The sequence below is a fragment of the Pelobates fuscus genome, chromosome 2, assembly GCF_036172605.1.
Source record: "Pelobates fuscus isolate aPelFus1 chromosome 2, aPelFus1.pri, whole genome shotgun sequence".
NCBI lineage: Eukaryota > Metazoa > Chordata > Amphibia > Anura > Pelobatidae > Pelobates > Pelobates fuscus.
The window spans coordinates 296,248,949-296,393,127 of record NC_086318.1 but is presented as its reverse complement, the minus strand read 5'-3'; the positions used below and the strand labels follow the sequence as shown (position 1 = coordinate 296,393,127).

General features: G+C 41.2%; 1 protein-coding gene across 1 annotated transcript; it reads left to right on the top strand.

Moving 5' to 3' along the window:
* The first annotated feature begins 60,407 nt into the window (after positions 1 to 60,407).
* SMPDL3A (sphingomyelin phosphodiesterase acid like 3A) lies at positions 60,408 to 124,780 on the top strand. The gene is made up of 8 exons (XM_063443459.1): positions 60,408 to 60,597; positions 82,775 to 82,988; positions 98,422 to 98,566; positions 111,250 to 111,346; positions 112,480 to 112,658; positions 113,922 to 114,105; positions 116,783 to 116,907; positions 123,298 to 124,780. Exons 1-8 carry the CDS (start codon positions 60,498 to 60,500, stop codon positions 123,631 to 123,633), a joined length of 1,380 nt encoding a protein of 459 aa, XP_063299529.1. The 5' UTR covers positions 60,408 to 60,497; the 3' UTR covers positions 123,634 to 124,780.
* The last annotated feature ends 19,399 nt before the right edge of the window (positions 124,781 to 144,179 follow it).

The window sequence follows — 144,179 nt, the reverse complement described above, 5'->3', positions numbered from 1 at the left end:
TGAGTTTTGTCCAATCCAATGCATCTCATAGAGAAGCATCTGGAACCTATGGCGCATGCACAACAATAGCAGAACTCTGCAAATTAGATGCTTTTCATTAAGAAGCACTGGATCCAACACTTCTCTGCTAGAAACCTTCAATTTTATTAAAATATTAAAGGTCTTAAGGAGGAAGTGCCGCTGATGGCTTTTAGTCTGATAGTCACTAAAGGCATGCTCTCTGACACATGTAAACACTGCTGTTTCTTAATTTGGTTTACAATCTGCAACTGCTGCTTCAAGTAGTGAGACAATTGTTAAACAAGTTTTACAGGTGAGAATGATGGAAAGATGGTCCTGTATGTCAAACAAAGATTTTCACCCTAGAGAAAAACAAGGAGAGATATTTCAAATGATATAATAGTTTATTTATACATTTAAGTTCAGTTAAATACATTTTGATATCATCCTTCTCTCTTTAATCCCTTAAGGACACACAACGGAAATATTCCATCATGATTCCCTTTTATTCCAGAAGTTGTGTCCTTAAGGGGTTAAAGGAACACTCCAAGCACCATGAACACTACAGCATGCAGTAGTGGTTATGGTGCTAGGAGTGTTTTGGTGCTTCCTCCCATTGTAAGGTGTCAAACTTTTGCTGAAAGTATATATTTCTAACCTGGGGGCTGCGGCTCCCCACCATTACTACTATGGGTCAACAGCTGGAAGTTTTTAAGTAGTTCCTCTGTAGTGATGTACCGAACTGTCCGCCGGCGTGTTCGCGTTCGCCGCGGCGGGCGTACACATGCGCAGTTCGATCCGCCCCCTATTCGTCATCATTGGGCAAACTTTGACCCTGTGCCTCTCGGTCAGCAGACACATTCCAGCCAATCAGCAGCACTCCCTCACTTCCACACCCTCCAACCTCCCTCCCAGCATCCATTTTCGATTCATTCTGAAGCTGCATGCTTAGTGAGAGGAGGGAAAGTTTAGCTGCTGCTGATTAGATAGGGAAATTGATAGCTAGGCTAGGGTATTCAGTGTCCACTACAATCCTGAAGGACTCATCTGATCTCTGCTGTAAGGACAGCACCCCAAAAAGCCCTTTTTAGGGCTATAACATCAGGCTGCTTTTTTTTTTTTTCCCTGTGTAATGTAATTGCAGGTGCCTGCCTGCCAGCTTCTGTGTGAGGTTCACATTGGATACTGTGCCTACTTGCCCAGTGCCACCACTCATATCTGTTTTAACAATAGGTTAAGCTTTACATTTAAAATAAATATTTTTTTCACTGTAATAGAAGAGCAGTTGCCTGCCTGCCAGCTTCTGTGTGAGGTTCACATTGGATACTGTGCCCACTTGCCCAGTGCCACCACTCATATCTGTTTTAACAATTGGTTAAGCTTTAGATTTAAAATAAATAATTTGTTTTCACTGTAATAGAAGAGCAGTTGCCTGCCTGCCAGCTTCTGTGTCAGGTTGGATGCCTTGCCCATTTGCACAGCCAGTGCCACCACTCATATCTGTTTTAACAATTGGTTAAGCTTTAGATTTTAAATAAATAATTTGTTTTCACTGTAATAGAAGAGCAGTTGCCTGCCTGCCAGCTTCTGTGTGAGGTTCACATTGGATACTGTGCCTACTTGCCCAGTGCCACCACTCATATCTGTTTTAACAATTGGTTAAGCTTTAGATTTAAAATAAATAATTTGTTTTCACTGTAATAGAAGAGCAGTTGCCTGCCTGCCAGCTTCTGTGTCAGGTTGGATGCCTTGCCCATTTGCACAGCCAGTGCCACCACTCATATCTGTTTTAACAATTGGTTAAGCTTTAGATTTTAAATAAATAATTTGTTTTCATTGTAATAGAAGAGCAGTTGCCTGCCTGCCAGCTTCTGTGTGAGGTTCACATTGGATACTGTGCCTACTTGCCCAGTGCCACCACTCATATCTGTTTTAACAATAGGTTAAGCTTTACATTTAAAATAAATATTTTTTTTCACTGTAATAGAAGAGCAGTTGCCTGCCTGCCAGCTTCTGTGTGAGGTTCACATTGGATACTGTGCCCACTTGCCCAGTGCCACCACTCATATCTGTTTTAACAATTGGTTAAGCTTTAGATTTTAAATAAATAATTTGTTTTCATTGTAATAGAAGAGCAGTTGCCTGCCTGCCAGCTTCTGTGTGAGGTTCACATTGGATACTGTGCCTACTTGCCCAGTGCCACCACTCATATCTGTTTTAACAATAGCTTAAGCTTTAGATTTTAAAGAAATCATTTTTTTTCACTGTAATAGAAGAGCAGTTGCCTGCCTGCCAGCTTCTGTGTCAGGTTGGATGCCTTGCCCATTTGCACAGTCAGTGCCACCACTCATATCTGTTTTAACAATAGCTTAAGCTTTAGATTTTAAAGAAATCATTTTTTTTCACTGTAATAGAAGATCAGTTAGTTGTCTGCAAGCGTCTGGGTGTCAGGCCTACTTCAGCGTGTGCTCTGCAGACCTGTGCCAGCGTGCTTTGACAGTTGCCAATCATATCTGGTGTCTCTTTAGCATGCTTTTACAAAGAAAAAAGGTTTCCAGTGTAAGCTAATAGCAGCCAGTCAGTGTCCTTCAAGCGGCTCTGTCAGGCCTTCCTTCAGCGTGTGCCCTGCACAACCCTGCCAGCGTACTTTGACAGATGCCACTCATGTCTGGTGTCTCTATAGCGTGCTTTTACAACCAAAATTTTGTTTCCACTGTAATAGAAGAGCAGTTGCCTGCCTGCCAGCTTCTGTGTGAGGTTCACAGTGGATACTGTGCCCTCTTGCCCAGTGCCACCACTCATATCTGTTTTTACAATAGCTTAAGCTTTAGATTTAAAAGAAATAATTTTTTTTCACTGTAATTAATAGAAGAGCAGTTAGTTGTCTGCAAGCGTCTGGGTGTCAGGCCTACTTCAGCGTGTGCTCTGTAGACCTGTTCCAGCGTGCTTTGACAGTTGCCAATCATATTTGGTGTCTCTTTAGCGTGCTTTTACAAAGAAAAAAGGTTTCTAGTGTAAGCTAATAGCAGCCAGTCAGTGTCCTTCAAGCGGCTCTGTCAGTCCTTCCTTCAGCGTGTGCTCTCCAGAACTGTTCCAGTGCACATTGCCAATCATATCTGGTGTCTCTATAGCGTGCTTTTAAAACCAAAATTTGTTTTTCACTGTTATAGATTGAATAGCAGTTACTTGTCTTCAAGCGGGTGTGTCAGGCCTACAGTGTGTGCTCTGCAGAACTGTTCAAGTGCACATTGCCAATCATATCTGGTGTCTCTATAGCGTGCTTTTACAAAGAAAAAAGGTTTCTAGTGTAAGCTAATAGCAGCCAGTCAGTGTCCTTCAAGCGGCTCTGTCAGTCCTTCCTTCAGCGTGTGCTCTCCAGAACTGTTCCAGTGCACATTGCCAATCATATCTGGTGTCTCTATAGCGTGCTTTTAAAACCAAAATTTATTTTTCACTGTTATAGATTGAATAGCAGTTACTTGTCTTCAAGCGAGTGTCTCAGGCCTACAGTGTGTGCTCTGCAGAACTGTTCCAGTGCACATTGCCAATCATATCTGGTGTCTCTATAGCGTGCTTTTAAAACCAAAATTTATTTTTCACTGTTATAGATTGAATAGCAGTTACTTGTCTTCAAGCGGGTGTGTCAGGCCTACAGTGTGTGCTCTGCAGAACTGTTACAGTTCACATTGCCAATCATATCTGGTCTCACAGTAGCTTGCACGCATAGTACCACTAATCCCCCAAAAAATGACAGGCAGAGGCAGGCCACCCCGCAGGGGCCGTCGTGGTCGTGGTGCTGTGATTCCCTTTTGCCCTAGAATAATGCCCAGTTTTCAGAAGCCACGTACCCTGAACTTGAAAAGTTCTGAGGACATAGTTGACTGGCTAACACAGGACACCCAATCTTGTACAGCCTCCGCTCAGAACCTTGACGCACCATCCTCCTCCAGCTTAGCTTCAGGCACCTCTCAAGATACCACTCACCCGCCTGCCACCACCACCAAAACTAGCACCACAGCCGCTTCACTTGGTATGTCAGAGGAGTTATTCACACACCCGTTTGAAGAAATGAGTGATGCGCAACCATTATTGCTAGAGGATGTAGATAACAGGGATATGTCTCAGGCAGGCAGCATTAAACACATGGAGGTACGGTGTGATGATGATGATGTTGTACCTGCTGCTGCTTCCTTTTCTGAGTTGTCAGATACAAGCGAAGCGGTTGATGATGACGATGCGTCCATGGATGTCACGTGGGTGCCCGCTCGGCAAGAAGAAGAACAGGGCGAAAGTTCAGATGGGGAGACAGAGAGGAGGAGGAGACGAGTTGGAAGCAGGGGGAGGTCGTCGCAAGGAGCTAGTGGCACAGTCAGACAGCATGCATCGGCACCCGGGGTAAGCCCGACAGCACGCCAATCAACGCATGCTGTGTCCACCACCAGAATGCCGTCATTGCAGAGCTCAGCAGTGTGGCATTTTTTTTGTGTGTCTGCCTCTGACAGCAGTGATGCCATTTGCAACCTGTGCCAAAGGAAACTGAGTCGTGGGAGGTCCAACACCCACCTAGGTACAACTGCTTTGCGTAGGCACATGATCTCACATCACAAACGCCTATGGGATCAACACATGAGTACAAGCAGCACGCCTACTCTAAGCCGCCATCCTCCTCCTGGTCCAGCATCTTCAGCCACGTCAACCACTGCTGTCCTTCTTGCCCCCTCTCAACCATCCGCCACTCCGTCTCCTGCCTTGAGCAGTTCCCGCTCATCAGCCCACAGTCATGTGTCTGTCAAGGACATGTTTGAGCGTAAGAAGCCAATGTCACCAAGTCACCCCCTTGCCCAGCGTCTGACAGCTGGCTTGTCCGAACTATTAGCCCGCCAGCTTTTACCATACAATCTGGTTGAGTCTGAGGCGTTCAAAAAATTTGTAGCTATTGGGACACCGCAGTGGAAGGTACCCGGCCGGAATTTCTTTTCACAAAAGGCAATCCCCAACTTGTACTCGATTGTGCAAAAGGAAGTCATGGCATGTCTGGCACACAGTGTTGGGGCAAGGGTCCATCTGACCACTGATACCTGGTCTGCAAAGCATGGTCAGGGCAGGTATATCACCTACACTGCGCATTGGGTAAACCTGCTGACGGCTGACAAGCAAGGAATGCGTGGCATTGCAGAGGAGTTGGTGACACCGCCACGAATTGCAGGCAGTCCTGCTGCCACCTCCTCTACTCCTCCTACTCCATCCTCTTCCATAACCTCCTCGGCTGAGTCCTCTTGTGCCGCTGCTTCTTGCTCCACATCAACGGCACCCCCCAGCTCCCCAGGTACTATTCCACATCCCGGATACGGCAGTGTCACGCCGTCTTGGGTTTGACTTGCTTGAAAGCAGAGAGTCACAACCGGACAAGCACTCCTGTCCGCCCTGAACGCACAGGTGGAAAAGTGGCTGACTCCGCAGCAACTGGATATCGGCAAAGTGGTGTGTGACAACGGAAAAAATTTGATAGCGGCATTGAAGTTGGGCAAGTTGACACATGTGCCGTGCATGGCACATGTGTGTAATCTGATCGTACAACGCTTTGTGCATAAGTACACAGGCTTACAGGACGTCCTGAAGCAGGCCAGGAAGGTGTGTGGCCATTTCAGGCGTTCCTACACGGCCATGGCTCACTTTGCCGATATCCAGCGGAGAAACAACATGCCAGTGAGGCGCTTGATTTGCGACAGCCCTACACGTTGGAATTCAACACTCCTAATGTTCGACTGCCTGCTCCAACAAGAAAAAGCTGTTAATGAATATTTGTATGACCGGGGTGCTAGGACAGCCTCTGGGGAGCTGGGAATTTTTTTGCCACGTTACTGGACGCTCATGCGCAATGCCTGTAGGCTCATGTGTCCTTTTGAGGAGGTGACAAACCTAGTCAGTCGCAACGAAGGCACTATCAGCGACATCATACCATTTGTTTTCTTCCTGGAGCGTGCCCTGCGAAGAGTGCTGGATCAGGCTGTAGATGAGCGTGAAGAGGAAGAGGAAGAGTTGTGGTCACCATCACCACCAGAAACAGCCTTATCAGCATCGCTTGCTGGACCTGCGGCAACGCTGGAAGAGGATTGTGAGGAAGAGGAGTCAGAGGAGGATTGTAGCTTTGAGGAGGAGGAGGAGGAGCAAGACCAAACACAACAGGCATCCCAGGGTGCTCGTTGTCACCTATCTGGTACCCGTGGTGTTGTACGTGGCTGGGGGGAAGAACATACCTTCAATGACATCAGTGAGGAGGAGGAACGGGAAATGAGTAGCTCGGCATCCAACCTTGTGCAAATGGGGTCTTTCATGCTGTCCTGCCTGTTGAGGGACCCTCGTATAAAAAGGCTGAAGGAGAACGACCTGTACTGGGTGTCCACGCTACTAGACCCCCGGTATAAGCAGAAAGTGGCGGAAATGTTACCGAATTACAACAAGTCGGAAAGGATGCAGCATTTGCAAAATAAAGTAAAAAGTATGCTTTACACAGCGTATAAGGGTGATGTCACAGCACAACGGGAATCTAACAGGGGGAGAGGTGGAAGTCATCCTCCTCCTCCTCCTCCCACGACCACGCCGGCAAGGACAGGACGCTTTAAAGACGTGTTGTTGATGGAGGACATGCGGACCTTTTTAAGTCCTATGCATCGCCACAGCCCTTCGGGATCCACCCTCAGAGAGCGACTCGACCGACAGGTAACAGACTACCTCGCCTTAACTGCAGATATCGACACTCTGAGGAGCGATGAACCCCTTGACTACTGGGTGTGCAGGCTTGACCTGTGGCCTGAGCTATCCCAATTTGCAATAGAACTTCTGGCCTGCCCCGCTTCAAGTGTCCTGTCAGAAAGGACCTTCAGTGCAGCAGGAGGTATTGTCACTGAGAAGAGAAGTCGCCTAGGTCAAAAAAGTCTAGATTACCTCACCTTTATTAAGATGAATGAGGGATGGATCCCGAAGGGACTGACACTGGGCGATACATTCGCTTAAAAAAGGCCTGATGAGATGAGCTGCCTTGGGCTAAAAATGGTCCACACGCTGCTGTATTTTAGCTCTGAATGACGTTTGACTTGCGTGACTTATCCGCCACCAACTAGGGTTCAAGCCGCTATGTTTTAGGGCACTTTCTGCCTGTGAAACAAACATCAATTTTTCTGGACGCTGCTACAGCAGCGGCTGCAACAATACCACATTTTTCAGGCATGTGTACATGCCTAATTTTTAGGCCCACTGGTGCAGCACTGTGGCTTCAAAAACCAAACCAAAAAAAAATCCTCCAAGATGGCACCAATATACCAGTGGTCTAAGCATCTTCCAACCTTGGCCTAAAAAGGGGAGGTGATTCAACAATTAAAAATCTCTGCCATTTACACGTCCACTGATAGTAGACGCGGAAGGTATTAAACTGATATGAACAATACTCCACTCCTATCAGTAGGTCCGTCCCATTGTGATTTATGCCCCCCACCCACCGCGCAGGGATGGGGGCCGGGGGGGAGGAAAGTAGGCCCCCCCATTGTGATTTATGGCCCCCACCCACCGCGCAGGGGTTGGGGAGGACAGTAGCTCCCCCCAGTGTGCCCCAGTGCTTTGAGGACAGGTGTCAATCCATACCTGCCAAGTGACCCTATGTAGGGGTAACAGTCCCTATTCTGCTCTGTGTCAGTGTGTATCATGGTCTCTGTGGACGGGGAACAGTCTCTATTCTGCTCTGTGTCAGTGTGTATCATGGTCTCTGTGGACAGGGAACAGTCTCTATTCTGCTCTGTGTCAGTGTGTATCAGGGGTTTTGAGGACAGGTGTCAATCCATATCTGCCAAGTGACCCTATGTAGGGGGAACAGTCTCTATTCTGCTCTGTGTCAGTGTGTATCAGGGATCATTAGGATAGGTGTCAATCCATATCTGCCAAGTGACCCTATGTAGGGGGAACAGTCCCTATTCTGCTCTGTGTCAGTGTGTATCAGGGGTTTTGAGGACAGGTGTCAATCCATATCTGCCAAGTTACCCTATGTAGGGGGAACAGTCTCTATTCTGCTCTGTGTCAGTGTGTATCAGGGATCATTAGGATAGGTGTCAATCCATATCTGCCAAGTGACCCTATGTAGGGGGAACAGTCCCTATTCTGCTCTGTGTCAGTGTGTATCAGGGATTTGACTATCTTTATTCAGATTGAAAAATTACAATTCCAGGAAAAATTTAACAAACATTTACAAGAACATGTTATGCACATCATAGAAACAACGTAAACCTCTTTAAAGCCACAAACTTAAGACAAAAAATACGTACACACAATGTGTAAGGGTTTGAAAGAATATTCTGAATCCTTACACGTTTACTTTATCGTTTGTTTGATTTTTGTGAACCATATATAAACTACAAGCAGCGTGAAAACTATAAAAACTCAAGTGGCCATGCTGATCAAATTAAATAGTATGCTTTACACAGCGTATAAGGGTGATGTCACAGCACAACGGGAATCTAACAGGGGAAGAGGTGAAAGTCATCCTCCCCCTCCCACGACCCCGCCATATCTGCCAAGTGACCCTATGTAGGGGTAACAGTCTCTATTATGCTCTGTGTCAGTGTGTATCATGGTCTCTGAGGACGGGGAACAGTCTCTATTCTGCTCTGTGTCAGTGTGTATCAGGGCAGGGCTTTGAGGACAGGTGTCAATGTTAGGTGATTTCTGCCCTTTATGGATTAAAAGCAGACTCTGCATCAACTGTGCAATTTTCCATGGGAGTTTTGCCATGGATCCCCCTCCGGCATGCCACAGTCCAGGTGTTAGTCCCCTTGAAACAACTTTTCCATCACTTTTGTGGCCAGAAAGAGTCCCTGTTGGTTTTAAAATTCGCCTGCCCATTGAAGTCAATGGCGGTTCGCGCGGTTCGCGACAACACTATTCCTCTGCTCTCTTGAGTTATTCACCAAAACAAGCATGTCAAACTCAAAGGCTAACATGAGCCAAATAAACAAGGTTTAAGATTATGTGGGCCGCAAACAAAAAGTTTGACCTAGGCCAACACAAACTAAAACTTATATCATTCTCATGCAAACAATATGTAATGCTGGGTGTGTATATATAATTTACTCAAAAGCTTCACTTCAAGTTACTCACTATGCCCTCCCCCAATCTAATACACAGCCTCCCGCACCCTGCCCCATCCGCCTCCCACCACTCTAACACACTGCCCCCTACCCCTAATATAATACACTGCCCCCTCCACACTACTTCCTCCCACCCCCAATTTAGTGCATTGCCCCCTCCCTCCCCCAAATGAACACACTGCCCACCTCCCACCAGTTTAATACACTGCTCCCCTCCTACCACTCTAGTACACTGCCCCTCCTATTTTTCCCGAATTTAATACACTGCCTCCCCTCACTGTAAAACACTTCCTTCACTCCCACCACTCTAATACATTGCCCTCCCTTCCCCCAATTAATACACTACCCCCCTACCACCACTCTAATGCCACTGCCCCCCTCCTTCCCACCAATATAATACACTCTCCTATCTCCATCCCCCAAATTTAATATACTGCCCTCCCTCCCACCACTCTAATACACTGCCTACTCCTTCTCCCCCCCCACCCCTATTTAATATATTACACTACAGGAAGGTTCCGCCAAGCCCCTCTTCTCCTACTATAAGCCATCTTCCAGTCCAGCCCTGCATGGTCTTCTCTGCTCAGCTCAGTCAGGCCACACGCTCCTCTGCGAGCAGCCAGACTATGACTCTGTATGCTGTATGCACATATCAGTGGGCCGGCGTTGAAGAATGTTTTGGCTCTCACGGCTGCTGGCTGGTCACAGGAGCACACCATCGGCCACAGCATGCGAGAGGGCCACAGCACAAGGCCCCATGGGAGACGGCCTACTTGGAAATTTCCCACTATCGCGGTAGGCCAGGCCGGCCCTGGGCCACAAAGATACTCATTGTGGGAAACATGCGGCCCGTGGCCTTCATGTTTGACATGCTTGCCATACAATGGGTGTAGCTCATTAGTTGAGAACATCAGCTGATTTCTTTCAGTCATTGAGGTATGAAGGGCTACTTAGGAACTTTCGGATCTTGATCAGTGGTAGTGGAGGTGGGGAGCAGCACCTGACAGACCCCATTTAGAAAGTCAAAAATTACTCCTTACTATTGGGGGCATTATAACAACTACAGCCTTACTCCCTTTCTTTCTTTTTTTTCTTTTTAACCCAGTGTTTATGCTTTCATCACTTTGTGTGTTCCTTATTTAGCCAGCCTGCCTCGTCCTTTCTCCTTCATGATTTTCTTCCTTCCTCTACTCAGTAAGTCTTTATTCTGCCATCCACCATGACGACTCTCATTATCTCAACTCCACTTGATCCCCCTCATTTTCGATCAGTCAACTCCATTCTTCTTTTTTCTCTGTCACATAGCCCCTATTATTTTCTTCATTAAAGGGCAATCCACAGAATTCACAAGTTATGCTGTAAGCCGATCCACCTCATGTGACATCATCAATACTGTCCAATGAGATGTTTCTCATATAGAAGCACTTGGACACATGGACACACACAAAAAAATGGTTCTTAAAAAGAAACACTGGCTGAACAGAAATTCAAACTAGCGAGGCAGGAAATTCTCTCTACTTTCAAGCAGTGTTATTAAAAAGATTTATAAAAGTGTTAATTTCCTTTTAATCTGGACTGGAAAGTGCCTCTTTGCATTTTATTGCAAATGCACATGTGGAAAGTGCTAAGCATGATATCATTCTTTTTCCTATTTGATTGCACACATACTAGAACTTGTGTTGTTAGACTGTCTGAAGAATTCCACATATGAGTTTTAAAGGTTAAGTGGATTCCAGATTACGGTTATTGGTAGGAGGTAACCAGGTGGAAACTTCCGTTAACCAACACAGCTTTGTGTCCACGTGATCATCTGCTATTTTCTCATGTCTGAATAATATAAAATCCTGAACCTCCCAAAAACACTTTTTAAAATGTGTGTGTACTGTTTGTGTATTGTTGTGTATTGTTATGTATTGTGTCTCTCTGTTGATCCAACAGAGTGCCAGAAATTTCTGTTTTTGTAATCCAAAATCTAGTTGACCATATGGGATATTTGCAACATCTATCATAAATATTTATAAGATCACAATGTGCATCCCATGTTTTTAAAAGCCTTCCAGTTTGTAAATCCTATGTTGAACATTGATTTTCCTGAAATGTGTGGATCCATTCTTTGACTCTATCTTTCTTTAAGTGCCCATTCAACATATTGCCATATGCCCAACCCCCTCTTCTGTTTCCATTAATATGTTATTTTTGTTATTATCATCTCCAGATATTTACATGTGAAAAATATACCACGAGATGGGGCCTTTAAGAATGACTCACGTTATCACAAAAAGCAATAGCAACAAAATTATATATTTAAGAGCACTTTAGCTTACATAAATGGCTGAGGGATATGAACCTCATAATGTTGAGTTATTTTATGACAGCGGCAGTTTTGCTATTATTTGTTAACCTTAGGTGAGTTGCAGCCTCTATTTGTAATCTTGGCATTCATCTTCTCTATGTATACAAAAATGAAGATCACAGCAAGAATTGTGCCTGTGACAATTCTTATAATATTGAAGAACTGGTGAAATGCAAGGAGGAGTAAAAATTGTGATCCAAATTGTACTGGTAATGTCACATATATAGAATGAATGTGGTCATCCTTTGGAAAATGGAGAAAAACGTGTTGTGATAACAAATACAATTTATTTATTTTTTTATAAAATATTTTACCAGGAAAGATACATTGCGATTTCTCTCGTTTTCAAGTATGTCCTGGGTCCACAAATCATTGCATTGTTACATTAGGGTACAATAAAATACAAAAACAATATTAATACACAAAAAATACAAAATTTAACATAGAACAGGTAGGAAATATATAATCAATCATGACAGGTGCATTCTCTTTTGAGGTATGTAGAGAGTGATCTCCTAAAGGACTTTAGGCTTAGGGAAGATTTTAAATTGTGCGGGAGGTCGTTCCACAATTGCGGTGCTCTGTAGGAGAAGGAGGATCGGGCTGCTTTCTTTTTGTGTTGAGGAAGACTAAGTAAAGTGTTGGTACTGGATCGGAGCTTATAGGAAGTGGGAACAGCTGGGGAAAGAATTTTGTTCAGGTAGGGTGGGAGTTTCCCAGAAAAGCTCTTAAACACAAGGCTGGAAAGATGAAGGGTAATGTACTAATTGCACTATAACGTGCAGATATGTGAATGCATGGTGAGTAGTAGACTTATGCACAAAGAAAAACTTTGATTCAACTAAATCAGTTTGTACAAAAATAATTTGTTTGGGTGGTGTGACATTTGTCCTTGTGGCTGTTTGCCTAGGGTGATTGTTGACCATGCAAAAGATTTGCGGAATGTAATGTAAAACATATCCATAATATAACAATAAAGTGAAAAAAGGAGGAGCAGTGAAACAAATATTTTTTTTATATAATTCTATATTATATATGTATTAAATATATAATAATACACTGGTCAGTCACAACATTAAAGCCACCCGAATAAACTTGTGTGCTGACAAAACAGATCTGATTTGTCGAGGCATTGCACCAAGACATTAGTAGCAAATCCTTTAAATCCTGCAAAATGCGGGGTGCATCCTGCTGTCATCACTTCCCCAGGTAACGATGCACATGCAGCCGGACATCCATCTGGTCTAAAAGAAAACTTGATTCACCAGACCAGGCAACCGTGTTCCATTGCGTCACCTAACCATCAATCATATTTTTTCCCATAATCATCTCTTACTTATTCTGTGTATCACAAATTAAACAAATATTAATTTGGTGCTTTGAGTTACTGAATTCGGATGATCCACTGATTGATCGATAGTCTTTTGTTTCGATCTTTGAAGAGTGGTCACTTCTAAAGGTCACATGTGGTATAGAGAGTAGTGACTTCTATAAGTGGCCACACCATAATGTCAAAAATTTCACACATTATTAAATCGTCTGCTGAGCCAAAAGAAGGGGAAACGCCAACTCAAAGTGCTATGCAATAAAACAGATCATCTCAAAAATCAATTTCTATATGTTTAGAACACTTCAGACTTAATGAATACAACACATGTATTTTTATTCCTTTCTATCTAATGCTATTATGCATCTCAGGAAATGCAGACTCAATTTATATGGAAAATATAATTGGCTGTATGAAACTGCAGTTATATGGACTTTCTTACTAACCCTGAGGAGTAGTTTGATTTGGTACACTTTGTTAGTGCCTTTAAAGTCACATAAATAATTGTAGATTATGCTAGCTTTAGTGTACCTATAATCTTAATTTTATTAATGACAGGAGGCGAGTATTTGCTTTAGTCTCTCTTTACTAGAACTCCACAGCAGCACAGAAAAACAACCAATCAGAAAAAAGTTAGGTACTATAAAACCCCCTTCCCATTACATCATTTCCTCTTTCAAGCTGCGACAAAACAGAACAAAGGCAGAAAAAAAATAATGGGAAGCAACGAAGTCCAGATACGAAGAATACAGCAATGTCCAACGTCTGAGAAGAACTGTCAACCAGATAGCGTTGATGGACTGAAAATAAATAAGTCAATGTCTACCATCCACGAAGAAGTGCCACACCAGATAGCGCTGAAGGACTGGAAACTGAAACGAGAGAAAAACAGAATTGAACAGGTTGATTATCCAATGAAATGTATTTTGAATAAACTTGTAGATACCCAATGTAGCAAACAAAATTACCTTAATATGTAGATATCCCAACCCTACTTATGAAAAACAGACATAAGGACAGGTGACAGGTAGCAGAAACAACAAGCAGAGTTGTATACGTACCTGATTAATCCAAACTATACAATTAAAGGAAGGGATAAGAACGGGTGGGAAATACTCGCCTCCTGTCATTAATAAAATTAAGATTATAGGTACACTAAAGCTAGCATAATCTACAGTTTTATAACATGACAGGAGGCTTCGTATTTGCTGTTTTAACGCTCAGTCAACAAATTCCACGCTGTTTGTTTTGCTGTTACCCATTCTCTGAGCTACCCGAGCAAACCCAAATGGACTTTCCAACTGCGATAGATGACAATACAGCAATCGATGGAGATGCCAGTTGATGAAGTATCCCAAAAACGGAAAAAACATCCTCCGCTGATAGATCCAATGTACGTGGGGTCGCGACCTGTTACCTACCAGCCGGTCCATGAGCTGGCAAACTGACCTATTAGCCATTTCCCTGCAGTTATAAAATGTTGAAGGTCATTTGCGGACTTAGGGCCGCGATAAGACACTGCCACCATGTCACAACTCTTGATGTATAAGGTTGCTCCACCGATCGTGCCAGGGGCACCCGGCAATGTGGCCTTGCAGGTAGACCTCCACTCTCAAGGGATGCGCCCAAGTCCACCACCACGTCGCAATAGAACTGAGTAGGATCTTTCGTTCCCTCCTGGCCTACCCGGTGAGATGTCTCATCCGAGAATAAATTTATAATGCAGGCAAGAGTGTGGTCAGACTAGCCGTATCCTAAGTGATTCCAATATTCCAAATGGACTGTGTAATCCTCGGATGTGGTAGAGAAAAGACTCCAAAAGGACGTCCATTCAGGGTTCCGAACTGAACTTGTGTAGAGGAACAAGTGGTGGTCGACTATTCAGGGAATAGTGAATCCCAGAAATATTCAAAGGGATGGGAAGTGCAAACTGGAGCGCAGATTTCCATGCGGATTTGTCCTCGTCTAAGAGTGAAAGATGTTTGTGTAGGAGTAGGGGCACACCAGGTACCTCCATAAAGTCTCGTAGGTCTCCTCGACGGTAATTGAAAAGTAGGTTAGCAAGAATCCAACAAATTGGCTCCCGTGAGGGATAAATAGAGTATAGATGGAGGGTCCACCATCTCTGAACCCTGTTCACAAGGTATGCGCTCCGAGGAGACGGGGCAGTCCTGCCATCTTATCCCAAGATCTTAATGACCGGGGAAGTCAAGACAACCGGGGTTTCCGGTCTTACCATGTGATCCATACGTACGGTTTACCTTCAGACCGGGTAATAAGCCTTCCTTAATCTTGTTATCCGAGCAAGGCAGTGCCCGTTTGCTCCATGAAGGTCTCCGTATCTTCTGATATCTTGACATGGGAGAAACTGTCTGCGCAGTTTGTTCGTAATGGTCTGGATATCCAAAACAGAAAGCAATTCTCTGTATTATATCGTGCAGAATATACCAAAACCTGCACTCTCGTAATACCGGAGGTCCATCCGTTAGCCGTACCATCTCCGGGAGTGTGTGTAAATAAGTGGGAGTCTCCCCCCGTTATACCTCTGTGAGTATTTCTCACGTGTGTTACAGCGGTCCGGATCCAGTAGATCCATTACAGTAGATAGAATAGAGGGATCCAGTCTAAGTATGTATATCTTGCATGACCAGGCAGACCTCTATAACGAAATCAGTAGCATGGACGTCAGCTCTAATTGAATGCAGGAGGGACGCCTCTCTATGTAGTCATCAATGTCTTGCACAGTTACTAGCCTGTGTGATGAACAAATGGCCGGTACTGTAGAGCGTCGAGTGTATGAGAGAGCCGCGCTCTCTACTAATGTGATCGCATACCGTAATAGCGCCCGGCTGCTAGCCTGAGCGGGCCGCACCCATTAATAACCAACAGCAGAGTCTACATCCGTGACCGGTTCTCTCTATGAGAATGTGTCCTCCAAACCTGTCCTCTGTATCCAGCCCAGTATCTGGTTGAGGTCGAGGGAGGGGCTGCACCCTCTAATAACAAATCAGTATCCGGTTCTGTATCTGAGAGGGGTTCGCCCTCTGTTTCTGAAAATAAATATACTCGGATCGAGGTGATGGAGGGCCGCACCCTCCTGTGATCCAAACTAGAGTCCCTAGAGACTCAGGGTGACCAACTGCAGGGCACACCACTTATTAATGTCAGCATAAGGCTGAGGGCAATCTTCGGAAACAACAATGGAAAACTATCAACCGACTATCCGGATCCCATGCGCACGCGCGGGGTCCAGGAAGATCGTTGTTAGTCTGAGGAAAGCTGGAGACGTTCTCCGCAATCCACGAGTGCCCGGGAGGTCGGAGGAGGTCAAGTCAGGCCTCTCGACGACCCGAGCGAAAAGGAAAAGGAAGTCATGAAAGAACAAAAAAGCAACAATTAACGTAGATAAGAGTAAATACACCAATTCTATCTCAGATAGAAGGCAAATAGCAGGCCAGAAGGTAATAAAAGTAAGCCCCACTGGACAGGGCCAGGAGCTAACCTAACGCGGGAAAAAACTACCGACACCTATAAGGATTCCGGGAGGCAGATATGCAGTGGATGTTAAAGACAAGGAAAAACACCGCTTTCTCCTGTAGGTGTCTGAGTACCGGTCCTTGCCTGTGCGAAGTTCTCCTTGGAGATGTGCCGTCGCCGGTTTGGAGTAAACCGTGGATGTGTCCGGGGTCTTCATACAAAACTCTGCCCTTCAGGCATGAGGTTTAAGGCCTTCACCCTTCCCACCATATTCAGATGGCCGTACATTGGTGTCCTCTTGGATAGTATGGCAATGGTACTTGTCTGGACACCTGCCTATTTCCATGTCACCGGTTTTTCCTCAGTGATATTCCCCCAGGCCTGCGGCCAAAAAGGGTTCGGCTCCAATAGAGCAGGCCCGTCAGAAGGGCACAGGCCCAGCAGGCCAAATGAATGGACACAGAATAGTTGGCCAAGCAAATAGGCACGGACATAGCAGGCCCTTCAAATAGGCACCGACATAGTAAGCCAATAAATGGAGCACAAACATAGCAGGCCGTTTTAATGGGCACAGACATAGCAGGCCGTTTTAATGGGCACAGACATAGCAGGCCGTTTTAATGGGCACAGACATAGCAGGCCATTCTAATGGGCACAGACATAGCAGGCCGTTTTAATGGGCACAGACATAGCAGGCCGTTCTAATGGGCACAGACATAGCAGGCCGTTCTAATGGGCACAGACATAGCAGGCCAATCAATGGGGCACAGACATAGCAGGCCAATCAATGGGGCACAGACATAGCAGGCCAATCAATGGGGCACAGACATAGCAGGCCAATCCTGGGTTTCATATTAAATGAGTAATGGGGACCTCTGAGTTTGGCATGGTCCCCTAAATGTCTGTAAATCCTCCGGGTATCCTGTGACCTAGGACCCTTAGACACTAATCTTAGACAGCGTACTACTGTGTGAGTAAACTGTAACCGGGACTGGCGGTCCCTAAGTGCCCAGCAGGCAACATAGAGGTAAAACCCGTTATATTGGGTTTAAGCTGGATATGTTCCAGTGATATAATGTCCATAAAATCAAGCTCTGCTGAGCAATACCTTCTTTAAAGTGCAAACTGTAATGCACATGTACATACAGATCTGTATGATATATCTTATCTTTATTGTAGGTCATCATCATCATCGTACCGCCTGAAGGGTATAGTACTCATGGTCTCTTCAGGAGGTCTCTTCAACTCAATGAATCTTCCCAAGAAGCCTGATAAGATAGAATAGTATCGGCATAGACAGGACTGACATCTACCGTCAGTGAAACTCACAGCAATCCGTGATATCTATAGCACTAAGACTCACAGCAAGCCGTGCTATATACACTGACATAGAACTCACAGAAATCTGTGATATATACATAGTCATAGAACCCACAGTAATCTGTGATATATATATACACTGGCCTAGAACTCACAGGAATCTGAGAACTCACAGTAATCTGTGGTATATATATATATATATATATATATATATACACACTGGCCTAGAACTCACAGGAATCTGAGAACTCACAGTAATCAGTGATGTACACATATACCTAGCCATAGAACCCACAGTAGTCTGTGATATAAATATACATATGGAAACTCACAGTAATCTGTGATATATCTACCTGAAACTCACAGAAATCTGTGACATTTACACATGGAAAGCTAACAGAAAACTATAAATAAACACATGAAAAACTACCAGTAATCTGTGTAAATAAACACATGGAAAACTACCAGTAATCTGTATAAATAAACACATGGAAAACTACCAGTAATCTGTATAAATAAACACATGGTAAACTATCAGTAATCTGTGTGAACACATGGCAAACTACCAGTAATCTGTGTAAATAAACACATGGCAAACTACCAGTAATCTGTGTAAATAAACACATGGCAAACTACCAGTAATCTGTATAACTAAACACATGGCAAACTACCAGTAATCTGTATAACTAAACACATGGCAAACTACCAGTAATCTGTATAACTAAACACATGGCAAACTACCAGTAATCTGTATAAATAAACACATTGGCAAACTACCAGTAATCTGTATAACTAAACAAATGGCAAACTACCAGTAATCTGTATAACTAAACACATGACAAACTACCAGTAATCTGTATAACTAAACACATGGCAAACTACCAGTAATCTGTATAACTAAACACATGGCAAACTACCAGTAATCTGTATAACTAAACACATGGCAAACTACCAGTACTCTGTATAACGAAACACATGGTAAACTACCAGTAATCTGTATAAATAAACACATGGCAAACTACCAGTAATCTGTATAAATAAACACATGGTAAACTACCAGTAATCTGTATAACTAAACACATGGCAAACTACCAGTAATCGGTATAAATAAACACATGGCAAACTACCAGTAATCTGTATAAATACACACATGGCAAACTACCAGTAATCTGTATAAATAAACACATGGCAAACTACCAGTAATCTGTATAAATAAACACATGGTAAATTACCAGTAATCTGTATAACTAAACACATGGTAAACTACCAGTAATCTGTATAACTAAACACATGGCAAACTACCAGTAATCTGTATAACTAAACACATGGCAAACTACCAGTAATCTGTATAAATAAACACATGGCAAACTGTCAGTAATCTGTATAAATAAACACATAGCAAACTACCAGTAAACTGTATAAATAAACACATGCAAAACTATCAGTAATGTAAAGGAAACATTCCCCAAATAAAATAAAAGAGCCAGAAAGGCACATAAATCTCACAACCAAGCATAGTTCATAACAATCATAAATAAATCACACTAAATCCCAAAGCCACCCACTAGAAGCAGGAGGCAGTGGTACTCTGACCTGTACTGATGCGGAGCAGCAAAGAAAGAGGAAATGATGCAATGGGAAGGGGGTTTTATAGTACCTAACTTTTTTCTGATTGGTTGTTTTTCTGTGCTGCTGTGGAGTTCTAGTAAAGAGAGACTAAAGCAAATACGAAGCCTCCTGTCATGTTATAAAATTATTTAGTGTATTACAGAGTAGAACAGCAACCTTGACTGTAATTGCTACATTAAAAAAGCAGTTCCAGTAAGAAAGAAAAACCCTAAAAAAGAATAAAATTATTTTTGCAATTCTATATTTTCTATTTACTTAAGAGAAAGTAACAAAGTAAAAAGCAATCTGTTACAAATGCAATTTATATATTATATTTACATATTTTTACTGCATAGACCTGTTGCCGTAGTATGTTTTCTTACTGCTTCTAACCTCAGTAATACAGACTTGTCGTGTCTTTTGTGGCACTTGTCACTAATTGTAACGGGAAGGATTTTTTTTAATAATAATATCAATGGGTGAGCTTTGCCTGGCAGTGGTAGGAGATGATGCTTCAACTGTTTCCTTTAAATGAGACAATTCAACTGAAGATAGATATTGACTTGGGCAAAAATGTAGGATGCGAGTGCACAGTAGGTGCAGAAAATATTGGACTGCTGCCACTTCATTTCAGACTATTCTCTAAATTCCTCTGTCCTGTAGTCAAGCTTCTCTTGGAAATCCATTCCATCTGGATTGGTGAAGGAAAAAGAGATATCATCATCGCCAGATCCATCACCACCATCTGTAGCGGTACTTACCCTCTCCAGGGGCCGGCCGGGGTCCTCTGTTCGTGCCGCGCACGGTCCTGCTGTTGCATGAGCCGCGCGCGGCTCCTCCGACGGCAATACTAGAAAGGCGGGCAGTGACCGCGAGAAGCGGTCACGTGTCCCGCCTGACTCTAAGAGCGCGCCGCGTGTCTCGGGTATGCTCTTAAAGGGACAGTGGGAGCCGAAATCTGAAACGGTCTGTCATTGGCCCCTGTCATGCCACATTCCCCATACACTCACGTTTAGGGGGCGTGGCTATGACAGGGGCCAATCAAATTAAATTTTAAGGTATATATACTCACCTTTTTCCCTTAGTACCTTGCCCTATCGTGGTTTCTATTTCAGTTTCCTTAAGAGCTTGTTCTGTTCAGTTGTGTTCCTTCATACTTGACCTTGGCTTTGTTTCAGACTCTGTTTATCTCTTGATCCCTTTCTGTTCTGTTTGCCGGCTTACTGACTACTGTGTACCAGACCTTGGCTAGTCCTGTTTACGCTGTCTCTTTGTACCCTTGACCTCGAATCGTTCCTGACTCTGTATTTCTCTCCTTTACGTCTAGTCCGGCCATTCTAAGGTCCGGTAGACGTATCTCTGCTCTGTGTTGTCATTGTTGAGCTGAATCCTGCGAGTTGGGGTATATTACCGTTACACCATCACCACCAAGACCAAACACTAGGGTCACTACTTAAGTACTCCGCTCTACCTCTTCAGTAAGAGTAGTCTCTTTTGGCGCCAACAAAGTCTCTGTTGATCTCTCTTGTTTTTCTTGTGGGGTGGGATGGCTACATAAAATAGGGGGAAACAGAGGCACCAAGTCCACTGGTTTAACCAATCCCTTACCTTGACCTCCCTGAAACACGTAAACTTCAATGCTTGACCTAGCTGTGGTAGAATAAGCTAGCTGTGAGGTGAATAAGACGCAATGGACATGTTTCTAATCTCACTACCCTGATGCTGAATACTATTAATAGTGGTTGTGGCAAAAGAGATGGTCGTGGTGGTCGAGGCAGCGATGGCTGGTGTCAGCAGTCCTTATAGAATAGGAAGAGTTGGTCAGCCTCTCAGCCGGCGCTAAGTATAAAAAAAAACATTCAGTGCAGCTTAAAAATCCACAGTGAAATGAATCACTAAATTTCACACCATAGATATCAAAAACAAAAACACCAAATGATGGATAGTGCACTATACGTGAAACATAAATTTGTGGTGATCAGTTTATTACCTTACAAGTGACAATACATGTATAGGTGAATAAATAATAGAAAATATATATACCCTTTAGCAGCATATCCAGTATGTTTCTGAAAGATAACATGCTCACACGAGGGCAATGCAGCATGTATATGTAATGAGTTGAAATATTCTATAAATTCTTTCTTGCATCCCACTCACATTTTTAAGAGCCCACCTGAGGAAGGCATCTGTCGAAACGCGTTGTGGATTTTATGAAGAGATATGACTCATGCTGCACCATACTTACTGATTTGTAAGAACATTTTTTAATGTTTAATACATTTGTATATTTTACTCTCATTTGGTGCTTCTTATGATTGTTTCTTCTTGGGAGAATAGAACATCAGAAGTATTTTACCTGAGAACTACGTCTATCCCACCCATGCTGATATACCTGAGCCAGTTGTATACAGGCTATTGAAAATGTGAGTGGGATGCAAAGACTATTATTTATTCACTAATAAGTGCATTTTCACTCATATGGAGATAAACTGATCACAACAAATGTATGTTTCATGTATAGTGCTCTATCCATCATTTGGTGTTTTTGATATCTCAGAGGAATATTGCTGATGGTAAATTTAGGAACATGATCCCTACCATTCCTCAATTTCTTTTTGTGATTAAAATGCAATATTGATGATGAATGAAATAAATACGCTATCTCCTGCCTCTTACTCAACATTGTTTTAAGTGCCACTGGCATTAGCTTTCTAGGTAGATACAGCAGTAACCCAAACGTGGTCTCACACTAGGATCAATGTATCAGGTTTTCTCCCACTCCCACGCAGGCACAGCAATATTAAAAAACACACTCACTGATGCCCTGCCTCCCTTAATAGTTGCGTTTATAGAGTCTGGAAGAATCTTGCTTGGAAGTATGGATTATTTTGCTTCTCCTCATTTTTCCCTTATATTGGTCAGGGAATATAATTAATATTTAGTGGCTGTCTGCTAACCATCTGCCTTTTTTTCCAACCTATTTTCCCATCTTACAGCAAAAAAAAATAAAAAAAAATGGAGGTTAGAACTAATAATAAAAAGGTGGATGAGCAGTGGCCTAGCAGAGGGTTACCTTCTAACCCTCTATAGTAAGAATGGAAAACAACAACAAGAGTAATGCAAAGCATTACTCTTGTTGTTGTTTTAAATTCCTAGGGGATGTGTGAATAAGCAAATGATATGCTATACACCGTTTTACTCAATGTATTAATCTGCTCATTGCAACCAATGGTGTGAAAGAACCCCACAGGGATAATATTTAGAAAAGAGGTGCTCTTCGAAGAAAAATTTGATTGGTAAGTAATATTCATTTTACTGTGATTTTATTGTTATTTGTTGTTGTTGTTTACACCTTATATAAAATTAGGTCTGTAAATATTTTAAATCTATTTTGATGGCTCTGTACGCCATAAAATAGATTTAAAATAAAACAACCATAATGCAGTTGGGGTGCATACTTTCTTTAATTTAAGGAATGGAACAAAACATTTGTATGAAATGCTTAGGAATTCCAACCATGTTCATACACAGTCGTTTTATTTCAGGGGTTCAAAATATAATTAGATCATTTAACACGTGTTAATGTTTTATACTGTTGAGAATCCTTTACAGGCAATAACTGCTTGAAGTCTGGAACTCATGGACATCACCAAATGCTGGGTTTCCTCCTTTGCGATGCTTTGCCAGTCCTTTACTGCAGATGTGTTCAGTTGTTTGTTCGTGGGTCTTTCTGCCTTAAGCTTTGTCTACAGCAATTGAAATGCAAGCTCGATTGGGTTGAGATCATGTGATTGACTCGGTCATTGCAGAATATTTCACTTATTTGCCTTAGAACAATCCTGGGTTTCTTTCACAATATGTTTTGGGTCATTGTCCATCTGTAAAGTGAAGAGCTATCCAATCAACTTTGCTGAAGTCTGAGCAGACAATATATTCCTATACACTTCAGAATTCATCCGGCTGCTTCTGTCTTCTGTCACATCATCAATAACATAGAAACATAGAAACATAGAATGTGACAGCAGATAAGAACCATTCGGCCCATCTAGTCTGCCCAGTTTTCTAAATACTTTCATTAGTCCCTGGCCTTATCTTATAATTAGGATAGCCTTATGCCTATCCCACGCATGCTTAAACTCCTTTACTGTGTTAACTTCTACCACTTCAGCTGGAAGGCTATTCCATGCATCCACTACCCTCTTAGTAAAGTAATACTTCCTGATATTATTTTTAAACCTTTGTCCCTCTAGTTTAAGACTATGTCCTCTTGTTGTGGTAGTTTTTCTTCTTTTAAATATAGTCTCCTCCTTTACTGTGTTGATTCCCTTTATATATTTAAATGTTTCTATCATATCCCCCCTGTCTCGTCTTTCCTCCAAGCTATACATGTTAAGATCCTTTAACCTTTCCTGGTAGGTTTTATCCTGCAATCCATAAACCAGTTTAGTAGCCCTTCTTTGAACTCTCTCTAAGGTATCAATATCCTTCTGAAGATATGGTCTCCAGTACTGTGTACAGTACTCCAAGTGAGGTCTCACCAGTGTGCTGTACAATGGCATGAGAACTTCCCTCTTTCTACTGCTAATACCTCTCCCTATACAACCAAGCATTATGCTAGCATTTCCTGCTGCTCTATTACATTGTCTGCCTACCTTTAAGTCATCAGAAATAATCACCCCTAAATCCCTTTCCTCAGATGTTGAGGTTAGGACTCTATCAAATATTCTGTACTCTGCCCTTGGGTTTTTACATCCAAGATGCATTATCTTGCACTTTTCCACATTAAATGTCAGTTTCCACAACTCTGACCATTTTTCTAGTTTACCTAAATCATTTGCCGTTTGGCTTATCCCTCCTGGAACATCAACCCTGTTACATATCTTAGTATCAACCGCAAAAAGACACACCTTACCATCAAGACCTTCTGCAATATCACTAATAACAATATTAAAGAGAATGGGTCCAAGTACAGATCCCTGAGGTACCCCACTGGTGACAAGCCCAAGCTTCGAATATACTCCATTGACTACAACCCTCTGTTGCCTGTCACTCAGCCCCTGCCTTACCCATTCAACAATATTGGAATCCAAACTCAAAGATTGCAGTTTATTGATAAGCCTTCTATGTGCAACAGTGTCAAAAGCCTTACTGAAATCTAGGTAAGCAATGTCTACTGCACCACCCTGATCTATAATTTTAGTTACCCAATCAAAAAAATTAATAAGATTAGTTTGAAATGATCTCCCTGAAGTAAACCCATGTTGTCTCTGATCTTGAAATCCATGTGTTTTTAGATGTTCAACAATCCTATCCTTTAACATGGTTTCCATCACTTTCCCCACTACTGAAGTAAGGCTTACTGGCCTATAGTTGCCCGACTCCTCCCTATTACCTTACCTCTTGTGAATGGGCACAACATTTGCTAACTTCCAATCTTCTGGGACTACTCCTGTTAACAATGATTGGTTAAATAAATATGTTAATGGTTTTGCTAGTACACCACTAAGCTCTTTTAATAGCTTTGGGTGTATTCCATCAGTTCCCATTGACTTATTTTAATAAACACTAGTAACCCAGTGCCATTGGAAGCTATGCATGCCTTTGTCATCACACTGCCTCCACCATGTTTTACAGATGATTTAGTATGCTTCGATCATGATCCATTCTAAGCTTTTTCCATACATTTTTCTTCTCTTCATTCTAGTACAGTTTCATCTGTCCAAAGAATGCTGTTCCAGAAATGGGTATTTTGGCAAAGTCTAAGCTAGCTTTTCTATTCTTGAGGCTTATGTATGGTTTGCTCCTTGTGGTGAACCCTCTGCATTTGCTCTCGTGAAGTCTTCTATTTATGGTAGACTTGGATAATGATATGCCTACCTCCTGGGGAGTGTTCTTTACTTAGCTGAATGTTGTGAAGTGGCTGTTCTTTCCCTGGAAAAGATCCTATGATCATCCATCACCAGGCCCGGACTGACCAATGGGCACACAAGGCAAATACATGGTGGGCCACGATGGCCATGGGCCGAGGCCGGCAGGGGAGGTCACAGGATCTCCCTGGCAGGTCCATGCAGGGCCGACACTATCCGAGCGCCGACCCCGCTGTATTCCATGACACAGATCTCCCTCACTGGTACACAGGCAGTTAAAGGCTGGGGAGAGAGAGAGAGACAGGAGAGGACCCAGAGGAGCTCTATCATGCTGCTCCACCGGGTTCCTCTTGCGAGACCTGGAATGTTGCCATGACAACGAGTTCACTCACCACTAGAACCACCAGGGTTAGCAGGACGGTCCCCCCTCCCAGGCTAAAGGTAAGAAGTGATACAAGGCAGTAGTTTTTTTTTTTTTATAAAATACATATATTTTAGATATACACACAAAGGATGTGGAAAAAATGGTGCTATATAATTATTATGCAGAAGTGAAAATCAGCTGCTAAATACACTCCGTGGGAACTCCTATAAACCCACCACACATAAAAGATCACCGAAAACAACAGAGAAACTTCAGATTAGCAGGTGTTCATAACCTTTAAACCCTCAGTTTTCTCGAGTGTAGCACTGGGTGTAAAACCAAAGAATAAGTGAGTAAATATGTATAGTGCTTTTAATGCACTTACCCTTTATGTCACACTTGTATTTATTACATAGAAGAAAAGGAAAATATACAAATGGTTGTGCAGTGTATCAAAACAGGACCGTAAAGAACAATTTTGTTTTGTGAGCTATAAGTATGAATACACTCACATTTTTTAGAGCCTTTTACAGATGTAAGGCTCTAAACTTCCTGGCGTCTGTGTCTTTTTGGGTAGATCACACGACCCCTCTCTCACGGTATAAACGTGTATGCTCCTCTCCACATTAAGCAGAAAAAGACACAGATGATCCAATCTAAGTGTAGTATTTTAAAATACTGATTATATCAATATAAATAAAATACAGAAGTGCTCACCTTGTTTAGAGCCTTTTGGTAACTGGCTCTAAGTGTATACACCTAGTGTCAGTTTGTGGGGTGACACTGCCCCTTTCTGGAATCACTTGAGCAGGATACAGTGAGATTGTTACATATAAAAGGTATATTTATTTATAAAAGTAATATTAAAATGTATACAAGCTTTTCTAGAAAATAACAAAAACTTAAAATTCTAAATGAATAATACTAATGTATTAAATAGGTCTAATATTAGATCCTCTCATTAGCCGAAACGCGTTTCACTGTCAAACGGCTTCCTCAGTCAGCTTCTAGATGTCCTCTGTGCTGCCTTGCTTTTAAATCTTCATGTTACCCACCAAAAATCCCTTACTCCTCACTCCGGTGTGATTCGTGTGACGCGGTCCGGTGCCGTCGCGTCACTTCCGGTTATTCGCGCTACATATCTCATAGTTCTATGCATACTGCGGCGTCACTTCCGGTGAATGCCGATATGATTGTGGGTAATGAAGTCCTGAATCTGATCGTTCTCAAGTCCTTATGTCAGTCCATAAACAGACTCAAAGCATGGTAATAAAATGATAGAGAGAAAACAGGAAAAGGTGTATCAATGTTCATTTGGGTGAAATAGAAAATAAATAAAGAGCAACAAATAAATCGAAAAACTATATGAATCCTGACATGTAAATGTGTAGTTTGCAAGTAATTTGTTGGTTATATATGATATATGATATATGATTTTTCAGAAAAAAATGAATTCCTACCGATTCACATCGACGCACACTCGCTCCAAAATCTAGAACACGCATACCCATTCTCTTCAGACATACGGTACCTAGGGACCCGCATTCTGATACATCTGTCACAGACATACTGACTCAACTACACCCCACTGCTCCAAACTGCTACACAAGACTTCAAAACCTGGACAGGTCTCTCAATCTCCTGGATGGGAAGGATGGTGTGATGGACCGCCTGGCACCCCAACTGGGTGCTTCCATCAATCGATGCTTCATAGCTGACGCTGAGGACCACAAGCACCGCACCGAACACCATCAGCACTGTAACCCCCTATCCGCCGTAGCTTCCCACCATGGACCAAACTCCTGGATCTAACTCCCAGTGGAAAGGCCTCTCCTCCAAGAGAGTATAGTTGTGAAGCTCTTATAAGAGCTAGTGATTATAGCCTGTATAGCACTCCAAAGCACAATCCCAGGAGCAGGGATTATAGCCTGTATAACAGTTACCTACAACAAGAGACAAGACTCTGTGTTGAGGGTAAGTGAACTAACTTTACTAGTGCCACACTTGGCCTTATATGACAATCCCCATGCAAGGGGTACGCCCATATGGACCTTGTTGGGGACTCCAACACAAAGACACAGACTAATAAGAACAGTAATTAAATGCATGACACTCCCATAACAAACATACAATCCCTCTCCTTTGCCTGGGAGATAATTGAGTCAGATACTGTATATTAACTCAATTATCTCCAGGCAGAAAAAACACATTTTTATAAAACCCCAAAAGTACCCCAAAACACATAAAATCCCCACAACTGTCACATCCCATGATAGCCCTGATCTGGGTGACCAACATATCCAAAACCACCAAGATCAGTTCAGGGTTTCAGGAATTTTATGGAAGTCACATTTTGACCGACCGCATGCATGGTCCCCTGCCCAAAACAGTTCCAGAGAATCAGGATGTGCGGCCGGTCTACTTTGAGGATTCTAAATTACGTTCAAAATTCCGTACGTAGCCGTTCGTGAATAAAGTCAGTGTATCTCTCTTGTTTGGGAGTTTATTCTTACCGAACATCGCTCAATACCCGTTCGAATAGCCGAACATCCATGGAAGGTAAGAGTTTAGCTGTATTCGCGCCGTCGCGTGTCCAATTTGAGTTCCACGAACTTGACGACCAAACACCACTCATTGTACTAGAGGCTTAAGATGGCCGCCGCCACGTGGTTGAATGGCACTTCGAATGCTTCGGGAGTTCGGGAGTTCGGGAGTTCGAAGTGCCGCTTTGAAAGTTCGAATTGTTCCTGTTATAAGTCCAAGAGGCACAACCAGAGTCTTTAACCCAAAGTTCATTACAGGGGCCATAGTCACAGGGTGGGAGGCTGGCAAACAGACCCCTCCAAAAACCAGTGGCGAGGTTACGATGAACCTACTTCAGATTCCCAGATTCCTCTACTTGTTTCAGGCCTTACCTATACAAATCTCCACCTCCGACTTTAAAAACTTGAAAACTCAAACTAGGCCAACAAGAAGGCTGGAATTAAAAGAGCAACACGTTATGTATCAAATAGAGCAGGAGTATTGGGCCTTACCCACTTCATACACTATTACCACGCAGCGCAACTAGCACAGGTACAACACCTGCACAACCCATATGGCATTAAATGTTGGGTCGACTTGGAACACACGATTTCTGGCAGAGTCTTCCCTTCACTCTACGTCTGGTTACGCAAACAAGCCAGACCACAACTACCCGTTACCACCCCAGCACTATTTAACTCAATTAAAATTTGGGACAAAATCACAACCAAATGTTCTGACATCCAACCCCTCTTCACTCACACTGGTACTACGCAATGCACAGTTCATTCCAGGCATGATCCCACAACATTTCTCCAGTAGGGCAATCACCTCCTCCGCTATCACCAATTCTTCCAAAACCAAACACGTCTCTCATTCCTAGAACTCCTCAACGCACCCTGTTAACCACTTTCGATACATCCAAATTTGCAGTTTCCTGGACACACCATCAACACATACATAACTCCCTTTGAACAGACATGCATGACTCGCCCGATTCAAAAGAAGCCAAATTTCCACAATATACTAAACCAAAATCACATCCTTCTATGAAGGATCCCTAAGATACGTGTTGCCTTGGGAGAGGGATCTCGGACCCCAAGAACACATCTCAGATTGGGGAGCCATATGGGAAGCCACAGCTACAGTCTCTATATGCGCGAACCACAAAGAAAAGGCGTACAAAAAGCTAATGTGCTGGTACCTCACCCCACTCCGACTAAGACAAATGGGCATCTCAGAAACTGACCTGTGCTGGAAAGGGTACCTATCTCATTGTTTGGTGGGAATGCGTACAAATAGCCCACCTGTGGCGCCAAGTATCACAATTAGCATCCAAGATATTACACACTAATGTATCACTGGACCTATGGACATGGCTGCTCTCAAACCCCCCCAACCCCACCCCCAGGTGCCAAGACAAACTAATAGCCAGAATTGCGCTAGCAATGAGAAGAGCAATCGCAGAAACATGGGGCAGACCTGAAATCCCATTACTGGTACATGACACCATAACAAAATCTGGGACCAGTGGCTCTTCGAGTTCCCTCTACCCACATAGTGACCCAGGGCTGGCCCGGCGATGGCAAACTGTAAGAATGTATTCACGTCATGTACTATTCCCTACAATATTCAGTGTATTGTTACAAGACACTGTTATGCTTTTTTTTACCCTTTACTGTACAACTGTAAACATTTAAAAAAAAACTTTACAAATAAAGAATTCTAAAAAAAATAAGGGGGAAGAATTACCTGGTGCACACCCTAATACAATGGACTGCACATGCCTTTGCGCAGCATGTGGTGACTTTATTGGAGTCTGGGCAAATGAGCTGCCCAGGCAGACCCATCAAAGAGAGCTAATACTGGCCAGTCAGCAAGACCACTGTAGAAGCAATCCCTCAGGGATGGGGCATATGTAATGTCATGACATTTTTTTGCCTACGGGGGCAACATCCTTGCACCGACCTTGTTCAGACTGAGCCAGTGATGCAATTTCTTTTCAGGAACTCTAATTGGGAGGTATGCAGCATCTATAAATAAATAAAATTCATTCTGGAATTTACTTGAGCAATAGTTAAAGGGACACTATAGTCACCAGAACAACTTTAGCTTAATGAAGCAGTTTTGGTGTATACAACATGCCCCTGCACCCTCACTGCTCAATCCTCTGCCATTTAGGAGTTAAATCCCTTTGTTTATGAACCCTAGTCACACCTCCCTGCATGTGACTTGCACAGCCTTCCATAAACACTTCCTGTAAAGAGAGCCCTATTTAGGCTTTCTTTATTGCAAGTTCTGTTTAATTAAGATTTTCATATCCCCTGCTATGTTAATAGCTTGCTAGACCCTGCAAGAGCCTCCAGTATGTGATTAAAGTTCAATTTAGAGATTGAGATACAATTATTTAAGGTAAATTACATCTGTTTGAAAGTGAAACAAGTTTTTTTTATGCGGGCTCTGTCAATCATAGCCAGGGTAGGTGTGGCTAGGGCTGCATAAACAGAAACAAAGTGATTTAACTCCTAAATTACAGTGAATTGAGCAGTGAAATTGCAGGGGTATGATCTATTCACTAAAACTGCTTTATTTAGCTAAAGTAATTTAGGTGACTATAGTGTTCCTTTAATATATAAAGCTGATCAAACTTGCATTGATCACTTCACTAGAGCAGGCAGTTAAGATGACCTTATTGAAATCCCATGCAGAAAAGCAATATTCTTGTGTATTATTTTTATATTTTTGAAAAGGTAGAGTATTTTCAATACAGTGGAAAGAACAAGAAGGAGAGTTAGCGCTAAGCTGCCACAGAGAAATATATAATACACAGTAGACGGCTGCACACCTTAACAAAAAGGGGGAGTTCCCCTAATCCCCTCGTAGTAGATAAAATACAGAAACACAAAACAGAAAGTCAAAAGTCAGTTTCTTCATCTTCGGAGAAACTGCTCCCTTACCCAAGACTTTGAAGAACAATCTCAGATGCTGCTCAACAAATTCTCTCAAAAAAATTACCTTAAGAATGACCTAGACCTCACATTAAAAAATATTAGCGAAAAGAATAGATCAGAATTATTAGAATATAAAAGTAAAAATGATACTAAAAGCGCTCCACTATTGCCAATTATTTTCGACTTCAACAACAAAAGCAATCTTATGAAGAAGATTATTAAAGGGACACTATAGTCACCTGAACAACTTCAGCTTAATGAGGTTGTTCAGGTGAGTGCTACAGCTACCCGGAGCCTTTTTCTTGTAAGCACTGTATTTTCTGAGAAAATGCAGTGTTTACATTGGAAGCTTGGAACACCTCTTGTTGCAGTCAATCAGACGGCCACCAGAGGGACTTCCGAGTTCAGAGGCCCTAAAAAGGCCTCTCGTCCGATGCATTCTGGGTGAATGCATCAGACGGGCTATCAGCACACAAAGCACTGTGAACGCGCTTTGTGTGCTGATAGCCTGTCAGCACTGCTGTGGGCGTGGCTTCAGCTGACAGCTTCAGCTTCAGCTGACAGCTGAAGCCCGAACCCACAGGGACGCTTACTGTCCACAATAGTGGTTGAAGGGGGGGGGGGGAGACCTACTCTCCTTCCCCCCCCTCCCGGCCCCCACCCCTGAGCGGTGGGTGGGGGCCCTAAAATTATCGATAAGGGGGGGGACCTACTGTCCCCCCCCCCGGCCCCCACCCCTGTGCGGCGGGTGGGGGCCCTAAAATTATCAATAAGGGGGGGACCTACTGTCCCCCCCCGGCCCCCACCCCTGTGCGGCGGGTGGGGGCCCTAAAATTATCAATAAGGGGGGGACCTATTGTCCCCCCCCGGCCCCCACCCCTGAGCGGTGGGTGGGGGCCCTAAATACAAAGGGGGGGGAACCCTAGTTAACCCTCCCCCCCCCAAAAAAAAATTATCTCCCTACCTACCCCCCTCACCCTAAAAATAATGAGGGGGGGAACATTAACTAAAAACCTGTAAAAAAAAAAAAAAAAAAAAAGAGATAAAAAAAAATTACCATTCGATGTTTTCTTTCTTCTAAAATCTTCTTTCTTCAGCCCAAAAAAGGCCAAATAAAAATCCATAATAACCGACGCAATTAAAAAAAAAAAAACCGAGCGCAAAAAAAATAATCCATCTTCACCCATGGAGGGCTCCGCGCAGACTGAGCTCCGCAGGGTGGGGAAGGGTTATAAAGCCTTGCCCCGCCCTGCAATTAGGCTAAGAACACTCTGATTGGTGGGTTTAAACCAATCAGAGTGCTCTTTGTCATTTTACAAGCGTGGGAAAGTTCTTTGGAATTTTCCCACGCTTGTAAAATGACACAGAGCACTGTGATTGGATGGCTTGAAACCCAGTCAGACAGCTCAGCTCGCGAACGCGCATTCCGCGCACATGCGCGGTAAAGCGCTCAGGTTCTTCATAGGGCGGCATTCAATGCCGCTCTATGAAGAACGCGATTGGTGCAGCGCGAAGCCGTCCCATTGGGCCCCGCGAATTCGTCATTTTGACGAAAAAGGGGGCGCGGCCTAGCGGGGAGCTCGGCGCTGGAACGGAGGTACGTTTTTAATATAAAAACACCGATTTTTTTTTTTTAAATGAATGAAAGTTCATATAAAAGCAAGAAGGAAGGCTGGGGGACCTGTCTTTCTTGCTTTTATATGGTGACTATAGAGTCCCTTTAAGAAACATTGGCATAAATTGAAACAGGATGAGACTCTAGCTAGGGTTATCCCTGATAAACCCACGTTATATTTAGAGGGGCACCCAGCTTCAAGTCCATCCTAACAAGCAATTATACTAAACAAAAATATGATAATCCTTCCCGAAACCCTTCCACCTTTTTATCTAAACCTAGTGTTTTTTTTAAATGTAATAGGTGTATAGTATGTAAACGCACAAGTGACATTATTAAATCTAAAACTGCCTCTTTCAAATCATCATCCACACAAAAAACTTAACAGATAAAACATTTCATTCATTGTAACACAAGAAACGTTATCTACTTACTAGAATGCCCATGTGGATTACAATATGTTGGTATGACCACTAGGGATTTAAAAACTAGATTGGCTGAACATTGCCGTAATATTTTAAAAGGCTATGAGAATCACTCAGTTTCCAAGCACTTTTTAAAGCATGGAAAAAAATTCCAAACTTTTAAAATGTATTGGTATAGATATTTGTAATGTTCCATGGAGAGGTGGAGACATTAAAAAAGTTTTGGGCAAAAAAGAAATGGAGTGGGCTTATAATCTGAAAACTCTTACTCCAAGAGGTCTTAATATAGACTTCGATCTTTTTAATTTCTTATAATACATATGGCACCTCAGTATAATTGTCTTTGTAAGTTATATATATTTTTCCCTCATTTCTATTATTTTATTATATTTTAATATATATATATATATATATATTTTTACTATATTTTTAATATATAGCCTATTTTTTAAACATATATACACTCATTTTAATTTCATTTTAATTTATAGTGCTCTTATGCTATGCATACATTATATGTTATATTATTCATAATATACTACATACATTTTCAGTATAAGTTGTGCTTTTATTGATCAGCTTTTGTATTAATATATCCTGCCAGTATATTTATAACTGTTTTTATCTGTATGTGCCCTTTTGGGCTTTGAACTTATGTTTACCACAGTGTCTATCCTATGCTGGAGTGCCTGCCTGCCTGCCTCTAGCAGGCAGACACTCCATCTATGTGAAATTTTCGTCACTCCCTTCAGGGAGATGACGATTTCCTCATCAGCCCTCTCTCCTGGGCGTCATCGTCGTGCGGTATGCATGCGTCCCCCTGATACGGGACGCATGCGTTCCATTTAATTGTCACTTGACGCGGAAGTGTATTAGCCACGCGTCACGTGACTTTTTATAATTTTATGTTTTATATATTTTAATGGTCACATATATTTAGTTTTTTATACTGCTTTACCCCATTATATGTAAAAATGACTTTTACTTTATGCATTATGTTAATGTTATTGTAATGACGTCATTATGGCGGCAAATTCAAATTTTACCAATACTATTGTACCCTATATAAGCCTATGTATGTCAGGTTATGTTCTTTGTATTATTATTATCTACTTGAAGAAGCCTTTTTAGGCAAAACGCGTTTAGATATTATATTTTTAATTATTTGCAATAAAGGAATTATTTTGGCACAAAATATCTTGTTTGCCGAATTCCTTTTTATTCTACATTTTATTTTTTTATTTTTCCCGGCTACATCTATATTTAACACTTCAGAAAGAAGTACAACGAATCCATAGGTGGGGATTATACCACCCATACGCTTACATCGAGCAGTATAGCCTGCTATGTATACCGTGAGTATATTTTTATCTCTACTTTACTGTTTTATCCGCAAAACAGAGAGTACTATATTTTATTTATTTTTAATTTTCGGCTGGGCCGGATCAACGCTGGACTTCTGACTCACACTATATACCTGCTGACCAGCGCTACTTCATACATCCTTGAGTGGGGATTATTCCACTTCACGCATTCAATATCAGAGCTGGATTTTAGCTCTGTAAAGTGTGAGTAATACTTATTACTACCATTTTATTCATTTTACCCTGTTTACATACTGTACCATTGGGGCCCTGTCTTATGCTTTTTTCCACATATCTCCACTGAACCACAAGGGTAAGTCTGCAAAGACTACCTCCATTCCCAAGTACTCTTCATACTTTCGTGGATTACATCATTTTGGACTTATAATAAGGTTTTGGACTTATATGCATAATTCTATATGATTTAGGCGCACCCTTCCTTTCTGTTTTGTGTTTCTGTATTTTATGTACAATATAGTGATGGATGGGCTGTAGATAGATCATATCTATATGTTTCTGTCATAATCTAATGCTATGTTGCATAGTAACACTAAAAAATTAAAACCAGTGATACTCTGAGGGATGGAAGGCACAATAATTTCCATAATTAAAATTTTTTGTACAAAATATGCAGATTGGTTTTAACAATTTCAGTTTTGCCACTCCTTTATAAAAGGATTGTGTGGCATACCTTTATGCATTTTTACCCCCAATGTTTGAATTTATTGATGTAAATCAAAAGCAAAGTTTAAAAGGAAAGATTTGCCGCTTAAAGTCTGTGCATCTTGTTCTTCCTGCTTGGGTTTCTTCAAGCAAGGGGTGCCATGATTCCTGGTGGACCAATAGAGGGGTCCGGAGTCCCTGCTGGTCCAGAATAGGAGCATGAGATTTGCACCACTGGCAGATGCAGGTAATCTTTCCCTCAAAGTTCAGCACTGAGTAAGTCAGAGTAAAACTGGGAACATCTAACGGCTGTGCTCTCTTACTAGAAAGCATACAATTGCAACTTACCGAGGAGAGGGCGGTGAGATTGACATGGTTGTGGCAGGGTGACAGAACCGTATGTGGGGAGGCTGCATTAAAATTGCTTTTTGTTTTTTTTATTTTATTTTAACCCCTAAGGACCAAACTTCTGGAATAAAATGGAATCATAACATGTCACACATGTCATGTGTCCTTAAGGGGTTAAATAACATTGTCTCCCCTCTTGCTTAACTTCTGGGCAGGAAGTAACACAGATACATGCCCTGGTGGTCCAGTGGGTTTCAAGGGCAGCTGCAGGCCTTCCAGTTGGCATTATATGATGATGTCCACGCACGGGCTGGGAAACCTAGTGCCTGCATGGACTCCCTAACAAGTGCATGGCTTTACCAAAGACTACATAACTTTTGATCTCTGTTGGCTTGAGGGAGCCTGGTCAGAGCCTCTTTCAGCTCCATAGTGGCTAGGGCATGTGCCATGCTTGCCATACCAAGCTATGGCACTGAGTTTATTTTAAGAGTATTTTGTCCATAATTTAAAATGTAGAAGAAACTCAGGATCACAAATCTAAATTGATGGTTTTTAAAGATTAGCTTACATTGCTAGAATTACTCACATAAACAATAAACAATTAGCTATTTAAGCTAAACTGGAATAGGATTTACATTTAGGAAATAGAATAAGATTTTTTTTTATTTTATACATCCCATCTGTGTTCAGAGGCCGGCACTATATATACTACTTGTCATGTTTCTTCTTATCCATTGAAATGTTCCACCCATGTTAACATCCATGTTAGCAGTCCTGAATTTGCTAATAGGCAGAGTAGTTGGCCTCCTACATCCTACAAAGTTTATTTTAGTCCATATATGTGACACATCATGGACTTTGTACTCCCTCTTTGCACTGTGTAGTCGCACAGGTGTCACTTGCACACTACATTCACACCCTGTACACATCATCATTGCTCTGCACACCGTATTCATACAGAATATTCACATACTGCCCCCAGCATTCATGTAAATCCCATCTATCAAGACATCAAGACATATGATGGCACAGAGTGTGGCCAGTTTATAGTAGTTCAGTATATTTTTTTGCCAAGTAGGACAGCCAATAGTCTTTAGGGACCAGCTTGTTATGACAGCATAGATGCCATAACAGGTTATGCACCATTCGAGTTTTCCCCCACCAGGAAACCATTATAATAAAAAATATTTTATAAAATCTTTTATTACATATATTAAAATGTTTTGGCTCATCTTTCTGGTTATAGCTCTAAGCAGTCATTGTCTTTGGTACGTTTTTTTTTTTTTGCCTCCACATGAAACACACACAAATCTGTGTCGCTTTTCCTACTTCCACTACATGGAGGAGCATTCACAGAGATCAACGTATTCTCATGGTTTTCACTGACACCAATTTCTCACCTCAGCTTGCAGCCACTTGTAAACATCTTTATATACTCATAGTTCTCTGGCAGCCTGGCCATTCTGAGCTACTGTAATCACCGAAATACAGTGGTCCAGGCCTAGAGAACATTGAGTCTGTTGGCTTCCAGTTCAGGCAGAAACCCTGATCAAAATAGGTCAACATACCTCTAATTTAAGATACATGGGAGGATTTTTCTATATTTTGGCCTAAATTTGGATTCTTGTTTTCAGTTAAACACAAATCACTTTTTAAAGTAAAATCACTGTGTATTAACATCCGAAATTATATTGCACCCTGTCTAAGTTATAGAACAATTGAGCAGATGAAAGATGAATCCTTAAATGGTTTATGTTCTCTTATGTTCTCTTACACTATACCTATTGTTCAAGCAAATCACCCATACTCTGTGTTATTTGCCTGATTTGTGAATTGGTAATCACAGGGTGATGTGTGATTTGTGAAGTAAAGATGTGTGCAGTTTTAGTGGGCACAAAACAGTAATCTGGGTATTTAATAAAGATATAATTTTTATGATTTCAATTTTAACCTCAAATGTAGGGCCAAACACACCACCTGTTCAACATGTGATGCATTTGAGATTTACATACATTTGTTATAGAACTTTCTGATTAACATAGTTTGGATATCTTTTATTAGCATTTATTCAAATTTGTTCAATATATCAACCATTCTAAAAATATAGAGACCATGAAGTGGCCTACAAGTAGATGTCTTGGCCTATTCAAGACATTCACTTGTATACCAAGTTGGAGAAGTGCAGTCATCCCTTCTTCTCTATCCCCCCCCCCCCCCCCACCCAGACCCCTTCCTCTCCTCCCTCCCTACTTGAGGTTGGCAGATATGCAACAGGTACAATTACTGCTGCACTACATCAACTGAGCCCGAAATGAATAAACAGATGTAAGTAAATATTGTATGTGCTTACTTGGAAATTTTGCATGGCAACATGAAAAAGGGGTGGATATACAATATTTAAGGGATTTGTCTAGGACATTTTATTATTAAATTTTTTATCTTCTGTAGAGGAAGTATACATGTATTACTGAAATATTTTTTTTTTTAAATCCGGTTAATAAAATACAGCTCAATGCATTCATGGAAGGATTTACATGTGATTATTGGCTAAGTATGTACATGTGCTCCTCCTCTTTAAAATATACTGTTAGACACGTGTGATCTCAAACAGGACTGACTATGATACCACTCTTTCAGTATGACATCTGTAAATTTAGATTAAAGTGAGGGATGCCCACGGTATGTTGGACTATGAAGAATCAGGACTTATGGACCGTCATTTCAAAGTCAGCCTATTCACTTCATAGAGACTTTACTCCTTACCTGATAGATAGATAGCAATTCTGGAATTTGCTTTTTGACATTTATAATCAGAATTTTTAATCTATTTTACATTCAAAACATTTTGAGAATGAGGTATTGTCACGGCGATGGGCGGGCGGTACGTGACGTAAGCACGTGCGCACGGCCGCACGCTTCGGGGACCAGGAAGTGAGGCAGCAGAGAGGCAGCATGGACGCCGAGCTCGACGGCATAAAAAACTGAGGCGGCCGAAAAGGGGAGGCAGACTGGGACGATAACGAGACACAAGGTGTCACAAGAACCAGCTACAAGCTCCTGACTCCAGGTACCTGGGCCCTTTGAAGAGCCATTTCGGCAGAGATCCGAGGGGCACGAGAGGTGTGCTGGGGACGGGAGCAAGGGAGGAAAACTAAATGTGTAATTAAAGTGAAAGGAAAAGAGAAGAAGCATTTAAAAAAAAAAAAAAGGGGGAAAGAAGAGAGGCAGGAGGTGATTGCAAGCTGGAGACAGAGAGTATTTGCAAGGAAACAGAGAAATATTCACTTATCTGTAATTTACTGGCACCTGCTGTGTTACCTGCTGAGACAAATGGTTTATATCTATTTAAGGATATACTTATCTGTTATCAAACTGTAACAGCAACCTGTAATGGTAACTTGTAACCTGTAACCTGTTGAGACAAATAAGTCCAGTGAACACAAAAACTAATACCTGAGAGCAAACTAAGAGATATCTATAAATTTGCAATTTATAAGTACCTGCTACCTGCTGAGACAGATAACTTATACTCAATCAACCTGTTTAGTCAAACTGCCATTTATTTGCACCAGCTATCTGTCGCACAAACAAGTTATACATACTGAATGAATACGTAAAAGGCTAACAAAGTGACAAATACAATCAAAATTTTTGTATTGAAACTGAAGTAGCAGACCCTGCAACACACATGGCTCCCAAGAAAGAGAAAGTCCCAAACAATGAGAAAAAGAAAGCAACAATTGGTACTTATTACTCCCCCAAAACGGCACCTACAGAACGAGAGAAGCAACGTAAATCTTTGCCCTTAGAAAATGCTGAACTCTCTGTCCACCATATGTCTAATTTATCAGAGGAAGACTTTCTACACCTGCCAAAAACCCCACAGGGAATGACGCAACAACTACTATCTGAAATGCTGGACAACCTACATAAAAAAATTAAAAATGACATGGAACAAAATACAAACGACCTGAGGTCAGAAATTTCCATTCTCTCTGAGCAACTTTTAAGCCAGGCAAATATATTACAAAAAGTTCAAGAAGATTATGAACACATTAAATTATCCAATACACAATTAGAGAAGAAATTGCAAGACATCGAGACTAAAATCACAAATCTAGAAGATCGCTCCAGGAGAAACAATATAAGAATTAGAGGCATACCAGAATCAATTAAACAAGAAGATTTAAGTTCTTATCTGGATAGCTTCTTCTCATATATATTGTCCCCGCAGACCCTGGGTCTTGAACCCTTGGAAAGATTCCACAGACTGCCCAAACCAAAGGAAATTGACAAGTCCCATCCAAGAGATGTTATAGTCTGCTTTTTGAGTTTCCGGATAAAAAATCTAATCATGCAGAAAGTAAGGAACAAGACCCTGGATACCGACGAATGGAGACATCTTAAAATTTTTCAGGACTTATCTCAAATGACAAGAAAAGCAAGAAGAACCTTTGCAGAGGAGACGGCAATTCTTAGAGATATGGACATACAATACAAGTGGCTGTTTCCGACAGCAATTATGGTCTTCTTCAAGGACCAACCATATATCTTTAGAGATAAGACGGCACTAAAAGAGAAACTTACAACTTGGAAGCTCACTCCAACCCTAAACTGAAAACGTACTTCCTCCTCCCTTTTTTTTTTTTTTTTTTTTTTTGTCACATAGCACAACGACTTATACTAAATAAGGTGAAGGGTTAAAAAGAAAGAAAAGAAAAAGGGAAAACTCACAAGATAGGTTGTATTTTAATGAGTAAAAATATAAAGAATGATAATGATGAATTAATATGCACAAGTTGAAAACATATATTATAAATGCACAATTTAGGAGGGAAGGAAAATGAAAAGGAAGGGGTAAGAGAAAGAATAAGAAAAAGGGAAAGAAACATGTAGAGAATATGTACTATAAATGCACTTAAAATATGTATACCACTAATATTATCACAAAATATGTAATACCACTTAAAATAAGTATACCACTAAAATTAATACAAAATATGTAATCACTTTATAAAATAGTTAAAGTAGAATCAATTTAGAGGAGAACATGGGAACTATAGGAGGCGAGAAAGTTAATCGAGGAAATTGTATTTATAACAACAAAAATGAAAATGAAAATGCCCCAGATAGAATCAGATAACTGTATAAAGGTTAAATTAAGGTTCAATTAAAGAACCATTCGCAGATAAGTGGCAGGGTTAAAATATTTATTGAAAATTAATACTGTAATGTCTTTCGTTAAAAGGAAAATAAGGCCCACTATCCTGGTTCGGAGACCTGCGACGGCAGCAGGCTTAAATATGAGGACTTCACATAGAAGTTCTTCATATAATGGAATGAATGCTCAAGTAGATTGTGTGATGTGGAGCTTTCTCTGGAGGCCAGATATTAGATGGCCGAAAGGGGAAGACATGAAAGGATTTGGGAGATGGTCACTATCTGAGGGGAGGTTGGAATGGCGGAGGGACTGGGGGGAACAGTGGCTAGATGTCACTTAACATTTTATCCATCAATGCAAGGGGTTTAAACTCAGGACAGAAAAGAGGATACCTGTACAAATTACTGACGGACAGCAAAACGGATATTGGTTTCGTCCAGGAAACCCATTGGGTTAGCTCTGAGACTAAGCTATGGAATTATAAAAAATTTCAAGTGGTCCATAGAGCTAACCTGATGGGAAAAAATAAGAAAAGAGGAGTAGCAATTTTTTTTTCAAGCAACTTGAAATATGAGCTTGTTTATGAGGAGGTTGACCCTGGTGGCAGGTTTTTAATAGTAATAGCTCGAATTAATGATATACTGTATACTCTTGTAAATATATATGCTCCAAATCAACTTCCATATAGATTTCTGGATAGCTTAATACAAAAGGTTGACCGCGTATCGTCAGGTAGTTTGATTATCGGTGGGGATTTTAATTGCATTGTAGATCACAAGGTAGATAGGAACAGAAGTAAGCCAGCAAATAAAGATGATAGTCATAGAATAGGTTCAACAATGATGCAGACTTTTCTAGCTAAAAATAGTTTGTATGATTGTTGGAGAACGCTAAACCCAGAAGTGCGAGATTACACTTTCTATTCAAATGTCCATCAATCATACACTAGAATCGACTATTTCTTGGTCAGGGCAGGCACTCTGGAACGAATAAATAAAGTGACGATTGGACCTATAACATGGTCCGACCATGCACCAGTATGCTTAGTTATAAAAAATAATCCCGAATATAAAAGCAGAGACAGATGGAGATTAAACGAATCTCTATTAAATTCAGAAATCAATGTAGAAGAACTGAGCATTCAGGCTAAAGAGTTTTTTGAAAATAACGATACCGGGGATGTTTCTAATGCTATGTTGTGGTGTACATTCAAATCGTACATGAGAGGATGTCTTATTAAACTGGGTGCTAACATAAAAAAAAAGAAAGGAAGAGAGCTGAATGAGCTTAATATAGATCTGGCAAAACTGGAACATCTGCATAAGACTACTCTAGATCATAATATCTTGGAGGATATTAAGGAGATTAGAAAAAAAATCCTAGTAAAAAATCAAGAGAAAATTAATAAAGCAATGCTAACATTAAAGCAAGGATGGTATTATGGAAATAATAAAACAGGGAAGAATCTCACAAATAAATTAAAAAACAAAAATAAACTTCAATCTATAAAATCTATAATAGCTGGAAACAAAAAATGTATTTCGCCAACTCAAATAGCTAATGCATTTGAAGAATATTATAAAAGTCTATACAACTTAAAATATAATGACCCGTCAGAAGGGGAAATACAGCGTTTTTTGGATAAACTAAATTTGCCAAAAATAACCACTGAGAAATTAAACCAGCTAAACATGCCATTCTCCATACAGGAGATTAGTAACACCATTAATGCATTAATAGCTGGTAAAGCCCCAGGCCCAGACGGCTTTTCATCAATCTTTTATAAAAAACTCAATGGCATAATTTCCCCATACCTATTGAAGACATTTAATGAATTCGCCACTCTCAAAGTTATTCCAGCAGAAATGCTTCAGGCTTCTATAATTCCAATCCCTAAACCAGATAAGGATCCAATATATACGTCAAACTACAGACCAATTTCTCTTATTAACTTAGACATTAAAGTCTATTCAAGAATTTTGGCAGATAGACTCAAAAGAACTATACCAGATATTGTACATATAGATCAGAGCGGGTTTGTAGAAGGTAGAGGTACGTCTGATAATATCAGGAAGTTATTGAATGTTTTATACCATGCAAGTCAAAGTTCGTCCCCTTTTGCTTTGGTTACCCTCGACGCCGAGAAGGCCTTCGACCGAGTAAATTGGAAATATCTGGAAGAGGTCCTGAAGGCCTTCGGCATAGAAGGTTTATATAAGGAATGTACAATGGCACTATATAAAGATCCACAAGCCAGAGTAACAGGATTTTTGTTTCAATCAAATTGGTTCCCAATTAGAAACGGGACACGACAGGGCTGCCCATTGGCACCCCTTTTATATATTCTTTCTATAGAGCCTTTGGCAGCTGCGATTAGACAGAGTGAGGGTATCAGCGGGTTAATGGTGAACACAAAGGAGAATAGAATTACACTTTATGCAGATGATGTTCTGCTGTCCCTTACGGACCCCATCAGATCTATTCCAGCCACATTCTGTCTCATCAAAGAATATGGAAAAATTTCTGGCTACAAACTAAATATAAAGAAAACCCAAATTCTGACAAAAGGCCTAAGCAGGCCTGGGGAAAATATGCTTAAAAAGGAATTTAATTGTGACTGGGAAGTTAGTAATATAAAGTATTTAGGGGTAAGACTATCTTTGGAATTCAGCGAAATCGGAGAACTTAATTACACAGAAATTGCAACCCAATTTAGGAATACTCTAAAAAATTGGAGGGGGCTAGAATTGTCCTGGTTGGGGAGAATTGAGGCAATAAATTCTTACCTACTCCCTAAATTGAAATTTTTATTTGGTAACCTCCCGCTGAGGGTGTCCCCCCTGACGATACGCGGTCTCCAGAAACAAATAACAGATTATATCTGGCAGGATAGGCGACCTAGAGTGTCACTGGAAATCTTACAGAGACACTGGAGTGAAGGGGGAGTATCCTTTCCGGATATACAAAAACTCTATATAAATAATATGGTTGCACACTTATTTAAGTGTGATAACCTTACAACATCAAGACCAATTTGGTTAGAAATCGAAAAATCGGATTTTGGTAATATCGAACCGCTATTTCTTTTGTGGTGCGATAATGAATTTGTAAAAAATATAAAATCTAACAACCCAATGAACAACACAATGATATATATAGTAAAACATCTAAAGAAAAAATATGGTACCAATCATATATCAAGAAATGCCCCATTAACCTGTTTAAAATATTACATAAAAGATATAAATATTCAAGTATGGGAAAACTGCGGAATTGTAAGATTTACGGAACTATTAGAGGACAATAAAATATGGCCATTCCCAATACTACAGTCTAAATATAATCTCCCTCCCAAAGAAATATTTAATTACTTAAGAATAAAATCTTTTATTATGGGAAAGACTTTTTCGGAATCTTCTCCAATAGATCAGTTTACACTATCTCATTATAGGAAGAAAATTGCCTCCAGATTTAATCAATTCATAAGGAGACAAACCCAAATAGACAAAGTGACAGCAATGATTAAATGGGAGCAAGAACTCAATTTTTCTATGCCGGTCGAAGACTGGCTTTCGGGCCTAAAATTAGTTAAAAGACACATACATGGGGTAAACGTACGGGAAGTATACTTTAAACTAGTATACCGATGGTACCTGGTACCAACACGTCTTCACAGATTTCAACCCACACTTCTACCAGATTGCTGGAGATGTGGCAGGGAACTAGGCACATTCCCTCATATATGGTGGAACTGTGAGGAGTTGAAACCTATGAAAATAATTTTGTCTGATTTGGTAAATTTTATTTTGAAAGCACAAACTGTTATCACGGCTCAAATGTTCTTGTTTCACTTAGATATGCCAAGGGTCAAGATAAAATTTAAAATCCTAATGATACATATCTTTATGGCAGTTAAATTAGTAATGGCTAGAAATTGGAGAACTATGGGTCCGTTAGATTGGCATGATATTTGCATACAAGTGGACTATCAAGGTAGGATGGAAGCTGGCATAGTAACAAATAAAGTTTCCAAAGAGAATTACAACGAGATCTGGGCCCCTTGGAATAGATACTTTAACACTCAAAATTAACCCCCCCCTCCCCCCTAAATGTCAATCTCACTAAGGCAAGGTAGTAACCACAAGAGGAAGTGTATGTAGAGTCTTTCGAATGTATTTCTATGTTTTTTTTCTCTTTTTCCTTTCTTTTGCGGATTATGTAACTAGAAAGGAAGGAAAAATGAGTGAAAAGGGAAAGTAAAGAGGGAAGTGTATGTATATACTGTATGTATAATGTTTAACTTTTGATAGTATATCAAACTTGCTTCTTTTTATTTTTCTCTTTGTAAGCGTGTTAAATGGATATGTATGTAATTTTTTATCTAAAATGAAAAATAAATATTAATAGAAATAATAAAAAAAAAAAAAACATTTTGAGAATATTCAATAAAGGGAACATTTTAAACTATTAATAAATATTGTACTTTTCATGACTAATTTATAGTAAATCTATTTACTTTTTAGTCATGGAAAGTAAACTAAAATAATTTAGTAATTGTTTCTATTGCAGTTATCGTTAGATGTAGGTACACTAGTTTCATCTAGTGGACACAATCACAATAATCAGGATTCACAAATTCAAGCCGGGGTACATCTCTAAGAAATGTTAGATCATTTTTAATTTGTCCAGAGCTGTCAATATGTGCTAAAACACAGTGTCATCTTTACCGCAGCTGCCCTGGGCCCACTAACTCCCAGGGGGGGCCCAATCAGCTAGCCCACTGAGAAACTTCCCTGTGGGCTGCGGCACCTGGGGATGGGCCGTAGAGCCAAAAAAGATCAAAAATACTGTTGTGCGGATATCAGGGACTCGCAACCCTTTAGTATTTCTCCAGACCTGGCCACTGTCACCTGTGTTCCCCAGTGGCCATCTGGGAGGAAGTGAGTCAGGTCACTTCCTCCCAGCAAACAGGGTGCCATGTAGGGAGGAGAGGGACTGAGCCTGGTGCCTCAGACTCCCATCAGCCTTGGTCAGTTAGCTCCCACTGGACCTCCAGGAAGCCACCCTTCTGCCCCAAAAGGTAAGCAAAAAGGTGGGTGGCGAAAATATGTAAACTGACACACACACACACACACATATATATATATATATATATATATATATATATAAACTGAAAAAATCAAGATGCACTCACAGGTCTTCAAATATAAGGAGAAAATGGTGCTTTATTAATCCATGTGTGGTATACAAAAAAAATCAATCGACGTTTCGACCCTGCCGGGTCTTTTTCAAGATCATTAGATGCATAACAATCAAGTGTATATATATATCAAATATAAAAATATGTAGATTTACACTTACCTAATAGAGCAGTGAAGTGGAGAGTGTCTGCCCGTTAGAACCCAGAAGTGATTGGAAGCCGCACGGAACGTCACGTGATCGGGACGTCCGACGGAGAGGACTGGTTGCCATAGTGATAGTACACAAAGAAAGAAAAGCACTTGCCGAGCGCAAAAGATAGGAGCTACTGTGAGGGAAAGTTGATAGTATTAACTATCAACCTAATAGACTAATAAATGGTGCCAGAGATAGATGTAAGTGAATAAAAGCCAGTGCTATAACGTGCAAATCAAGTGATAGTGCCACCTAAGTGAAAAAATAACTACACACAAAATGTACAATCTATTACATCAAATCTCAATCTTGGCAACAATTAAAAACAAAGCAGGAGTTCAAACATATTCATGTATCAATGTATTAACAAAAAAGACAAAGAAAAAATACTCTGTTCTTTAAAGGGAAAGCATATATGATAATAACTCATATATGAGAAATATAATACTCTAATAATAATTCAAGAAGATAGCTAAAAGCTATATACGAACAAGCTCTATCATATAATAAGAGACAAAACATATGCAAATTACAGGCCTGAGTGAATAATAAACCATCATAGAGACACCATCTGATATAATAAGCACAAATATATCAAGGAACTGGCAGCATATAGGTGCACCAAATAAAAAGTAAATAAACAACACTTCTAAATAGAGGATATCTGTTTGCTAATCGCTAAATCAATTGCACCATAGAAGAATCCACTGTAGCATATGATTGCTGTCAACATCAGAAAATAGTAAAGTATGTATCCAGAAGAGGAGAATTAAATCCTGCATAACATATAGAACCAATAAATACTGCGAAATATTGGGTAAATACTATATAAATCGCTACAAAAAATATATATTATATTAATAAGGACAGAAAAAATAAAAAAGAACAATACTGATGTTGATCATCAATCAAGAGCTTAGAAGCCTCACTGCATCTAATAAAAATACGTAGTTAAGGTCACATTTGCTTACAGCCATAGAAAAAAAAAAGAAAAGTATATCCAATAATGCTGATGAATAGGAAGCTATAATAACAAAAACATAGAGTACACAATGTTTTCATTTAAACCTCTAGGGGTAACTGTGTCCAGATAATGGATCCAATAGGCCTCTCTCTGTAAGAGAGTTTTGGATCTCCCCCTCGATCCAGCGGAGGAACGTGATCGATATCAATGAATTTCAGCGTGGGTAAATGGTGTTGCAAGGCCAAAAAGTGTTTGGCCACTGTTTTTTCGGTAGTCTGGTCATGGTATGCCGTCATAATCCCTGATCGGTGTCCTCTGATCCTGTCGCGTAGAGTAAGGTCAGTCTTGCCGACGTAAGATAGTCCACACGGACATGTCACCATATAGATGACGTGATCCGTGGTACAGGTAATGTAATGGCTGATTGGTATTCGTTTGCCCGTATGCGGATGGGCAAAGGAGGTACTTGTTAGCATGTGGCTACAAGTCACACATCCAGTGCACTTGAAGCAGCCCTTCTTTTTGATCCATGTTTTTTTCTTGTAACAATGTATTGGATCATTACGAACAAGGAGGTCCCTGAGGTTCCGATGCATTCTATAACTGATCATAGGTCGTTGTTGAAAAACTGAAGGAAGATTATTGTCCGCTTGTATCATATCCCAATGTCTTTGTATAGTATTTTTTATTTTTACAGTTGCTGTATGGTAAGTCATGGGTAGAAATAGCTGTGTCTTCATAGATTTAATAGTTTTTTCAGAACCCAGGCGTTCTCTGGCTCTCTGTTCCGCAATGTCCAATGTACGTGGGGCATATCCCCTATCAATGAAGCGTTGCTTCATTTCAGCCAATTGGGAGTTCATTCGAGGGATGTCACTATTATAGCGCAAGACTCTAAGGAACTGCGAAATAGGAAGAGAATCTTTCAAGTGTTGGGGATGGAAGCTAGTAGCTGATAGAATGGTGTTTCTGTCGGTTTCTTTTCGGTGTAGGGTGTAGCCAATTTCACCTGTTTTTTTTGTATAAAAGAACGTCCAGAAATTGAATCTGAACGTAATTCTGATTCAGAGTGAATTTTATTGTAGTGGGTAACATGTTCAGTTGTTGTACCATTTCTTCCAATTCCTGCTGAGAAGTAGTCCATAAGAGAAGGATGTCATCCACAAAACGGAAGTATTTTAATATTTTCTTCGCATATGTTGAAAAAATATATTGTTGTTCGAACCATGACATAAAGATATTAGCATATGAGGGAGCCATAGCCGCCCCCATAGCAGTCCCCGATGTTTGCAAATAAAAGTTACCTTCAAATTTGAAATAATTGCAAGAGAGTGCAATTGTAAGTAGTTCTAAAATAAATTCAATAGGTGGACCTTTATAAGCCAAGGATTTGGAAAGCTGGATCCGAACGGCTTCTATGCCTTCTACCTGGGGTATTGCTGTATATAGGTTTTGTACATACAAGGTAGCAAATATAAACATGCGCTGTGTGTCCTTTTCAAGATCAAGGAGATCCTGAGTATCTTTAAGGCAAAATGGTAGCTCTTTGACACAATCCTGTAAATGATAATCAACGTATTTAGCGATTGGTTCCAAAAGGCCACCCCTAGCCGACACTATGGGTCTTCCAGGCGGATTTGTGCTGGATTTGTGGATCTTAGGTAAAGTGTACAAAACCGGGTGTATAGGATGAGTAACGTATAGGTATTTTGCTGTATTTGAATCCATGTAACCAGCTTGCAGGCCAATTTCAATAAGTTGCTGAATCTTTTTTTGAAATAATTGAACAGGATCATAAGTAAGTTTACGGTATGTAAATGTGTCATTCAACTGTCAAATGATTTCACATTTATATTGTTGATAAGATTGGATCACGACACCTCCACCCTTGTCTGCAGGGCGGAAAACAATATCAGCATCTTCTCGGAGATCTTGAAGTGCAACCTTTTCTTCAGGAGTCAAATTAGGTCTGTATTTAGATGTTTTTTTTTTATAATGTTTAACGTATCTTTGTGTATGGTCTGTACAAAAGTTTTGATGGTGACAAAAGGGCTTGATTGATATGTAGAACTTTATTTTCTGTATTCATTAGCATACAGGGTGCGTTGTAATTTATACATATCGATTTCAACAGAAAATGCCTGAGGGTTTTTAACAGGAATAAACGTTAAACCTTTACTAAGAAGACTGTGATGTGCTTCCTTCAGTAATTTGTCGGACAAATTAAATACTACAGACGTCTTTTCTGTGATGGGGGTTTTGCAGCTGTATTGGCATATCTGGTGACCCTTTTTCCCTCGCCTGGGAGGTCTCTTTTTCATGTACCGCTGGCTTCTGTACTCATGCCAGGAAGGTCCTGATGATGGGTGCCAGCTCCTAAAAAAGGTTCAGTTCGAGATTGTGGTCTGGTGTCTTTGGACTCTGCGTCAGAAGCCGATTCCCCTGAGCTAATTTCGATTGTCTGCAAGGAAGGTCTAGAGATGCGAGGTCTGAATCTGGGAGGAGCATTCCTAGTGTTTGTGTCCATGCCACTCAGCCATCTTTCATCTTTTCATCTTTATATATATATATATATATATATATATATATATATATATATATATATATATCTCTATATACACACACACACACACACACACACACACACACACACACACACACACACATATATATATATATATATACACACACACATATATATATATATATATATATATATATACACACACACACATATATATATATATATATATATATACACACACACACATATATATATATATATATATATACACACACATATACATATATATATATATATATATATATATATATACACACACATATACATATATATATACACACACACACACATATACATATATATATACACACACATATACATATATATATATATATACACACGCACACACACACGTATATATATATATATATATATATATATATATATATATATACACATGTGTGTGTGTGTATGTGTGTATGTACCTGGTGTTCAGTGTATATATGAGGCTGTGCATCTGGCTGTGTGTGCGCGCAGCTGTGTGTTTGTATATGTGTGTCTGTTTTGCTGTGTCTACGTGTGTCAGTGTTCCTCTGTTTCTGAATGTGTTTAAATCTCTGTGTCAGTGTGTGGATCTGTGCATGTGGCAATGCACAGATTCTGGCATTCCAATGTCAATACTGGACACAAATATACCCCTGCATTCCAATGCTAACACTGCACACAAATACATCCCTAAATTCCAATGCTAACACTGCATACAAATACATGCCTTGCATTCCAACAACAGCACTGCACACAAATGTACCACTCTATGTGTACCTGTGTGTCTTGTGTGTATCAGAGTGTTTGTGTAATTATGCATACTTCCAAGCATTACAATTCCAACGCTGCAAATGAATACACCCCTTGATGTGTACCTGTGTATATGTGTACTTGTGTTTGTGTGTGTGTACGTGGATGTGTCAGTTTGTGTATATGCCAGTGTGTTTTTGTCTGTTTATGTATTTAAGTGTTTGCATGTGTCAGTGTGTTTATACGCATGTATCTGCTGTCAATGTATATGAATATCTGTGCTAGTATGTGTGTGAATACATCCCAGCAATCAAACACAACATGCAAACAAATTCCCTGCAAAGTGCAAACACACCCCTGAATTCAAACTCCAAAATGATATACAAACACACCCCTTCACTTAAACACCAATACTAAACACAACTGTACATCCACATTTAAAAGACAACACTACATCAAAAAACAAATGCATGCATATACAAACATTACATACAACCACAAACCTGTATTAAAATGCTAAAATTAGATACAAACACCAACTCTAAACATACTACATACAAACACACATGCCTACATTCAAATGCATACACTAAACACAAGTCCATCACTGCATTCCAACGGTAAAAGCTCATACAAATACACCCCTATATGGGCACACATACGTTATACAAAAACATGCTTACCATCAAATGCACAAACACTGCTCACAAACACAACTAAGGATGGCCAAACGGTAGATCCCTAGCTAGCATTGCTTCCTCAGTAGCATACTAACAATGAGGCAGGAGAGCCGGTCTGCCACGTGTGCCACTCATTAGGGGGTTGGCGGACTGAGTGGCACTGGGATGCAATCTCAGCGTGACCGGCAGGAGTGGAGTGCACAGGGCTTCCCTCATGCCAGTCACTTGATATAGCATGACTGAGCAGGCAGACCACAGTACTGGAGCTTCTGCATCCTCTACCAGGTTTGACAGGAAGTGCTGACTGAGAGCAAAATAATGTTTTGTGTCAAACTGGGTACAGGAAACAGAGGCTCCTCCGTGGACCGCCTGTTCGGCGAATGCTGCAGGGAAGGAGGTGAGGCTGCAAAACAGGCACTGGGGGGGGGGGGGGGGGAGGTGTGTGTAAAACAAAAGAAGGGTACAGGTTGGGAGGGGGAGCAAAGAAGGAATGAGGGGAGTGGGCAAAAGGACACATGAATGGAGTGGGGACAAATAAAGGGCACAGGAGTTGAGGGCTGGTCAAATTGACACACAGAGGGGCTATGGGGAGACAAAGACACAGAAGGGTGGGTGGAGACACAGAGGGGCACAAAGAGACACACAGGAAGGCTGAGTGGGGACAAAGGCAAACAGAAGAGCTAGGTGACAAAGATACACAGAGGGGCTTGGGAAGGGGAAAATAGACACATAAAGGGGTTGGGGGGAAAACAGTTGCACAAAGGGGCTGGGGGGAAGAAAGTGACACACAAAGGGACTGGGAGCGACAAAGAGGCACACAGAAGTGCTGAGGGGGAGACACACACGGTTGGGGGAAAAAACAGATGCACAAAGGGGCTGGGAGAAAAAAGAGCCCTGCCAGGCACAACAGTCTGCTAGCCACAGCCAGTTTGCTAGCCTGCCTGCAAAACAGCCACAGCAGCCAGCTGGCAACATGACCCCCATATCAGCATAAGGGAGATTAACCGCCGCTCATGGGTGGGGGGAGCCAGTAGGTGTCCCCCTTGTCACTTAAAGTCCCCCACATAAAGCTCATAGGTGGGACAGAGTCAGTAGTTCCGTAGTCCCACCCACCTTTTGTCACTCGAGGGCCCACACCGACCGCTCATGGGGTGAGGGCTGTAACGGCACCCCCAGGCATAAAAAGGTTAAACCGCTGTTTAGTAGATCTTCCCTTCCAGAGACACAGGCACAGCTACTGCAGAACACCAAATTCCCGAACTGGATACAAAATAGCACTCCAACTCCCGAACTGGAACCTCAAAATAGCTGCTAGCAGACGAACAGGAAAAGCAGACAATCAGCTTACACTCCTGGCAATCAGTCTCTAACAGGATACAGTAAATCCCCCCAAGAATGAGACAAGGCTCCGTTTTGAGGGTCAAGCAGGAACAGACAGAGCTGTGGGTTTATTTGTCTTATATACACATTAGTACCACCCACAGGGTTTTGGAAAACAACCAATAAACACGTACAATACACTCAGACACTCCCACACAAAATCCTCCCCTCTGCCTGTGATACAATTACCTTACACAATGGGTAATGTAATTATCACAAGCAGAGAAATACAGTTTTTCCACATTATTCATAACTTTAAAAGTATGCATCACATTCACATTTTCAGAATCAGCATACTCCAAATACGAACATATGTCAAAATCATCCAAATTGGTCCAGTGGTTCAAAAGATAGATCGTAGTCCTTTGTGACCAAATGAAGCATGGCTTTTCTGCCCAAAACCAGTTCCACAGAGTCTTCTGTCCTGGAGATAATTGGGAAGTAATCTAATTATCTCCAATGACAAAGGCAAAACTCCATTGAACACATGGCAGCAAAAGACAATAAAATACATAAAAATATATAACTGTGTAGCCATTGCATAAACAGGTACATTCAACATATCCCCAGATAGCTCAGATCTGAGTGCACAGTATTACTGAACGGTGCTCAGATCAGACACATACAGTTAAATTGCCATGGAGCCAAAGTCTTTCCCATAGTTCTTCATTATACGAATGGGCTCCATGGCATAGCTATCTAGGGTATCACCACTCAAACAGGGCAAGCACCGTATGACCCGGCTTTCGTGTCTTTGCAGGGGAAAATCAAGCTTTTTAGCATGGGGCCATAGTCCAGAGGCAACAGGCGGGCAACCAGGCTTCTCCAATGCAATGTGGCGAGATTGGTCTCGTCACAAGGGCCAAGGCCAGATAGGAGCCAGTAGGTTCCCTGTGTTTTGTCACCCGTCGCTCATGGGGCATTACAGAGAATTTAAACTCCCCTATTTATTAATAGTAAGTAATTTTTACTTGGTATTAGTAAAGTTGGCTGAAAGACCAATGTTGGTCTTTAAGCGTTTTAGTAGATAGTTCCCTAATACTGTCGGAATAGGGGGCTATCTACTAAACTAAAGATGCAGTCATGGTATGGATCAAATTTAATTCATTGGAATGAAATCCTGAACCAAATAAAATGCACAAATTTCGTCCTAACACGAATCGACAAACTGTAGGGACGGAAATTTGGCGAATTTGCAGGTGCCCTGTTTTAATGACAGGACGTTTAGGAATAGTGAAAGGAGGCATCACAAGAACAGGGCGGAGAGGTGAGTATTGTGGGAAAAATCTCTTGACCAAAGGAAATGGAGCAGACTTAAAGGGACACTCCAGGCACCCAGACCACTTCTGCCCATTGGAGTGGTCTGGGTGCCAACTACCACTACCCTTAACCCTGCAAGTGTAATTATTGCAATTTATAAACTGCAATAATTACCTTGCAGGGTTAACTCCACCTCTAGTGGCTGTCTACTAGATGGAGGGCACTTCCTGCTCTATAGCACAGAAAACCTGTGCTAGAGTGTTGCTGGACGTCCTCACGCTGTGTGAGGACCTCCAGCGCCGCTCAATTCCCCATAGGAAAGCATTGAAAAACATTTTCAATGCTTTCCTATGGGGAGCTCTAATGCGCATGCGCGGCATTGCCACGCATGTGCATTAGGTCTTCCCGGCCGGTGGGCGGGATCAGTCTCGCCCACCGGCCGACGTAAAGAATGGGAGGAGCTGCGGCGAGAAGAAACCACTGCCGAGGGACATCAGCGGGGTCTCAGGTAAGTGACCTGAAGGGGTTTTCACCCCTTCAGAAACCGGGGATGTTTTCCTGGCACTGGAGTTTCCCTTTAAGCTCCTCCTTCACTCAAAGAAGGTCAAGCATAGGAAAAATACATAAGACAAAGTAGTCCCTACTTTGTCTTATGTTTTACAGAAAACTAATCAGAAAGGAAGAAAAGAAGAACAGATTCTGAGAGAGGAAGAGAAGAGGAAACAATAGGAAAAAAGGTAAGTTCGGTGTGACAGTGCCACTTTAAGGTGAGAAAAGCCAACTCGGGCTAGGTATTTTGCAAATAGGGGTCAGAGTGTTAGAGAGACCCCTCCAGTGCTCAGACTCTAATGTAGTCTCCAATGGGGCCTTTTTCTAACATACAGCTTTCAAATCTGTGCAATAAAATTCTTGCAACCATTAAAAAAAAAAAATAAAAAAAAAATTGCGGGTGTTTTGCCAAATAATGAATTCACCCATGGTGACAATTGCTCTAGGTACGCCCCTGCTAGTCCTGAAGCCTCCAGAAGCACTGAGATGCTGCCAGCATGTCTGGCATCCAATGGCTGTGTTGTGTGTGACCATTTTTTATTTTTAATTCTTTATTTTTGTAGTGCAAATGAAAAATACAAGCTGCTCAGGTATGCCACAACAGCATAAACAGGCAATATTTGGTACAGGATGATACAGTGAAGTAGCATTGTTAAATCTGCACATTTGTTTTTGTTAGTAGATGATTTGTCAAACGCTGAAGGTTAGGTTTAGTAAGATTACCACAGGCTAGGTATAATTTACTAGTTGCTGAGGTATGTGTTATAGATTGTTGCGTGATGTAGTCTACGAGTAGTGACACATATTGATTTATGGGTTGAGAGGTCACAGGCTATGTTCATCTATTATTCTAGTAAAATCCAAATAGGTTATGGTGGGGAAAAATTGTGATTGAAAACCCCTTCCACCTAAAGTCTGTGGATAGTTAATACAATGTTAAACAAAAATCTGCACACCAGTCAAGCCATAAGACTTGCTATTATTCTAGTTGTAGACATAGTTATACATGGCAGTCTAACAACTCACTGCTGTATTTAGTCTAACAAAAGATTATAGTTTCCTCTGAGTAGGAGTACAAGAGTGAGTTATGTGTTTGGAAGCATGCTTATATATTATGTGAAAAAAGTTAAACGTTATGCTGTACTAAGAAGAGCAAAATGTAAACACGCTAGTAAGAAACGGGCTATTAAACATGCAGCACAAAAGAGTATTCTATACATTTAGTGCAGTGCGTAGGTGAGCTAAAAGGCATTAGATATAGTATAACAGTGCTTGGTCTGGCTTATAACTTGAAGCAAGATCACTGCACATAAGATTGTTCTGCTAGATTAAGGGTTAACTAGGTGATATACCACTGGAAATAAGTTTTTATCAAAAAATAACATTACGAGTAAGAGTTAATGTTGGCACGGGAGCATAATGGGCATGAGACATGCATTTGTTATCAGAGTCTGGGTATTTAGCTGTTGTAGCAGTCGGTGACATTCCAGGCTAAGTATACCCTTGTGCGGCAGTATGGTGGTGGCTTCAGCCGATACCCAGAGTTGGTAAGTCCAAGTTGCTGCCGTTGGGAGTCCCACCTTTGTTGCCCCTGGGCATGGTGTCTCTGCGTCGGGAGGCAGCTCCGGTAGAGCTCTGTGGGGTGTGCAGCCGCACAGCCATATGTTTTGCAGCGTTGGCTGTAAAGCGTTGAATCCTGTAGCACTGAGTGCCGTGATTTTGGCCAGGTGAGGTGCTCAAACGTGCCGCTTGTTTTGTGGTTCCGCTTTCGTTGGTCAGTGAGTGGGAGCGTGCGCTCGAGGAACATGGCGCCTGTTCCCGCCTTGAGGATCTTAGGTATCTGCTCCGCCGGACGGCTTCTTTGTATGATCGAGGTACGAGCCTGTGGTAGCGGCGGCGTATCGTTGGTCGGATCCATGAGGCCACCGTTAGTTCTGCCTGGCGGTAGGTTGCTCCTCGGCTAAGCAGCGCGTCTCTGAGGATTGCGTAGAGCTGGTCAAAAATCCCCAAAGGTGTTGTGTGTTGTTGGGTGCGGGTGCTCCGCTCCTTAGCTCTACGTTGGGCGGCCATTTTAGCTGTGCCTTTGTGGCCTGGTGCCCCGTATGCCTTGTAGGCGACATGTCCGCTTTCCGTTCCGTTTGATTTGTCCAGTGGGGACCGGGATGTCCCGCACCGGTCCGGGGGGGGGGGGGGAGGGCAAGCTGAAGTGAGGTCGCTTATGGGACCTTGTGCCGAAGAAAGCGGCCGCCTCTCCCCGGCTCCTGCCCCAGTAGGCCGCATTCGGTTTTCAACTCTCCCGTGTCCAACAGGCCCCGGGGTGGTGTCGTTTGGTTCAGGGGGGCACCCCCAATGTGGGTGGTGTACCCTCGAAGGACCTTGGGCCATATAGCCGCTGCTTTTGTCCCGGGTTCTGCTCTCCAGACAGGAGCTCGTGCCAGACGCGTCCACACAGCTTGGTGGTCAGGCCACTCCCCTTGTGTGTGACCATTTTTAAAACTAATCTCCTACTTCCATTCAACATTAAGCATTTGAGACAAACAAAAGCATTGCATTTCTCTCTGGTGGCAAGTGAATATTTTGTAACCAGTGTAAATGAAATGCCTATTGAGAGTCTCTAGAGACATAATAAACTATAAACCACCAGATTTGGTTCATGCTATGTGAAAAACCACAACATGGCACTATATTCACTTATACATGCTTCACAGTTGTGCATCCTCTGATCATTTTTTTCTGCATTTTACTTTAACCCCTTAAGGGCGCTGGACGGAAATTTTCCGTCATTGCAGCACTCCCCTTAAGGACGCTGGACGGAAAATTTCCGTCCAAAATGAAAATTAACCCCTGATTGCCACAATCGCGGCAATCGTGGGGTTAATCTTCCTGTAGTGTGTCTCCATATCGGAGGCACACTACCATGGGCAGTTTCACTGATTCAGCCCATGTGATCGCTCTGACCGGGAGTCAGAATGATCACACATGCTGCAGTGAAACCCGATCTGTTTCCCTGCAGCTCCGTGTGAGCTGTGAACTGCAGAGAGACCCTGCCCTTTGATCACTGCTTGCAGTGATCAAAATACAGATGACAGTATTTCACTGTGATCTGATTTTTTTTTTTAACCCCTGAGGGTTAACTTTTATTTTTTTTTTACTCCTCAGGGGTTAAATGTATTTAATTAATTCATTTAAATATTTTAAAATATTTATTTATTTAGCTAGGGTGGGTAGAAGTTAGTGGGGGAAATGGGGGATTTACGTTTAGGCTAGTTAGGGGTTAAAAGTAAAAAAAACAATTAAAAGTGAAAAAAAACTTTTGAAAAGTTTACACAAAGTTTTAAAATAGTAAAATAAGTTGTTAAAAGCTAAATAAAACTTTTTAAAACTTAAAAAAACTTTAAAAAAGTTTAAAAAAAATTAAAAAAGGGGGAAAATGCATATTACCTCTACACTTGGTACAGGCTAGCGAAAAAAATGATACCACGCTAAGGTTTCAAATAAACCTTTTGAAACACCCTGGGGTGTCTTCTTTAGGAAATAGTATGCCTTTGTGAAGTAATTGGAATACACAACCTATTAAAAAAATTCCAAAGTGGGGCATGGACCCAGCGTAAAAATTCTAACTTAAATGGCTGTGTCTCAAATGTGCCCCTTCAACGTTGTCCTATACCTGGTAAAAGTACATATGGGGGTATTGCTGTACTCAGATGACATAGCAGAGCAACATATGATGTATTATACTGCTGTAGCACATATAAGGTTTGCAAAATATATATTACAAACTCATTGAGTATGTCAAAAAGGCATAAAAAATGCTTATTACCACTACACTTGGTATAAGCTAGCGGAAACATTATTTCACGCTAAGGTTCAAAACACATCTTTTGAAATCCCCTAGGGTGTCTTCTTTAAGAAATTGTATGCCTTTATGGGGTAGCTGGAATAATTAACCTACAAAAAAACCCTCCAAAGCGGGGTATGGACACAGCGTAAAAATTTAAAGTTTGAAAAAACTTAAATGGCTGTGTCTCAAATGTGTCCCTTCAATGTCCGCATATACCTGGCAAAGGTAATTTTGGGGGTATTGCTGTGCTCAGACAACATAGCTGAGCAAAATAGGAAGTATTATATAGCCGTAGCACACATAAGGTTTGCAAAATATACAGTACAAACTCACTATGTGTGTCAAAAAAGCAGAAAAAATGCTTATTACCACTACACTTGGTACAAGCTAGCGGAAAAATTATTTCACGCTAAGGTTCAAAATACGTCTTTTGAAATACCCTAGGGTGTCGTCTTAAAAAAATGGTATGCCTTTATAGGGTAGCTGGAATATATAGCCTTATATATAGCCTGCTTTTTAGCCTGCTAAAAAACTCTAAAGTGGGGTAACAACACAGCGTAAACATTCAAAGTTTGAAAAAAAACTGCAATGGCTGTGTCTGAAATGTGCCCCTTCAATGTCCACATATACCTGGCAAAGGTACATACGGGGGTATTGCTGTACTCAGACAACATAGCTGAGCAACATATAAAGTATTCTAAAGCCGTAGCACACATAAGGTTTGCAAAATATACAGTACAAACTCACTGTGTGTCAAAAAGGCAGAAAAAAAAAATGCTTATTACCACTACATTTGATACAAGCTAACGGAAAAATTATCCCACGCTAAGGTTCAAAATTTGCCTTTTGAAATACCCTCGGGCGTCTTCCTTAAGAAATAGTATGCCTTTTTGGGGTAGTTGGAAAAAGCAGCTTGCTTACATATTTAAAAATAGAATACGGACCCATTAAAACTCTCCATGTAAATTCACACTTAAAAACCTGAACTTGTCACGTCTCTTTCACAGCACTGTAACTTCACAAAATAGTGTCTAGGTCATAAATTGGGCTTATTGTTTTACTCAGCAGAGGTAACTGAGCATACTTAGAGGGAATTTATGACAGTGGCACTTACCAAATGTAAGAAACACACAGCAAAAATGCAACATGTATGCAAAAAAATAAAAAAATAAATTCTCACCACAAAATTTGAAATAAATTGGTGAAAAAATGGTGGCAAGTTAAGGTATAATATATGCATAATAACATACCCTGGAGTGTCTGCTTTCTCAAATGGAAGGCCTTTGTGGGGTTATTTGAACAGTCAAATGGCTATAATGCCACACAATCAGACATATGACCATCTATGAAAATTCCAACTATAGAAACTGAAATAGCATGGTCTCCTATATGGCATTGTAGCTTCACAGAATAGAGGCAAAGGTATACAATGGGGGTATCGTTTTACTCAGCAGATGTCGCTGAACACAGTATGGGGTTCTGTACAGGGATAACACACACTAGGTTTGCAAAATACAAATTACAAAAACCTTGTAATGTGTGTATATGCTAAAAATAGAGAAAAAAATTAATTTTACTCCAATATTTAGCAGAGATTGGCGGTGAAATTGCTATGCAAAAAGTGTCAAACTAGCCTTAAGTAAATAGCCTGTGATGTCTACTTTATATAAATATATACTTTTGATTGGCAATTTTGCTTCCTGTAATGGGTAGTAAACTTCCAAGACAAACATACCAACTTCTAAAATTGTTTCACATTGAAATTTTATTTTAGACCTTGTAGTTTGTGACTTGTAACTTTCAAAATAAACTGAAATCCTACACATATTATGCATTTTGTAAATCAAGACACATAAATGAATTTATTTTGAAGTACTTTTCCTAAGCTGGACATATTATACACACATTATTATTGCCAAAACTTGTTTTTTTCCACATTATTTTGCATTTTTTTTGTAATAAATGAGAATTTATATATGTATATGTCACATCAAATTAAGGCCCTTTTTGTTGTCTAAAAAAATTGTATATAATATGTGTTGGTACATTAAATGAGAGAGATGCAAATTGCACTTGAACACAAACAGCAAAAAATGCAAAAATTGCTTGAGTCCTTAAGGGTGTGAAAAACAAAACAGATTATGCAGACCACATAGCTTGCGAACAGCAGGTATATGGGTTGGAAAATGTCTGGAAATCGTCAAGTAGTCAAAAAGGATAAATAAATAATAAAGAATAAAGAAAATAATGGTAGTAATAGTAATGAAATCCCTTTAGAGGCAAAAAATGGCTAGAAAGTAGATAGGAATATGTGAACCTATTTCCTCCTAATGACAATCAATTTTAGAGTCTATACATACATATAGAACCACAAAATGAGCTTTATTATGTCTGAAGCTGTGTCCTTAAGGGGTTAATGAGGAAATGTGTGGAAGGTGTGCTTAGTAATTCTGGCTCTGAGTGTGGTGCAGACCTGTGTTGTAATTTGAGAAGCTACGTGCTAGACGGAGTTTTGTAAACAAGGAAGTTCGTTCCTCCTGCTGTTCATATAGAACAGAGTTACTAAGGTCAGGCGTCAGGGAGCTTCCCAATTGCTAGAGCTGAGAGATGGAACTCCTTTGTGTCTGGTTATTTTTTGTTACCCCATTGGTCATCAGTGCTCTCCCAGTGGAACCAAGGGGGGATATTCGAAAGCAAGCAGCTACAGGTTAGTACAGAATGAAGACTGATATTGAACTCCGCCTTTTACTGAAACCAGCAGAAAACATGATAGGCATATTCACTAAACAGGTAATTTAGTTGACACTGAGAATTTTAAGCAAATTTACAACACAAATTTCCAATTTTTAGCTAACTTTCCCTGTCTGGCTACTTTAACCTAAATGTTTAAATTCCGTTCTCATTTCTCCAATTCTTTGTTTAGTGAACACACCCCTTATGTTAACACCGTTTATCAGAATTTGCTGATATATGTCAAATTATTTCCAAAATTTAACATTTTGTTTTGCAATAAGCATCTACTTTAAGACAAGGCATAACTTTTATTTTTGTTTAATTTTGACATCTGTGTTTTATAATGTTACTAACAATACTATATAATCATTTGAATTATGTACATGCAAATGTGTATCTCACACAAGCATGTGCAGAAAACTAATCTATGCACTGCACCAGTGACACTGCACTATCCTGGCACTCTGTAAATATATGTATTTTAATATGCGGTAAACAGACTGATTTAGACCTTATTAAAATGATATTGTACAGGAAATGGCAGTAACAGCTGAGAACATGACTGGTGGTTATGGTGATCCTTCTAGGCAAGAGATCATGTTTGCTTAGGCAGTATATTTTCTCATATGCTTAAAGATATTCTCACTACCTCCTGCTCAGTACCTTACAAAGAATGAATATATATGTATATATAGCATATTACATGAGTAATAAGCGAATGTCAAGGACGTTCTGGTTATTCCTACTATTTTATTTTTAGAAAATAATTGATATGTTAACAGGATGTATTTTCCCAACACAACCTGTCTGTTGACATCTCTACATACCATTAACCCCTTAAGGATGGAGGCAATTGTACAAGTTCAGACCAATACAAAACCAAGAAATTGAGCTATATTAATTTATTTATAAAATATTTTACCAGTATGGATACATTGAGATTTCTCTTGTTTTCAAGTATGTCCTGGGTCCACAAAATATTGCATTGTTACAATTGGATACAATATTACAAAAAAAATACAATATACAAACATATGACTGAGAGCAAAATATTGTTTCATGTCAAACTGGGTTCAGGTAACAGAGTCTCCTCCGTGGAGGGCGGGGGAAGACAAAAGAAGGGTATATGTTGGGAGGGGGTGCAAAGAAGGCACAAGGAGTGTGGACAAATGAAGGGCACAGGAGGTGAGGGCTGGTCAAAGAGACACACGGGCTATGGGGAGACAAAGACACAGAGGGGCACAAATATACACACAGGATATATATATATATGTATGTGTGCTTAAGAAAAAAAAAATGCCTCAGAGTAAATGTCTTGAGTCTTAGAAGAACAGGTGGGGAGGGGGTAACCCTCAAAAATATTGTAATGGTTTAGAGAAGGGGGAAAGCAAGGAACCTGTTCCTGTTCCCTTTATTAGGACAAAACGAAAAAGAAAAATGCTTTCTTCATCTATAGGGGACACCTATAAAAGATAAGCCACAACAATGATTGCCTGACTCAACAAGAAGTCAATAACGGCAATCAAATATAATGTCTGCAAAAATACTTTAGTCAAGAAAAATAAAAAATACTTTATTAAACAATAGGGGACACCTATCAAAGGTAAGCCCCAGCAGTGGTTGCCTAACTAGATATCAGATTACTAGTGGCAATCCAATGTAGAGTTAAAAAAAAGGGGAGGGGGGGGGGGAAGGAAACACAGTATGAATCAATAGATGAGTTTAACACTCCTATGGTACATACATGTATCAAAAAATCATCATAAGATACAATGTGAGAAATCCCACAGTGGCATGCTCAATCTATTGTGACAGTAAAACAAGTGTCAGATTGACAGTATCTCGTTATATTTAACTCACATTAGTGTGTTGTGTTATGCTCATGAAAATGCTGTATCCGTATAATAGCGGTAACAAGTGATAACAGCTAGTCTCGTGTCATAATAACACTTGTCATCAGAAAGAATGATGTCTAAAGTCTTTCTGTGCAAACCTGGGCACAGAATATCGGGTAGATCCTGTGCTATAGCTAATGCTGCAGCAATATATTGTAGTGATATAACAAGTGGCTATCATCAGAAGAAACGATGTCAAAAGTCTTTCTGTGCAGACCTAGGCACAGAATATCGGATGGATCCTGTGCTGTGGCTGATGCTGCAGCGAGACTTGCACTAACGTGAGGAGCAAGGGGAGCTTTAAACACCTACACCACCTAATCCTGTTCTAAAATCGTCAGAGGGGTATGAGAGCCCTAAGTACAGGAGAAGTAGGAAGGGTGCCTTCGTGGGCACTCAGTATAGGATAGAGAGGAAAAGGTAGACAGTGAGTATACATATAAATAAATTCCCTCGCTAGCAGGGATAAATGATCCCGGTATATTCGTCAGATATTTACAAAATCATGTCCCAGAAAGGGTCTACGTGTATCACCTCGGCGAAAAATCGTCGCCTAAGTTCCCAGCCCGTGGAAATTATGCAGAGGGGTAGGGGGGTGTCCGAAGATACAGTGGTAGAACCTAATTCGTCGGTCAATTCCCGGTAAATGCGCCCCGACGCGCGTTTCACCTGGCTTAAAGGTTCATCAGGGGGAATGTATGTGTGTATTAAGGTAATTTGGCCTGTAATTGTGGAAGGTGCTTGTTATCCACTCCTAGCCTACTTAAGGCACACTCCTTACCGTTCGAGGTCAGCGTTGAATGAGGATCCACTTCCGGGTTCTCTCAGACGCCATCTTGGTTTTTTCACTGTTCACAAGTTTTTCCGCGGCAAGCTGTGTCCAGGAATCCTGTTACAGGCCTTTCCATCCGTCCAGCCTCTTCTGACCCCGGTCATCGTGGTAGATCGCGTCCCAGGGACTCCTAAACCATAAGTTAGACCTACTTGTCACGCCAGGATTGGTTCCCATGGCGTCCCGTATAGCACGGGTCCTCGCTTTGTTTTTTTTTTTCCCCTGTTATGTGGCAACTGAACAAGCCGTTCGCGGTTTCATTTCGTGCGATATTAGGCTAAATCTCAGTATGTTAGTTAAAGGTTGTCATTTCACCTAAAACTGTTCCGTGTTTCAGTGAAACAAGCTATCCTTTCGGTTGTTTCACCGTACGTCACTTGTTCATGATATGCTTCAACACGCTTGCCTGTTCGCATAAAATGTCATACGTATAAACTGTTTGTTTCAGTTTCTGTTTTCTCTTGCCATAGGGTTTTTGGCTTTCTTGCAAAAATGTATTCCTTTTGTCGCCATCTCACGGAGCTCCGTAGGTCCTAGCCGAAAAAAGCTTGAATCTGAGGGATTAAACTCTTCGCCCTACCTGCAATAGGCTGTTAACCTACGGAGTGTGAGAACCGGAGACAATCTATGCCTTTCATCCAGCCGGCAAGAGGCAGAAACGCAAACCCGGGGCCTACACGCACTTACGGAGCCCGACCTGGTCAGACCTGCTGGATTGCTGGCAGCCTCACGGGGACCCGGAGGCTGAGGACTTCGCTGACACCCTCCAACTACCCTTCACACAGATGGGCAGACGATCACAGAAGGCCCCCCTGGAGCCACAACCAGGTTCCAGAGACATAGGGGCCTTACTGCAGCGAAAGCAGGCAGCTAAGATGGCGGACAAGGCAGATCACAGACCAGTAATCTCTCCTGCAGAGTCTGTTCGCCCAGACCCACTACCAGAGCAGATACCGAGCACAGCTGAGAATGTGGATGGATCGGCGCCGGTCACTCAGCGGGATTTCCACAACCTGGTACAGGAGATCAAGTCCCTCCTGGCGGCAGACGTGGCAAGTATTAAGGCAGACATACATGCGGTGGACACTAGGGTGAAGGCCTCGGAAGAGGATATAGTCACACTCAAGCAGGGACTCTCAGACCTCCAAGCCACAGTCTTGACCATGCAAACGCATCAACAGGCACTCTCACTTCATTACACAGCCCTAGATGACAGGTCTCGGCGAAACCACCTGAAAATTAGAGGGATCCCTGACACAATCACGCTGGACGAACTACCTCATTATATGAGGCGCCTGGTGGCCTCCATACTGCCCCAGCCCCAAGCCAAGAAATTCTCTATAGACGGGATATACCGCCTACCGGCGGCAGGTGGCACTACCTCTACCTTGGTGAGGGATGTGATCTCCGCTGCTCCACCTCACAGGATAAAAGGCTCCTGATGACAGCGATGCATGGCAAGACGCCACTATCCTTTGAAGGGTCCAACCTCTCATTCTTCCAGGACCTTACGAGGTCCACACTGCAATGGCGTCGATCCCTGCAATCAGTCTCCAGCCATCTGAGAGCAGCAGGGTTGGAATACCACTGGAGATCCCCCAGGTTCTTGGTGGTCACTCATAAAGGGACTGTACATAAACTTTCTTCGCTAGCTGAGGCGCCTCAATTCTTCAAAGCCCTGGGTATCCAGGTCCCGCAGACCCACCCGGAACGACACTCCGGAACCAGAACAACGGCACCCTCAACGACCATGGACCACCCGACTCTACGATCCGAAACCTGAATACCCCAGGGTACATTCCAATACCATGAGGCTCATGCACAACTGTTTAGCTCTGTTAAACCCTGTTATTCTGTTATTCTTATAAGCATAACTATAAGGCTCCTAGGTTGACATGACAGCGACAATACACCCACTACAGACGCACTCTCGTAATACCATAATAGGGCGCAGCCTAATGTGACTGTACGGACATCACGCACACGCCATAGACTGCACTCAACACCCCCCCGCCACCCCCTTGGTTAGGGGCACATATAGAAGACGGCCTGACTCCATCACCTTGAATTTGACACACTTGACCACACGGCCGATCTCCCTAAGCCAACCATACCCCCATGACTACCTATTAATGCACACGGAACTGGCGCAAGGACACATACCACCACTCTGACTAATGAGAAAGCTTATCTTGTATATTTATGTATCCCCCACCCTTCCTTTCTATTCTGTAACCCAAAATGCGTTGATATGATAAAAAGAAAAATGTTTTTCAATAAACAGAGATTGACAAAAAAAAATCCTTTTGTGGATTACATTCATCTTTCATGTATATACCATTCGGTTAATGATTTGCTTTGCTTAACCCCTTAAGGACACGACATGTCTGACATGTCATGATTCCCTTTTATTCCATAAGTTTGGTCCTTAAGGGGTTAAATAGATATAGATTCTATTACTGTTTTAAAGGTATCAGTATTGTATTGGTTTCCATAACAAACCAGCTCACATATCTGTATAGATCATTTTGACTCCCACGCTTTCAGGGATTTTCCATACTTATCCATTTCAGTCAAGTTGCTTCAGCCTACAGTTACAGGCCACATTTCTGTGTTTTAACTACGACACGACTTATACATAAGTATACCGTTTCCTTTTCCAAATAATGAATTCTCGGGTTGACTCACACGTACTGATCCAACCAATCATACGTCTTTACATTACAGTAATATTATATACAACTTTACATCATTCCTTTAGAGAATTGTTTTCATCCCTGACCCTTTTTTGTTGTAAATTATATATCAGCATAGCGCATTTACATATAGGCCACGGCCTCCCCCAACCCATCCTCTTTTTCACTTGACACCCATCATACATTTCCCCCCCCCCCCCCCCCATATTTCTATCCAGAATTTTGGCATTCAAAGACACGGCATCACTTGGCCTTTATAGCACATTTATGTTGTCATGGTATTTACTACACTTTGTGCCATTTACCAATTAAAATCCACAATCAAGCCCTTAAAAAACACCGCTGGTACGGGCTACACATTCTACACCATCCCCACACAGACCACACTCACTATATATTACCCTTTTTGTTTTTACCCGTTTCAGGCTGTCAAGGTTTATATATTTCACCACGCGAATTCGCTGTGAGATATTTCATACTACCAGGTACGTACGCCTGCTCATATGGTATTCTGGCATTAGGGTCATAGGCTCCCCAGTAGGTATTTACCCCTTCTTGGCATTTGCCATCGGTTAGTGGTCCCGCAAGGCCAACACCCCGCCTCAACGTTCGGAGGCAAACACCCATCGGGCCACACGTGAGCTAGTCGCCTTTCATGTCGCATAGAGAGGGCCTCACCTGTCACTCCCTTTCCCTGTTTTCTGTGTTACAGTCACCGAGAGGCCTACAATCCTGCCACTATGACGGGTGGCCTCGAATCCCCTCGCGCCAACGCATAGAGCCTCTCAAGCCACTTGGCAACTAGTAGGGCCTCACCTGTCACCAAACAAGTGTAATGTTTCGCCATCTGGGTTAGCTAGCCTGCCAGTACGATCTTGGTGGTTTTCATACACTAATTGTTTTGTTTTTAGTATGTCTCAGGAAGGGGTAGAGGCTTTCTCCCTGCCTAGCACTCCGGCTAGAGCAATCACTCCTACACAAGGAGGAGAGGGAACTAGTCCAGCATCGATCAGATGATCCTGGATGATCCTGGATGATCCCTCATATAACTACTGAATTGAGGAGACGGCAAATCTCCTACCCCGCTACAGCAAGGAAAGCAGAGCTTTTCAAATTATTACCTACTTCAACTAACAACATGGATGCCGGGGAAGGGCCTAGCCAATCCAACCCACGAGACATACATTCCATGTTGTCATCACTCATGGCGTCCATGTGCAAGGTCAACTCCAGGCTGGAGAAACTTGAGTCGGTCACCACGGCCCTTACTCTAGCCGGGCCACCCGCTGCTGCTTCACCAGCACCAGCCGACTTGCTATTAGTTGGTCCAGCCATCACCCAGGATGACCAGGAAGTTAGCCCTGCTCATATGATCCCTGAACACCTTAAAAGAGAGATCCTGGAAGGTAAAGACGTCAACCTGGCTTCTCTGCTGATTTCCTCCCAGGATATTGTGGAGAATAAGACTTATGCTTCTGATGATGTGTCTGTTGTGGTCAGATCTAGGAATGCCCGCCTAAACAGGAAACTGACTATTCCCGAGTTTATACTGGCCTTTGGTATTTACCGGGATGTCATCTGTGCGGTCTATCCCAATAGACGAGAGGAGTTTGATCTTTATATGCACAAGCTGTTAGACCTGGCTGGCGCCATGCTTGCTCTGCCTTAGTTGGTTCCTTTGTAGATAGGGGCGCTGTACGGTAACTAGCGTTGCCCTCAATTTGTAATCCAGGAACTGGTGTTGTCTTGCAGCTGTCCTTCTGGGCTGTGGGAATGATCCCGTCGCTTGCCACCAATTGTACCGGACCATTTTGCACACAAGAGGTTAAAAACCGTTCAGGCTATATTCCCGTTTCCAGATGCACAGGCAGCTACTGTAAGCAAGAATCTCCTGAACTGCAAACTACACGAATCCTCCAACTCCCGAACAGGAAACACACGAACCCGGGAAACAGCCGAACAGGAAAAGCATACAATCAGCTTACACACCTGGCAATCGGCATATAATCCAAATCCCCCAATAACACGACGACACTTCGTTTTGAGGGTCAAGCAGAATATGACTGTACTGGCACATACAGCCTCTTTTATTCACAATCCACAAACATAGTACTGCCCACAGGGTTTCGAAATACAACCAATCAATCCGTACAATACACACAGACACTCTCACACAAAATCCTCCCCTCTGCCTGTGATATGATTACTGAACACAATGGGTAATATAATTATCGCAGGCAGAGAAATAGTTTTTCCACATTATTCATAACTTTAAAAGTATGCATCACATTCACATTCACACTTACATTTTCCAAATCAGCATACTCCAAATACAGACATATGTCAAAATCATCCAAATTGGTTCAAAAGATAGATCGAAGTCCTTTGTGACCAATTGAAGCATGGCTTTTCGGCCCAAAACCAGTTCCACAGTGTCTTCTATCCTGGAGATAATTGAGAAGTAATCCAATTATCTCCAAGGACAGAGGCAAAACTCCATTAAGAACATGGCAGTAAAAAGACAGTAAAATACACAAGGTTACATTTATTACATCAAATACAGACATGCAACATATCCCTAGATAGCTTAGGTCTGAGCGCACATTATTACTGAATGGCGATCAGACCACACACATACAGTTCGATTGCCATGGAGCCAAAGTCTTTTATAACACGAATAGGCTCCATGGCATAGCTATCTGGGTTAAATGAGTTCATTCAGTAAATCCGAGAATCTACCGAACGCCAGGGCAGAAATACATGAATAGACCTTTCTGCATAGGAAAATAAAGTATTTAAAAGCCGGTCCATAGTCAAAAGGCAGCAGGCAGGCAACCAGGCTCCTCCAGTGCACAGTGGCGAGGTTGATTCCGCCACATACTATCATGAGCACCTAACACAAATTATATATATATATATATAAAACAAAAAAATACCGGCACTCCTGGGCTTTCCAAAGTATTATCATCTTTATTCAGAGAAAACCACATCAACGTTTCAGCTCCGCTTGGGAGCTTTCATCAGGATACTCATTTCACTTACAATGAAAAAGATTATATAGGACAAACAATTAAAAAAAATCCAGATAATTACTTACCCACAGATGTTCTCCATTCTCCTTTCCCGCCGGGTGCGTCCAGATAACCAGCGCGCTCGCCTAACACTTCCGGGTTCATAGTCGTATGACCCGGAAAGAATGAAATGCTATTGGATAGCCATGACATGTCGCTGAGGCAACCATAGACGCACACGTCCAATTGGCTGCCCCCGCATGTACTGGGGCTGATTAGGATCAAATCAAAGTTTCGTACGGAAAAATGTATTGTTGCAGTGAGGGTTGCCAGGCAACCAGGACGCTCCCAGGGGCTAAAGAAGAACGATACAGGCTGAATCATATACTGAAAAGGGACCACTAAGCATAGCTGAATACTAAATATAGAATGTGAAAATAAGTACAGTGTATTCTAATAGAGCAAATAGAGTACTGAACAGTCTAATGTAACTTGTGTCCTCGTAATTGTATAAAGAGTGGAGAATTAATTCCGCTGTATGTGTGACACAGTGTGTGCTGTGTGTGTATGTGTATATGTATATATATATATATATATATATATATATATATATATACAGTGATAATAATGAGGATGAAGTGAGGAATTAGCCAGTATGTATATTTAAAATAAGGGCTAATGAGCAAAAAAAAAAGGTGGAGAAATAATTATAATGTGAAAACCCATAAGAATAATAATAAACTAAACTAAAGCTAAGGAGTCCCCTGTACAGTAAAAAATAGAAAATAAAAAACGCCTGTAAATGAATCATCCGTGGACAAATATCTACATATAAATTTTAGTGTTTAAAAAAAGGAACAGACTGCATAAAAACCACAAAGTTACAAAATTACTAAAGATATCATCCCTCTCAATATAAGGACCTTGACTAACTTTCCATGCTACCATAAATGATTAATATCACTCTCTTTAAAGAGAGGATACTCTAAAAAAAATTTTTTACAGGAACACTGAAAATTAGTTTTTCTCATTCAGGCCTCTAGGTGACAAAGTTCCCAGCTGAAAAATCCAGAAGCACTACCTCTGTAGAAGCATTAGACCTCTATTCCCCCCTCGTACTGGAATGGGAACATGCTCAATAGCAATGCATCTTAATGTTGAGAGTTGATGTTTGGACTCTAAAAAATGTCTGGCCACTGGCTTGTCCGACTTGCCATCACGATAGGCAAGTCGGATGCTAGACCTGTGGCCCCTGATTCTCTCACAGAGTGCTGTCTCTGTTTTGCCTATATAGTTAAGTCCACAAGGACACGACAGTTTGTAGATGACAAAGTCTGTGCGGCAATGTATACGTTGGTGGATCTTGTACCTTCTGCCGGATTGTGGGTGTGTGAAGGTTTTGGAAGGGATGATGTGGCTGCAAGTCACACATCCCAAACACCTCACACACCCTGCATTTACGCTGCCTTTTTTCTTTGGACTGTAGCAATGTTGGAAATCCGTTTTGACTAATAAGTCCCTTAAATTCTTGTTACGTCGGTAACAGAGCATCGGCTTATGGCGAAAGATCTCGGGGAGAGATGGGTCTAGTTCCAGTGTATGCCAGTTGGTGCAAATGGCTGACGTAAACTCTGAGTTAGCTGTATTGTAGAGCATTGGAAAGATGGGACGGTGGTTCTTGTCTTTCACTGGTGTTTGCAAGGGGGAGGAGAAATATGTTTTTGCTCCAGATAAAGCTTTGTCCAATACTACCCATGGATAACCCCTAGACTGAAATTTTTCATACATCAGGAGTAGTTGTTCATCACACTGTTGACTAAGCAAATTATTTCTCATAACTCTCAAAAATTGGGAGTATGGTAGTGACTCTTTCAAGTGTCGAGGGTGGAAGCTGTCAAAGTGTAGAAGGGTATTCCGGTCCGTTGTTTTCGTGAAGTTATTTTAAATATACATACTGGCTATTTCCTCACTTCATCCTCATTATTATCACTGTATATATATATATATATATATATATATATATATATATATATATATATAGCACACACTGTGTCACACATACAGCACATGTAGTGGAATTAATTCTCCACTCTTTATACAATTACGAGGACACAAGTTACATTAGACTGTTCAGTACTCTATTTGCTCTATTAGAATACACTGTACTTATTTTCACATTCTATATTTAGTATTCAGCTATGCTTAGTGGTCCCTTTTCAGTATATGATTCAGCCTGTATCGTTCTTCTTTAGCCCCTGGGAGCGTCCTGGTTGCCTGGCAACCCTCACTGCAACAATACATTTTTCCGTACGAAACTTTGATTTGATCCTAATCAGCCCCAGTACATGCGGGGGCAGCCAATTGGACGTGTGCGTCTATGGTTGCCTCAGCGACATGTCATGGCTATCCAATAGCATTTCATTCTTTCCGGAGTTCCGGGTCATATGTCTATGAACCCGGAAGTGTTAGGTGAGCGCGCTGGTTACCTGGACGCACCCGGCGGGAAAGGAGAATGGAGAACATCTGTGGGTAAGTAATTATCTGTATTTTTTTTAATTGTTTGTCCTATATAAGCTTTTTCATTGTAAGTGAAATGAGTATCCTGATGAAAGCTCCCAAGCGGAGCTGAAACGTTGATGTGGTTTTCTCTGAATAAAGAAGATAATATTTTGGAAAGCCCAGGAGTGCCGGTATTTTTTATTTTTTTTGGTTGTATATAACCTAGCCCCCAGAGCACCGGGTATCTATTGACTTAAGGTTGGAGTGCAGGAGCTATATATATATAATCAGGTGATAAATATATATACAACCATGACTGGGGCATTCTGTGCTGAGGTATATAGCCATAGATCTCTTAAAAGATTTTAGATTGAATGAAGAATTGACTGTGTCCCTGAGGTTATTCCATAATTGCGGTGCTCTGTAGGAAAATGAGGATTGAGTCACTTTTTTTTTTTTTTTTTTTTGTATTGCGGTATGCTAAATATCGTGCTAGTACTGGATCGGAGATTATAGGAGGTGGGGACAGCTGGGGAGGGCATTCTGCTCCGGTAGGGAGGGAGCTTGCTAGAAAAGCTCTTATGCACAAGGCTGGAAAGATAAAGAATGCCTCTGGATTCCAGCGATAGTCAGGTTATCTCTTTTAACATGTCACAGTGGTGGGTAAAGTAATTACATTCTAGTAAAAAGCGGCAGAATGAATTAGATCACGCATTAAATTTATTAAGGTGGGTTTGCGATGCAGGTGCATAAACGATATCCCCATAATCCATGACTGGCATTAGCATTTGTTGAACTATCTGTTTCCTTATTGTAGGGCTTAGGCAGGGTTTGTTTCTGTGCAGGGGACCTAGTTTTGGTTAACGTTTTGAAGAGATTTTTTCAAAGTGAAGGCCAAAGGATAGATTGGGATCTAGCAGCATACCTAGATATTTAAAAGAACTGACTGCTGTCAGTGTGCTATTTGAATTTGTTCTGATACATAGTTGTTGATTTTGTAGCTTACGTAATTAAGGTGCAGTTCCAAAGATCATTATAATGGTTTTGTCAGTGTTTAGCAAGAGTTTGTTATCCGCTATCCACTTTTCTACCTCTGTGAATTTGGTTTGGAGCACAACCTCAAGCTGCGTTAGATTGGGTTTACTAGCATATAAGCGTAGATTACAGTGTCGTTGGCATACATGTGTACAGCTGAGGATTTGCAGACCTTAGGCAGATCATTTATAAATAATTTGAATAGTAGAGGGCTGAGTATGGCCACATATTGCAATTGGTCTGAAACATATGATTGATACCAGGTTAGCGTACAATCACCAATGCCTGAGTTTTTACGTTTTTGTAAATGAATGCCATGGTCTAGTGCAGGGATAGGCAACCTTCGGCACTCCAGATGTTGTGGACTGTATCCACCATAATGCTGGCAAAGCATCATGGGAGGTGTAGTCCAAAATATCTGGAGTGGCGGAGGTTGCCTATGCCTGGTCTACTGTGTCAAATGCCTTGGCAAAATCAAGGAAAATAGCTCCAGTTAAGTCTCCTTGTTCCATACAATTTGGATGTCATTGCAAACTTTTAAGAGGGCAGTTGAAGTTGAGTGATTTGGACAAAATCCTGATTGATCAGGGGTCAGATAATTTGATTGTTGATAATATTCACATAGTTGTGTGTGGACGCATTTTTCCAAGATTTTCAAAAATACTGGGAGCAATGATATTGAGCGAAAATTAGATACCAAAGTATTGTCACCTCTTTTTTATAGATGGGTACTACTTTTGCAGTCTTCTAAAGTTTGGGTATGTATCCTGACACCAGGGATTTATTGATAAGGGTAATGACTGGTTTAGTAATTGCTGAGCTTCAGCAACATTGCTGGGATTTGATCTGGTCCACACTGGTTTTTCATTTTTAAATTATTAAGATGTTTATTAACGACACTAACAGGCACAGGTCTAAAATCGAATTTCTCTATATGAGGATTTTGAAGATTTGGCAGGGCCTGATCTTTATTTGTGGTCTGAAAATGCGTGTCATTTGTTATCTTGGCAACAAGGGTGGTATCACATCCAATAAAATAATTATTAGACACATTTGCTACATCTAGAGGGTGTTGCAGTGTTTAGTTGTCCATTTTGACAGTGAAGGGTTGGGAGTGAACTGTAGGGGTTTGTATGCTATTTATGATTTTCTAAAAGTTTCTTGGGTTTGGTTATTGTTCAAAGGCATGATCGTTCGGGTGTGCTATGCTTGGGCCGAGTGGTTCTTATCTGCCGTCACTTTCTATGTTTCTTCCCTTTGTTGTCAAAGCTCCCCTTTTGTAGGATGGCACAGCATGCCTTTCGTCTGGAAGGGGTTAAACCAGTCTTTATAAACCTTTCCACACAGTACATATTCTCTAATGTACAATATAAGATAAATCCAGGATAAACTATTATTCATCGGGTGGGGGCTGGCAATTTTGACCTGGGAGCTAGTACAAATAAATTACCTTTCTATGTGCATAAAACTCATACAGGGTTATTCCGTAAGGTGAGCAATGTCAGGAACTCACAACGTATTAAACCAATATTTCAAATTTAAAGGGAGACTCCAGGCACCAAAACAACTAAATATAAATCAAGTTGTTATGGTGTTAGGAGTCCCCTGGAGGCCCTATTACCTGAATGAGTTAAACTATTCTCCAAAGGTTTAACCCATAAGTTGCCTCCAGTGGTGATGCCCACTACCCCACTGGCCCATCAGGGGAGCCGCTTTCCAAGCCAATTTAGTAAATGGGTAGTCACTGATTGGCTGAGAGTGTCCGCTAACTGTTCTCAGCCAATCTGCGGTGCGTCTGCTTGGTTTCACTCAGTACTTCCTTATTCTGAAGCCAGATGCTGCCAGAGAAAACCCATTTATAAACATAGCAGTTTCTATCTAGCTTGACCAGGCACCCATACCACTTCATTAAGCTGAAGTGGTCTTGGTGCCTATAGTGGTCCTTTAAGGATCCATCTTGTGGAGATGATATAGAGCTTACTGATTACTAAAGGCGGTTATTTTTTTTTAAATTGTGGTCCAGTGTACACAAAATTAGTGTAGCCTACACTTTACCAGCAGCAATACTGCCATCTAAACTAAATCAAGGAGTTCAACTATAGCAAAATGAGCCTGTAAAGTTTAACAAATGACAGTACAGAAAGTTATAAACAGAGTTTTATGATCAAGTTTATAATGTACTGAGTAACACTTTACTAAAGTATAAAGAAAAAGGGATACAACATAAAAATTGACGTATGTGGTTTTTAATCAGAAAGGTCCATTTAAAAAGATTATCAAGATCCAATGCTTTTTTGAGATTTTACCTGAAAATCCTAAAAAAATGTTTAAGATGAACCCCAAACCTAAGGTAGAAATGAGTGATATGATGATATCCTTTTTTTAAGTAAGGAAAAGGGGTTTATGGATGTGGTACATGTTTAGAATACTCACAATAAAATACTTTATCACCAGGTTTAAAAATCCTTATGATTTTATACAAATATGAGAATAAAAGCAAAGAGTTTCCCATTAAAGATTTAATTACTTGTCACTCACTTCACTAATGTTGTTTGTCTGTTAATATGCCCTTGTTGTTTGGGATATGTGTGTCATACAAAATTAACACTACCTATAAGAATAGAGGAACACACAAAAAAACTTTAAGAAAAAGGCCATCGTTTATCCCAACATTTTAAAATTGTACACAACAGTGACTCTGTTTTTGGGTATACAATTGTATTATAACTTAAATACACTAAAACCTTTTGGACTAAATATTTATTTTGAGCTGTACCAGTTTTTTTTTTTTTTTTTTAAAAACATATGCTGTACTTTTAAGTTCACAAGTTTTATTGATTACTTTGCCATGTCATACAGAAAAAGATTACTTCAAGTTATTGCTGCTAAAGGTGGTTCCACAAGCTACTGAATCATAGGGTGTACTTAGTTTTTTCACACATGATTTCTCCATTTTGGCTTTATTTTTGTTAAATAAATCATGACATAGTGTAAGATGTCATGTGTTGTTGTTGTTCATCTGAGGTTTTATTTACCTGATTTTAAGAACTGGTAAGGAACAGATGATTGTTATTATATCCTGATATGTAAAGCCATAGAATTCAAAGAGCGTGTACTTTATTTTTCCCGTAACTGTATACCTTGAATTACCTAAAGGTGTCCATACTACCATTGCTACCTTATCAATGTTTATTTATGCCACAACATTAAACTTGTCTCTTGCACTTTTTTTCCGATTGTGCATTATGAGTCAAAAAGCGATATATTTTTTTCCGTTAATTTCCCTAACTCAGTATGATTATTTTGGCTGGGGACCTGCATTCCCATGGAGATGGATGCATAACATTGACTATTTTAATACTTAGAGAATAGGAAATGAAGGCGAAATCACCTCGTACCAAGACGGGTCGTTCTCCTTCAAACCACCCCAAAAAATAAACGTCTATAGAAAATAAATAAATTTTATTAGGAGTAACAGTATAAAAAAACAGCCTAAGGACTCATCAAGAGAATCAGGCCTATTGTCTGCTAAGTGTATCAGTCAACCACAGATATTACAATATAAACTTAGGCAGAGTTAGTGCCAAAAGTGGTAAAAAGAGTATGAACCACTACTAAGTATGGCACTCTAAACGTAAGTTAAGTAAAGCTACATGCTAAGAAAGATAATTGTAATGTGGACTCAACTATGCAGGAGGCCAAAGATTTACCAGATTACTAGCCTAAAATAAAAGGTTTTGTATAAATCAATCACTTAGGACCTATGTACAGTTATAGTTATAATAACATGTCGCTATTTAAATGTAGCAGTTTAAGCAAATAGATACTTCGGAGTGATGCTTACAGTACCGACCAAACCTTGTATGGGGTCAGAAATGGCTAGCACATAATAGAAATCGAAAGGATAGAGGAGATTGTATAGTAGAAGAGGAAAAATTTAAGGATAAATCCAAATATACAGGGACTAAATAAGTCTATCTACTAATAGCTCTGTATACCAAAAGCTCAGCTATCCCAACGTAAAGCCAAGCCCAGTTACCTCAAATCACCCCAGAAGGCTCACCCCCAAAAGAAAAAAGGCTGTAATCAGCTGGAGAGTTCTGTTAAACTATTGGTAAAGTAAAATCAAATCAAAATTGAAGATTACATCGGGTAAAGGAGCCCGACGCGCGTTTCGGCGGACTGACCGCCTTTCTCAAGGGCTAGATGGGATGTATCAATTAGACCAGCTCCCCTCCCTCCATTTAAATACCTCTCGTAATTCCCATCAGCTGTACGTAATTCGCGCGTGTGCGCCAGCTGGAAATGACGTCCGCACATGCGCGCGAACTTGGAGTGTAAAAATGCTCCAACGGTAGAATTCACGCATGCGTGTAGACTTGACGTCCGCGCATGCGCACGGACTTAAGTATGGAGATCATCTCTCCATTGCGCCTGCCTCATCGCCCTGCTCGCGCATGCGCGCAGATTGAGAGTAAGGTCCGCGCATGTGTGTGAACTTAGAATATCACAATATTCCGAAGGACGCCGTATGCGCTTTCGCATGCGCACGGACTTAAAAATTACAAAGTTGCAAACTGGACTTTAAAGTGTACAGACACTTTACAATATGCGCGCGCATGTCGGGAGCAAGAGAAACAGCGCAAAAAAGTGGCGCCAGGCAGTACATCGAGTGGCATACTATAGAGTGACAAGTATATAGAAGTACAGTGGCACAAAGCGGCACATGAAGTGGCGTGAAATGGTACACATAGTAAAAGATAAATTGGTACCTTAAACTTTATACCTATAGGTTGACAGTCCCACAAAATTCTTGGTATATCTGGGCAAAAAATAATAATAATTGCCCTGACCAGGGGAGATCAAGGTGTCAAAGTGCCGTGTAATGTGGATAGAGGAAGAGAGGAGAGGTAGAGAGAGGGAGAGAGAGAGGAAAAGTTGTTTTGGATTATATTTAAACCATATACATAACTTAAAAAACAATAAAATATATAAATTATAGACAAAACAAGAGTGGTAAATAATAGAAACTTTTCAATGATGCTGGTGATGACACACTATGTACAGTGAGGATGCTGAGGGTACAACCGAGATGTTATATTTATTTATATATATATATATATATGTTACTCAATACCATGGGTTGGTTATATGAAGGGGGCAAAGGAAAAGCCCTCGTTCAAGCCCAGAGGTTGAAGCGTTTTGAGTTCATATATCCATCCCGATTCCCTCTGTCTGAGTGTTTTGTCAAAGTCTCCATGTCTGGGAGTCCTTTTAACTAGTTCCAGCCCGCAAAACCTAAGGTTATTAGAGTCCCCCTGGTGAGATTCCCTCAGGTGTCTTGAGATAGGCGTCTCGAGACGATTCCTAGGGGATCTCACATGTTCCATGATCCTGTCTTTGAATGCCCTAAATGTTTTCCCCACATACTTCTGTCCGCATGTACACGAAAGTAGGTACACCAGGCCCTTTGTATTACAGTTGAAAAAACTTTTTACTTTAAAGGAGCCCAGTCCTTGACTATCGCTGACAGTCTTAGAGTTTTTGAGGATAAACTTACAGGCAACACATTTACCACAGCCATATGTGCCCGTCGGGGGGGGGGGTACCCAACCAGGTGGCCCGTGGTTGTGGTTTGACAGAGAAATGGCTAGGTACCAACAAGTCACGAATATTCCTTCCCCTCCTAGCTGTGATATCTACATGTGGGCTGAGAGCCCCCTTTAGATGTGTATCGTTTAGTAGGATAGGCCAGAACCTCTCTAGTGACTTTCGTACTTCTGGCCACCCCAAATCGAATGTAGCGATCATCCGGATGTTTCCTGCGTCTCTATTTGTCTTTTTTGGGGAGTCACATAATAGGTCCCCCCTCTCAGTTTGTAATGCCCTCTTGTAGGCTCTTTTTAAACAGCGGTTCGGATAACCCTTCTCTTTAAAATATTGTCGAAGTTGTTTAGCTTTTATAATAAAATCGTGGATGTCACTGCAATTTCTCCGAAGTCGGAGGTATTGTCCCACCGGTATACCCTCCTTGAGGGGTCGGGGGTGGTGACTAGTCCAATGCAAGAGAGAGTTAGTTGCTGTGGATTTTCTGAATAGTGTAGAATGGAATGTACCATCTTCACTGATACTGATGGTCACATCCAGAAAATTGAGGGAGCGTCCTCCAAATTCGGACGTAAAGCGAAGGTTTTCGTCATTACAGTTGAGTAGTCCTACCATATCTACAAAATCCTGGGGGGTGCCCTGCCAGACAATCAGAATGTCATCAATATAGCGACCCCACCATAGGATTTTGGGTAGGTATTCACTCAGCATATCCGAATTACGGATCTGATATTCCCACCAGCCCAGGTGGAGGTTCGCATATGAGGGGGCACAAGCCGTCCCCAAAGCAGTTCCCCTCACCTGGTGGTTTTTCAACTGTAATACAAAGGGCCTGGTGTACCTACTTTCGTGTACATGCGGACAGAAGTATGTGGGGAAAACATTTAGGGCATTCAAAGACAGGATCATGGAACATGTGAGATCCCCTAGGAATCGTCTCGAGACGCCTATCTCAAGACACCTGAGGGAATCTCACCAGGGGGACTCTAATAACCTTAGGTTTTGCGGGCTGGAACTAGTTAAAAGGACTCCCAGACATGGAGACTTTGACAAAACACTCAGACAGAGGGAATCGAGATGGATATATGAACTCAAAACGCTTCAACCTCTGGGCTTGAACGAGGGCTTTTCCTTTGCCCCCTTCATATAACCAACCCATGGTATTGAGTAACATATATATATATATATATATATATATATATATATATATATATATATATATATATATATATATAAAAATAAATATAACATCTCAGTTGTACCCTCAGCATCCTCACTGTACATAGTGTGTCATCACCAGCATCATTGAAAAGTTTCTATTATTTACCACTCTTGTTTTGTCTATAATTTATATATTTTATTGTTTTTTAAGTTATGTATATGGTTTAAATATAATCCAAAACAACTTTTCCTCTCTCCCTCTCTCTACCTCTCCTCTCTTCCTCTATCCACGTTACACGGCACTTTGACACCTTGATCTCCCCTGGTCAGGGCAATTATTATTTTTTGCCCAGATATACCAAGAATTTTGTGGGACTGTCAACCTATAGGTATAAAGTTTAAGGTACCAATTTATCTTTTACTATGTGTACCATTTCACGCCACTTCATGTGCCGCTTTGTGCCACTGTACTTCTATATACTTGTCACTCTATAGTATGCCACTCGATGTACTGCCTGGCGCCACTTTTTTGCGCTGTTTCTCTTGCTCCCGACATGCGCGCGCATATTGTAAAGTGTCTGTACACTTTAAAGTCCAGTTTGCAACTTTGTAATTTTTAAGTCCGTGCGCATGCGCAAGCGCATGCGCATACGGCGTCCTTCGGAATATTGTGATATTCTAAGTTCACACACTTGCGCGGACCTTACTCTCAATCCGCGCGCATGTGCGAGCAGGGCGATGAGGCAGGCGCAATGGAGAGATGATCTCCATACTTAAGTCCGTGCGCATGCGCGGACGTCAAGTCTACACGCATGCGTGAATTCTACCGTTGGAGCATTTTTACACTCCAAGTTCACGCGCATGTGCGGACGTCATTTCCAGCTGGCGCACACGCGCGAATTACGTACAGCTGATGGGAATTACGAGAGGTATTTAAATGGAGGGAGGGGAGCTGGTCTAATTGATACATCCCATCTAGCCCTTGAGAAAGGCGGTCAGTCTCCAGAAACGCGCGTCGGGCTCCTTTACCCGATGTAATCTTCAATTTTGATTTGATTTTACTTTACCAATAGTTTAACAGAACTCTCCAGCTGATTACAGCCTTTTTTCTTTTGGGGGTGAGCCTTCTGGGGTGATTTGAGGTAACTGGGCTTGGCTTTACGTTGGGATAGCTGAGCTTTTGGTATACAGAGCTATTAGTAGATAGACTTATTTAGTCCCTGTATATTTGGATTTATCCTTAAATTTTTCCTCTTCTACTATACAATCTCCTCTATCCTTTCGATTTCTATTATGTGCTAGCCAATTCTGACCCCATACAAGGTTTGGTCGGTACTGTAAGCATCACTCCGAAATATCTATTTGCTTAAACTGCTACATTTAAATAGCGACATGTTATTATAACTATAATTGTACATAGGTCCTAAGTGATTGATTTATACAAAACCTTTTATTTTAGGCTAGTAATCTGGTAAATCTTTGGCCTCCTGCATAGTCGAGTCCACATTACAATTATCTTTCTTAGCATGTAGCTTTACTTAACTTAAGTTTAGAGTGCCATACTTAGTAGTGGTTCATACTCTTTTTACCACTTTTGGCACTAACTCTGCCTAAGTTTATATTGTAATATCTGTGGTTGACTGATACACTTAGCAGACAATAGGCCTGATTCTCTTGATGAGTCCTTAAGCTATCTGTTTTTTTATACTGTTACTCCTAATAAAATTTATTTATTTTCTATAGACGTTTATTTTTTGGGGTGGTTTGAAGGAGAACGACCCGTCTTGGTACGAGGTGATTTCGCCTTCATTTACTATTCTCTATATATTTTGCGCTTTATGCAGGGTTATGCCCGTGTTGCCACCCCTATAACCCATCCTTCTTTGTACCCCCTGCTAGTTTTCTAGCTAGGGAACACTGTTATTCTTACTATTTTAATACTGCCTACAGCTGGTGAAAGGAAGTTACTTTCCCGAAACTGCGAGTAAGGACATACAGACCTAAGAGGTGCACATTGGATGAATTGTTCCCTGTGACCCCTACAGAGAGCTGGGTATGCATATCTGAAAGAAGATGGATACTGGGGACAGAATAAGGCTGACTGAGGAAACTTTTATAGCATTTTGGCAGGGAATTTTGTTGGACTTTTACAATTCTATACTTTTAGCTGATTGCTATTTTAACTTCAATAAAAATTGTATTATCACTCTTGTGGTCTATCTACATCGATTCCAATTTGCTGTTTAGGGAAGTGCCACCCCAGAATTTGACACTATGCTTTTAAAAATCAGAACCAGGGATATTTGGAGCTCTGAACAAGGTGAGCTTACGATGTATTCTCATCTGTGTCACCATTTTTTTTCATATTACACAATTGGTCTCCCTTTGGTATCTTACACTTCCTTTGAGGTCCGGGATGAACTTCAGAAAGAAAGGTGTGGTGCTGCCAAAAATGCTCAAGTGTGCATAAGATTGAGACACACATATAGGCTCTAATCAATGTGAGTGGATCGAAACCAATGAGATTTGCTGCATTTATATTACCATCCACCATATTTTCTATACTTGGTGAAATAGTCACTTAATTGCAATGGGCAAGATAATTCTATTGTTTTTAGATTGCTCCACTTCATTCTTAAAGGTGTTTTGTTCACTTACAAGATAATTTTACATAATGACAGTACTACTGCTCATTAAATACGTTATGGACTCCTGTTTCCTATATACAGTCCACTAATCACTCTAGAGATACCTTGGCTACACATCACCAACAGCCTACTTAACTATCTTTAAGACTAGGCCAGGTCCTGCCTATGCTTTCAACAATAAAGCAATTTTCCCCTAAACCCAAATATCCTTAACTAGCAACCTGGAGGAATGGAACCTAAACTAACATACCATTGTGACAGTGAAACCAGAGTGATAAAAAAAAAAAAAGGATATTCCCAGCATGTGTTTCAGTATCTTTTTAGAGTGAGTAGCTAGTATATATTTTGCAAGAACTTTTTTTTAGCTATAGGAGACAGGACCACGTTATTTAATGTGCAGCAGTATTGTTTGGTTACAGCCTCCTTTCGAAAAAGGAAAATTAAAAAAAACAAAATGACAAACCGGGTAAAATGAACATAAAGTCCTGCTCAAACAAGCATTTTTTTTTTTTTTTTTTTTTTTAATTTTCTTCCTCAATCTCTGCAGTTAGAGCATAGGGGCATGCCTTTAGCTGCCTTGATGCTTACAACATAGCGCATTCATTGTGTAGGATATCTTAGTCTATACCTCCTGTGTTAATGGTTCATATCTGTTTTAAATATTGTACCATCCAAATGCCAGAAATATAAATTATTGATATTGAGTTTGTAGTTGTTTGTTTGGAAAATGTTTCTAAAGTAATGGGAGTTTTTTTTGTTTTGTACAGGAAAGTTTTGGCACATCACCGACTTACATTTGGACTTTTCATATCACATCACTGGTGATCATACCAAAGTATGCTTATCATCTAAAGGTGCAAATGCATCAAATCCAGGAATTTTTGGAGATTTCCTTTGTGATTCTCCTTATCAACTCATCTTATCAGCAATTCAGAACATAAAAGACTCTGAGCAAAAAGCCGACTTCATGATATGGACTGGGTAAGCCTATGAATACTTTTAATAAAGATTAAAAACACATTTCATTGTCAAAGATTCTTTAGCACATCCTATGTTACTGCCACACACTGAATAAATAATGAAGAATGCATCACCACAGCCCTGCACTTTTCAGTATTTTCCTATTATCAATGGCCCTGTTCAATGGAACCTCTCTGACTTCCCTGGATTTTTTTATGTTTATCTTTGTAGTCCCCATACTGTTTAACCTGCAAATTGACTCCTCATCTTCCCTGAAAATCATTGTTATAAGCTCTGTTAAATGACCATTAATGTTATTCAATGGTGTAAATTCCATAATAAATGGGCCTGGCAGTTATCTATCAAGCTCCAACGATTCCAGAGGGCTGTACAATAGGTAGACTAACACATAATTGCAACGAGACAAGTTGGAAATGCAGGAACAAACGGTGCTGAAACATGCCTACTTTTTAAGGGAAGTGGGGTAAAATGACACAAGAGGCAAGATATGGGTGAAAAATAGGTTGCCAGAGAGTCTACAATAATGTCTTTGTTTTTTAGATGACACCGTTGCAGGAAAGGAACCAAGCTGTGTTAGTAAGGTGTAGGGAGGGAAAGCTATTTCATTGATAGGACTTCTTGAAGTGCGTTTTCTGTGGGCTGTGGGGGTGTGTTTTTTTTTTTTATTATTGTTAATTTACTTAATAGAAATGGAGACTGGCAAGGTAATTCACTAAAGTTAAAATGAGAATTTAAAGACATTTTCAAACTTAAAGGGACACTCCATTGCCCAAATACAAAATAAATACCACTGTTTAGTAGATATACTCTGCTTGTCTGCTGAGTTTGCAAGCCCTCCTCTTCTAACCCTGCCCAGACTTTATATGACTGTTCAGTCACATGCAGCTCAATGATCAGTCTTTGCAAGGCAGGTGCTCTGAGCATTTAGATAGAGAAGAGACTGGAATGGGTTAACTAAAAAAAAGCGCTCCCAAGTACAGTCTCTGTACCCTGAATGTGGCTGCTCTGCTAGTCCAAAGCAATAAGTTGCTAATCATAGAGCATATACAGAACTAAATTAATAATAAATCTTTATTGATCCCTCTTAGGGAGAAGAAAAACCAAAAACTCAATTGTAGCCCACTGCTCCGCTAGTGTAAAGCGATAAGTAGCTAATCATAGAGCATAAATATTGAATTAATGGTAATCTTCAGTTTTTCCTTCTCCCTAAGAGGCATCAATAAACCAAAAACTCACAATTATAGCCCAATGGCCAGTGTAGAAACTATATACAGTGATATTAACAAAAATATATAAAAAGGTACACCCGTTAATCTGCAATATATGCAATAATCACGCCGTGTATATGGTGGCCACAATAAGATTTAATCTTATTGTGGCCACCATATACACGGCGTGATTACTACATATATATATATCCCTAAGAGGGATCAATAAAGATTTATTATTATTTTAGTTCTGTATATGCTCTATGATTAGCAACTTATTGCTTTGGACTAGCAGAGCAGCCACATTCAGGATACAGAGACTTGGGAGCACTTTTTTTTTAGTTAACCCATTCCAGTCTCTTCTCTATCTATAATTAATTACTTTGGGTTACGCCCTAAATACCCTTCGACCATCACTTCCTCGGTGGGCGATCATTCTAATCATTCACTGCGGTTGTATATTAATGCTCTGAGCATTTGCTGCCTCTTGAGTTTAGTGCAAATAAGCTAACCAAACCAGAAAGTAACAGGGCCTGTTTTCTGTTTGAAAAGCCATAGGGTGTAACAAGTATAATTTATAAAAGTGTACATTTTTATTGAAATCTGCACTATTTCAAAATGAAAAAAGAGGACACACTGTTCACACATAAAGTTTTTCAGCAAGGTAAAGTGCTTTTTTGGGCCTATTTTAAGGTCAAAATAGCCAAACTGGAAAAAAACCGCTATGCTTCCAGTTCAGCCACTCTGGCCTTGAATTTAAAATTGACATTGAATTCTTATTTAGTAAATACCCTTGCCAGTCAGGGTCTAATAGAACGGAGAAGAGAGTTCCATAGAAACAGGGGCGGACTGACAACTCACAAGGCCCTCGGGCAATAGGAGACCAATGGCCCCCTTCTGGTGCAAAGTTTTTTTCCCCTGTGTTTGCTGGTGACATCACAAGCAGCATCCCCCACATTTGTTTTCAATCATACCCATACAAGTAGCCTGCAAACGTTTCTAGGCGACTTGTGGGGTTCAGTGTGTGGGATGCTGCTTGTGATGTGTTGTGTTGTGTAAAATTTTTGCCTTTTACCTATTGTTCTGCACTGCAGAATATGTTTGTGCTACATAGATGGTTGTAATTATGATGTGTGAGAGTGTTTGTGTAAGGAGGCTGTATGCAGTATTGCAATGGTAGGAATGCTGCTTGTGATAACTGTAGGGAGGCTTTGTGTAGGGAGGCTGCATGTTGTTTTCCATGTGTGGGGATGCTGTTTGTGGGATTGTGTGCATACAGTGAGGCTTCTGGTGATTTTAAGTGTGTGAATGAGTCTGTTTGCAGTGTAGTATGTGAGTTGAGACAGCTGGTTGTGTTGCAGTGTGTGTGGTAGGGGCTGTAGTAGGCGTCTGGGGTTTACTAGGGCTGTAATGTGTGTTTGTATGGATAATACATATTAAAGGGACTCTCCAGTGCCAAGAAAACAAACGGTTTTCCTGGCACTGCAGGTCCCCTCTCCCTCCCACCCCCAAACCCCTTCAGTGACTTACCTGTATCCAGCGCCGATGTCCCTCGGCTCCTGGTCAGGATCTGCCCATCCGGCGAGGGAGACCTATTGAGCATGCGCGGCCGGGGAGACCTAATGCGCATGCGTGGCAATGCCGCACACGCACATTAAACCCTCCCCCATAGGATTGAATGCTTTCAAATGGGGATTTCAGCAATGCTGGAGGTCCTCACATAGCGTGAGGACGTCCAGCGATGTTATAGCACACTTTTCGTGTTCTATGAACACGGAAGTGTCCTCTAGTGGCTGAGGACTTAACCCTTTAAGGTAAATATTGCAGTTTATGAAAACTGCAATAATTACACTTGCAGGGTTAAGGGTAGTGGGAGTTGGCAACCAGACCACTCCAATGGGCAGAAGTGGTCTGGGTGCCTGGAGTGTCCCTTTAAGGCTGTATGTGTGGATAGTAGCTGCAGTGTGTGCGTGTGGGGATATGGACTCTAGTAGGTGCAGGGGGGCATAGGGACCGTAGTAGGTGCATGGGGAGATAGTGGCTGTAGAGAATGGAAGAGTGATAGGTGGTATACTGGGTGCAGGAAGGTATAGGGGCTGTAGTGGGTCCAGTGAGGGCTGTGATGGGTGTAGGGATGGATAGGGGTTGAGGTGGGTGAATGGGGCATTAGGGCTGAGGTGGGCATAGGGCCCAGGTGGGAGCTAAGGGAGATGGGGGCTGAGGTGAGTGAAGGTGGAGGGGGATGGGTGCTGAGGTGGAGGGGGGCTTGGGAGATGAGATGGGTGCTAAGGTTGATCGGGGCTGAGGTGAGTGAAGCAGGAGATGGGTGCTGAAGTGGGTGGAGGGGGGCATGGGGCTAAGGGAGGTGGGTGCTGAGTTGGAGAGGGGCATAGGGCTGAAGTGGGTGCTGAGGTGGAGGGGCATGGGAGATGAAGTGGGCACTGATGTGAGTTAAGGGGGAGATGGGTGCTGAGGTGGAGGGGGCAAGTGAGATGAGGTGGGTGGAGGGGGCATGGGGCTGATGTGGAGGAGGCATGAGAGATGAAGTGGGTGCTGAGGTGGGTGGAGGGGGCATGGGGCTGATGTGGAGGAGGCATGGGAGATGAAATGGGTGCTGAGGTGGGTGGAGGGGGCATGGGGCTGATGTGGAGGGGGCATGGGAGATGAAATGGGTGCTGAGGTGGGTGGAGGGGGCATGGGGCTGAGGTGGAGGGGGCATGGGAGATGAAGTGGGTGGAGGGGGAGATGGGAGATGAAGTGGGTGCTGTGGTGGGTGGAGAGGGAGATGGGTGATGAAGTGGGTGCTGTGGTGGGTGGAGGGGGAGATGGGAGATTTACATACCTGCTGATTGTGCCAGGCTGCTCACTCAGTATATTCTGCAGGAGGAGAGGAGGAGGCAGGAAGTGATGTCACTTCCCCTCTCCTGGGCTCCGCCTCCTCCCCTCACACGCTCCGCACAGAGAGGATGGAGGAGACCTGGCAAGAGCAGTTTTGCTGCCAGGTCTCATGAGGTGAGGGGACACATATCATGTTAAATTGTGCCTCTCTGGCTGGGGAGATCTCTGAACTCCCCAGCCAGAGCGAGTATGACTGTTCAGGCAGCCGGGCCCCTGACTGCCTCGGGCCCCTGACTGCCTCGGGCCCTTGACTGCCTCGGGCCCTTGGTCCATGACCGATCTGCCCGAGTGGTCAGTCCGCCCCTGCATAGAAATGGTACAGCCCTAGAGATGTTTTAAAAGAGAGTCACATGTGAGAGAACAAAGAGAGGACAGGGGCAGTTCTGCATAGCCTAGATATAGATCTGACTGTAGCAAAGCAATCTGGAAGTGTGTAAGACCAGTGAGAAGCAGATGGCAGCATCATGGAGAAGCACCTTAGCTGCATCAAGTTTTTGGTAGGGGCAGATGAAAGCTATGTTTTTCAGATGGAGTTGACAGGATTTGGCAGTTGATTAGCTATGGGAGGTTGGAATGAAAGACCAAGGCAGCAAGATAGACACGGGAGTAGTGTTCAAAGGAGGAAAGATGAGAAGTTTTGTTTTGGAGAGCTTGAGTTTAAAGAAGTGTTACCATCTAGTTAGAAATAGCAGAAAGACAGTTGGAGACACAGTTATAGAGGGAGTAGATAGATTTGCATGTCATTAGTATATAAGTGATATTGTAAACCTAAGGAACAGATTAGTTTACCAGAGTACGCATTATAGATTGAGAACAATACAGGAGCAAAAACCGAACACCACCTGAATGGGCATGCATAGGTAGGGAAATCAAAAAAGGAGACCCTGATATGCTGGGAGTAGTAGAAGGAGAACCCACTGATGGCGCAAACCACCCACCTTGATACGCCCGGAGAAGGGCTACAACTAGATTACTTTTTTATTACCGCAATCCAGCAGGAAAGCCTGACGGAGGCCTGGGGCCTACCCCGAGCATCGCAACACGCGGGCACCGTGGGAAACACCCGAGTGACCGGAGACATACCTATACTCCCCTCCTCACCAAACCCCGCTCCCACCACAGGCCACCGAAGACATGGGCAAAAAAGCCCAAAAGATTTCACTGAGCACAAGTAAGGACAATCAGGACATAGGCGCACTGCTACAGCGCCCAACTACCACAAAGATGGCGCCGGAGCGACCAGAGGGCCCGAGTGACCAGGAGGGACCTGAAAAGAGGCCCCCAGACACTGCACACACTAAACCGCATACGGCGGAACGGGCAATAAAACCCAACCTGACCCCGGCCACAAGACAAGACATAGCAGACCTGCTACATGAAATGAGGCAGCTACACGCCGCAGACCTAGATCTCCTTAAGACCAAAATCTCTGCGATCACAGCATGCACGCAGGCCTCAGAAGAAAACATCCTGGACCTGAAACAGGAGGTAAAAGGGCTGAAAGAAGCACTACAACAAATACAAGCCTCCCAGACCACGCTTCTAAATAGAGCAGACCAGGCGGAAGACTGGGTGAATATAAAAATAAGGGGCATTCCTGACTCAGTAGACCCAACGGAACTACCACACTACATCAGGCGGCTCACTGCTTCCATCATGCCGCACTCTCAAGCGAAGAAGCTCACATTCGCAAGTGTCTTCCGTATCCCGATGCCACGGCGAGCACCATCAGGAGCCCAGCAGGATGTTATAATCCGTTGCCACTCGACAGCCGACAAGATCCAAATAATGACAGCGGTCCGTGACAAAACCCTGCTCAACTTCGAAGCAGCACAACTCACATTCTACCAGGACGTCACCCGTACCATCATGCTCTGGCGCCGATCGATGGGACCCGTGACTACCCAACTACGCAAAGTGGGTATTGAAGATCGATGAGCTCTGCTGCGCACCCTGCTAATCATCAAAGACGGGTGCACAAAGAGACTTTCCACACTTAAGGACGCAACCGACTACTTACAGACCATGGGACTCCCCGCAACAGACGCGGAAACAACGACCACCTCTAGCTCACACGTCTGGGACCCTATGAGAACAGTGCCCTTTACACCGAGAAGTAACGAACACCCAGCGGCTCCAACCTGAATGAACTATGCTCGCCAATTAGAAGCTGCTCTACCACCTTAAGTTTTAAACACACAGCTTACTAATTATAGACTCAGCGATTTTGTACTGTTATGCTATGCCTTGTTAGGTGTTAGTTGAATACATGTTTTGACCCATAAAGTTAATTGTGACCTACTCCACGACACACAAGCGGCAATCACATATCCACACACTCCTAAGCTCCACACATGAGAACACTGGAGCAACTCTAGGGACACACTCCATACACTGACAGGTAGGGAGACCCCCGAGTTGACGCCCCCACACACTAGACGATCCCAACCGAGAACAACCTTAAACAGATGACATAGACACAGACACTCGACTTCTACCCAATCGACAACCACGTAAATCCTTCACTATGCTGGATAGCAGAGGATCGATAGCCTGGCTGGGCACACGACAAATAGATAGTACACACTCATCACCTCCCAGCACATAACTGAACAATTACACACATTAGACTTGTTAATTATAAAAAGAGGCCGACAACTCACGGAGATAATTGGAAAATGTAATGTGATATCCTTGCACAGTATGATTTTTATTGTCTCCCCATCTCTATTCTGTACCCGATTACTTTTATGCCTCAATAAAAGAAAGATTGACAAAAAAAGAAAGAGCAGAGTCTTGTAGACCAAGGTTGTAAAGGATGAGATGAAGTTGATGATCAGCAGAGCGGTCAAGGAGAATTAGAAAGGGGCAGTGCATATAAGGCATTGGATACATTGGTCATGGCTGTTTTGACAGTGAGTGCAGAATACAGTCTGGAGTGGGTCAAGCAGAGAGTTAGATTTTAGGAAATTGGTCGGTTTTGTGTACACAACTCTCTCAGATATTGAAGACAACTAGGAGATGGGGGGGGAGGTAGTTGGATAGGGAGTTTGGATTGTGGTTAGACTTTTTTTTTTTTTTTTTTTAATCCAGATATGTTGAAAGATGCAGATACACCAGATAGAGAGAGATTACATATTTCAGTGGAACGGGGACTAGGGCAAATACCCAAATACCTTAAAAACTATTTGTTGCTCTGTTGCCACTCCTGACTTTGAGAAGATTGCTGCAACCAGGTATTTTCTACACCTGCCAACATGTCTCCTATCCCAAAGGTAGGCATCCTTCGGCAGTCCAGATTTTGTGGACTACATCTCCCATAATGCTCTAAAAGCATAATATAAAAATAATGCTGGCAAAGCATCATGGGTTATCCACATCTAGGGTGCCAAAGGTTGTCTACCTTTGAGATAGAGGTGTTGAAAAGACCTGGTTGTGGCACTCTTCAGGAGTGGCAACAGAGCAAAAAATAGTGCTTAAGGTATTTGTTTTGAATATGTTTATTGTTATCACAACATAACTTCCATTGCAAATTAGGTTTTGTTTTAAGCGGGTAATCGCCTACGCAGAGCCGCTGTTATCAGTTGCATAAGTCAGAATGCCATCTTTTTGCCTACGCAGAGGCAAGTGAATCATGACGTTTATAATACATGTCTGAACAGGGTGATGCATAGTACATTTTAAATTTTTCACATTATACTCAACTAACGACTGCTTACTACCAGAAATGGAAGCATAGGTATTAATTGCGTTGTTTATGTGTCTAACATGTTTGTACTAGCCATGATATGGTATAAATGTATCTTGCATCCGGACTATGAATGCTAATATTAAGCGCTATCTATGTGATGCATGGAACGGTCCTTTGGGTTTTTGCTAGTTTGTGTATGGACCTCTTTTTGTAGTAGTAGATACACAAGTGGCTAGAACTTGCGACACCGTAATACTTCCATGCGGCTACCGCCTGGTTACTATCATACTATGAATCCATTCATATGGCCGTGTTTAAGAGACACAACATTAAAATTTGTGTTCTGTGTGCTTAACGAGTGTGCAGTGATCCCAGATGAGGGAGCATATTTATGGTTTCCACACCTATTCTTGGTTATATAATAAAGTGAGTAACGGTCATAAATCTACGAAATTATAGCTTAAACATGTTGCTGAGGTTTTTCAGGCCTCTAGAACCATCAGGCCGAAACACGGTGCATAACATAGATAAGACATGGTGCTGCCTAAAGTACTGCTTTATATGGTGCTCCTCGATTAAACAAATGGTTGTCATTTTTTGTCTTTGGTTGCTTTCGCTGAGGCGAATTTGTCGTGGCCTGTTTAGCTCAGCCTTTTGGTACGCATCAGAGTACTGTGTGGTTCACTCTGTAATAATCTGTGGTGCCTATTTGTTTTGGTCAGGGCTGTGGGTGAGCAGTTGCGTGCCCCAGCCCTTTGCTTACTGCCCTGGGTTCTAGTGTGTCGTGCAGCTATTTGCTTCTGTGTGTTGAAGTTGTATTGGCTTTGTACGTGTCGTGGCCGTCCCCTTTGCTAGTAATGGTGGGGCCATTTGCGGTGGGTCTGTGTCTTCACTATTGCGTGTGTTCATTGTTGTACCTGTGTTGTGTTGCTTTACTCCTGCGCTCTGTGTCTGCCTCCAGTGTTGCGTCTTTGTGGTTCATGTTTCAGTGTTCCTGAATTGTTTTTTGTGCATGCCGTTCATGTGGTCATATTGTTGTCGTGTCTGAGTGGATCCACTTGTGCACATGGCTGTGGAGCTGTCCTGTGGGGTATGGGATGGATCATATAGGTCTGTGTTTTGACTGTGGGTGTGTGTGGTGCTCTGTTTGCGTGATATCGCATCTCCTGTTGGTTTCTGGCTGGTTTCAGTGGCCGTCGGCTCTATGTTGTAACTGTCCGTGTGTTTGTAGTGGGTCTGATTTCAGGTAGCGCAGTTTGAAGTCGCAGCATTTTTGGTGTGTCCGTGGGAGTGTGCCCTCCGGTTGGACGTGTTGTTTTTTTTTTTTTTTTGCATATGCTCGGCTGCTCGTATGTGGTGTGTGTGTTCACACGTGTATGTACGTGGTGGCGGGTCGTGTCCTGTCTTTGTGGATGTGGGTAGTATGAGGGGGTGATGGTGGGTGATTCCCTCCCCTGTCGCTGTCCTGGTTTGCCGTTCCCCATCTCTTTATGTTGGTGCTGTAGTTATTTTGGTTCAATACTCTCCTCCTCTGCCTACTGTGTCATCATTTGGTTCTGAAAAGCGTCTGAGGCGGTTAGTCTAATCCAGTGAAACCAGCGTTTGGTGTAGCGGTCTCTGGGGTTCGGGGTGGTTGCCTTCACGTCCTCGAATTTCCACCCATCTTGCGATGGAGGGTGTGGTGGCCTGCTTCCAGTATATTAAGACCGTCGCTTTGGCCGCGTTTAAGAGCCGTGGGATGACAGATTTACTGTATGTCGGTATAGACATATCTGTGAGGTGTAGGAGGAATGTTGCTGGGAATCTTGGAAGCATTTCGTCCGTCACTTCATGTATGACCTCTCTAATCTTGTTCCAGAACGGTCGGAGGCGTGGGCATGCCCACCAGATGTGTATGAATGTGCCTCTCTCGTTTCCGCATCTCCAACACGTATCTGGGATATCCGGATTCCTGGTGTGGAGCGCCGTCGGTGTCAAGTACCATCTGGTGTTTTTTTTTTTTTTTTTTTTTGCAGTCTTGCCGAGCTAGGCGTTTTTTGTATCAGGGTGATGCTTTTGTCCCAGTCCGCTTCCGTCATGGGTTCTTCAAGGTCTTCCTCCCAGTTTCTCATGCAGGGGGTGCCAGTAAGTACCTTCCCGTAACCAGCATTGCATATATCTGCGAACTGGCCCGCGGTGTTTCTTTATCTTGAGTACAGAGTAGTTCGAATTGTGTGGGTTCTCTCAGCAAGGATGGTTTTTGCGGGATGGACCGAGCATATCCGATTATTTGTGCTCTCGCCAGTGTGAGTGAAAAGGTAAGCGTCCTGTCTGGAAAAAGGTCAGCGACGCCTCGGACATCAAATGGTCGCTGGAGGACATCCATCATGCGGGGAATTGTTGTGCGTCCCAACGCGCCCGGCGTGGGGCCGTGGTCTCCTGCTGGGAAGGCTGGGTTGCCTCTTAACGGCAGTAGCGGGCCTGGATCCGTCGTGAGGTATTGCTTTGTGCCTTGTCTGTGCCAGATCTTCATGGTCGCTGCCACGAATGGGTTGGTGATATGTTTATGCTTGTATGTGGCCCTGGGTATCCATGGTAGCGTTCGTAGGTCGCAGTTAGTGATGTCGGATTCTAGCTGGGTCCACGGTTTCGTTACGCTGGCGACCGACCAGCTGGCTACTCTGGTGAGGTGCGCCGCCTGCTAGTATTTTTCGAAATCGGGGAGTGCCAGGCCTCCTCGGAGTTTAGGCAGGGTTAGTTGAGCATGTGCTATGCGTGGGGATTTGCCTTTCCATATGAACTTGCGGACCTCTGACCTCTGCCCTTCTTGAAGAAGGTTTGTGGGGCTAGGATCTGCACAGTTTGGAACACGAAGAGAAGTTTCGGTACTAGCGTCATCTTGACGGCATTTACTCTTCCTAACCACGACGCATAGAGAGAACTCCATTTATTTAGTTCCTCCATTGCTTTTTTTTAATATAGGGAGATAGTTGTGGGTGTAAAGGTCTGCTGGGTTGGGTGTGAGCCATACCCCATAGGTATCGCATACACACAGACATACTGACCTACACACAGACATACTGACATACACACAGACATACTGACATACATACAGACATTCTGACATACACACAGACATTCTGACATACACACAGACATTCTGACATACACACAGACATTCTGACATACACACAGACATTCTGACATACACACAGACATTCTGACATACACACAGACATTCTGACATACACACAGACATTCTGACATACACACAGACATTCTGACATACACACAGACATTCTGACATACACACAGACATTCTGACATACACACAGACATTCTGACATACACACAGACATTCTGACATACACACAGACATTCATACACAAATACAGCCAATTTTTCTTACCATTTTTGCAGGTGGAAGGTTGTGGCTGATGGGAGTTGGTGTGGCTCCAGCGGCGGTTGTCTTTCTTCCCTCCCGTGCGGCGCTGAGGGGAGGGATCTGGGAGGAAGTGAAGGCCACTTCCTCCCAGCAGTACTTTGCGGCTGGGATTTTTTTTTAAAGGGGCCCGGTCGCGCTATTGCACGCCCGCAGCGCTGACCAGGCCCCTGAAGATATAGGGCCCATCGGGTGGCCCTAAGTGAGTGGGCCACCCGATGGGCCCCATCAGCATGCGCTACAAGTGGGGCCCGGGCGGCCGGACCCCCCAGGGGCCGCCGGGTCCGTGACAACCGTTATGGTTGTCACCCCCTGTTGGTGGCCCTGTTTATACCCCATTTTCATGTCGGTGGGGGTCATGAGCATTTATTACATAATATGTTTTTCACAAGTTATAAACAGCTGTTTCTAGTTATTACACATTACGCATTACACATTTGATTAAAACCAGATATTTACAAATAACGATATCTTGGACAATTAACAAGTTATTTCGAAATCAGTACTTTTCCCGTAACTAGGATTTTATATAAATCCTATTTCCGAGAATAGGACATAAAATGCCATATGAACAGCTAGGATAGATAGCAAAATGGTTATTTGTATCTACACCGCTTGCAGACAAGTAACTGCTATTCAATCTATAACAGTGAAAAAAGTTTTTTTAGTTTTAAATGCACACTATTGTGACACCATATATGAGTGGCAATGTGCACTTGCAGAGGTTGGCAGAGTACACGCTGTAGGCCTGACACCCGCTTGCAGACAACTAACTGCTATTCAATCTATTACAGTGAAAAAAAAGTTTTGGGGTTTTTAAATGCACACTATTGTGCCACCAGATATGAGTGGCACTGTGCACTGGCAGAGTACATGCTATTGGCCTGACACACAGACTCTTGCAGACAACTAACTGCTATTCAATCTATAACAGAACATCTATAACAGAAAAAAAAATTTTGGTTTTTAAATGCAAGCTATTGTGACACCAGATATGAGTGGTGGCACTGGGCAAGTGGGCACAGTATCCACTGTGAGCCTGACACAGAAGCTGGCTGGCAGGCAGGCAGTCAACTGCAATTAGATTACACAAAAAAAAAAAAGCAGACTGATGTTCTAGCCCTAAAAAGGGCTTTTTGGGGTGCTGTCCTTACAGCAGAGATCAGATGAGTCCTTCAGGACTGTAGTGGACACTGAATATACTAGCCTAGCTATACATTTCCCTGTCAAATGAGCAGCAGCTACACTTTCCCTCCTCTATCTAAGAATGCAGCTTCAGAATGAATCTAAAATGGATGCTGTACAGGAGGTGGGAGGGTCTGGGAGAGAGGGTCTGCTGCTGATTGGCTGGAATGTGTCTGCTGACTGTGAGGCACAGGGTCAAAGTTTAGTCAATGATGACGAATAGGGGGCGAATCGAACCACGCATGTGTTCGCCCGCCGTGGCGAACGCGAACACGCTATGTTCGCCGGGAACTATTCGCCAGCTAACAGTTCGGTACATCACTAATTGGCAGACAGATTAAAAAATATATATATTTACAACTTAAAGATTTTGTCAACCATAAAAATATTAGAGAGGCAGCTCGTCGGCATCTGACGTTCCTTGAGCAGATGTGTTTGAGGGTATCCTTCCCCAGGGGCTTACTAACCTCAACATATGCACACCTTAGCTCCACGACAATGGAATTGGGCGAGCTAAAATACACTGATCACTGGGACGGACCTGGAGGAAGAGCTTGAAGGAATTACTGGCAAGATATTTGGGAGGCAAACCTCAATTTTCATTACTATTCAAGAACAATCTTATAAGATTATGTTCTGCTGGCATACTACTCAGGTCCAACCATACCATATGTGGAGAACCCCAAATGATCTCTGTTGGTGAGGATGCGGACTCAAGGGCACGTATATCTACTTGTGATGGACCTGCCCAAAGGTTGAAACCTTCTGGAAACCTAGGGAGATAGAGAATTTAATAGCACAGGTTTTCCTGCGCAATATGGAAATAGACCCATGGGTGTTCTTGTTGTCCATACCGAAAGATGACTTGACAACAACAGATCAGGGACTATTAAATAAGAGAACTTTAGCTGCCAGACGAGCCCTAGCACATACCTGGCTGCGGCCTGAAACCCCCTCCCTCAACCTAAAAATACATAAAATTAACAACACATGCCTGATGGACAAACTGACAGTGGAGGTAACCTTTAAAAAAAATTCTATCAAGTCTGTGACACATGGATCGCTAGCGACCTTAGCGATTAGGTTGAGGGATGGGCTGACAGGACGCTTCCACACCCGCCTTGAAGGATGTCCCAACCAGTGCAAATACTCCACCTACAGACCTTGACCGCTATATGGCGAGACCATAAGCACACTCACCCCAAAACCACACACAGTGGACATTCATTGTGGCAAACGTAAGCTCGCCACTGGTTCTTGGAGGGGTCTGTTTGCCAGCCTCCTGCCCTGTGACTATGGCCCATGTAATAGACTTTGGTTAAAAACACTGTTTGTGCCTTTTTGGACTTGTACAGTAACTCTTCGAACTCCCGCAGTGCTTCAAAGCGGCATTTCAAACTCCGAACAACTGCATGAAACAGAGACCACCCTGGAACTTGTTAACACCTATTAACAACTTGGAACATTTCTCACCTCAGTGTTCTAATTGTTCATCTAGGTGACCACTATTCCTTTGGACAACCACGTGGTGGTGGTGGCCATCTTGACCGACCGCAAGCCCTGATTCTCTGGAACTGTTTTGGGCATGGGACCATACCTGCGGTCGGTCAAAATTTGACTTCCATATAATTCCTGAACCCATGAACTGATCTGGGTGATTTTTGGATATGTTGTTCACACAGATCAGGGCTATCAGGGGATTTAACATGTGTTTTATAGAAATTAGTTTTTTCTGCCTGGAGATAATTGTTGATATAGTATCTGACTCAATTATCTCCCAGGCAGAGGGGAAGAATTGTGTGCTGTGTGTGGAGGTGTCATGCCTTGTTACCTTATTGTTATTGGTATGTGACTTTGTAAATCAGTCTAACATCAGGTCCTTGTGGGTGTACCCCTTTCATGGGGATTGTCATGTAAGGCCAAGTCTGGCACCATTACATTCAGTTCCTCTTCACCTTCAACATAGAGCCCCATCTCATGTGTGGAGGGACGGCTATATTCACTCTGGGGATTGCTATACTCCTTATGCTTCCCTGGGTTCTAATCACTAGCTCTTATAAGAGCTGTTCCTGCTATACTCTCTGGAGTAGGAGAGTTTCAGCCACTGGAAGCTGGATCCTGGTCTTGGGTCCAGGGTGGGTAGAGGACAGAGAGATCCCAGCCAAGCTGCAGCGGCTAAGGGGCTACAGTGCTTATGGTGTCTGGTGAAGTGCTTGGAGTTCTCGGTGAGCACTAGGGGCATTGTTTGACGCAGGCACCCGGTCAGGGTGCCAGGTGGTCCGTCACTTTCATCTTTGTACATCTACCCAGTTCCCTGACCTACTCTCGAAGGAGATACCAGCCCGCCCCCTTTTTTGTTTTCATTATTCCTCTATGTTCTCTTTTTCACTATTCACTCTTTACAATCTACTTTTCTTACTTTGATATTAAATTATTAAAAAAAAAAAAACTATTGGTAAAGTGGGCACACCGAAATACTGTCATTATGGCATAGAATTGTTCTTACCAATAACAGTGATACATGGTTCGCGATTACCTATACCTGTGTAACTAAAACTGAGTAGATCGACTATTGCATCACCTGCTATGCCTAGAAGCTCTGTATATCATCAAGTTGCAATACTATGCCGATACGAAAATAAAGGAATAAAAAAACAGTAAACTAGTTCTAGGTGATTTGCAGTGTTTAATTCAATTGTATAATATCTAGAGAAGTGACTGTTCCTTTTTTAGGTAGTCTGTAATGGGAAAAAGGGCTCCTTTTTATTGTTTACACCTATTTGAACTTACAATAAATTACTGACCATTTTTTTTTCTTTTTAAACATTTTTGTGAAGAATACTAAAATCTAATGGTCAAAACTGACATGAAGAGATAGTAGAGGTAATATTGTGTATTATTGTTAATGTTACATGTTTGTGTTTATATATTTATATAACATTTTATTTATATTCCTTTGAGATAAATATTTAACTGTTTACATACTACATTTTACTAATGTGTAAACTTTCATTTATTTTCCTCAATTAGAGATAGCCCTCCTCATATACCTGCGAATGAACTGTCTACAAAAATGGTAATCGATATCATTGGAAACATGTCCACTACTATTCGCAGCTTTCTACCAGATCTTCAGGTATTTCCAGCACTCGGTAACCATGACTACTGGCCCCAGGTAATTGCAATTAGTAACTTTGACAAGTGTTGAGTATTTATTAAGCTGCTGGTGTGGTAACATTGTTATTTGTTCACTGTCTGGTTATTGCTATATATTCCTAAATTCAGTGTAGACCAATATTTTTGGACTACCGTTAAACAGACTTTGTAATGGTAAACCTTTTATTAATGCTAAATGAGCGTCCCCACAGCCTATCCCCCTGTGCTGTTTGGGCTAACAAGGAAGCATTAGCCTGAGTAGAAATATACAATTGTGATAGGCTGAAACTCTCTTGGAATTATTAAAAAAATTGTTTAGCACTCCTTGCATTAGACCTTAAAGGGCTACGAAAGAAAAGCAACCTCAATTTGACACTTTTTACATCAATTTGACTACAGTTCTGGTTCTCTGGAAACATGGGACGCATGGGGTCCACTTCTGGATTACCTTTTTAACTTGGGAAAAGCCTACGCAAATGCAATGCAACAAAAACAGAGAATATGAGAATTTTGAGAATGGGCAAAAGCTTAGAAAAAATACAGTAGCCTGCTCCTCAGTTAGTCGCCGTTCAGGTATTCATTGTCCCTAAGCATACCTCCCAGCATTTAACATGTGTGAGTAGAGAAGTGACCAGGAGTGGGGCTCTTATGAAATATTTTGGATGACTCCCTAATAAACAATTTATGCAATTAGCATGTAATTTACAGGGAGTGCAGAATTATTAGGCAAGTTGTATTTTTGAGGATTAATTTTATTATTGAACAACAACCATGTTCTCAATGAACCCAAAAAACTCATTAATATCAAAGCTGAATATTTTTGGAAGTAGTTTTTAGTTTTATTTTTAGTTTTAGCTATTTTAGGGGGATATCTGTGTGTGCAGGTGACTATTACTGTGCATAATTATTAGGCAACTTAACAAAAAACAAATATATACCCATTTCAATTATTTATTTTCACCAGTGAAACCAATAAAACATCTCAACATTCACAAATATACATTTCTGACATACAAAAACAAATCAGTGACCAATATAGCCACCTTTCTTTGCAAGGACACTCAAAAGCCTGCCATCCATGGATTCTGTCAGTGTTTTGATCTGTTCACCATCAACATTGCGTGCAGAAGCAACCACAGCCTCCCAGACACTGTTCAGAGAGGTGTACTATTTTCCCTCCTTGTAAATCTCACATTTGATGATGGACCACAGGTTCTCAATGGGGTTCAGATCAGGTGAACAAGGAGGCCATGTCATTAGATTTTCTTCTTTTATACCCTTTCTTGCCAGCCACGCTGTGGAGTACTTGGACGTGTGTGATGGAGCATTGTCCTGCATGAAAATCATGTTTTTCTTGAAGGATGCAGACTTCTTCCTGTACCACTGCTTGAAGAAGGTGTCTTCCAGAAACTGGCAGTAGGACTGGGAGTTGAGCTTGACTCCATCCTCAACCCGAAAAGGCCCCACAAGCTCATCTTTGATGATACCAGCCCAAACCAGTACTCCACCTCCACCTTGCTGGCGTCTGAGTCGGACTGGAGCTCTCTGCCCTTTACCAATCCAGCCACGGGCCCATCCATCTGGCCCATCAAGACTCACTCTCATTTCATCAGTCCATAAAACCTTAGAAAAATCAGTCTTGAGATATTTATTGGCCCAGTCTTGACGTTTCAGCTTGTGTGTCTTGTTCAGTGGTGGTCGTCTTTCAGCCTTTCTTACCTTGGCCATGTCTCTGAGTATTGCACACCTTGTGCTTTTTGGCACTCCAGTGATGTTGCAGCTCTGAAATATGGCCAAACTGGTGGCAAGTGGCATCTTGGCAGCTGCACGCTTGACTTTTCTCAGTTCATGGGCAGTTATTTTGCGCCCTGGTGTTTCCACACGCTTCTTGCGACCCTGTTGACTATTTTGAATGAAACGCTTGATTGTTCGATGATCACGCTTCAGAAGCTTTGCAATTTTAAGAGTGCTGCATCCCTCTGCAAGATATCTCACTATTTTTGACTTTTCTGAGCCTGTCAAGTCCTTCTTTTGACCCATTTTGCAAAAGGAAAGGAAGTTGTCTAATAATTATGCACACCTGATATAGGGTGTTGATGTCATTAGACCACACCCCTTCTCATTACAGAGATGCACATCACCTAATATGCTTAATTGGTAGTAGGCTTTCGAGCCTATACAGCTTGGAGTAAGACAACATGCATAAAGAGGATGATGTGGTCAAAATACTCATTTGCCTAATAATTCTGCACTCCCTGTAGAACAAAAAAATGTCTTACTTGAAGACTTATTTCTAATCCCATTTTACTGGGTTTTTAAACAAAAATATTTTATTTTATGTAATGTAAATAAAGTGTTTACAGCACGACAGTATAACTTACAGAATAGTGGGAAAAAAATATTACTTGTTTTTTCAAAGCAGAAACATAGTTGTTATGAAGATGCAGTTTTTCACGAGTGACAAAAATCTAAAGAAAAATAAGCAACTCTGTATCCTTAACCAGGAAGTAACATACTGCATATTTAGAGTGAGTTCTTGAATATACACAGTGTCAACTGTCAATAACAATGGCATTTGAAAACTTTATTCTGGATTTTTTTTAATGCACTGACCCGATAAAGAAACGAAACAATCACTATTGACATGACTCCAGCATTGAGTTGAAGATCTCTATTATGTTTAGAATAAGAAATTGCAACCATGGGCCCCAGATTTCTAAATATAGTTTGTTGGCCAAAGTAGTATTGTATCTCTTCCAGAAGTCATCTTTCAACTTTATTGATCTAATCAGTAATGGAAGGAATTTTGTCCGATTTCTAGTTTAGGGTAATAAATGTCTTGGCTGCATTTTAATAAGTGTGGCAGCACTTAAGTGTGTCAATAAGTGTGTCTGTATTTTTCTTAATTCAATTGGGGAATGGAACAGCCTAGATGCAGGTGTTAAAGAGGAGGGGAATTCCAGAATTTCTGAATTATGTCCACCATATATCTGTAGCTGTGCCAAGTGCATCATGACATGTACATCAAGAGGGGGAATTTACTTTTCAAATTTGATGTAGATCGAGTGGTATCATATGCCACCTAACTAATTTAGACACTCTCTACCTGCAGAGTAGGCACCTACTTGGGTGCCTACTCTGCCATGGTAAATAAGTGCCTGCTTGAGGGGGCACCGTAAGGTGGTATGTCGACCCCCCTCTTGGGCCCCTTGTGACAGGCCATTGACTTGCTTCACCTGGCGCCCCCCAAAAAAATACCACCAGGGGCAGCATCCCTCCCCACAGCTATGTTCTGAAACCTCCTTTATTCCTCTACTTAATAGATTTATAAATGATCTTGAAATAAGCATTGAAAGTAATGTTTAAATGTTTGCAGATAACACAAAAAACTCTGTAACGTAATAGTGTAAGCAGGACATTACTTTGCTGCAGATGGATTTAGCTAGACTGGGGGACTGGGCAGTCACATGGCAGAATAAATTGAATGTAGAAAAATAAAATTATGCACTAGTAACTTACACCGTGAACCGTAGTGAACTACGGTTGCCATTGAAAGAAAAAGCCTCAGGAACTAAATGAACAAAATTTCAAGAAATTGGGTGGTTGGGTAAATCTCAAGGGTTAACCCTAATTAAATAAAGAACTAATAAAGACAAGCTCTACTAGGGAGCATGGTTTCAAAAGAGATTACCACTGTTAAAAAGGAACAATTTATTGTATAACTGAAAATCTCTTGTACATATCAAAATTAGAAGCCAACAAAAAGAATAAATTAAAATGTGTATTCACAAACTCACCAAATGGTTTTTAGCCAATCTAATCTGGATTAGCATTATTAACAAAATAAAACGCCTTCAAGCCTTCGCGTGTGTAGTTTACATTTTCAAAGAAATATGTAACAAGTAACTGCCACAACTTAATTGATAGGTCATTCTAAGAATAATATTGGCATATTTAATGGGTACGTGAATAGCAGATGTTTAAATTGAGTCAATCAAGAAAAACATCTAGGACAGGGGTGCCCGATCCCCAGATGTTGAAAAACCACAACTTCCATGATCCTTTGCATGCCCTTTGAATGCTTTAGATTGACAAAACATCACGGGAGCTGTAGTTCTAAAACATCTTGGAATCTACCTTTTGGGCACCCCTGATCTAGGATTTACAGGGGAGGCCTAATCCAATATAACTAGAGGAACTCTGTGTTCAAAATCCAAAGTTTGCAATACAGGGTAATTGAAGAAAAATATCTAGCAAGAGATGAAGAAGCACAAATGCAAGACCATTATTGAGTATCTGTCAGGATCGGGACAGGGATCCAACACGCAGAGTACAAACAGTTAGATAGATACGTATACCGGACCTTAGAATGGCCGGACTAACGTAAGTAGTACAGTAGAGAATGGTCAGAGACAAGGCGAGGTCGAGGGAAGGAGAAGACCGGTAAGCGAGAGACAAGCCGGGTCAAAGGAAAACAGAGTAAGCGGAGAATATAAACAAGCCGGGTCAGAACCAAAGGGATAACTGGAATACAAGAGCACTGCGAGACTAGACTGGCTAGAACCACGACAGGGCAATGAGCAGATGGAAGTAGCACTGTTAAATACCCTGGCTCGAGCGAGTAGACACGCCTCCGACTAGTCCTGATTCGCTTCCAGCGAATTGAGTGACAGGTCGGTCCGGGCCGGCGTCATGACGTCGAGTACTGTGCGTCGTGCTATAAAAGGAAGGGGATCCCTCGCGGCCGGCGTGTGGGAGACCGGGAGGACCGCGAGGGACGGGGAAAACAGCCCTTCTGGATGGATAAGCGTCTAAGTCTCTACCTCTCTCAGAGGTAGAGACTTCAGGTACCCTGACAGTATCTAGCAAAGAACGAAATTCCTGAATCTCAATTTGGTGTAAACATATATTTAAGTACTAGAGTCAGCTTGCTCAGACTATCTAGCAAGGGATGAAGTTATGAAATATAGTCAAAAAGTATAAAAAAAAAAAAAGTTTCCCATTGAACAATTTGCTACATAAATTTAACTGTGATTCAATTTAATTCTATAGTTAACAAAGCTAGCCAAAATTTAATAAGGAATTTATATGGAACAGAAATAAAATATGAATTCATATTACAATAAAACCTGGTTTAACCCCTTAAGACTGCAGGGCGTTCTATGCCGTCCTTAAGGAAGCGGCTCTAAACGCCGCAGGGTCGCAAAGAACGCACTACGATCTTATGTACTTACCTGGTCGCGGTATTGGGACTCACCTGGGAGCCCAGTGAGTCCCCCTCCCTCCTCTTCGGCCCCTCTGGGCCATGTGATCGCGAGGTCCTTGCGAGGACTTTGCGATCACATGGACGGCATAGCTGTCCAAGACATTGCCAGCAGGGGGAGTGCCTGTAATGACAGGTACTTCCCCTGCTGTCTGGAAAAAAAAAACTGTTTTTAAAACAGTGTAAAATTTAAATAATATATACTTAGATCAAATATATATTATATATATATACATACACATATATACACTGTCTAAGTGTATTTTAATATTAATATATATATATATATATATTCATATCAAAGTACACGTACAATGATATTGACTTAATATATATAATATGAAATAAACAAATATGTAAATATGTTAAAAAATAAAATGAAAAAAATAAATAAAATTAAAAATATAATGTGTAATTTCATTCTAACAGTATTTTAAAATTAATATATATATATATATATTGATATCAATATATATAATATATATATATATATACACACACATAAGTAATAGAATGAAAGCTTGGCACTCTCCTTGTAAATAAATAAAAGGTTTCTTGCCTGGGTGCTAAATCCCTGATGTCCAATATATAGGAAAATTAAACACCATTTTTCACTTATATGAAGATCTGTGAGTGCTCCCTATTTTTCTTATTTTCCTATATATGTAAGTATATACGTATATGAAAAAGAGAAAGAGACTAGATAGGGATGGAAGAAAATTCCTCCCCCTTCAAGTCCCTATACCCAAAACAACGTTAGTTCGTTAGTATGATGGCAAAAGTGTGCCTGTATAGAACTAACAGGAAATATATGAAAAAATAACAAATTTTTATTAATCCCACTTAGGGAAAACAAATATAAAATCAATACTCAATAGTGTATCACACAGTGATGAGTTAAAATAAATATAGGTGTATCAAAAACGGTGATAAAGAAATAAAAAATAAAATAATTATTAACAGTAGTTGTCTAGAGTTTGCTGTGCAGGCTCTACATATATTATACTGGTAGTAATTGTCTAAAGTTTGCTGTGCAGGCTCTGCACTTATTATGTTGGTGTAAGCCAGTCGCTGGTAGTAGGTTTAGGGTAATTGGAGCATATATTTATAAAAATAGTCCAAACAATTGCTGTACACACTCAGCACTAACGTATAGGTAATAGTAAGCCACTGAAATAAGGTTCATAGGGTAGACCGTGTATCGAAGTTTCAAATATGGTTAACAACAGAGTCTAAATGAACCACAGTAGCTCTATACATGTACCAGTTGTGGCAAATTATAACGACTAAAACGGCTACTGTATTCCCCTCGTCAGTGGCCAGAATACGTAGACGGAATAGGTCCGTGCAAAGTCGCTAGTAACACCTCTACACGGTAAAGTATAATAGACCAAACCAGTCTTCGTAGCAATTTAACCCGATAATAGAGGGTATGGGTATGGGGAACTCGGTAGTCACACCGAAAAAAATAAAGTGAGACTATAGAAATCCACCAACTATGTTAAAATGGCCTTAAAAATCTTGGATGACAGGGAAACGTATCGGATACTCCCCAATGATCCGACCAACTCCTTCCTGGAGGATTATAAACGGATCTTGGATAAGGGTCTCAGGGGGGGGTTGCTATCTAGGGAGGAGTATGACTTCATCCTCAATAAGAACCCTAGGATAGCAACCTTCTACTGTCTACCAAAAATCCATAAAAACCGGATGGACCCCCCAGGTCGCCCTATAGTGTCGGGCAATGACGGGCTTACACAAAATGGGAGCATCTATCTTGACCAACTCTTACGCCCCTTTGTGGAAACCCTACCCTCCTTTATCCAAGACACCAAACAGACATTGGCACTCCTCTCAAACCTCTCACTTCCAGAAAATGCGAACCTATGCAGTCTTGATGTTGAGACCCTTTATTCCTCCATACCCCATGAGGGGGGAATACAGCATGTCCAATACTATTTGGAAAAAAGAGGAGTAAGCCATGCAGCGCATACAGAGTTCACCCTGGAACTACTCAAATTCGTGCTGACACATAATTATTTCTTATTCAATGACAAGTTCTACCACCAGGTGCGGGGCACTGCGATGGGGACAGCTTGTGCCCCATCATATGCCAATCTGCACCTGGGTTGGTGGGAGGATATTGTCATTGGATCCACGAAGCTCTCATCTTTTACCCCCATGATACATCTATGGGCGAGGTATATAGATGACATCCTAATAGTGTGGCAAGGCACGGCGAATGAATTTAATCAATTTGTAACCCTCTTGAATGACAATGATTATAATCTCAGATTCACCTCTGAATTTGGAGGAAAAAACCTGAATTTCCTAGACCTAACTGTCTCCATTGATGACAAAGCCATCCAAACAACTCTCTTTAGGAAACCTACCGCCTCAAACAGTCTTCTGGATTGGAAGAGTTTCCACCCCAAGCCTCTCAAGAATGGTATTCCTATAGGCCAATACTTGAGGGCCCGTAGGAATTGCAGCACCATTCAGGAATTTCAAACTCAAGCGGATAGACTGCGGAAACAGTTTAAAGAAAAGGGATACCCGAATCGGTGCCTCAAAAGGGCGTACAGGAGAGCATTAGAATCTGATAGGGAGACATTACTCTGCAAAAACAAACCCTCAACATCTACGGCATCCCGCCCTCGCATGATTGCAACCTTGATGCAGGTTGGGATAAAGTTAGATCCGGCATTGAAAAATACTGGCCACTCCTGACTGGCGACATTCATCTCACCAAAATTCTGGGCCCTAAAGTTGAAATAACGGCACGGAGGGGAAAAAACCTTAGAGACCTCCTGGTCCCTAGCCACTTCCAACTACCACGTCCAAATTTGAAGACATGGCTGAACAAACCGGTAACTGGGACCTTCCAATGCGGACGCTGTGTCGCCTGTAAATATATTAGACGAGACTCAAAGAAAGTATCCGATAGCGAGAACAAACAGGTCTTTAATGTGACATCATTTTTTAATTGTAACACCTCTGGCCTGGTATACCTTCTTACTTGTGAATGTGACCGTAAGTACGTGGGTAAAACCTTTCGTCCTTTTAAAGAAAGGATTAAAGAGCATGTCAGGTCACCCAAACTCACTACTGAAACACCCATTGCTCGCCATCTTAAGGAACACCACTCAAGTAAGCCTCATGGCTTACGATTCTGTGGACTTGAATTAGTGAAACGAAATAAGAGGAGGGGGGACTACGACAGATTCCTAAGGCAACGTGAAAGTTTTTGGATCTATAGACTTAAGACCCTACAACCGAAAGGCCTGAATGAAGGCTTTTCATTTGCCCCATTTATCTAAAATATCAGTATCCTCTATTCACTATAAGCCTCTCACTCTAATTCATTTAGGGTTATCTCCCACAGGTGCACCATCATCACCTGCGTCCTACGGATTATATATATATTACTAACTTAATATACTAATATATCAATAATCCATTTCTACTTTGTATGTCCTGAGTCAGTATTGGTACCTACCGTGGCTGCCACATCACTTCAATCAGGCTCCCACCCATATAGCACATCAATGCAATAATAACCTGGGGCGCCTACTGTTAAGTTGGACATATGAATGTATACCTTTCCAATGTGTTCAACAATATTTAAACTTTATCTGTTTATCGACCCATCGATTCATCGATTTATTCACTTATTTATCCATTGATTTATCCATTTATTTCTATTTATTTAGATTCTGTATCTTTATTTTTATTTTTTTGCACCTTTTTACATTATTGGAATTTTGTATTCCATGAACTCTGTTGTATGCACTTAATACAACCAGCTCCATTTGAAATATAGAAGACTACCTATTATCGTTTACCGTTTTTTATTAATATATCCTGCATTCTGGGATCTTTTGTAATAACATCCTCCTGCACAAACAGGGACTCGAAGGGTTAATTCATACCCATCTCCCAGCAGTGAGGATATTCCTGCCACTCACCTACCTATTCCCCGCCCACTAGACTGACGTCAATCACTACTGCGGTGACGTCAGATACCGGAAGGCGGAGCCTAAGGGGGTTTAAATTGTGGCGCGAGATAAGGCCGGTAAGCTCTTGAGAAAGGCGCATCAATAGCGCCGAAACGCGCGTTGAGCTTTTACCACGACCACATGGCCTTTACTTCAGTTTAGTTAGTCTAGTTACTCTGTTTGCATCTTTAATATTAGTAAGGAAGGATTGCTTTCACCTCAACTGGGGAACGGGGCTTGTCTGCAGCGACCACATGGTCTATACCTCAGCTTAGGCAGTCTATCTACTCGTTCTTACGTTTATATTTAGCAAGAAATTTTCTGCTTCCACTCTGATTAGGGAACTGATCGTTTGCTGCGACCACACGGTCTATACTTCGTTTCTAGGCAATTCAGTTACTTTGTTTTACGTTAATATTGAGCAAGGAGGGATTGCCTCTACTTTGACTGGGGAATTGGGACTCAGGGAATTGATTCATATTTGGTTAATATCTCCTCGTTACCCTTCTACACCTAGTACGTTAGTGGTGTATTGCAGGACTCAAGCAGCTATCTGGAAAAATTTAACCCACTATGGGAGTAATGCCTGTGTCTGCATACTAACTGTCTCACCTTTTGAGTTTTTTCCGGTGAGACAACACACTCTGTTTGGGGAACCTGGGATCCAGGGCACTGGCTTCCAATTATTATACTTTTGGCTACCTTAGTGTAACTAGTACCTTAACTGTTATCTGATTAGGAATCTACTAGGAAGTTACGTGTTTCCGCATACCTATAGTCTCACTTTATTTATTTTTTTCGGTGTGACTACCGAGTTCCCCATACCCATACCCTCTATTATCGGGTTAAATTGCTACGAAGACTGGTTTGGTCTATTATACTTTACCGTGTAGAGGTGTTACTAGCGACTTTGCACGGACCTATTCCGTCTACGTATTCTGGCCACTGACGAGGGGAATACAGTAGCCGTTTTAGTCGTTATAATTTGCCACAACTGGTACATGTATAGAGCTACTGTGGTTCATTTAGACTCTGTTGTTAACCATATTTGAAACTTCGATACACGGTCTACCCTATGAACCTTATTTCAGTGGCTTACTATTACCTATACGTTAGTGCTGAGTGTGTACAGCAATTGTTTGGACTATTTTTATAAATATATGCTCCAATTACCCTAAACCTACTACCAGCGACTGGCTTACACCAACATAATAAGTGCAGAGCCTGCACAGCAAACTTTAGACAATTACTACCAGTATAATATATGTAGAGCCTGCACAGCAAACTCTAGACAACTACTGTTAATAATTATTTTATTTTTTATTTCTTTATCACCGTTTTTGATACACCTATATTTATTTTAACTCATCACTGTGTGATACACTATTGAGTATTGATTTTATATTTGTTTTCCCTAAGTGGGATTAATAAAAATTTATTTTTTCATATATTTCCTGTTAGTTCTATACAGGCACACTTTTGCCATCATACTAACGAACTAACGTTGTTTTGGGTATAGGGACTTGAAGGGGGAGGAATTTTCTTCCATCCCTATCTAGTCTCTTTCTCTTTTTCATATTTATTCCATAGGGTTATGCCCTGATACCCTGCAACCGAACCAACTCCAGTGGAAGGTTGTCTGACCCTACACTGGCTGTTGAGTCTCTGTTGATAAGTATATACGTATATATCACTATATATATATATATATATATATATATATATATATATATATATATATATATATATATATATATATATATATATATATATATATATATATATATATATAATGATGATTCTACGTATATATTTATGTAATAATTTTACATAATTAGGTCATTTTATTAATTACAATTTGCAGGACCTGCCTGACAACCCAGGCCAAAAGTATAGGGAATTTAATTTGCTTGCACTATATTTAGCCCTGTAACTTTTCAAGACACCATAAAACCTGTGCATGGGGGGTACTGTTTTACCCGCAAGACTTTGCTGAACACAAATATTAGTGTTTCAAAACAGTAAAATGTATAACAACGATGATATTGTCAGTAGAAGTGAAATTTTTTGAATTTTTCACACACAAATGGCACTTAAACTGACAATATAATTGTTGTGATACGTTTTACTGTTTTGAAACATAATATTTGTGTTCAGTGAAGTCTCCAGAGTATAACAGTAACCCCCATGTACAGGTTTTATGGTGGTTTCAAAAGTTACAGAGTCAAATATAAGGCTTGCGTTTCAGTTTTTTCACATTGAAATTCGCCAGGTTGGTTATTTTTCCTTTCTGACCGTACGGTAGCCCAGGAATGGAAATTACCCCCATGATGGCATACCATTTGCAATAGTAGACAACCCAAGGTATTGCAAATTACATATTCAGTCTTTTTTAGTAGCCAATTAGTCACAAACACTGGCCAAAATTGGCGTTCAAATTAGTTTATTGCATTTTCAAATATTAACACTAACTTTGGCCAGTGTTTGTGACCAAGTGACTACTAAAAAACACTGGACATACCCCATTTGCAATACCTTGGGTTGTCTACTTTTGCAAATGGTATGTCATCATGGGGGTAATTCTCATTCCTGGGCTACCATACGGTCTTAAAGGCAACGTAACCGTCTGGCAAATTTCAATGTGAAAAAAACTGAAAAATGCCATAAAACCTGTACATAGGGGGTACTATTTTACACGTGAGACATCGCTGAATACAAATATGTGTATTTTATTGCAGTAAAAGCAAACAGTATTTTGACATTCACTGTTAAAATGTCACGTAGAACTAAGAAAATAAAAACAATCTTATTTTCTCCAATTTGTTTATATTTTATTCATATTAAATTATGTTCCATCCCTAAATATTTGATGTTAAATGAAAGCCCTGTTTCCCTTGAATAAAATGATTATATAATAAGTGTGGGTACATTTAATATGATACCAAAATCAGGAGTCAAATACAAAACCGATGTCAAACACAGGAAATCACAAGGGAATCACTAGGAGCACTTAAGGAGGTTCTAACAGAAACCACGATAGGGCATTGAATAGGGGGCTACAACAAGTCGTAAATAGGCTTACCTATTTTCTTATAGGTCCACGTCATCACTGCGATCCAAAACAGATTAGGATTGCAATGATGACATGGCCACTTTAAGAGTGGGAGTGATGTCATGTCCACATCTATATATATAGATGTCCTGCCATGCGGCTGCGTAGTTTGGCCAAACCCCGCGGCAGGAGGAGATCTGCAGGGCTCGAGGGAGGTAAGTCCCCCTTAGTGTGCTGCGCGGCTGCGTGGAGCGGTCGGACCGCGCGGCAGGAGGGGGTTTGCACGGCTCGTTGGAGGTAAATAGTGCCGCAACTATACACTGTAATTTTTAAACAATAATACTTTGCTTTTTATGTCAGCATTAGGATATTTTCATTGTATTTTTCAGGATCAGTTTCCTGTGGAAGCAAGCGAAATATACACAGCGGTAGCTGAATACTGGAAGCCTTGGCTAAATGAGGAAGCACTTGTAACTTTAAGGAAAGGTACTGAGAGCATACTGTTGTCATATGTGGTCATTGTGGTATTTTGAAATACATGCTGAGAAATACTGATGAACAATAAAAGGAAATCAAAATTGATACAGTAAGCTTTTGTTTTGCATTGCCTGTAATGAGAAAACCATACCATTACATTATACTGGACTTCTCCAGTTTCTCTCTTTAACATTGGAATTTACATTTCATGTGGTATTCAGTCAGCTGGAAATGAGTCAGTAATTCCCCTTTGTGGTACGTATTTCATGGTAACAGAAAATCAATGATAAATAGAAGAATATAACAGTAGGATTATCCATAATGTGGCCCTAGGTAGCTGCCTTAGGCCCAGGGCTTTAGACATGGGCCCCATTAACTGTTCCTATGTGAAGAATGAAGAGGGGTTCAAACTGGTAATCTACCTTGGCTGATTAGGTCTTAATCCTTCTGCGATGAAGTATCTCAAATGTACTGGGTAGTTCTTACATAGCTCTAACTCAATATATCAATGGTTTTATAAAAACTACCTTTGTAGCTATGGGATAGATTTATATTACATTCATGCCATGATGTTTGCGTTATTTTTATAAATGAATAGATTACCAAATTCCAGATCTTGGCTTGGAACACTACCACTTAAGACGTTTACTTACTAATGTTTCCAGTGCTTCACATAAATGACGAGTATATTTCTTCAAGCGATGTGTGTAGACTGTCCATCTTTCTAAAGCAAAGTTTATTAGGTAACCACAGCAATCTTGTAAATTTTTGCTGTACTTAAACATGCAGCAGGTTGTATTTAACTGCACTTAGGCAAAATAACAGCCAATAGCAGGATTTAATTCAGATTTAAACATCAGTTTCAGTGGTATGGCTAAGCTTTGTTGTTCTCAGCTGCAGTACTGGTGGCAGTAGTATTGCACTTGTGTAGATAAGAAAGATGAATAAAATGTAATTATTTTTTATTGATGTTGGTGCTAGGGAGTGCTATTTAGTGTCCTGTAGAAAAGACTAATAGCACAGCCATTTGTACTGTAAATGCCATGGTAAAAATGAAAGACAGATATATGTATGGAACAAAGTGTTACTATTGTAGAATAGATACTATGTTAGATTTATATGCATTCTTGCACTTCTTCTAGGTGGATATTATTCACAAATCTACAAATCAAGCCAGACTGCACAATCATTGAGGATTATCAGTCTGAACACTAATCTTTATTACAGTCCGAATAAAGTGACAGTAAATATGACAGACCCAGCTGATCAATTTGAGTGGCTCGAAGAGACTTTAAAAGCATCTAGGCAAAACAATGAAAAGGTATGGGGAAACGTGGAATATAAACAAAATCACAATTACAGTTTTAATTTTTCATTCACTTCCAATGTCACCAGAATTCATTTTAGATCTTTACCTTTATTGCTTCTAATATTGGATAGATTACATTTATGGCAAATTACATTATTTGCAGGGCTATTTACTAAATTGAGAAGTGCTGGGAATTCCAAAGGATTTTTTGAATTTAGGTTAAAAGTCCCCAAGTTCGTTCTGTTGTCCGTTTCGCTACATTGGTTTAAATTTCCAGTAATTGTAACTTTAGTGCATTACTTTAGTGCATTAACTTTTTTTGTTTTGTTTTGTTCCGTATACTTTGAAAGACTTCTATTTAGAAATGTGAGACAAAACCAAAGAGCTAAGAAGAATTTACTAATAAGTAATGCAAAAACAGTTAATTTAAAAGTTAATTAATGTACTACTTATATTGTTTTTTTTAATTGTATTGGTTTTAAAAACATATTAAAATTATTAAAACCATTGTTTTATTACAGTTGTACTTAATAAATACAAGAAATCTATCTGTGTCTTTAACACCTTAAGGACCAAACTTCTGGAATAAAAGAGAGTCATGACATGTCACACATGTCATGTTTCCTTAAAGGGTTAAGACAAAACCTATTTTAAAGTGCAGCAAGTGTTATAATGTGCAGAAGTGCAATTTTCATTAAAATACATAAACCTCCATAGGCAACCTTTGGCACTCCAGATGTTGTGGACTACACCCCTCATAATGCTCTTACACCCATAATGCTGACAAAGCATCGTGAGAGGTGTAGTCCAAAACATCTGAAGTGCTGAAGGTTGCCTATGCCCGTTATATATTGTGCAAAATGTGGTTAAAATACATAAAACACTCACTCTAAATTTCATATGCTGATCATCTTCATATATCACAACATATATAAAAAATGAAACAGGATACAAATAGTGTCAATATGTATAACCATAAACCCAGAATATAATGGATACAGTATACATTCACAAAAGTAGAGCAGATGAGCCTGCTCTAACTGTAAGAGCTCCAAATGACATTCACTTTGACAGGCAGTCGATCCACTTTTTCTGATTTATTGCACAAAATACCATACAGCAGCTTCGTCCAGAATCCCTCCCTTTGGCAGCAGTATAACAGTTGCACTTACTCTACTTTTCTTACAAATATGCTTAGTATACCTGCTTTATCATCAGTAGTTGTTGATGGAAACATGACTTTTACAACTGAATATGATTTCCTTTTTTGTGTAGGTATACGTTATTGCTCACGTGCCAGTTGGATTCTTGCCATTTGCAGCTTTCACAACTGCAATGAGAGTAAATTTTAACGAGAGACTGGTGAAAATCTTCCGAAATTACAGTGATGTTATTTCCGGGCAGTTTTATGGACATACTCACAGAGACAGCATCATGGTCCTCCTAGATGAAAACAATGGTAGGACAATATACATGTATGGTGTATTACAATTTTCCAAGTTTTAATATAATTCTCATAAGGATGTAGGAGATATAAGCTTTAGATTTTGATAAGTTCTTTGGATAAACCCCACACCACCAAAAATAAACTACAACCCAAAAAGGATATATTCTAGTGTTTTTCTTAATGGGACACTCTAATAACTGACAGGCACAATCATAACTATGAATTTAAAATCGGATTAAACAGTAATTTAATGTTCAATTTCATAATACTGTAGGCAAATATGAATAGTGTATGTGCTACAAAAATGTAAGTCTATTTTTTTTTTCATTCTGTTAGCAAAAGCTAATTTAGTTTTTGTCTAAATGCATTGCCACAGCTTTTTCTCTGTTCCGGTACCCTAATTTGCAGGTGAGTGTGTTCAATAAACTGAGCACTGGGCTTCATATATGCTCCACAATCAGACCTAGGTGCCTTGCAAGCTTGGTGCACTGAGGGTAGGGTTGCCATTTAGCCAGTATTTTACTGGCACAGACGCTGTTTGACCGGTGTTTGTATTGCAAAAATACCTCCAATGCAAAGACCAGTATTTTTCGGACAGCACTTTGATAGAGTGGTAAGAGAAACTGAGCTAATATCAACCTTTAGTACACATGGCAGGTACACACATTGGTATATGCACACAATGACACATAATGTGATACACACACACACACTCAGACAACACTGTGCACACACTGTTATATACACACACTTAGACAATGAAACATACACAAACACAGTGCCACACACACATACACATATCGTAAGTACTTTATTAGGGAATGTTATCATTTTTTTTCTTTTATGTTGTCCTGTGATGTCATGCATACATAAGTTTGCTAATTCATATGGCTTCCCCCCCAAAAAACTAACAAAACACAAACTGTTATAGCCGCTAAGGGATGGGGCACAACTCTATATTAATATCTATAATTTTGGAATGGGATTTTCAAGATCATACAGATGTGATAGCCAGGTGTCAACATGCTTTGAGACATATATATCTTAACCTTCTCCGGTCCCATATTAGACCCATAGTAGCCCTTACTTTATATATCTTCTGAAATTCCAGTGTCTATATTCATTTTAATAAAGATTCTATGTTTATGGGATCACAAACGTGTATTCTTTTAGCTGCATTAACTTCTTTCCTTTAACAGTTCTGAAAAAGCCCTCCTCCAACCTAAACTTCTTTTTAAAGCATTTTGAATAGATTATAAATAAACTTCCGTTCCAGCTGTGACATTAGTGAATCTGGTTTCCACTTTGCAGTCAATAGAAATGGTGACCAATTATTTATTAAAGGTCGTAGTTTTGGAGTGCTAATCTGGTCTGAGAAGTAATGAAGCAGTGTCTAATGCAAGGCAAGATCTCGAACCAATTACTTTTCTGGTGCCTCAATAAAATTCAAGACAGCCCTGTGCAAGAGCAGGGGTAATGATGTGTAGTTCTTTGGGCCAGGTTTCTTTGTTCAGCCTACTATGTCACTAGGTTTGTCACTTTTTAATGACTGTTATAGATGTGAAGGAAAGGGTTTCTGGGGAAGTTGTGCTTGTGCAGGCGACTACTTCCTCGACACCAAACGTTTCATACCATGTCTTCCTTGACCCTCCTTTCTATACAGGGACACAACCTTGCTGGTACAAACTGTAGCAAGAAAGTTAGAAGTGCCAAACTGTACGTACCTTTCTCAAACCATTTTTTAATAATGGGGACCTACTGAATGTCATCAGTTGACTGCTCTAAGCCAATCAGCAGTGCCCCTGCCTGGCAGCAGTCCATGGCTTCCTCTAGCTGATTTTCTGAAAGCAAATGTGGACAGGGACAATAAAGGAATTGTTCTGGAGCCAACTTTTGGGTTAAACCATTTGTGAACAGCTTAACCCCTAAAGTGAAGGAAGCACCACGGGCCTCCTTGCACCATAACTAAATTTCTATGACTTTCTTATGTTGTCCTAACTGTGTGTGGGGGGGACAGGTGGCAAAATGATGTATTTAAATTAAAAAAAATAAAAACTTATATCCCCCTCCCTTTTTACCTTTGACTTTGGAGGGTTGAGATTACAAGGCAAGCCCTGGCGGTCCAAACATTATTGAATCATTTGGAAAGCCTATTAAATAAAGGTCAAAGTGAGGTGTCATATGGATAGTGACCGATCTCCTGCTGCTGTATTTGTACTGCTCAGCACTTGGACTGTATTCTTCGCTCACATTTCTTCCTTTTTAATGTGAAACTTTCATTCTGATGGTGTGAATGACCTAATCAAACTGACTTTCACTCAATATCACCACAGTTATTATCAATATGAGTGAACAGCAGCAGTCAGGAGATCAGCTGATGGAAAAATGGGAGACCCTAAGAGAAAAATGCGATGAGGGTGGAGGGAGAACAATGAGGGATAAGGAGAAAGTAATGGAAGAAAAGGGGAAACCCTTAATGGCTCCAAAAGATGGATGATAGAAGAATTGGTAGTGGGGAAAAAGAATGGGAAATACGAGTGGATGGAAGTCAGAAATGAGGAAAGATGGAGAGTGCATGGAATATTGGAAAAAATGTACTATATTCATTGTAGTTCTCAAAATGTAAATTTATTTGGGGGAAAAAGTTCTATACAGCACATGTATTCATTAATTATCCATTGTCTTGCAGAAAAGCCAGTTGGATCAGTGTTTGTGGCTCCAGCTGTGACACCATTAAGATCTTTATCAGAAAGTGATGGTAATAACCCAGGATTCAGGTTGTATCATTACGACACCGGTTGTTATAATTTGTTGGTAAGTACAGATTATTAAGCAGTGATTTGTTTAGATGTTTACTGATCTCTGCTAATCCAAACCATATGTGTATCTTCTAGTAAAACCTAAACACCTATAAATATTAACATGTATTCACTTGTGTTTGGGTCCTAAATATTTAAAAGTAGTTGGTGTATCCGATGAGAATGTAATTTTACATATCAAGCTTTTTAACAAGACTATTTTCTCATTGGGTGTAGGTTGCTCTTAGAAATGTATAGGACTGAACCACTACTGCAAGGGTTGTAGAGTGGTGTGTTGTGAGTGTCCTTATTACAGTCCAACGCTCCCCCACTAGCAGCTACATAGGGACAATCTCTATATAGGCACAATCTCTACTGGACAACCATTTGATTTCATCAATGCTTGACAGTGCTGTGAGACTTAGAGATGCCAGGGAAATTACAGAAGATGACTACACTTACTCTGCGAGGGAGGATGAGAACTGAGCAATTGAGTGTCTGTTACACCCCACTCAAGGAGGACTCATTAGGATGATGGGATATGTGTTGTGATATCTATCCTCCATTATCTGAAAGGTCCCACAAACCAGGAGGGAGGAGACAAATGTCTCTTAACCCCTAAGTTCTGTGTCAAAACAAAACCTTTTAGCTGTATGTCTGTTCAACCATAATTCTATTTTATATTAAGTGCACCCCGACTTATTATATATGATTTTGTTCAGGAGAAATGGGGCTTGTATTTCATATCAAAACCCAATGTTTTGAAATATGAAAGAGATATGAAACCCAGATATGAAACCCAATTTAATAGGAATACAATCTACAAATAAAAATGTGAGAAATTAAAAAAATATATATCTATATAAGTTCTGAATGGCATTTTAACTGTGCATCTCATAATGCTGATGGCTTTTAATGCATTAAAATAAACACATTTGTGTTCATCAGTGTCTAACAAGTACAACAGAAACCCCAAGGTTTTATGGGGTTTTGGAAAGTTACAGGGTCAAACATCGTTCTTGCTAATGAAATTCTCTAGACGTTCTGCCTGGGTTGTCAAACAGGTCCCTCAGTGTATAATTAATAAAATCATGTAAAAAATATTGCATAAATATACATGTACAATTACATTATTTATTTTAACATCAAGTAATTTTACGAATTTTATATTGGAGGAGTTGGCTGACAACCCTGGGTTCTGAATCTGTCAATCACGCCGATCTGAGTCATGTTACCACTTTGTCATCTCGATCAGATGATGTGAAAACCTGAGAAACTGGTTTTCCAGTTGCACAACTTTACAGAATTACAAACAAGCTCTTTGAGTTGAAATAATGAAATGTTAAACACAATGCTGTAAGGACACTATATATATATATATATATATAGAAGGCGTATGCCTGAAGTTGTGGGAGGGATTTTGAGCCTATTTAAACCCAGCAAACCCCTTACTTACCTGTCTTCGACGATTTCGGAAATTCCCCTTTCGCTTCCGGTACACGCAGACTCTGACGTCAATTTGCCGCGACGCGCCTAAAACGACGGTCAGCAAACGTCCACGCGAAGTTTCGTGAGTATTACACACGAGCGGGTCCCAGTCGGCAGTTTCCAACCAAAACTGTAAGTCCACAATTCAAAGCTTCATTCGGCTAGAACACTTATTATTACTGACCGGGAGTACACGAGGAACCTCCTTACAATTCTTTTCACTGGCATTATTTTAGTGTTATCCACAGGTGCACTTTTCAACATCCCGTGGAAAACTATACCAGCTCCATTCGCATGGGTCATTAGGTTTCTAAAGACAAGCATTATAAAATCTTTTCTTTCTCCCTTCTCCTCTTCTAAACGATTAAACATTCGTATTGGCAATTAATCATGCATATATACCGCTAGCAGTTCGGCTATGTTCCGCTTTTCACATATCGTTGTTGCTGGTCATAAGTGTGACTCACGTATTTGTTTCCGTTATTGCATTCATATTTTACATTACATTTAGAGCATTACTTGTAAAACTAACTTTTACAATTTTTTTTTTCTCCCCTTTTTCTTTTCCTCTTTCAAGTTGACAGGGGAAATTAGTCAATTACACTGTTCGTTATATCTCTTAAAGCTACATAACTAGTTTAATGTTAGTCAGTCATTTCATTTGAATGCTTGTTTAAGTTTTCAGACCTAAAGAAATAAATGGCTAGTGTTTTTATTTGTTTGTTCAAATACTAATCCTTTACCAACTGGCTACATGGCCAGGGGTTTCACTCGATACGTGCATCCGTTTCTCTCTCTCTCTCTCTCTCTCTCTCTCTCTCTCTCTCTCTCTCTCTCTCTCTCTCTCTCTCTCTCTCTCTCTCTCTCTCTCTCTCTCTCTCTCTCTCGTTATAACCTATTTAAACAATGTTTCACTTCATCCGAAGTACGGCATTTTGTATGTTTGTTGTGCGTTTTCCTCTCCCTAAGCTGTGTCACAGAAACATTAGGTCTTTACGGTTCGCACCAAAAAAAAAAAAAAAAAAAAAAAAAAAAAGATTTCTCTCCTTTCATTTAGGAACCACATTTGTATATCTCGTTATACTGAATGTCATGCTTATACTCAATATAGTTAGATAACCTATTATGTCTATTTTTTAAACACACTTACTTTCAAGATGTTTTACTAAAATGTGTTTTTTGTGGTTATGTTTTGATGTCCTTTTGTTGGTTTCATGAGTATATATACATTTTAGATAGGGAATTGGTCACCATGCTCTCGAGGTCCGAATACGTTTGGGAAAGTAAATCTAAGTAAGTATGAAAGTTAGATGTCTTAAAAATAAATGGGTAAGGGCACACTAGGTCATCATTATTATTGGTCATCCTCAGTATAAACGCAGACGCTCTGACTGTTATGCACATCTTACATTCATCAGCACACGCTTGAGGAAACGCAGCTATGCATACTTGACAATTATGCCGCGCTTTACATTACTAAACCTATTTAAACTTCCTGACATATTCAGCGTTGCATTAAGTCCTATCATTGCCTGATTACCTTGCCTTGTACACCTACGCAGACAAGTACATATGTTACTAGACAAGTGCATTTAAGTTCACACTGCAGTTCTGGTGAACAAGCCTCGGCAAAGGCTAGTACGCGTTTTTAACAGTACTATGACCAAGATCCGCATAAAAAAAAAAAAAAAAAAAAAAATATATATATATATATGTATATATAAATAAACTCGTATTACATTACAAAACAAGGCCACGAGTCCCGAGGGCCATACATGCAATCATACACGCATTCTAGTTTATACGTCCCGACCATCTGGACCCCGACATGCTCACAGGGCACTCCAGTTTCAGTCAAGCCGTACGATCATAACTCATTACCACCCACGTTTTGTTCCGTGGTATGTCCTCTCTCACTAACTGACCTTCCCTCTTAGTTAGCAACGGCTGGCTGTCAGGTGCCTAGGTGTCCACTAGTTATTATTCCCCCTGGCTTCTTTGCCATAGGTTAGTGGTCCCGCGAGGCCAACACCCATCCTCATACTTGGAGGTACTACGCCCCTCGGGCCAAATCATAGCTAGTCGCCTCGCATTGTGACATAGAGAGGGCCTCATCTGTCACTCCCATTCTATCTTATGTTTAACTTTCACCGAGAGGCCGACACCCCGCCACAACGTTCAGTGGCCACGCTACCCCCTCGCGCCAACGCATAGATAGAGCCTCTCAAGCCGCTTGGCAAATAGCAGGGCCTCACCTGTCACCAACCTAGAGTAATCGTTTCGCCGCATTGCGGCACTAGCTAGTCAGCCAGCTCTCACACACACACTCGCACTCCTAGTAAGCTGGGGGGGACGGCACACTACAGACCCGTCTTGCATAATCACTATGTTTTAGTCCCAATAACCAAATCAGGTATCCTAGCGATTTATTTCCTGCTTTAGTTTCGATTGTGAGTTAAATACTCTTACAGTAATGCAAACAGTATGTCAGAGCTATCATACTAGGCTGATCCTATGCTTTCAATACGTTATCACTTACGGGCTACGGGTCTGCTAGATACTTACATATAGCAGTATATGGATACCCAAATATATATTACCCCAACTTGTCACTCGCTGGTGATCCTATCATACTACATACACTACGTGCCCAGGTCAAGCTAGTAGAAACCAAGACCTGCGGTTCCTCCAACAATTTGTTTCAGACATTTTTTCTTACATATATTCAGTTATTTACGCATGTTGGGTCTCACGTTGCCTTTTACGTTACACGTTGTACAGGTTAGGCCTTGTAGTGGACCATCGTCAGGTCCTCAAGACTCTTACGCACATACAGTGACTGCTTCCAGATTCATGCATTACAGATATACTATTTATGACATTGCAGCCCATTGGGGGCATTTAGTACATTGAGTTCTAAATTAGCATATGTTGTCTCATACTATCACTCAATTATCGCATCGACGTCAGTTATACAAGCTATGCAGGATAAGCATTAGCAATCTAATAAGACCGGGTAAACATAATTCCCACTTGTTTCCTACCAAACATCGAGGCATCACTCTGCCTCCATTACGACCAAACGAATACCATTCAAATCCTTAAACAACTAATAGGGACTTGTCTGCACGCTTGACATTCACAGGGTCCTCCATGCGCTTTCAATTCATTCATCACGCATTTAACGTTGCACACGTTTCACTTATTTAAGTTCAAGAAGTCCATCAGGAGTTACTTTCGGTCATGCTATATGTTTCGGTTTAAGAAGTAACACCATAAGCATCGTATAATACAAACATTTACGATCCCAAGCCTACCGAGTAACTATTATAGGGTACTTACTATACGAACACATATCATCTTTAAATTTAAACTACATTCAAAGCTCCTTTTCAGGTTCCTCTCTTGTGCACGCATTTCCCTACGGTAAATCACGGCTTTGCATTCTATTTTTCGGTTCGCATCACAACAGTTAGTTTCATCAGGCGCCTGTTACAGTCCTTTTCGCTGTGCTTCAATGCAGTTAATCACACGTGTAAGGTCAGGTTAACGCTCATCCGCAAGAAGCTAACACCCTGCTGCGCGTAGTTAGTACAAGTCCACATGGCCCTATTCATAGGTAGGGCCTCTCTCAAGCACAGGGCTAATGGCACGGCCTCAACTCTTATGGGATTGTCCTTATCTTCGCCCGTTAGTACCCATTGGCTAGCAGCTCTACTACACGAGAGATTCAATGGGCATCTGAGTTTTGCATAATTAAAACATATTACGTTTCCTCCCTCCTCACAGAATGCTACAAGAAATAGCTCCAGGTAACGTACTATCTTTTATAAACACTAACCCTGTCGTCTCAAGTCCCCTGCAGTATCCCCCACCTTAACCACTTCCGAAGTCCTGAAGTCGGACCTTGCTTATACGTAACGGTTAAGCTAAAAGAACACGCAGTCCAGAATTCCTCTGCAGGTCAAAAAGGTCTAATTCATGCCTGAAGTTAGAGTCTACGCAGGTAAGATTTGTCTACTAATACTAAGCAAACGTACTCTACAGCTTACGATGTGTAAGTATTGTATATGGTTCAATATAATAAGTGCGTTCCAATTATAAATGGTTGCTTGTACAATTTTTGCCCATCTCTCAAACAGTTCATGCTATACATTCGCTCCTTGTTAATTAGTCTTGGCCTCAATCCAAATTCCTTCTCGGGACATTCATTCCGTATTGGGGCCGCCACTGCAGCCTCAAGTTGTCAAGTTCCAACTTATGTTGTGGAGAAGATGGGACGCTGGAGATCCTCAGCATGCTACCGGTACATTCCAAATCCAGAGAAAGAAATCAGGCTCGCTTTCTATAATATGTCTAAATCATGTTATGATTAATAAATAAATGTTACATACTTTTTGGCCCTCTTTTTACAGGCCTAACCTCGCGTCGGTTTCGGCACACCTCAACCGACTCTTATTTATTAAAACTACACCCACTTTAATGTGCGCCCCTTCCATAATCCCGTACACAAATAGAAGGCGTATGCCTGAAGTTGTGGGAGGGATTTTGAGCCTATTTAAACCCAGCAAACCCCTTACTTACCTGTCTTCGACGATTTCGGAAATTCCCTCCCACCACACCCTCTTAAAATATCATTATATCTGGGTGGGCCCTCTTTTTACAGGCCTAACCTCGCGTCGGTTTCGGCACACCTCAACCGACTCTTATTTATTAAAACTACACCCACTTTAATGTGCGCCCCTTCCATAATCCCGTACACAAATATATATATATATATATATATTTTTTTTTTAATCTGCCTGATATTTTTAAAGGATTACATTTTAGATAAACGACTTACAGTCTGTTGTTGCATTCTGAGATTAGTCTGTACTTGTGTTGAATTTAAAACAGAATTCTGCTTTGTGTATTTCAGGATCTTTGGCATTATTACTTAAATCTTACTGAGGCAAACTTGAAAAAAGAAGCTATTTGGAAGCTCGAATACATCATGACAGAAATATACAAAATTAAGGATATTCAGCCTGAAAGTTTGGAAGAACTTATACAGAGATTTAGAAAACCAGATAGCATTGACTTTCAAAACTATTATAAAAACTATGTAGTGCATTTTGATTCCATTAAGGGCTGTGATGGATTCTGTAAAGTAGTACAGATATGCTCAATACAATGTCTGGACCAAGAATCCTATATAAAATGTTTACTAAAGCATACAAACTACAATAGTGACCCCATTATAACCATGCAATAGTAAAGTCTACATCTAATTTCCAATGTCAAAAATCAGTGGAGCCGGAGTGTCTATTAAGGGTGGGCAGAGTTTTGTGCTGGTGAATATATGCACCCCACCAATCTAATCTATCTCTGGTACAAATTAAACACACACCTTTAAGAAAATTTTAAATTAATAAGTTTACATTCTCTCTAATCAAAATTGGAAAACTAAAGATTTAAAAGAAAATATATATTTTTTTTTTAAATAAATCCTAGGGCATTTACCATAAAAATTAACCCTAATGGCTGCATATAATGCACCCACAGGAAAGTTGAACTAAAAGGCATATCAGTCTGCTTACAAGCTGTGGACCACTGGGACAGGTCATTTGGATGTGTGACCAAGTGAGGTGAGATGGCATTTGTCCTATGGGATTTGCAATGTGCTTTTAGTATTGATGTGCAATTGTAAGAGCAATTATAATAATTGTTTAAGCCAAGCAGAATTTCACTATTGTGGCATGCTGTGATTTGAAGACACATGAAATATTCTACCTGTGGGGATAGACTGTGAAATGCCATTTTATTTCCACTTTTGTATGCAGCCACTAGGGCTCATTTTTTGCATGGTCGATACCCTGTTAGTTTTTTTTTTTTTTTTTATGTTTTAGTAATTTCCTTTATGTTTGGTATTGTCTTGTAAGGATTGAGAGGAGTCCTGGGGAGTACAGCCTTTTAATAAAAAAAAAAAAAAAAAATTGTGTTAAAATTGTGTCTGATTGTGCTTGAATTGATTAGTCATTACATTTCTGCATACCCATTTGGGATATGTCTCTGTGTCATGATGTGTTCGAGCTGCCTGTATTAACTCACCAGCACCCCATAAGTACTAAACCTTCCAATGTGTGTTTTCTACAAGCATCATTAGACAAAATGCTATGTTCAGGGCACCAGGTACCTGCATAGAGCACTGAAACAGAGCACTGGAACAAAAGGCCTTTGTTGACTGGCCTTACATGATTCACAGGCAGCATTCACCCCAGTCTGTCCTATCAGTATTTCAGGCAAAGCCAGTGATGTGATTCTTCTCCGGAACTCTGGGATTGGGAGGTATCCAATAAGATATATAAATGGATGGAATTCATTCTGGAATTTAATTGAGCAATAAATAATATGCAAGCCTATTTAGACTTGCAATAATTACCTCACTAGACCAGGCTATTAAAAGATGACAATACTGAAATCCATGCAGACAAGCAATATTCTTTTAATTGTATTTCTTGAATAGGTAGAAAAAGGAATCTGTATATAGTGATGGATGTGCTGTAGAGGTTTGGGATTCATACGTTATTGTCATAATCTTGTAACATTTTGCAAAGTAGCCCTAAAAAGTAAAATTATGATAATCTGTTTATGAATGGAATGTGCATGAAGAATTTCCCAATCTACTTATGACTATACGTTTGCATTTGTGTGCATTTGTTAATCGTCAGACCAGTTTTAACCATTTCCAGTTTTGCAGCTCCTCGGAATAATGCATTAAGTCATACCAGACAATCCTTAAAGTATTTGCTTGCTTTTCTAGGTGATGTCTGAATTTATTTACATAAATAAATTGTAAGCCAAGTTGAACGAGATCAGCATTTAATTTAGGCAAATTAATTCATATGTATGCAGACTAAATTACATGCACCTTCACTGCAGTATAAAAACAAATAATTGTGTTAGGTGTGTATTACTGTATCCTACATTTCCACGAGATTAAAACACAAATATTCAGAATTTCCAGGTAAAAAGTAAAGCGTAGTTAATGTATAATATACCTACAAATAATGTTATACATAGTATAGATAGAAAGTCCCAAGTACCGTAGTTCTTGGTATACAGTCAAAACCTTGATAGTATTTTAGTGTTCTCACCAACTTGGATATATTCAATAATATAGAATTAAAATAAGCAACAAGAAGCACAAAATAGTGTGACACTGCACGGGTCAAGGGTAATGATTGAAATAGATAAAAATGCACTGACAGAAAAGGAGCTATTAGTGTCTCACAATACAATCCTTGTCACAGGATATGTGATGGATGATCAGGTAGAGCCTTTTCAGAGATGTGGATATGTTTTATGACCACCAAAAGGCTTGAACACCTCACATATAATACACAAACATAAATGAATCCAATATTGGAATTCAGCAAAACATCAAAATTATATTTATAAAAGAGAATAAAAATACACTCACAAACAAAGCGCTTCCAATTCAGCTCTTAAAGGCATGAAGAGCTATAATCCCTTCTCACAGATGTAGCTGGGATTGAGTACGATATAAAACAGAATAATAATAAATATAGTGTTCTCTGTTTGTGTTAATCACTATTTTTAAACAAGAATATATTTGCATTTATGGGAGCAGATGTATGCCTAATGGAAACAACATGGGTAGTATACTCCCCATTCTACCTAGATAAATACTACCTACCTTTGATAAATTAGAAATGGTGCAACAGTGCCAGCAAATCACAATGTGTTTCTCCTAACAGGCTTTTTCAAGTGATCTGTCACTTGAAAGAGCCTGTTAGTCGAAATGCATTTTGATTTGATTAAGTATATGATTTATTCATTATTTTATTTCGTCTGGTTATTTACAATTAAAATTGGTTAAACTATTGTGAGTAGAATGTGGAATGGTTGTTGAGGAAAGATATATTAGGCCTGCTTTACTAAACAGCAGCCTGAGGTTTCTCAATTAAATGCCCCAGGAAGAGATGTTTATTGGAGCAGGAAGGTAAACCCACATGAGAAGAACTACTCCATTGTCGAGAAGGAATGTCTTGCCATTAAGTGGGCATTAGACTCTCTTAAGTACAATCTGTTGGGTAGAACATTCAGACTGATAATGGACCATGCACCTTGTACATGGATGTGTCAGAACAACAAGAAAAAGTCCAGGGTAATCAGATGGTTCCTGAGTTTACAATCTTTTCATTTCACTGTTAAACACGGGCAGGTCTAAAACAAGGCAATGCTGATGGGCTTTCCAGGGTACACTCTCTGATGTCCATGGCCGCTCAAACCCATGGGTTGGTGGGGAGGATGTGTGAGATAAAATGTGGAATGGTTGTTGAGGGAAGATATATTAGGCCTACTTTAGTAAACAGCAACATCAGCAGAGGTTTCTCAAGTAAATGCCCCAGGGAGAGATGTTAGGTTTGCAAGATACATTGCTGGTACTCTGCAAACCACGGTAAGGGTCCAATAGCGCTAGTTGCTATGAAACAGCCAGACCAGGACTTGTATATACCTTAGAAGTTCCAGAGATGTGAACTAATTGATACTCACCTGTTACTAGTCAGTTAGCAGGCAGGCTTTTAAAAGAAAGGACCAGCCTACTGCAGAGTGAGGGGAGAAAGAGCCATAGGAATGGTGTGTCTTGCATGCATATTTTTGTTATTGGTAAGTGGGACAGCCACCCAATTCCAGATAGTGATTACTGTGTTTAGTAAGTGCTCAATCAAGAGCAAGGAGTTTTGTTTTGTTTATTTTTATTTTGAAGCACCTGTATTTTTTTCACCAAATAAATCAGGAAAATTGAACTGGACTTGGACTTTGATTACCCTAGAAGGCTGTAGTTACCGTAAGATCTTTGACAAAATCCTACCCATAAAAGAGGTGGTTTGTTACACTATTCAAACAATTTTTTTTTATTTGGCTCTGCTTTCATTTGACCACTCTTGCTATCAAGTAACTTCCTACAATCCACCAAGTTTATTTAGTCCATATTTTGTTAACACATCATGGACTCTATACTTCCTCTCTGCACTGCGCTGTGACACAGGTATCACTTGCAACGCTCACACAGCATTCATACACTGTACACAACATCATTGCTCTGCACACTGTATTCATACATAATATTCACATACTGCCCTCAAAGTTCACATTTTTCGTACAATTTATTACTTCTTTTTGAGAGGGTGTCTGAGATGTAAATCCAGCCTGTCTACCAAGACATCTGTCGGCATGGAGGGTGACCAGCTTACGGTAGTTAAGTAGATGATTGCTGTTGCTAAGTAGGTCAATCAATCTTTAAGGACTATCTTGTTATGACAACATAGATGACAATAAATCAGGCTCAGTAAAGGTAGAAAATGATGGGGGCTTAACATACGCTATCCAACAGGAAAAATATATATGTAAAACAGGTTATGGTATGTGCTTTATAATAAAGTTAAAATGTTCTGCCCCATCTCTTTCTGATTATATCTATCAGCATTCATTATCTTTTGTGGTATTGTCGTTTTTTTTCTTTTGTCTTTTCTTGATAACAGGAGTAGTCCCAGAAGATTGGAAGTTAGCGAATGTTGTGCCCATTCACAAGAAAGGTAATAGGGAGGAGTCGGGCAACTATAGGCCAGTAAGCCTAACTTCAGTAGTGGGGAAAGTGATGGAAACCATGTTAAAGGATAGGATTGTTGAACATCTAAAAACACATGGATTTCAAGATCAGAGACAACATGGGTTTACTTCAGGGAGATCATGCCAAACTAATCTTATTGATTTTTTTGATTGGGTAACTAAAATTATAGATCAGGGTGGTGCAGTAGACATTGCTTACCTCGATTTCAGTAAGGCTTTTGACACTGTTGCACATAGAAGGCTTATCAACAAACTACAATCTTTGAGTTTGGATTCCAATATTGTTGAATGGGTAAGGCAGTGGCTGAGTGACAGGCAACAGAGGGTTGTAGTCAATGGAGTATATTCGAAGCTTGGGCTTGTCACCAGTGGGGTACCTCAGGGATCTGTACTTGGACCCATTCTCTTTAATATTTTTATTAGTGATATTGCAGAAGGTCTTGATGGTAAGGTGTGTCTTTTTGCGGATGATACTAAGATATGTAACAGGGTTGATGTTCCAGGAGGGATAAGCCAAATGGAAAATGATTTAGGTAAACTAGAAAAATGGTCAGAGTTGTGGCAACTGACATTTAATGTGGATAAGTGCAAGATAATGCATCTTGGACGTAAAAACCCAAGGGCAGAGTACAGAATATTTGATAGAGTCCTAACCTCAACATCTGAGGAAAGGGATTTAGGGGTGATTATTTCTGATGACTTAAAGGTAGGCAGACAATGTAATAGAGCAGCAGGAAATGCTAGCAGAATGCTTGGTTGTATAGGGAGAGGTATTAGCAGTAGAAAGAGGGAAGTGCTCATGCCATTGTACAGAACACTGGTGAGACCTCACTTGGAGTACTGTACACAGTACTGGAGACCCTATCTTCAGAAGGATATTGATACCTTAGAGAGAGTTCAAAGAAGGGCTACTAAACTGGTTCATGGATTGCAGGATAAAACTTACCAGGAAAGGTTAAAGGATCTTAACATGTATAGCATGGAGGAAAGACGAGACAGGGGGGATATGATAGAAACATTTAAATACATAAAGGGAATCAACACAGTAAAGGAGGAGACTATATTTAAAAGAAGAAAAACTACCACAACAAGAGGACATAGTCTTAAATTAGAGGGACAAAGGTTTAAAAATAATATCAGGAAGTATTACTTTACTGAGAGGGTAGTGGATGCATGGAATAGCCTTCCAGCTGAAGTGGTAGAGGTTAACACAGTAAAGGAGTTTAAGCATGCGTGGGATAGGCATAAGGCTATCCTAACTATAAGATAAGGCCAGGGACTAATGAAAGTATTTAGAAAACTGGGCAGACTAGATGGGCCGAATGGTTCTTATCTGCCGTCACATTCTATGTTTTCTATGTTTCTATGTTTCTATGTTTCTTGTTTTTCTTTCTGCTGTCTTCATTGAACATATCAGTGGGTCTCTTAATCTCAGGCTCTCTGATTCCTTTAACACTACAATCTCTTTCACCTTTTATGGATATTTTCTTGATTAAGGCTTTCTTTTACTCCCTTGTTTGTTTCTTCATAGTGTCTTAATTTTGCTTATGGTAATTCCGTATGTAGAAGTGCATATTGTCATTTTTGCACTATTGTATACTCTGACTAGATAGATCAATGTATTCACCCACTCAAGCCAATTGTAAATACATGACATATGCATAGTCGCCTTTTCGGGATATATGCATTATTAACCCCCTCAAAAAAAATACAAGAATACTCAGACACCTTCTTTTGAGAAAGTTATCGCAGCTTTATTATTAATAAACACATTATTAAAGGTCATTGGCAACATATTTTAACATGACATATCAACCCCAGCTCAGGATAATAATTCTACCCTGACAATGACCCCCATAACAAACAATATTACCATATTTTAACATATAAATAACATCTAACCACTTAAACCATTGCCACCGAGGGCATGATTTTCCATGTTCCACCATGTAGGGGTATACCAAGATACACCAGGTTCGGAGCTACTGACGAGCTCGAACCAACCAATATCTATCCAAACCTAATAGTTGTTGGCAAAGTAACTATCTTACTTCTGGACAAACAACCTACACTCCAACTTGTTTATCCAATTCCCCCGGTACAGCTCAGAGCTCGACACCTCGAACTACCTGAGCGACCCCACCAAAAACAAAGCCCTCTGCAGACCCTCCTGAAATCCTAACAACAAGAAATCTATACACACGTATGAAAGATGCACCCCATCCTGCCTATAATAACCTGCAAGCTGTGCTTTAAACTCTTGGTGCCGAACCACAACACCCCTAAACCGTCTAACATAGGTAGCCAACAACTTATTTACCTTCCCTCTGCTTTTAGCCACTGCCCTGGGATCCATGGCGTGACACCATTGCAACCGGGGAACCATCTCAGACCAAATGACAACCACGCAAGGGATCAACTGCCTTGGCCTCTCCAAATCCTTCTTCATCATGGTAATTAAGTCTCTCTGAGAAACCAGCCCCAAGTCATTCCCTCTTGCATGTATTAAAACCACATTAGACCTTCACTAATCAACCTGAACAGCGTAGAACAGACCAACCAACCCCCCTGAGACCAAACCACCGAAGTTGCACCAACAAGCGCAGAAAGCCCAGCAGCATGCCGCGACGATGAACTTTGGCTCTCCAATATGCCCAATACATATATGAATGTCCCAGCAACCAAGTGGTGCAGCCTATGAAAGAACATGTTAACAGGGAATATAAACAATCCCCCCAACCTGTACTTAAACTAACTGGTGGGGCCTCACGTAAATCTTTTTGACAAGATCATCACGAAGACCCAGCCTGGATGCCTCTGTTGCAGCCCCAATCCCAAATAAGTGTGTACTGAACTCTGACAGAATCAGACCCATGCGCCCCAAAGCCAATCTAAAGACCCTAAGGAACTGAAACTTCGACAGCGAAGAACCATTCGCATGCAAAAACAAAGTCCCACCGATCTCAGCACGTACTGCCCTGAAGACACCGGGCAAGCCGCTAACCCCGACGCGGCAAAAAGCGTAACTACAGAGCCGTTACCGAACACATCAGCCTTGGACCGACTCAAGTGAATAATAACCCGATTATGCCAAATCTCCATACCCGACCACCGTAGACCCCCATCGGCTGCACGGTTGCTGTTGACCAACTCACTAATTCGGAATGCCTCATACTCTGAAAAGCAAACACCCAGGAGGGCTCCCAGCAAACCCTGCAGAATTTAAAATGCAAAATGTTGAATCCCGCGACAACCTCCCCCTCCGAAACTCCTCGATAGCCTGTCTTACCAGGAAATGCTTAGTTATATCCTCCCAACCATTGAGCTTAAACAATAAGGCAAACACCATCATATTCTGCCCGATCGCTGATGGGGACGCCTACATTGACCTTTCGCCTTGCTTCCTTGAGCTTCTGGCAAAGATATCTCTAATGAGACAGAGGAATATTTTTTCTATATTCCTATATTCTGTTTTTCCAAAACTTTCTGTAGGCCATCCAGGTGGACGGCGCCAGCGACCCCTTTGAGTCCTCCAAGCAAGAGGTCCTGAGCTGCCACACCTCCTCCGTACATCGCACACTTTCCTCCTGGGCGCCTGTAGCTGCTTCCTGGAACCGTTCCCACTGAAAATAAGAAAGTGAATCAGCCACAACATTCTGCAACCTTGGAACATGCTGCACGTGGAATACCACTTTGAACTGCCTGCAAGCCAATACGAAGCAGCAAAGAAGCCGAATGCATATAGAAGAAGCAGACAACCCATTAACCGCCTGCACCACCGACATGTTGTCAGTGAAGATAACTTTTGTTGTGCAACAGGTGACCCCATAACACAAAGGCCACCACCAAGGGGAAGAACTCCAAGAATGCCAAATTACGAATGAGGGGACTGGCCTTCCACTCCTCCGGCCATGGTTCCGCACACCAGCACCATGCAAAAAACATTCCAAACCCAAGAATGCCCAACGCATACGTGAACAGTTCCAATTTGGAAGAAAGAAACCGCCAGCTCCCAAAAGTACACCTGTGCATCCAAATCGGCCTTCATGGATGCCGACACCCATATGAAATGATGGAGGGAAGCGACCCCACTAGTCACTTTTGATAGGAACCTGTTAAACACCTGCCCCACCGGGATAATCCGACACATGAAGTTAAGCCGGCCCACCAATGATTGAAGGACCCTCAATGTAACTTTCTTGGCCTCCCGCACCTCGGTCACTGCCTGCCTGAGAGCCATCAACTTATCGTCCGGCAACCGACACTCAACCCGGACCTAATTTATCTCCACACCCAGGAAGGACAGGCAGGTAGTTGGCCCAACCATCTTATCGCCCGCCAGCGGAATCCCAAACACACTAGCCAGTAGCCACCCATTCCAGTGTCCTTAAGCCTATCAAACACCCCTCTGAACCCGCCGGCCCAACACAAAAGAAGTCATTAAGGTAATGGACCACAAACTTGTTGCCCTCCTCCACATTGACCACCCATTCCAGGAAAGTACTGAATTTCTCCGAAAGGCTGCTTCCACATCCGCCTTAGCCAACAACACCCCTTTTCCCACACGCTGAACCAACTCGACTGCTTGGTCGAATGATGCATATGACACTTAGCAAAGGGCCTCAATATCATTGTTAACTGACGAACCCTGTGGATATAATAAATGGTGTATAAGCCGGTACCTACCAGGTTCCTTCTTGGGCACCACCCCCAACGGTGATACCCGAAGATCGCGCAATAGGAGTTCCAGAAATAGCCCAGCCATCCTCCCCAGCTGCACGCCAAAACATCGTCCACATAACAAAACAACTGCAAGCAAAAAGTCTGCAATCAATTCCCAAAAATTCTTGCCAGATGAACCTGACCTGCTTCGCCTGCCTCCCGTCGTCCTAACAGGAAAACCCTGGCGAACTCCCGACCTGGGTCCCTGGATGATCCCCTGCCATGGCTGCACCTCTGGTCCCTACGACCGCTCCGAGACCTATCCTGTGTCCTGTGCCTGTCAGGGCCCCCATGGACCCAACATGCCTGTCCTGAGTGCGGCCGTTACAGCCCACCCGCACAGGAGATCTGCTCGACTGCCAGTCCTGCGTGGTACGAGGTCCCCTGCCCTCCTATCCCACTGCGGGCTACCCCGGCACCCACCTGGTGACTGTGGGTGCAATCCGTTAGGTGACCCGGGGACATGCTCTGCTCCCGGGACCTGCCAGGGTGAAGTAAGACCTGTCTACTAGCTACTGGGGACCCTGCCGTAGCCCGTGCGTCTAACGCTGCAGCATGGGCTCCCCACCCACAGCTCTGTGACTGGTGATGCCTTGGTATGGGGGACAACTCACCAGGTAGTATGCCAGTTAGACCCATAGCTCCTATGCGACCAACAGCACTCCCAGCGCATCTCCCGCCTGCTGAAGAGCCCACCGGTGGGCTGAAGAGCCCAACAGTGGTTCTCCTGTTCACCTTAGAAGTCCTCCATACAAGGCCCGAATGGACAGCCGCATGCGACAACCTAGATTCGCAGGCCGAACCAGCACCTGTATCCATATGCTCCTACTCACAGGCAGAACAGTCCTCCAGTTCTTGGCCCGAATGTTCGGCAGATTCACTGTTTTTCCTTGTTCGCGGCCATCCCGTTGGCCAGTACCTGCATTCGCCCCTCTGCGGCCTGCACGTTCGACACCTTCCACATTCACCTGTTTGCAGCCCGTCCGTTCACCAATTCAAGCCTGAACATTTGCCAATTCCAGCCTTCAACTGTTCGCGGCCCGATTGTTCGCCAACTCCCGAACCTGCCTGTTTGCGGCCCGGACGTACGCCAACCTCCAGAAGCTCCTGTTTGTGGCCCGATCGTTCACCACTTCCTGACGATGCCTGTTCGCGGCCCGAACGTGTCAGTCCTTCGCGGCCCGTACATGCACCTTCAGCCTTGTTCCCAGGCGTCGGCACAGTGTGAGCAGCCACACGGCGATGCCGGCTGTGACCCCGGGCTTCCTACCGGCCTCCATAGCCTCTGGCCTGGCTGCCAGGGATGGGCTCACCCCCCTACGCACCAAGGGCCCATCTTCAGGGCTCAAATGTTGTGGCAGAGTCCTCCAAGCAGGTTGTCCAGGCCTCACCCCGGCCGTCGCGGTGGACCCTGCAGCAGTATGGGACCGGGGCCTTTCCCATACGCTCCTGGAGCCAGGCAACACATCTCCTCTGGACTGCAGCACGAATACCAGCCAGCCAATCTTCCATTCTTCAAAATAGCAGCACCTGAAAGACACAAGAATGAGACACCACACCACCTGCACAAACCAGGTAAGTGAGGATTAATTAAGATGGCCCCTTAATTTAAAATGTCTTACCTGAGTTGGGAGTCTGTAGCACTCACCCTTGCAAATAGCCACAGGCCAAGGTGGTCAGGTAAGAATTCACCAGGCATGTGGATCTGTGCACGGGGGCTGTGCAGGATGAAGTTCCAAAACGCAGCACAGGCAAGGACTCAAAACAGCAAGATAGTCAAGGGATAGCCGAGGTCAAAGGATGCCAGAGGACAGGAACAACGAGGAATAGCCGGAGTCAAGCGATGCCAGAGGACAGAGTAAACGATGGCAGGAGCCGGGGTCAATATGAAGCAGAGAATCAATAGACAGGAACACTGGTACAGAACACACACAACAGGATCAAAGACTTGATCCAGATCACAGGGCGAGAATGAGTTTATATACCCTGCTGATGTCTGATCAGGGTCAGGTGAAGCACAGCAGCAGCCAAGGTACAGCCCCCAGTGCTGTAGACAAGCCAGGAAGAATAGGACCGGAATGGCTTAAAGATAAACAAAGCTGCTGTGGCTCAATGGTAGAAAGCAGACCCAAGACCGCCAAGTTTCCAGGTTCGAATCCTGACATATATATACTCCCATAGCCCAAAAACACCACCCCCACTTTTTTACAACCAAACCCCCACACTAGCCCCTCCTATGCCTGTCTCCTAGTCATGTCAAGGCCCATTCCACTTAGCTGCGCTGCTCCTTGCGCTACAATTATATTTATTACAATTTTACACATATGCACATATTTCACAAACCTTGGTAGGGGAGAGCTGGCTACTTAACGCCTGATGGGCAAGTGCAAAGATTCCTTTTTTGCACATGAAACTTAGAAATCTCTTTTCTACTCGCACTACAATACATGGTTTGAGGGACGGAGGCAACTGGATAATTAAGTTGTGACATTTAATATCCCTGCAATCCTTATCCTTCAACCTTCAACAATTTCTCACCTTCTCTCACCCTGCATCCACTTGTAAACATCTCTGCTCTATACATACTTGTAATACTTTGGTGGCATGGTCATTCCAAATAACTACCCAAAAAAACAAAAACAAAACCTTTTAGTGAGCCAGTTCAGGCTTAGCGAGCATTTTGTTTGTAGACCACTGGACAAGATAGAAACCCTGATTAACATAGGTCAACATAGCACAGATTGAAAGATACATGGGATGATTTTTCTATAATGGGTATTTTTGGATACTCATTTTCAGTTCTCCACAAATCACTATTTAATTAAGTAAAACCACTGTGTATCAACATTCAAAATTGTATTGCACTCTGTCCAAGTCACAGAAAAAAAAGAGAAAATTAAAGATGGATCCTTAATTCCCTTTTACAAATTGAATTGACAACCAGATTCAAAATGTATATGTATATGTATATGTATATGTATCTATAGCAAATGTTAACTTTTACTGTAAATTCAATGAAAATATTTCTAAGATCACCACTTGCCTGACCAAATCGACATTGCATTTTTAATTGACAGAGGGAGCATAACATGTATTTATCACCTTCAAAGGGTATTACATTCCCAAACGCTATACAGTTGTAATCAAAATTATTAAACCTCCATTAAAGATCAGGTTTATTGTCAAAATGTACAGACTTTCAGTTGTTTGCAAATAATAAATCAAACAAAAGCAAAAGCTCAACAAAATGAATGCTTCAAGTCGTTTCCCCAATTTCAACTAAAAATACTGCTTAACAAAATATGTAGAACAATTACCATGCAGAACTGGTGCTGTGTCAAGCACACCTGATGCAACTAAACAAAGGCTTCAGTAGTTGCACCGGGTGTGAACAACATGAACTGAAACACCTGAACTGGCTAGAGGTTTGTTCTGCGTCATGTTTGACTGCGAGTTAGAAATATGGCTAATCAAAAGAAGGGTCCACAAAGTTAAGAAAATAGATCATTGCCTTTCACAAACAAGGAACATGATCCTAAACGTGAAGGCACTGAATCCACTTGTATACCAAGTAGGGAAAGTGCAGTCCTCCTTTTTTTGTGATGTTAGTAGAAATATATGCAACACTGAACCATTGCTGCACTTCATTAACTGAACTCCAAATGAATAAACAGAAGAAAGTAAATATTGTATGTCTTTATCTGGATATTTTGCGTTGCAACATGCAATATAAGTGGATATGCAATATTTAAGGGCAAGGGCTATGTCTAGGACATTTTATTATTATTATTATTATTATTATTATTATTATTGAATTATTCATCTTCTGTTGAGGAAGTAACATGTATTACTTGACATTTGTTTTTAAACCCAGTTTAAAAAAATACTGCTGAATAGATTGATGGAAGGATTCACTGCACATGTGCTTTTTAGCAAAATATGTACAGGTGATTCTCGAAAAATTAGAATATCGTGCAAAAGTTAATTTATTTCAGTAATGCAACATAAGAGGGGAAACTAATATATGAGATAGACGCATTACATGCAAAGCAAGATAGTTCAACCCGTGTGTCACGGCACAGACCTGACTGGGTTAGAACTCACAGCTCCAGCATCCCAGTCAGGTTCTCTGCCGTGCTGTCCACTAGGGGGCTTCAATTTCTGTTTGCATTTTTCTGCTTCCTGACCACCTTGCCCTGGATTAAGCAGCACTGATCCATCTGCAGCCCTTTTCCAATAAGGGTCAGCTGCACCTAATTAGCAGGCTGTAAAAGTCAGCCCTGCCTGAGACTTGGGATCTGGTCATTTTGCCTGTTTGGTGTTTCCTGCCGGATCTTTGATTTGCTACTGACTGATTTCCTGGACTCTGACCTCTGCCTGATTTACCAACTTTGTTACTTTGCTGCCAGCCCTGACTTCTGCTTCTTATCTGACCCTGCCTTTGGATTTCCCCTTTGGATTTTGCCTGCTTCCTGTGCCATCTCCTGCAACTGGGCTCCAACTCCTGGTAAACTGTTCCGTAAATCCCCTGGTGACTGTTACACCGTGATTTGTCACATGTGTGATGATTGTGGCTCATAGTTCATGAAAACCCCAAATCCACAATCTCAGTAAATTAGAATATTACATGCCATCAATAAAACAAGGAGTGTACATAGAACAATATCGGACCTCTGAAAAGTATAAGCATGCATATGGACTCAGTACTTGGTTTGGGCCCCCTTTGCAGCAATTACTGCCTCAATGCAGTGTGGCATGGAAGCTATCAGCCTGTGGCACTGCTGAGGTGTTATGGAAGACCAGGATGCTTCAATAGCGGCCTTCAGCTCTTCGGCATTGTTCGGTCTAATGTCTCTCATCTTTCTCTTGGCAATGCCCCATAGATTCTTTATGGGGTTCAGGTCAATCAAGTTTGATGGCCAATCAAGCACAGTAATCCCATGGTCATTGAAACAGGCTTTGGTGCTTTTGGCAGTGTAGGTAGGTGCCAAGTCCTGCTGGAAAATGAAGTCAGCATCCCCATAAAACTCGTCTGCGGAAGGGGGCATGAAGTGCTCCAAAATCTCCTAGTAGACTGCTGCGTTGACCCTGGACTTAATGAAGCACAGTGAACTAACACCAGCAGATGACATGGCTCCCCAAATCAACACAGATTGTAGAAACTTCACACTGGACTTCAAGCATTTTTCAGTGTGTGCCTTTCCATTCTTCCTCCAGACTCTGGGTCCTTGGTTTCCAAATGAGATGCAAAAGTTGCTCTAATCAGAAACGAGGACTTTGGACCACTGAGCAACAGAACAGGTCTGTTTTTTTCTTTAGCCCAGGTAAGACCCTTCTAACGTTGTTTGTTGTTCAGAAGCGGCTTGAAAAAGGCAATACGACATCTGAAGCCCATGTCCAGGATCCGTCTGTGTGTGGTGGCTCTTGATGCACGGACTCCAGCCTCAGTCCACTCCTTGTGAAAGTCCCCAACACTTTTGAATGGCCTTTTCCTGACAATTCACTCCAGGCTGCAGTAATCCCATCTGCTTGTGCACCTTTTTCTTCCACACTTTTCCCTTCCCCATAACTTTCTATTAATGTGCTTTGATACAGCACTTTGGGAACATCCAACTTCCTTCTCAATTACCTTTTGAGGCTTTCCCTCCTTATGGAGGGTGTCAATTATGGTTTTCTGCACAACTGTCAGGTCAGCAGTCTTCCCCATGATTGTGATTCCTACTGAACCAGACCGAGAGACCATTTAAAGGCTCAGAAACCCTTTGCAGGTGTTATGGCTTACTTAGCTGATTAGAGTGGGACATTGTGAGCCTAGAATATTGCACCTTTTCACAATATTCTAATTTACTGAGATTGTGGATTTGGGGTTTTCATGAGCTGTAAGCCATAATCATTGCATTTATGACAAATCACGGCTTGAACTATCTTGCTTTGCATGTAATGCGCCTTTCTCATGTATTAGTTTCCCCTTTTACGTTGCATTACTGAAATTAAATAACTTTTGCACGATATTCTAATTTTTCGAGTATCACCTGTACATGTGCTCCTCCTTTTTGAAATATACACTGTTAGACATCTGTGATTTCAAACAGCCCTGCCATGACTATGCTATCCACTCTTTCAGTATGCCATATGTAAATTAACTGTGTAATGCCCAAGGTATGTTAGACTATGGAGGATCAGGACTTATGGAAGCTTAATTTCAAAGTTAGCCTATTCACTTCATACACACTTCACTACTAGCTGAATCAAATGTTAGCTGCAGGAATGTATGTATGTATGTATATATATATATATATGTGTGTGTGTGTGTGTATATATGTGTATGTGTATATATGTATGTATGTATGTATGTATATATGTATATATATACAAAAAACACATATGCTTGGCACTCACCCTATCTCAAAAATCAAATTATAGATGCCTTGGTGCTATCCCACGTGTAGAGGATATATATGCAGAAATAAGGGAAGCACTCTCCGGTCTTCATAAAAAGTCCTTACGTATTTATTTACAAATTTGAAAATTTGTAAATAAATACGTAAGGACTTTTTATGAAGACCGGAGAGTGCTTCCCTTATTTCTGCATATGTATATATATATATATGTATGTATTGGAATTTGTTTATCCTTTTTAAAAATAAGGACTTTTTTATTGTTGTCAAGAATTTTTAAGATATTTAACATTCATAACATGTTAAGAATATCCAATAAAGGAAACATTTAAAATAAATGAGCAGACATTAGACTGTGAGAGTAGGACCTGCCAAAGATGGGGTACATTGACGTTGTGGCAGGCTTATGCAATGTATGATCATATAATGTAACTAAATCCCCATTTTTTTGCCTAGATTAGGTGTTTTAAAAAAAAACAAAAAACTTTTACAAACGAATAAAATCTGTCAACATTGAAGTTGCTGTTTAGTAGATAGGAGAGTGCGCTGGATCTTGTGTATTTATTATATATATATATATATATATATATATTGGAATTTGTTTATCCTTTTTAAAAATAAGGACTTTTTTATTGTTGTCAAGAATTTTTAAGATATTTAACATTTATAACATGTTAAGAATATCCAATAAAGGAAACATTTAAAATAAATGAAAAGATAGTTTTTAGTCATGAAAAGTACAATTACATTATTTGGTAATTGCAGAGATCATCAGTAGAACTTAGTTCCATATTGTGTCCACTAGATGGAACTAGTGTACCTATTCACAATAATCAGGATTCAAATTTTCAACAAGGGTATATTTGTAAAACATTTTAATAGTCTGTTAATACATGTTGGTGTTTGTGTGTAGTTTCCATGTTTGTGAATGTAGTTGTGCCTTTCTGATAAGTTTAAGTATGTTAATGTTCAGAGGTGTCAATGTGTGCCAATACAGGGCTGTACTTGCACCATTTATTGACAAATGGAGCTCTGGTCTTGAAGCTTCTAGAACCAGAAAGATGCTGCCAGCCTGTCTCCTATCCAATGGCTGCATGGTGTCATGACTACTAATGTGATCCAACATGCAAAATTATGTAACATCTACATAGAATAGAAAAATAGACCGAACGTAAACCAGTCCTTAGTATGGCCGGATTAATACATTGAAAGACAGAGAATGGTCAAGGGAAAGCCGAGGTCAAGGAAGCCAGAAATACACAAGATCGATAAGAAAGACAAGTCAGGGAAACCAGAGATCAGAATAGTCAGGAATAGCCAAAGTCACAATACCGGGAATATCAATAACAAGGACAAGAAAACGCACTCTTGGGAACCAGGAACAGAAACCACAACATGGCAATAAGCTAGGGAAATTCGAATGACCTTTGGAGGCGAAGCTACAAATGGCCACAGCCTCGTGCTCCGTGCCATTTTGGCTCCCACGTGTGGAGGGGACCAATGCCTCAGCGGGTCGGCTCCCGACTCGTTGCTGAACAGGTAAATCTTCCAACCTGTCAGCGTGGTCGCACAGATTGAGTGCAGCCGCGAGCCGGGTGCAGTGAGAGTACCCCCCCCCCACACAAAGACTTGACAGATAGGATTGGCACCACGCCGCTTGTCTGCCTGGGAAGGAGCAGGCTTGTCAGGAAACCGATTGACGACCAGACAAGACGAGGAGCATTGACTCTATCAGCAGCGATCCAAGAACGTTCCTCAGGTCCATATCCCTTCCAATCCACCAAATAAGACATAACACCGCTAGACACCCTGGAATCCAGTATGGAATGGACCTCGTATTCCTCCTTGCCTCCAACAACCAGAGGGGGAGGAGGTACAAACTGTTTAGTGTGCCGGTTGCAAGTAAGCGGTTTCAACAAAGACACATGGAATGTGTTCGATATCCGCAAATGTGCAGGAAGGGCAAGAGAGTACGACACAGGATTAATGTGCCGAAGGACTTGGAAAGTACCTATAAAGCAAGGAGCCAGTTTCATGGAAGGTACTTTCAATTTGATATGACGCGTGGAAAGCCAGGCCCTGTCCCCACTTAACAGAGAGGACTGGCACCACGTCGCTTGTCTGTCTGAACTTTAGTATGTCTGGAGGTCGAGTGTAATGCTTCGTGTACCGAAGCCCAAGCTTCATGGATAGAGGCCAAACGGACGTCAAAAGCAAGAATGTCAGTTTCTGGAAAATCAGAAGGTAAAACAGTAGGGTGATAACCATTATTTAAAAAAAAAAAGTACTGAGAGTAGAGGACTCGTGGGTTGCATTGATTCAAGCAAATTCTGCCATGGGCAGGCTTTCTGACCAGTTAGTATAACTGGCATCAATAAAGCAATGTAAATAAGACTCTAAGGCTTGACTGGCTCTTTCTGCCGCCCCATTGGTCTGAGGGTGGCACGAAAGAGGAAAAATAAAGTTCTATGCCCAACTGTTTGCAGAAAGCACGCCAAAATCTGGAAATAAATTGGGTACCCCCTTCAGAGACTGTTTTTCTGTAACCCATATAGCTAAAGATTTCACGTAAGAATACTTGGACAAGATCCTGGGAAGATGGCAGTTTTTTGAGAAGTATAAAATGTGCCATCAAATGTGAAATCCATGGCCAGGTGTGTCCACGGAGCGTCTGATATTGGAAGTGGCTGTAACAACCCAGGAGGTGATTTGTGGGGAACCTTGGACACAGCACAAATTCTACATGCTCCCACATAATCCTTGACATCACCTCTAAGTGACGGCCACCAAAACTTTCTAGTAATGGCAGAGAGGGTTTTGTGTATACCAGGATGTCCAGCTGTTACGTTATCATGGTATAACCGGAGTATCTCAGATCTCTGTGATGGTGAGACAAATAGTTTATGAGATGGCTTCTCTGCTGGTGCCTGAGTTTGATCTGCTATTATGGCACAAAGGAACAGAGAAGACAATTCCGACACTGTAGTAGCAATAAGTCACTCTTGGGGTATGATCGATGTCTTTTGGTCTGGAAACTCATCTGTATCATACTGTCTAGACAGAGCATCAGCCTTATTATTCTTAGTGTATACAAAGAAACAAGTAGAATAAAGGCGCTAGTAATAAAAAGTCTAAAAACCGTAAAATGACAGAAATTATTACATACAAAAAGCAGCACCAAAAAAGTGAAAAGCTCCAGAAACCACTTGCACAATATACAACTACAAATAAGGTGCGCTGTGTCTTTAAGACATAAATTTCAAAAAGTGCCACAAGTGCTAAATATGATAAAGTGCAAAATAATATAACGTGCACTCTGTGTATAGTGAAAAAATCACAACAAATATTTTATACATACATCTGAGGGTCTTCTCCAAATAACAAACATGTAAGGGAGAAACACAAACAGAACAATAATAGTGTAAATCCATTTAAAAACAATATCAAAATTATAAAAGGGGGAGAGGGGGAAAGGTGCACTCACAAAGGTAGAGCAGATTGAAGCCTGCTCTAACTGTAACAGCCTCTTCAAAATATTCCCTTCTTGGGTAATAAATGCGTGGACGAAAAAGATCCTCTTCACAAATTTATTGCACAATCCAACACAAGTACAGGTAACCCTTCTTCCTTATTCCTGTATGTCCCAATTCGGAAGGCTCCTTACCACTCAGGGGTGTCGACCAGTCCCTTTGTGTGCCTCCAATATTCCAATACTGCCGCTCTAAGTCCGCGAGCATACACGAGCATAAAATCATTAGTCCGCGAGCATAAAATCATTAATATAAAATTCTGCCTCATTAACTCTACTTTTAAACTTACTAATACCTTTTAGAGTGGCATTTCTACTACATTTGCATCCTGCACATTTATTGCACGAATAAAACCCTTTTTTATTATCTAAAAAAGTTCTAGGAATTTCCTTTTTAGGGTGGTTAAAAATTAAAATGCGTTTAAAATTAGGTGCCCCTCTAAAAGTAATAAAAGGCCTTTCAGGAATATTTTGAAGAGGCTGTTACAGTTAGAGCAGGCTTCAATCTGCTCTACCTTTGTGAGTGCACCTCACAAAGGCACCCCCCCTTTTTTAATTTTGATATTGTTTTTAAACGGATTTACACTATTATTGTTCTTTTTGTGTTTCTCCCTTACATGTATGGTTTGTTATTTGGAGAAGAACCTCAGATGTATGTATACAATATTTGTTGTGATTTTTTCACTATACACAGAGTGCACTTTATATTATTTTGCACTTTATCATATTTAGCACTTGTGGCACTTTTTGAAATTTATGTCTTAAAGACACAGCGCACCTTATTTGTAGTTATTATTCTTAGTGCCTGGTCTGTAGGAGATAACAAAATTAAAACGTGAAAGGAAAAGTGACCATTAAGCCTGTCTGGAAGACAATCTCTTAGTGTGCCCAATATATAACATAAAATACAAAACATAGATAAAAGATGGCGCTAAAAGTATTAAAATATCATATATAAAACCAGTGCGGCATACAGAAAAACCACCAAAGTGTATAGTCACTTAATAACACTTACATACAAAGATAAAACAGCAGGAGATATGGTGATTGCGCACACAGTGAATGATATCCTTGTATAAAATGAGATCCCTAGGTTCTGTAGGTATAAAAAAACATCATAGGGTAATACATCTCAATATAAATACAATATTATAAAACTTGGAAAAACTCACAATATTTAGAGCCTTTCTGAGTTGGCTCTAAACTTTAGAGGCAGATACATCAATCAGATGTGTGTTTGAATGCATAGGTCCCTTGGAAAACGTCTAAGGTCTTCTCTCTTATAAAAGTCAGGAACCAGGTTGCCAAATGGATAAAAGGTAAGTACTTTTATTTTAACAAAATAAAAATAAAGCACAACGCGTTTCGACCTAGTGCGATAGGTCTTCCTCAGGTGCATAACATAAACAGTACCACAACATTCTTATATAGTATACATAATGAATAAAATTACATTACAAACATTAACAGCTGTGGAATTAATGGTCCGTCCTCTTTGCCATATATGGAGTGTTT

Excerpts from the sequence above, each read along its gene's own strand:
- SMPDL3A (XM_063443459.1), top strand. The coding sequence starts at position 60,498 with ATGGAACTCCTTTGTGTCTGGTTATTTTTTGTTACCCCATTGGTCATC. Across the intron at positions 60,598-82,774 it reads TCGAAAGCAAGCAGCTACAG|GAAAGTTTTGGCACATCACC; the intron begins GTTAGTACAGAA and ends TGTTTTGTACAG. Across the intron at positions 116,908-123,297 it reads CCGGTTGTTATAATTTGTTG|GATCTTTGGCATTATTACTT; the intron begins GTAAGTACAGAT and ends TGTGTATTTCAG.